Genomic DNA, 127,464 nt, shown 5'->3' on the forward strand with positions numbered 1-127,464 from the left:
CCACGTGTGCAGATATCTCTGGTGTGCCTCCTGCCAGGTGTGTCTGCTCTGCCTTAACGTAGGTTCCTTCTTGGACCAACCAAAACGTCATGGCTGACTGACAGTCATTTTCGTTGCCGTGAGTGACTCCTCTTTGTGTTATATACTTTATGCTATCTTCATCGGACCAGTACCATTTTATTCGCCCTGCTCTCCCCAATGTGAAGGAAGAAGAGCGAGGAAAACAATCCGAGCAACTTGCTCATTCACAAGGCACTGGAGGCTTCACTTTCATTTCGCCCCAGAAGGGCAGCGTGGGCGTCTGTCCCACACCCCCAGCCTAAGTCTGCTGGTGGCCCAGAGCAGAGGCCAGGCGACGAATGACTGTTACCCTCCTTACAGATGGGAGGGCTGAGGCCACAGCATTCGAGGCCTTCTCCGGGGCTACGTTTCTCGGAGGATGCAACCCGGGGCCGCCCGAGAGCTCTCGCGGGACGGGTCCTGCGGGAGGTCGGCCTCTCCCTCCGACTGCCCCGAGGCAGCGGCTCGGCCAACTCACCGCCAGCAGCAGCAGGGGCTGCCCTGGCTTCCGGCGTCAGGGGAGGTTGCCAAGGGAACAGCAGCCGCCGGCGCAGGCGCATAGCCCTCAGGGGGGCGGGGCGCACGTCGGGCTCGCGCCCGAGAGGAAGGGCACTGCGCAGGCGTAGCGCCTCCGTTGCTAGGTTCCGCCTCGCGGCCACAGTCAAGTTCCAGAGCCGCGGGGTCGCGCCGAGATCCATCCCCTCTCTCTCTCTGTGCTTGCGCATCCCTGGCTGTCACCTTTCCTTGGCCGAAGTGCGAGGATCTCCCAGACCCCTGCCACTCCCTCCGGAAGGACCACGTCCGGAGCGCCTGTGGTTGGGTCGCGAGCCCTGCAGCCCGGGAGGTCTTTTGGAGGGCGACAGAAGAGCTTCCTGGCGGGTGAGGGAAAGAGGGAAAGTAGCCAGCCATGTCGAACATGTAAGTGATGGGCTGCTGGGCCACAGCTGTAGGGTGGGCTTCTCCAAACCGAAGGATGGCTTGCTCCACTTCTTTTCTCTGCTTTTTTCTTCTCCCACCTCCTCCCCTCCCTTCTTTTTACATTATAGCAAATAAAGGCACTCCTCAGGCTGAGTATCAGCTTCTTGTGGACAAGGAATGTTATCCACTTAGACCTTCCTCCTCCCGTGGCACTGCCTCCACCAGGCCCCCCGCTGTGCCCCCTAAGCCCTGCTCACGTATTTTGGAGGAGGCAGAACCTTCAGAACTTCCCAGTATGTTGCCTGCTTTTTTTGTTAGTATTTCACAGTAATATATGATAGCTTTGTGAAAGCACCCAGGTTCCAGTATTAAGTCTAGAAGGGTCTTGAAGAAGCTTTGCTGTCCTTCTCTGCTTTGCACCAAGAGGCCTCAGGCAGGTGGCGGTGAAAAGGGCGTTGACCCCGCACGCACCCAGCACTTGCACCGCGGCTATTTCACTGTTCTCAGGGCTTGAAATAGAACAACTTTCAACCCTCACAGCACCCCTTCAATGCAGGAGCTGCGATATTAGGTCCGTTTTACAGATGCAGACACTTAGGCACCGGGAGGCCAAGCCGTTCCTCAGGGGGGCCGACCCAGGCGCCAGAGCCCAGCCTGCCCTGTTACTAACCCTGACTGGTAGGCACGGAAGTGAGAGCGGAGGGGTTCGGCGCCTGCCGAGGATCGTGGGTTGGGGAGGCGAGGCCTTCTGCGTCAGACGTGCTGGGTTGGAAGTGCCAGGTGGCCATCAGATGGAGACCAGGGAGGCGGCCGAATGTCCCGGCCTTGGGTGCGGGAGCGAGGCCTGCGTATGACGTAGAAATGGACAGCAGTTGGTGTGTGGGCGGTCTTTCTGAGGCACGGAACGAGTGCAGGCAGAAGAGAGAGGGGTCCGAGGCCTCAGCCTTGGTTCCTCTGAGAGTAAGAGGTTGGGGACACAAGGAGAGGCTGACAAAGGGGTCCCGGCATGAGCGGTGAGGAAGAGGCCACATCGTGGCGTCCTGGAGGCCTGGTGGGGAAAACACTGTTCCTGGGAGGGGGGGTCACAGACTCGGCGAACCACGGCTGAGGGGGGTCTCGGAGGACTGGGGACTGGCCGTCGACTCAGCAGAGCGGAGTCCAGCGGTGACCTTGACCTCCCGTGGAGCGATGGAACAGAACGCTTGAGTCGGGTGGGTGCAGAAGAGAGTAGGAGAGAAACTGTGGGCAGTGAGCACAGCTAACTTTTTGAAGGAGGTTTGCTGTAGCGGGTGGCAGGGAAACAGGACCTGGAGACAGACTCTTTTTTTAAAAGATCTTTTTTAAGGCAGGAAACAATGGCCTATTTGTCATTTCGAGGCAACGGCCCATGGTCAAGGAAACGGGATGCTACGGCCGGAGGCGGGAGAAGCGGGTGACGTCCTTGTCAGAGAGGGCGCGGGACCTGGCTCCGGGCCTGGGCTGCAGATAGAGGGGCGTTCATCGCAGGCCGCGGGGAGAGGCCAGCGCCGAGTCCCTGCCTCGCCGGGCGGTTCAGTGGGCCGTGTCCGGGGGCGGGGGGGGGGGCAGGGCGGGGGGGGGGGGAAAAGTGGGGTAGAGCGCAGACGATGGCGACATTGCGGGACATGGCAGCGCCTCCCCATGGAATGAAGTTGAAAGCCGGGCAGTGCTGGGGGCAGGAGGGAGAAGGGCCTGGAAGGGGCAGGGAGGAGCAGGCGGGCGAAAGGGAGCCTCGGGGGCGGCTGCTGCGTCCCCAGAGCAGGGGACAGCCTGGCTGAAGAGACAGGCCGCGGGGGCGTCCCAGCAAGAGAATGAGCAGCGAGATAACACTGGAAGAATTGAAGGTTTATCAGGAATCATAAAGCTTGGTGCGAATTCCCGTTGTGCAGTATTTAGGTTTTCTCCCGCAGCACATGGTGTGCCTGAATAGTCACGTCCCCCCTACCCGCCCCCACTCCAGGTCAGGAAAGCTGCCAGGCTGTGGATAGAAGACTCTGGTCTTTTTCAACTGTCATATTCAGTCTTCTCCACCCACAATCCGCCTGACTTCAATCTCTGTAACATTTCTAGGTCATATGCTCAAGTCTGAAACCAATCATGTACTTAAAAAATGCTAAGTAGCCTCATGGATAAAATAGTACCTTCTCTTTACAAGGAGCATTTAAAATTTCCAGAACCCTTCCACAGCTGTTACCCCCTCCCGCAGTAATCCTGCGGGGTGTCCGGGGCCCGCGCCAGCACCCAGCCTGAGGACGGCGAGGCTCAGGGGTTGAACGCGCTGCGTGAGACCAGCTACCTCAGGAGGCGGGTTCTGATGCGAAACTGGCAGCGCTTTTCCCTTTAAAGGAATCAAAACCCGTGTCTGCACGGAAACCTGTACCGAGATGCTCCCGGCAGCACCGTTCACCGCAGCCGAGAGGCAGCACACGGTGCGCGCCCAGCCCCTGACGCGCGGGCCCCGGGATGCGGTGCCCCCCTGCAGCAGAACATCCGTCAGCAACACAGAGGGGCGAGGTGCTCTGCGTGCTGCCCCCCAGTGCACCCCAAAAATGGGAGGCTAAGGGCGAGGCGCGGGCACAGGGACCGCTGTCCGACGCTTCCACTTGCGTGTGATGTCCAGCGTAGGCAAACAGAGCCACGGGTCGGCTGGCGGTTGCCGGGGGCTGGGGGTGGGGGCCGTGGCCCACGGGACGGGGCTTCCTTCTGGAGCGGAGAAAGCGTTCTGGAGCCAGACACCCGTGAGAGCCGCACAGCTCTGCGAATGGGCTACACGCCGCCGAGGCGCCCGCTTTAAAAAGGCAAATCAATGATTTGTGGACAGTCTCTCCATAACACTCTTATTAAAGGTCATCTTGCACACCCCTTGTCTGACCCGGCCTTCGCGGGCGCCGCCTGGAGGGTGCTGGGACCTCAGGGCAGCGGGGCGGGCGGGGCTCCCGCGGGACAGGGCCTTCGAGGGGGGACGGGGCGCCACAGGCTGGCCGGGCCCTGGCCCAGCGTCCAGGCGCCTGGCCGGCTGGGGGCGGAGGGGTGCGACCAGTGGCTGCTCGGGGAAGGCACCGAAGACCACGTCAGCCTCCAGGGTAAGGGGTGTGAGGCTGGGGTTCGTGGGCTCAAATAGCCCCTTAAGGTCAATATTCTCCCATGAACCAATGCGCTTTCCCCGGGCTCTCTGAGAAGGGTCCACAGGAAGACCGCGGGCGAGGAAGCAAAGGCCACAGCCCGAACGGCAGGACTTGGAGGGCTCAAGCCGCTGGAAGGGCCTTTGGCCAGAAGCTCCGGAGCAGGGTCGGCTCCTCCGGGGCCTGAAGGGGCTCCTGCCCAGCCGACCCCGGGGGGAGCCGCTCAGCGCCCCGAGCTGGGCCACGGGCCCAGCCTGGGTCCGCGCCAAGCAGAGTCTGGGAGGCCTTGAGTTCCAGGTGTGTCCTCGCTGTCTCCCTGGCTGGCGTGCCCCGGGGCGGGGGGCCCTCCTCCGCCCCAGACCCCTTGCTGTTGATGGGTTTGGGGCTTGTGGGGTCCAGGTCACCCCGCCGGCCCCCTGTGGAGGCAACATCCTCAGCTATTGCAAACCTTGGTGCTGGCGGGTGTGCGAAATGCTTTGACGTCTGATAAGATGCCCTTGATCTTTTATTTTCAACTCCACCCCCAAGTGGAGAAATTGTCACTGAAATTATTTATGGAGTCCACAGTGCATTATTACCAAATTCTGGATAATATTAAATCTGCGCGTCAGTCTCTGGGGTCTGCTTTCTTTATATCTCGTCTCTCCAGGCAGGAATGGATATTGCTTTCTGCCTACTCTCAACGTCTGCCGCTAGCATTCTAGAATTTTCTTCAGCTTTGCTCTGGGTTTTCTCTACCTCTTGCTACTTTGCTGTACTAATTGACTCCTTACATTTCATTACCCGTTTCCTTGGATTTTGCAATGGAGTCACTTACAAGCCGTTTTTAAAATCTTTTATATTAATCTCTTTCATATCTGCCTTATCCCTTTTTACTTCTGTTTCTCTGGGTGTGTTTCTAGTGTTTCTCTACTGAAGTTGTCTTTGGCCTCTGGATTTCCGCATTCTGAAGCATCGACATCGCCTGGTCTTCGGAGAGTGTGGATAGTACTCTTAATCAGGCATGTGTCGTAAATTAAAATTTATTGAGCATCTTCTTGGTATCTGCGGAAACCATCTCCGGCTTTTACTGTTCTGTTGCTGTGTTCAGCTCAGCGTTATGTTGAGCTCTCCTGAATTCCTGAGACGACCCCCTCCTTGGTCACAGGGAATGGTTCTTTTGATCTGGCGCCGTGTTTTGTTTGCTAAGTGGAATTTCAGATCCAAGTTTAAACAAAATTAGCCTGTAATTTTCTTCTGTAATGTTGTCCTGACAGGTTTAGTCCCTAAACCCTACTTAGTCCACCGAACGGGCGGCGGTTCTTCTGCTTTATGTGAACATTTGTTGAGCCTGTTGGAATGAGCAGCCCGCGGCCCCGTCGGGTCAGCGGGCGCCCGGGGCTGCTGCCCCTTCCCCGGTGCTGGAGGCCTGGCCTTCTCGGGGCCCTGCACAACTCTGTGTTCTCCAGGCCGACGTCGCTGAGCCCCCGCATCTTGGGACCCGCAGTGCATCCGGCCCCGCTCCTCTGCTTCCCCCTCCCGGCCCCTCCCCTCCCCTTCTCTCCTCCCCTCTCCTCTCCTTCGCTTGTCTTTTTGAGGCATGACAAGTTTGACCAAGAGGAGACATTGCTGTTGCCATTGTTGTTCTTTTCAGCACTGGTTTCTGGCCGTTTGTTAGGCACGGAGTGGTGTGTCCCGGGCTCAATGACATTCCAACTTCCTGGCAATCGCCTTCTCTTTTCTAAGGAGCCGGGGTAGCAGAGGGCTCCTGGCCTGCCCTCTTGTTAAAATACAGCCCGGTTTTGGAGGACTGCGGTCCTTGAGCCCAGCGGGCGGGAGTCATGTCCAAACTCCCTGGGCCGTGGGGGGCTGGCAGGGGGGAAAGGTGGGTTACAGGGGGCTATAAAGCTTTGTGTCTTTTTGGTGTCCGACCCATCCAGGCCACACAGTGTGTTTTGTCACCGGTCACCTTGGCAAAAGTTGCCATTGTGCATTTTGTGGCAGCGCGGGTTCTTTTCTTTTTGGTAGGGGCAGAGGTGGCTCCGCGTTGAGTAGCGGCCTGAGCTTAAATCTCACAGACCCGGCTTCAAACGCTGCCTCCCCCACCCCCCGACTCAGGAGCAAGCGTCTCCTTCCCCCTACCTCATGGGGGCGCCAGGGGCCCCCGTTCATGGGATGTCCCCGGGATACCTGTAGGACAAAGGTGACCTGTGGTCAGCAGCTCAGTGACGCGCACAGCTTCCTGCTCCCGGGAGAGTGAAAGTGCGGAGCGTGGGCTAGGAAGGGCCCACGGCCGGGGCAGTGCACGGAGAGGGGACAGGGACGCCTGGGACTGGCCTCTGGGAGGGGGCAAGGGGAGGGGGCGCCCGGTGGAAACAGGTGGATCAAATACGCACGTTTACTGCCACCGCCTCCCGAATCACCTCTAAAATGACAATAAAGGGTTTAAAAGGCTATAAACGCACAAGGGCTAAGAGGACACTGGAGCATTTGACAAGAGATGTCACGGAAACGCCGGAGGAGGGAAAGGAGACCCAGGAGGAGGGGGGGCAGGGAAGAGGCCAGGACCTGGGGGCCGGGGCGGGGCTAACAAGCCAGGTCCCTGCAACCCTGGACAGAGGGCGGCAGGTCTGGTCCTTCTGAGCGGGTCGGTGGCGGCCACTGCCTATGGGTCTCTATCGGGCCGCCCACCCCAGGAGCAGGCGCCAAGCCGTCCAGGCAAGGACAGCAGGCACGGGGGAAGGGGGGGTGACGAGGAGAGGCCCGACTGCCCGCGACGAGGAAGCGAGAGCCCGCAGCCCCCTTGACACACTCGCTTGGCCGGCAGGAGGTGGAGCCACCGCACAGCCCCCTGGGGACCCCGCAGATAGAGGCCAAGCTTCTCGGGCCGCCTCGTCCCCCGCAGTGGCCAGGGTCCTGCCCACCCGCTCATGCCCCGGGAAGCCCACTGAGGGATAAGCCCCTTCCCAGACACAGCGGCCTTCCAGGTAGCTTCTCAGTCCCGGTGCTCACACATTGTAAAAGAGCCAAAAATCACCCAATGTTTTTATACAAAGTCTCAGCCATTCACGGCAGAGTCCCGACAGGAAAGGAGGGGCACCCTTGGCGGCAGGGACTGACAAAGGGACTGGGGACAGAGGTGTGAGCTGGGTCCAGGGAAACCAGCCTCGGGCGGTGGGGTGGCCTGGGTCTGCCGAGGGAGGCGGCCCACGGCGAGCCGGCGCCCCAGGGGCGGGCGGGGCAGACCTCCCCCCAGCCCCTTTCCCGCTTCTTGCCGGCTCCGCCCACCTCGGCCACTGCGGGGCCGTCCTCGGGGGGCCAGCCTCCCAGCCGCCGCCCTCCACGCCGCCCTCCGCTAGGTCTGCGAGGTCCATGCCTGGCCCTCAGGGCTGCGGTCACGCGCGAGTCACCGCCGTGTGTTGGAGAACACACTGCAGTCTACTCATTCGTTCCCCTGTGGCTGCGCCCCGGGGCGGCCCCCGGGTTTCTGCCGCGGCACAGAAGTGTTTCTGTGGTCACTGGTGATGCAGGTTGATGAGAGCGTCTCTGGGGCGTGGCTGTTCCTTAACAGGGTGGCACGTGTTCAACTTTGCAAGGTCATCCTGAAATACTTCCCAAAGCGGTCGGTGCAGTCTGTGCTCCCGCAGCTCTGTCTGGGGACAGATCAGTTAACTCGTCTGGCTATCAGCTTCAGTGCTGGCTCGACGGGTACAGCCAGGAACCCCTGTGTGCCATAGAGGCGAAAGGCTTTCTAAACTATTCATTTGGTGGCGGTAGCAGTGGTCACATCCAGAAATGACACTCATGTCCGAACAGGACATGAGCTGCCTGAAGAGCGCTGTGACAGGCAGCATGCGGCATTCTTAGCTCACGTGTGGCCGAGTCACGCCTGGTCACCCCAGGCACCAGTCCGCGTGCCTTACCGAGTCATTGTTGCTAATTGTGTGTCCGAACTCTGTCTTTTCTCAGAATGTATAACAAAATGTGGCATCAGACCCACGAAGCCCTCAATTCTTTGCTTGATAAAGAGTCTCAGAAGACGGTAGAACCACCCAGAAATGAAGTGTTCATCTTCCAGATGTTAGCCACCTTCTACATAAAATACGTGCAGATCTTTAGGGACCTGGAGAGTGTCTACGACCAGATTGTTCACCCGCAGAAGCGAATCTTGATCCGGAAGATCCTGGATGGGGTGATGGGCCGCATCCTGGAGCTGAAGAACGAGATGGTGGAACTGGAATTAGCTGAGTTTCATTATTTTGACGATATCTTACAGGACCTAAAGCTGACTCCCGTAAGTGCTCAGTTTTCTTTCCTTATGAGTTCCTTTTTGTTTTAAATAAGATACGTAGGCCTGTAAACAGCACTCCATAGGCCGTGTAGACGTGTTTGCTAGTTGTCTGTTGCGTTAGGAGCTGCGGCGCAGCCCTTCGGCAGACCGTACTGCGGGGGCCGCGGCTGGGGTGCCCTGATGCGGGGCAGCAGTGAGTCTTTACAGTCTGTGGGTCGGCCGGACCCCGCGGTAGCTGTGGCTTGGCTGCTCGCCGTGGCGTCTGTCCGGGTCCACGGGAGGGGAGCAGGCCGACCCCTTCCCAGAGGTCCGGTGCACACGCCCTCCCAGTTTCCAGTAGCAGCGCCTCTGCTTCCGTCCTGAAGGACACCTCCCCCCGCCCGTTTCTCCCCGCCCCCTTGAATGGGCAGCCTCCGGTGGCCGGCTCCCTGCTCCCGGGCGGACGCGTCTCCTCCATTGTTCCGGGTCAGCAGTGACTCGGAGGGTGTGTGACAGTGGGCACCATGGCGGCTCCCTGTCCCTCTCCGAGGCCGGGGGCTCTCCCACCGCCACCTGTGGCCATCGCGCCAGCCCGTGAGTCCTGCCCCTGCGGCGCCCTCTGACCTCCGCTGCCACTCGCCCGGGGTCTCTTCTGACAGCCTGTCTGGGGGTCGTCAGGGGCCGGTGGACGCCGCACTTGGGGTCACGGTCCCGGGAGCTCTGGCTTCTCTTTGGAAGGAACATTTTCTTAAAGTTAAAAGGAGAAAATGTTTTATTTTCTATGTGGGGATTAATGTTAGTTCCTTTTGAAAATATTTGGGCTTCCTTAAAGGTTTTGTTTCTTTCTGGGATAGACTTTTCCAGCATTAGTCGTGCATTTTATCAGAATAAAGAGAATAACAGTAATGAATGAAAATGTTGAAGATCATTCGAAAACTTTCATGTTTATTGTGTTGAAGTTTTTTAGTTTGTGTACTTGACTCACCTGTGTTAAAACATCAAGAACTTAGGATAAATATGATATAAATAGTCATTCAATCATATTCCTAAATTTAATTAATTACTTAATATTAAATTCATTTAGACCCGGGGTTGGATGGTCATCCTGTTCACTAACATGTTGTGGGTTCGATTCCTGGTCCGGGCACACGCCTAGGTTGTGGGTTCGTTCTGCAGTCAGGGTGCACACGGAGACAGCCCGTCAACGTCTCTCACATCTCTCTCCGTGCCTCCCTCCCTCCCTCCCTCCCTCTTTCCCTCCTCCCATCCCTTCCTCTCTCTCTAAAGTCAATAAATATATCCTATGGTATGGATTAAATTTATTAATTTAATTTGAAGAATATGAAATAGAATTTCTAAATTTAAGGAATGAGTTTAGGAAATCTCTATGGCGGGTTGTTCCGTTCATCCCCTGCCTTTCTTACTGCCTCAGCCAGTGCTCTGCCTCAGCTGGTTTATCTTTTCAGAGACCAGGGCGCCGAGGAGGGCGGTGGAGCCACTGAGCACCATAAACAGCATCCCCTCCAGGGAGACACACTAACCTTTGGAAGCTCCTGAGCGGCTAGGCCTGCGTTTCAGGGTGGAAGCCTGGACCAACCAGCTCCCTCTGTGCCTGGGCTTCGCTTGCTCCATCACCTGCATGGCCTGCGATGGCACCCCACTGTCGGTACAGCGTGACCAGCACCGCGGGCCGCAGCGGACTGGGGCAGGGACGGGCGCCTGGGCAGCTGCGTCATCCAGCCCTTCCCTGAGAGGCCTGACCTGGGACGGAGAGAGAGAGACCAGTTTCTCTCTCGAGGTCTGAATTCTAGTCTCCTGAACCCCTTGTCAGTAGTTGGAAGACTTTATTCGGCAGGTTCTCAGAACAGTGGAGGAAGCGGCTCTTCAGAGAGAAGGAGAGAGCGGGGACAAAGCAGGCCCCGGAGAGGAGCGGAAACAGTGGCCGAGGTCTGAAGACCCCACATTTCTAGACGTGCCCCTGCTGCTGACAGACACCCGGCTGCGTTCCTGCCTTTGCTCCGCGAGGTTCCACGTCCTTCCATCAGGCTTCCCTCTTGGCTAAACTAACCAGAGGACTGTTTCTGGAACCTGCCACATCAGGGGCCTTCCCTCACAGGCCCCCAGCGCAGAAAAACACATAGAGGGGAGAGAGAGCTTCCCGGCCACCAGACGTCTCCTCGGTTCCATGCACAGAGGCCAGGAACCCCCGGTGTCCGTGTGGACAGGAAACGTACTGTGGACGGAGGGCCAGCGGCAAGCCCAGAGCATCCGATACCTGCCTTCCTCTCTCTTCGGTGCTCAGTTGCTCCTTTCCCCCAGAATCCTAACTACAGCTCTGTGGTCCTAAATGGACCAGTTGGAGCATGTCAGAAGTTCTGTCTCAGAATTTAGTACAGCGCTTGAACCTGCGTGTTCATAAATGCAACTGCAGCGTAACCTACGAGTGGGACGGCCCCGCTCTGACTGCTTCTTGTCCCCAGGCCACGCCCGCCCTGGAAGCTGATGCTTAGCGCGCCCCTGGCCCTCCGTCAGCCTCAGAAAGCTTTGGTTTTCAAAAATTATTGCCACCTCCCAGAAGTCCTGGGGCCACCATCCCACCAAGTCCTCACAAAGACACCCCTTTATGCTACAGTGTTTATGGAGGGGAATAATTTTGGTTCGAACTTCCTGGTTGGGGAGGAGGGTGGGGGGTGGGGGGAGTCACATCAGAACAGGGAAAAGGACAGTGGACCCCAGAGACTGGCCAGCTGGTTGACCAGGAGGCTGCCGGGAGGGCCTCCAAGTGCGCAGGACGGCGAGTCTCCGTGGGTCGGCCAGGAGCGCCGCCCCCCGCCCCCCGACCTTTAATAGCCCCGTGCGCTCCGAACTATTGACCTCGGACTGGCAAATACTCACTTGACATCAACTAATTTGAACCGTTTAGTAATATTTATAGTGAAGAAAAGAAGTCTGTGTTTATTGTATAAAAAACAAGTTTCCTAATAAAGCAAATTCATTTTGTAAATAATTTTTGTAATGGGGTAATTCAGGTAAAAATAAACCAATTATTAGGGGAAAAAAATGTGACCATTATGAACAAAACTTGATGGTGCTAATGACAGATTACTGTGTTTAATTCAATGATTTCTACAGCTCAACACTTTGCTCTTCTAATTTGCATTATTATTCTAGGTAGACTGAGACGGTATTATATTCCTTTACAGAAATCCATTGTTGCCCCAGTTAATTGAAGCCTCACCGGCGTGAACTATTAAAGTCTCGCCGTGGTAATGAAAACGAAGGCCAGGGCTGCAGCGTTGCCTCTTGACTTTGTTTGTGGGACGGAGCCCCTCCCCTGCGGCGCTCGGCGCCTCTTCCCCGGGGATGCGGAGGGCAGCCAGCCACGCTGCCACTGTGTGTCTTAGTTGGATGTGAGTCCTGAAATTGTGACAAAAATGCTCTTTTGCTTATTTTTTCTCTTTCTCTAGCAACAATTGGATATTCCCATACCCAAGTATTTTTTGAAGGAGAAGTTGGACGTCATAAGAGAAAGAGAGAAAATCCTTGCGCAGATACTGGCCAACACCGGATCCAGCATCCCCGAAGTGGTAGGTATAACATTAGCAAATATGGTTCCCTGACCTGTAAAACCTACTTTTTCTGCCCCTAAACGAGAAGCTGTTGGATTATATTTAGTGTGAGAGAGCAGTAGCTTTTGCCCCTTGTTATTCAGTGCAGGAGGTTTTGGCAATTCACATCTATTATTTGTCAAGAAGTTAGAAATCGAGACCGAAACCTAACACTCTGCGGGGCCAGCCGGCACCTCCAAGAGCGCTTCGGCCGTGAAGTCCAAGTCATGTTCCATCTCAGCTCCGCCTCGCCCGAGTCAGAAGCCAAGCGCAGCTCACCTGAAACAGCTGACAGCCCAGGCGGCTTCCTCGGAGCTCCAGGAGGACGACTCTTTCCTGGGAGGCCCACTGACCTTTTATGGCGTCAGTCTGAGTGACGCCTGATCGTCGCAAGCAGACTCTCTTGAGTGGGGAAGGAAAGTCCTCAAAGATCCCCGGGGAAACCAAAGAGCCCCCACCCTGCTCAGTCACCTGGACGTCGCAGGGGCTCCTGGTCAGCGACGCTGTGGCTTCTGGGCGGCGGCCCTGGGCATCAGGGCGACTGTCCCATGTTCTTTGGGGTCTCACTGGACCCCACTCTCATCTTGGGCTGCTTATTTCTTCAAAATATACACAATATACATCCCAACGTCTCCCCTACATTTGTGCTGCCTGACGTTTCCCCTGGGGGCCTCCGTCGGCGCCCAGAAATCTCCACACCCTTTAGGAGTCGTCAGCACTGCAGCCATGTTCAAAACGACAGCACGGAATCGACAGGAAATACATACAGGAACGACTGACGCTCGCTGGCCACCTGCTCGCTCTCTGCGTCCGTGCCTTTACGCGCATCATCTGGCTTAATACCCGAATGACATGCATCCTGCTCTAACGTGCGACAAGCATGATGGAAAATATGAGCGCGCTGCACATTTGAAGGACGAAACCTCACTGAAAACAAAACGCTAATTTTAACGTTATCATATTCGCCACTTCATCCTGGAACGGGTGTTAAAAGTCGGCATTTTACGTCACGTGCATTTTACCTTTTAAATTCTCACATTAGGGATGTGCTTTTAATTTATGTTTATACCACTTTATTACATTGGTGAAACATTGATAGCCATTTCAAGTTTCATTGAATCCATTCCCTTGGCATTCCCGGTATAATTTGCTGCCAGCCCAAAATGTGGAGCTAATTAGTGTTTTGTTTGGAATGGTAGCGGGAAGCTGCAGGGATCCTCAGACGGGGGACGGCAGCCCGAGTGGGCGTCCTATCAAAACACACACACAGCTCAGGGGAAAGCGATCGGTGCTGGGCGGCCAGCGCACTCTTTATCGACTTCTGGAAACTCGGTGTGTTTGCCTGGCAGTAAGCATGTGATGTTTCTGGAGTCAGGTGATGCAGGTAACCTGTTTAAACACTGGTTGATCTCCAATGTTTTAGCAGAAATCCCCGGTCAGGAGTATGGCCCTGGAAGAGGCCGTGAAAGTAATCCAGACCGCGGAGAGGGCGCGGCAAGGCCGCCTGAGGGCGCTGTTCATGAAGCAGATCTTCCTTCAAGAATTCAGAGCCAGGCAAGCCCGGCTCCTTGGCGAGAAAGTAGCGGATGTGGGCGCAGCTGCCGTGCGTATCCAGAAGGTGAGACGGCGGGGGGGCTCCTGGTTTGGGGGCCCGGCGTCCGACACAGCCAGGGATGCGTGTACCGGGGTGTGGTCTGCTCGAAGCTCAGAATCCCACAATCCTGCCGCCAGCCGAACGGGGTGGATTTTCTTTCTGTGGGGAAGCCATTAATTAACTCAGCTTGGTCATGTCTTTTATGCTTTATTATAAATAGATACGAAGCACAAGGCATTTTTTTCACAATCGTTTTGCAATCATTGGTAATTATTGGAAAGAATGTTGCTAACAATTCCATGAGGCTATAAATGCTTAATGAGCTTGTTTCAATCCCTTCACTGTAACCACAGGAGGGCCAGCGCCAGCGAGGGCGCCAGCTCGCGCGCACTTGTGCAGCGTCCCAGCGGCCGCCACCCACGGGCAGGGCCCAGAGGCTGCTTTCACAGGGGCCTCGAGGCTTCCGCCCCGTTGGACAAGCACCACTGACGCACTCCCCATCTTCTTTCAAATACAGACTGCGTCGCTCACAGGAGAATGCAGAATGTGGCATGTGGCAAATTAGAATGAGGCTGGAGAGGAAGTGCGAGGATGTGAAATGGGGCAGGGCGGTCAGGATCCTTGTCTTGCATCTGAATGGCAGTGCGGGGCTGGGGGAGGGACAGATCTGAGACCTTGCTGTCAGGTGTCTGTGCAGAGATTGAGTTTTAAACAAGCACTGGAGTTCACAGCTGAGTTGCTCAGTTCCACATTGCTGTGTTATATTTCCCCACATGCCTGCAGAGATTTTTCTTTTAAACCATGAAGTGGTCCCCTTACACCGACCCCCACACTCCTGCAGTCTAGAAGTTTCTCTTGAAGAAACCCAGGTAGGGGAATCTCACTAACAAGAATTAGAGGCTGTTTCTTTTTCTTTCCCCATCCAACTTTACTGAGATTTATTTGATACATAGTATTGTGTAAGTTTTCAGATATGTGTCATAATACGATGTGTGAATATATTGTAAAACAATTATCACAGTAAGTTAATCATCACTTTACATAATTACCTTTTTTTTTCCCTTGTCATGAGAACATTTAAGATCAACTCTCTCGGCAGTTTTTAGAGGTCAAATACGACGTCGTTAACTGTAGTCACCTTGCTGTGCATGAGACTCCCAGGACTTCCTCATCTTACGCCCGGACGTTGGTGCCTTTGCGGATCTTGGCCCATTTCCTCAGCCCCAGCCCCTGGCAACTACACATCGACTCGGTTTCTGTAGTTTGGCCTCTTTAGAATCTACACGCAAGTGAGATCACAGCGTGTTTGTCTTTCTCTGACCTACTACGCTGAGCGCAGTGCCCCCAGGGCCCGCCATTGTCTTGCGTGGCGGGATTTCCTTCTTTTTCCGGCTGAATGATGTTTCATGGCTTGTTTAGACCACTTTATCCACTCATCCGCCAGCAGACACTTGGGTCGTTCCCATGTCTTGGCTGTTGTGAGTAATGCTGCAGCGAACGTGAGGATGCAGCCATCTCTTTGAGAGACTGATTTTATTTCCTTTAGATAAATATCTAAAGTTAGGATTGCTGGACCATATGACGGTTCTATTTAAAAAAAAAAAAAATTTTTTTTTGGTAACCTCTGTGCTGTTTTCCGTCGCGGCTGCCCCAGTTTCCGTTTCCACCGGCAGTGACGAGGGTTCCCTTTTCCCCACGTCCTCCCAGCCTCTGGTCTCTTTGGCGACAGCCATCCTGATGGGTAGGGCTGTCGCTGCGTCAGCAGCGGGGCGTGAGGTCCGCGGGTATACTCCAGGACCCGGGCGGGTGTGGACCCTGTCTGTCCCCTGGGGTTGGGGGGCTGCCTCCCCGTTCAGTGGGGTGGCGCTGGGATGAGGGTCGGCTTCAGGGTCCCCAGGTGTGTCCCCGGACAGCGGTATAGGCCATTCCTGTTGTTCATTCTTTCTTTAGAAGCGTTGCCTCTGATCCCCGAAGGAAAACGGTTGCATCGGCCGAGCCCACACAGAATGCCAGCTGGTACATGCCGTTTGTTTGGTAGAAGCTTGCATTATGGCGATGTTTGCGATCACCTTCTTACATATGAAACACATAACCATTTCTTTGTTCATAGGTTTGGCGAGGTTTCCATCAAAGTAGGAAAGTCGAAAAGGAGAGAGAAGAGGAGATGGTGTTCCTGGGGATGGTGAGTTGTCTTCTACATACCGTGTGTGGCTGGTTTTCTTAAAGACAGTAGACCCTGTAAAGCTTGAGGCCTCCTTAGATGTTCTTGAGGGAAAAAGGAGAGAAAAATACGTGACCAGTGACTCAGAGAGAAGTTAGCTGTGCGGAATGGAAGCCTGGCGGGGTCCAGAGAGAGCCAGGCTGCGTCTGCACACACGGCTCTGTGAGCATTGCATGCTCCCCCGGGGGTGGGAACAGGCCCCGAGCTGCTTGCCCCACGCCGCTCCCATCAGACGTCAGCGGTGGTCCCGAGAGCAGGTTTGCCCGACAGCTGCCTTGTGAGGGGTGAAGACTGAAACTGAGTTGAAAAGGTGTACTAGTTACCTCCCACTGTGACAAATTACTGCGAGCTTGGCAGCTTACACCCACGCGCCAGAGTCTCAGCCGCTGGGGGTCAGGAGGCTGTGCTTGGCCAGGCCCTCTGCCCGGTGTCAGACCGACAAGGGGTGGGCCAGCCCGGGGTCTCCTCCGAGGCCCAGCAGGGGAAGGACCCGCTTCCAGGCTTGTGCGGTTCTTGGCAGGGTTCAGCTCCTCCGGGCTCTTGGGTGGAAAGCTTCAGTTTTTGGCCCGTTGTTAGCATCGGGCCTCTCCATGTGCGAACTTGTTCACCAAAGCCCGCGAGGGAGAGCTGCCGCCATGTCCCGCCAAGGGCCGCAGGAGCGGGGCGCCTCACCTGTGCCCTCTTCGCGGACTGGAAGCAGGTCCCAGGGCCGCCCACACCAGGAGGAGCAGGACGGGAGGGAGTGGGCACCGGGAGGGAGGCGGTGGTAGTTGGGGCCATCTTAGAGATTATGTGTTAGGGAGTGTCTCCCGCCCCGCCCGGCCCCTCCCGAGCTGAGGCCCCTGCCTCCCGGGGCGGCAGCCCTGTCTCGCTGAGGACGCTTCTCCCTGTCACGCATCTGCAGTTGCCTCCCTGCGGCTCCCACAGACTGGCCGGCTCCTGCCCCCTGTGGGGGCCGCAGCGTATCAGGTGCCCCTTTCTCCTGGCAGCCCTCCAGGCATCAGAAGGTAGCTCTCGAGTCTGGCCCACCAGCTCCTCCCAATGCTCGTACTGTCAGAGACGGCAGCCATCGCGGGGGCTTGCCCGGTGACCTGCTCCGCTCTCAAGGACATGGGGTCAGAGGAGCATTATATGGCTCACATTAGAAAAGGACATGGCACTTCAGAAAGAAAAGGAACAGAAGCCCATGGAACCTTGGCCACCGCGAGTCCGGGTGCGTGGGTGTGAGCCAGGCCCGCTTTATGTCCCAGCCTGGGCGCGCTGGGACCATCCAATGGGCGGGCAGTCCCTGCCCGCTGCCACGTGGGGGGTGATGGTGTAAAAGCTAACGGGGTGGAACCGCGTCCAGTCGTGCCGTAGAGCGCCGTCCCGACCCAGGCTGCGCCATGGGTGAGCTCGGCGGCCTCCTGCCCCGTGGGACAAGCCAGGCACTAAGAGACAAAGGCCGTGTGAGTCTGAGGGAGTCAAACTCACAGAGTCAGAAAGTAGCATGGTGGTCACCAGGGGCTGGAGGGGGGTGGGCGGTTGTGTTCCGTGCGTACAGAGTTTTGTTTCTGCAAAACAGGAAGTTTCTATGGGCCTGTTGCATAGCATTGTGAATGCACTTAACGCCGTTGCGCCACGCACTTAGAAACAGCTGATAAATTATATGATCTTCACTACAATCACCATTTTTTAATTCACTGGGACACTGAACTGTGCCCTGAGATGGTTCCTATATAAGTCACAACTTTTCATTAATGGTTCCAAAATATAACAATTAAATGAGATACAGTATTTCACGGAATCTGAGATGTTATCCGTTATAAGGTCATCCTGATTTTTATTTCCCATTAAAGAAGGAAAATACATGGTCAAAGAAACCAAAACCCACCCTTGATTGTAGTACGCGTCCATCCCTAATTTCAGACACTTTAAATTGAAAAGGATGCATCTTAGAATCGATGAAATAGGGCGCGTCGTGTCTGTTTTCCAGTTACAATCATCGGCAGGCGTGTGACGCACACACGCTCGCTCTCACGCGCGATGCCTTATCCTGCACGGCAGTCCGCCGGCTGCAGCAAGGCCACTTCCATGTTTCTGTCCTCGCCCCAATTCTATTTCTAGCTTACGGAAACCATCAGAAACAGAGATTGATGCACAGAGAGGTTTCCTTGTGTTCTTTTTTATAATGAAAATTGGAAAGAAGCAGCTTCAGAGTTCAGAGCACAATGCAGCTAAAGGCTTCACGGTGGGCCTCCGTTACTGCAGTAACACGCCACCATTAGGGACATGTGTTTACGGCTGGTCTTTGATGACGTGACAATGCTCGAAGAGACAATACAATTGAGAATTACACGTGTAATGTGATTTCAACTAAATATATGCCCACGTCCATTCACACACAAGCAAAGAAAGGAAATACATCCAGTTCAAACAGTGCTCATTTTAAACGTGGGGACTTGGGAAGGTTTTCTGTGCGTGTGTCCATAATTGTCTGTATGTTCCAGAGTGTTTGAATTTTGCTTCATTAGCTGGGAAAACAGCACACATTTAAAAATAAAAGTAAGTGGCCACAGAATACGGTCAGCGTTCTCTCCCAGGATCCCCCCGTGGTGTGGGGTGCGTGGGGAGGCCGCTAGGGAGCAGGCGGCCTGGCTTCTCCACCCCACCCTTACGAGGCCGCAGGTAAGAGCCGAGGTGATAAAAGCAACGGGTATCTCCAGCGTTGCACTTAAAAGAGTAAACTTGGTGTCCAAAGACTCCCTCTAAGATGATCTAAGCTGAACAGGAGGTCCGATGTTAGCGCCTGTTTGAGTTCAACAGTTTCCGTTTACGTGACCCAGCCCGCGCTTCCTGGCTGTCTGCTGCGCTCACACGCCAGAAACCCGGGGGAGGCCAAACGGTGTCTTTTTCATCTTGAAGTCTTAATATCTTGCAATGATACCACATAAAGACAGAATTACATGTTTTTTATTTTGATTTTTTTGTTTTACTTTGTCATTTTATCTGCTCAGCTCAAATTAAAAAAAAGTATTAATTTTTCAACAATGTAGAGTTTGGATAGTATAGAGTAACTCGTCTGTTTCCTATTAAATGTGACTTTCTCTCGGTATTCAGGCTCTATTGAAATTTTACACCATTGTGAGATATATGGATTCAATTTATAAAGAATGGTATCTTCTGTTCACTGGCTGATAACCATAAAAACCTATTACCCCAAATCCAAGAAATGTTTTCAACTGAATACATTTTCTACTCTTTCACTAATTAAGATATTGTCTAGTCATTTTAAAGTTTCGTTTTCCATCACTCCATTTTGGTACATCACGGCATCGCAGAGACCGTTGACTTATCTGATCAGAACGTATTCTTATCTGGATGGGGGCTTGGCGTGTTTCCAGGGTGGCTCTTTAGTGACTGAGCCCAGAATGAGAGCAGAAAACATCACTGTGCCTTCAGTTCCCAGCCAACTGTTTTCCTTACCGATGTCGTATAGTGTTTTTTATTGCCATTTTAAATATTTATATTCTAAAACCTACCAAGGAAAGTAAGTCGCACTCTAAAAATCCCCGTGCCGTCATTTTAATTGGCAGAGCCAATGGGGTGGATCCGGTAAAAGGGAACCTAATGAACGTAATACATTTCGTTCTGTGGATCCCTTTGAAATAATTTGTCCTGCAGTCCTGACCATGGTACGTTCTGTGTTAGCCTGAAGCCGTCAATGTTTGCATTATAATGAACACCAGGGACACTTATTAAAGAGAAAGAACTGTCGCTTTGAAAGGCGCTGATGGAACCCTCCGAGCACCATCAGGCCCCGCCCACTTCCAGACCCTGACAGGAAACGAGCTCTGCGCTCGATTATTTTTCAGTCAATCCGTTAGACTTCTCCCTTATTAACCAGTAACCGCAGGGGGAGCGTGGGCGCGCAGGAGCACTGCCCCGGGGCGGCCGCCCGCACCCTCGGCCCACGGGCTTCTCTTTGGGAAGGGCCATCAGAGCCAAAATGAGTGAGGAACCGAAACAGAGCGCCCTCGCGTGGCTGCGCCCTTAATATCGCCCGAGAGCCCCGACGTCCAGCCCCGCCTGAGTGTTAATTATTACATTCGGCTCCAAGTACCGTTCGGTTGTTTCTAGAAATAACTTTATTCTCAATAAATGGGTTGCCCCAATTGGGGAGTTTTGTTTTGCTTTGTTTTAGATTTTAAATGCAAAAAAGCCCTTCCCCAAGTGTCCCTGGGCAGGCAGCATCCTAGAAATGAGGTGCGTCTGCCCCACAAGCGCTGAGGGGCTTGCTCACCATGTCCACGAAGAACCAGGCGGGGGGGGGGGGGAGGGGCGGCCAGCCGGGGTGCGCCCCCGCTCTGCGCGTGGGCCGGCTCTGCGCGTGGGCCGCGGCGGGGGCTCCGAGCAACACGCGACCCCCGCCCCAGCCTCAGCGTCTTCTGTGAGAGCGGCTGCTGCTCCCTGTTTGAAGGGCTGTCAAAGGGCTCCAGGAGGGATGGGGTGCCTTCAGGGAATGCTGGCTGAGTTCCTCATCTTGGAAGAGTACAGCGTGTTGTCATGGCAACTGAGTGATTTCCTACAATGGAAATCTGTCAAGAAGTGTGGTAACTTTTCTGTGTGACAAAACACGGAGGACTTCAAAGGCCACCGGTTTCAAGGTAGAAAATACCTTGGCCTTTGTTGTTCGGATTCATCAGCAGTGGGGTTGGAGCGGCCACAGCGGAGTCGGATGGGCAGCGGTTGGGGGGGTCCGGCGGGTCCCCCGGGCAGCAGGTGCTGCCGCACACCATGCACGCCGCGCGCCGCAGCAGGGACGCGTGCGGGCCCGCTGGGCGGTGAGCCTGGCCGGTGCGCGGGCCTCAGGCGGGCCGGGTGCCAGGTCCGGATCCCGGGAGCACCGAGTCCTCTGCGAATTCAGGAGCCCACCTCAGGAGGGCTTGGGGAAACAAGGAAAAGTCACAGGTTTTTGTTTCTGTTTTCTTTCTCTGTTAAATGGGATTTTACAATTTAGTGATGTGGGGACTTTTAGTTTGACGGTAAGCTCTTTTTATTATTATTATTTTGCTTCCTTCTTGTGCCAGGTCCTCAGAAATTAAATGATTAAAATATCCCCTCCGTCCCGTCCCCTGTTCCTGGTGTTCCGCCACCTACGCCCTCCCGTGGGACATCCGCCCTGACTCAGATGAGGGCCCAGTCCGGAGCCCTGGAAAGCGGCCTGCAGGGCGGTGGAGGCCGCGCACTCTGGCCCCGCCGTGCCCAGCGGGGTGACTGGAAGCCGCCCGAGCCCCTCGCTCCCAGGCTCCTGTTCCGCATGGAGGGAACCAGCCCCTGCAGGGCTCTCGCAGCTGCCTCGCGCACTGTGCGCAGCTAGCGCCGGACAATGTGAGCTGGCCCGCTCCTTCCAGCAGTTTGTCGTCACGGGCTTAGATGTTCACATCGCTCGGGACCCAGAGAGGCTCATTCAAAAATTGCCACTTTCTCCCTGTCGAAGTTAGCCGAGGTCAGAAGGGTTACTGTCGCAACCATGGCAAGGTCTGGAAAACGGGCTCCACCGTGACTGTTGGGCAGTGAGGGACCCACCAGCCTCTGTGCGGGGCAGCTCAGTGACGTCTGCCGACGTTACAGACGCACATTTTTAGAAAGCGTGATCCGTGGTGCCCGTGGAATCCTGTTCCGGACAGAGCGACGTAAGGCACAAGAAACCTGTCAGGGAGAGCCCCGGCAAAGACGGGGGGTCGGAGCGGAGGTCCTGGAAACGGAGGCCCCGCCCAGGCCCCAGTCTGCCATCTCCCCGCGGTGTGACCCCGGGTAAGTTCCTCGACCTCTCTGTGCCCCAGTGTCCTCATATTTAATATGAAAATAATGTGCCTACACGTAAGACAATTATGAAAAATAAACTAGTTAATATTGGTAAACCACTTCAAATAGTGCTCTGCAAACTGTAAGTACCATCAAAGCGTGTATTTAAAAACATTTTTAAAGAAAGTAGGACAAAAGTAGCAGATTAATTCACCACTAATTAAGTATAAGCTCAACCAGACTCTGTTCTAGCCAAGCTCTTAATTACGTAAATTTTAAAACTACTAAAGAGTTTTTAGAAACTAGGCTTAACGGACTAGAAAATTTTTCATCTTAAGTCGCTGGGCACCCACTGGCATTGCAGCCTCTGCAGCAAAGATGCAGCGCGGCTGCGCGTGAGCAGAGGGCCAAGGCGCCGTGGCCCTGGGCCTGCTGCCTGCAGCCCCGTCTGCGCGGCTGCGGGCTCCATCTGCGGGAGGAGGCGTGCGGGTGCACACGCAGGCATATGCCTACGAAGGCATTACTCTGAAGGGAGATGACAGAACAAAATGGCCTGTTTCCAAGTGAGGGACACTCGCGTGGTGCTGAAGTGGACCGACCGGAGAGCGGTCTGCCCCGCCGAGCGAGGCACGCCTTCCACGGGCAAGGCCAGACCAAGGCGTGTCCGCAGGGCCGCGGCGCCCACTGCTCTGGCGGCGCCCCGCTCGCTCACCTCTGCGCCGAGCGCAGCGAGAGGTCCCACAGGATGGTTACCTGCTTCCGGAGGCGCCTCCCGCACGTCCCCGCCGCCCTCGCCTTCAGGGACAGCAGAGCGTCATGAAGATGCATGACCACACCCCCCCCAAAAGGCAATGAGCCTCGAGAAAGTCGCCCTCATCAAATCATTTATTTGCCAGTGTGTTTGCAGCTGATGAATTGAAGAGATTTTCATTTGGACAAATGTCCATTTTATCTTGCTAATTTGTACGTGGATTTTTAAAGACAAAGCCCATGAAACATTAGCTAAGCATTTGAAGTTAATGGGCCATGGAGTCCTATTTCCCCGCAAACCCAGGATGCGTCCTCCTATGTCCTGTTTTTACAGCAACATCAATTATTAAAATGTGTATTTTTGCTGACAGAGGACCTTGCCACCGACATGGGTTGCGTTGTCCGGCTCCGGGTCATTAGCTGCGGAAAGCTTGTAAATGTAACGGTTTATTCCCACGGGAAGCCTTCATTAAGACGCGTAATTCTGCCGCTAATGTATTGCAATACCTCGTGTGTTATCATGTTCTCTGTTTTCCTTTAATATTTGTAATTTACTTTTAAATGAGTTGCTGTTTCTGTGACAACGAGCTCCCGAATTTGAGCTCCATAGGACCAGAGTTGCCAGAGAGAAAAAGACGTTTTCGCCCCAAGGAAAACCTGCCCATCGATATAGGGCCTGAAATGATGACAATCTTGGCATCCGAAAGCAGCTGGAGAAAGTCTACACCGAGCAACACGCGCGGACACACACGCAGTGACCACTCAGCGTGGGGCGGCGGGAGGAACTCGGGACCGAAGGAGTCAGGAACCTTCTCGCCGTATTCATTCACGCAGAATGACTGGGGCGTCGCTTAGGTACGACCCTCTGTGGCCTCATCTGTCCAGTGGGATGCTCATGGCCTCGTTTCGCCCTCCAAGGGGGGTGTGGACTGGAGTAAGTCACCCCAGGGAAAGAACGTGGGTACAGAGGGCCACGCCCCAGAGCCGTGAGGGAAGTCCGAGGCAGCAGCCAGAAGCGAGCCGCGCTTCTTGGAGAGCAAGCAGCAGGACACAAGCCGGGCACCGGCGGGCGACTTCGGTGTTTGGAATAAACGGGGGAAAGGCCCAGCTAAAATACACTCCGTGTCGGTACATTTATGGAAGACATTTGCTGTAAATTACCGTAAGAAATGATGTAATTGCTGGGTGGAAGCAATTTGTGTGATTCATCAATAGAGAATCATAACATTAATGCAAGACTTCAAAACAAGTTTACACGTTCATCAGAGACAAAGGAATTTGGGTCATTTGTAGCAGAGATCCATTGTAACATATGCACCAAAAAAACCAATGAATTTTAAAACAGTCCTTGGGGGAATTAGGTAAAAATCTGTACAAGAATTATAAATGTCTCTATCACACATTTAAGATGTACACACTAGGAATGAGAAACATTCCCTTGGAGACAGAAGGATTGGATACTTCTTTAAATGATTAAATAAAATTCCTGTCTCTTTATTTTGACACAAAATGCACAGTACGAGGTGAGGCCTGTGAGCACGTCTACGGGGAGGCAATTTGCTTTTTAAGGTTGTTCTTGAAATGATTCTGTAATCCTCGTTCTGGGTTCACTTTTAAAGTTGTTTTAGGGTTTTTTCCTGTCATAAACGTCACATGCTCTCATTGTACTACACTTGAACAGTTGGCTTCTCTCCTCTGGCTTCCCCATGCATGTTTTGATAAACTATCTTACACGCGATTTTCTTTTCATCTTTTTAACTTGATTTCGTGTCATTAAGCGGCTGCTGAATTCCAGCAGCATCTGGGCTGTGGCTTCATGTTGAGAAATTACCCCCGGGGGCTCCCGGTTGTTTCTGGGAGACTGTGTGTGCGCGCACGCTGGTTACGTGTGACTTTCATCCATTTGGAATTGATTTTAGAACATGACATGAATTGAGTCTTTAAGATTATCTTGTTTTTCCCCCAAGTAATTGACTTAAATTTATAGTTCTGTCTGTGTAAACGAGGCCTTGGGTTTGGTTGTACACGAGCTTCGCAGCTTGTGAAATGGATGTTGCTGTTCTCTTCTTATCCTGGAATTTTCTTCGCCAGGCAGCGTCCTAGCTTTCCTCGCTCCATCCACGCCGATGTCGGTGCCGCTGGGGCCGTGACGGCAGTCGCACTGAGCCCCGGCCAGGCTCCGGGCAGGCGGCAGGGCTTTCCAGAGAAGCACCCCGCCCCCCGCCGTTTCCACGGCCTGACGCCGCCCACCACCCCCCTACCAAGGAGGAAGCCAGGCCTTCGGAGAGCGGGTGCCTGGTCTGAAGTCACAGGGGGCGTGGGGCACAGCCGAGACTCACACCCGGGCATTCTGCCCCGAGGGCCCAGAGCGCGGCTGCAGGTCAGATGAGCTCGGGGTCGTTTCCTGCCTCTGCCACTGTCCGCTGTGTGCACTTGGGAAAGTGGCTTAGCCTTCCTGGCTCCAGGCCCTTACACGGTGGGGATGGGCAGGATGGTGGGAAGAGCTAGGGGATTATTTCGGGGCGGGGGGGCAGGGGGCAAGCACGGGGGTGGGGCCAGGCGGGGATCCCTGCGTTGCCGGCTGCTTTGATTCCTTTTTCTAACTTCTCCTCCTCCCTCTCCCCTGGCTGTTCCCCCTCCTCCCCTCTTCCTCCTTTTCCCTCATCATCACTTTAGGCTTCTCAGGCCATGTCGTCTCCATCACAGCTGTTCAACTGGGACAATCTCAACAACAAAATAATAAAGTGGCATTGGGTTATAACCTGAAGTATAAAGGAAATTCCAGCAGTCCATACTGATATAAATAAGTTATTGAATCAATTAATAAATGTGGGAGAAGAGACCAATCTTTTACGCAGAATTCCAAATACTTTCAGGCTCTCCACCCTCAGGGAAGCGGAGGGTGCGCGGTGACTTCCTTCCAAAGGGGAGAGGACAGGGCGCAGCGGGAGGCGGGGGCGGCCTTGGTAGACCCAGAAACCTGGCCGCGGCTGCGCGAGCCGGCGGCGGAGGCGGGCAGTGTGGCCTCCTGCCAGGACGGATGGAAGCGGCGCTTCGCCCTCACCTCCGTGCTCTTCCTCTCTGTAACGCAGGCCCCATCAGTTGCGACCAGACAGCTGTGTGTCGTGCCGTTGGTTTCCTGACCGAGGTCTCTGAGGCTGAAAAAGCAAGACCACAGATGGGAATGAAGGATGAGCAGTCACTAACCCTTCCTCCCCACCCAGCTGGCCTCCCGGGTGCCCGGACCCTGCGCTCCCTCGCCGCTCCCGTGCACTGGCTTGTTTGTTCCCCGTTCCCAGACAGGAAGCTTCCTACGATGCTTCTGACCCAACAGGCATCCTCTGAGGGCAGCTTTGCCTGGGTCCTGCGGGCTCTCGGGCCCTTCTGCACCACGTGGCCCCTGGGAGGAAGGCTCACAGAAGGCGGGCAGCGGCTAGGATGCAGGTGGCCAGTGAGCGACTGGGAATATTGAAGAACAGCGAGGTCCTTGTCTTCACTGTGCCCAGCGCTGGGCTGGTGATGCTCAACCGTGGCTCTCCGGGAAGTGTGTGTGCATGTAGCATTTCACTGACATGAGGATGTGTACATGCAATTTCCCGCTAATATAAAGTGCACGCTCCTCGTTGCTGCAAATGTCACACAGCCACCAGTTCTCACAGAGCACCCGCCACTGTGGTTGCTGAACTCTCGTACCGCTGTCTGCCGGATGAATGGGTGCGTCTGCTAAACCAGCGTAGCTCCAATATGGACAGGGATTGTTATTTTCATTTGTGTTAATGAGTGAGATAAGAGTGAGGCAGGGGAAACATGCCGGGACTTCACTCAGTCGTCATTTTTGGGGTTGGGTGCTCCTTCGCCGAAGCAGATCGCAGTTTTTAGAACTTCTGGAAGGGCATTTCCTCGCCTGTGCCGTTCGCGATGTGACCGATACAGACAGTGCACATTTCTGTTTTGCTGCATTGTCATTTTCCTATCACTTAAGTCTAGACAATCCAATCAGATGCTCTACAAAGCCCTGACTCACAGCATGTGCCGAGTCCATGGTGTAATGGACGCAGCGGGGAAGATACGCAGTCACACGCTGCGTCGCACCGAGAACGGGTCGTGGGTATCGTCTGGAGCCGAGGAAACTGTGCAACCCAGTGAGAATGACTAGGGAGTGATGAGCATTTAGTATTGATGACTTTTGTTTTTAAAATAATTTTAGTTTTAGCATTCCAAAATGGCTGTTTAACATTTGGCTTGCAAAATCCCTGAAAATGTGTCCGTTGGATCGCAGGCGCCGCTGTGGGCTGGCTCCGTCTCGCCGCTGAACTGGGCGCTCGTTTGCTGAATGGCCTGGGCTGGATCTCTGGGCTCCTTGCGGCTCTGTGCACGTTTTTCTGCCCCATGTCCCTTCCTGCCCTTTCCAGCCATGCCCGCTACGTAGCAATGTTGTAGAGCGTCTGTCCGCCATTGTTCCAGACCGAGTCATGCATTACTTTCCTTCCTGCCAACTGCGTTCCCTAGAGGCTTGCAACCGTAGAGTTCTGTCTGAGCAGTCCTTTGCATCTGCTCTTACTGCAGCCGCCCCGGGGTGCTGAGTGCCCGGATGGCACGCGCTAGCCAGGCACTTGTTGACTTGCTGATCTGCAGATTTTGAGGGAGAGCAAACAGAGATGTACTATCACAGTGAATGTCTGGAGCCAGCAGAGAATTTTCGTCTTTGGAGGTCTTCAACAATAGAATAGATCCTTCCAGAGCCGATTATGGTTTCGTTTTTCTTGAAATTGGAGCCTCTCGTCCTCAGTTGTTGGCTTGTTTCAGCTGCGGTCTTACTCTATAGTCCTCGTCTTCCCACTGACCAAGACTTGGAAAAGGTTTATTGACTATGCATGGTATGCATCTTTCGAGCTAGCTGGCACCCCCACCCAGCTTCCGGTGCGGAGTCCGCCTGCCTCTCCTTGCCATGGCAGTGAGTCCCATTTCCGAATGTTCCCGCCAGATCTGACTCCTGAGTTCTGTGTGTGCCTCTTGGGGCCTTTGGTAAGACACAGTTGAAGACAGGGACCTAATTAATTTGTGGCTAATATTTCTCACTTGCTTTGTAAGCTTTATGATCTCAAGCCTTTTCGCTGTGTTTTCAGAACCCGCCTCCCCTGTTTAATGAGGTCAGTGCTGCAGTAACCCAGGCTGACAGGGTGGCCTGCCTGCGGGACAAGGTGCAGAGCAAGCATGAGGAGGACTACAGAGAAGCCCTGGTCACCATCAAGGACGACCTGAAATTGACACAAGGTCCGGACATCAAGGAGAACCTGCAAGACCAGATCCGGCGCTGGTTCATCGAATGCAGGTGAGCGCGAGTGAGCAGACGGGACAGGCCCTGGCAGACCCGCCCCCGGCCCATGAGGGCCTGGGGTTCTCTTCTGTCTCAAGCACAGGAAGGCGCTTGCTGATTTTTATTCCTGAGGTTTCAGGCTTCCTTTTAGAAGAGTGAAATGGCAAGGCTAAGAGTTCAGGCGCTAATCTTTTGTGATGGAATGGCGAGTATCTTTTTCTTTTCATGTGGGCCACGTGACGCCTCTGGGCCCCTGGGGACTGGAACCTCGTGCCCCCCATGCCTCCTCCAGGCAGCGTGAGCGGTACCGGAGGACGTAGACTGGAGCTCACCTTGGGAGAAACAGCTGCATAGCTGCATGGTGGTTCCACGTTTCTGTGGTCAGTTTCCTCATCCAGGACACGAGAACAAGACGCTTACCTCATCGTGAGGTGGTTAGGAAGTGCAGAGCGCTTCGACCTCTGTGTGTGGGCCATTATTGTTCTACTGTATCCGCAGAACCTTCCTCTGGCCTCTCCCCACCATGAGTGACAAGTCCTGGCGGGCGGGCCGGGCCTGGCCTGAGCACACAGTGGTACGTGCGCCCCACATGTGTGCCGGGGAGCGTGCAGGCTATGGTGCTGCAGTCTTTATTCTCAGCCAGGCTACTCATTGTGGCCAGAGGCAACGTGTTGGGGCTGGGTTTGCGCGTTTGTTGACACTTAGGCAGAAAGGCATTATTTCGAATGAACCGAGTCTTCTCATCGAGTCTTGTTGGGCTGTAACCAGAACCTTCATTTTCATAGTGAGAGGGGCAGGCCCCGTGTCCTGGGACTTCCGTGATAGGGACCCTCCTCCCTTCTCTCGGGGCTGCAGAGGGTGGGCAGCCTCAAAAATGTGCTCTACCAGTGACGCGGTTCTTTACTTTACAGAGACACGTTTAAGTCCACTTTAATTTTAGGTGGCAAAACCAAGTTGAAAGCACTATGTCCAATTATAACCCCAAACAAGCTAAAATACATAAAATATACATATACACGCACACATATATGTACATACCTGGTCCAACACAAATAACGCCCCTTTTTTATTACAAAATCGTAAGCGTGTCATTCTGTAATGTAACAATGTCACACTCAAGCACACCATAGGACGCTGTAGGGGAAATGTTCACATTAAAACTATAGATTGTTACTCCCATGTTATTACCCTACCAGCCACACAGGCGGGCCTTGCTTCTGCCGGACCCTGTAAGTTCATACGCACATTGACCTTATTGGTTACATGTTTGTGTGACATGGACACCAGAGACCATCAGCACGGCCGCCTCTGGACGTAAGAACAGTGAAGTGACCCTTTATTTTATGTTCTTCTGTGCCTTAGGAGTCTTTTTCAGTAAGTACTATTTCTATAATAAAAAGCCTAGTTTAAAACATATTAGAAGGAAGACAAGCAATGAATTGGGGATAATCCCAAATAAGCATTTAAAATGTTGAAACCTCCTGATGTTTTAAAAGTACATTAATGCAGAGCCGCAGGACACGGTGGGAAAGCATCCTTGGTCCAAGGCCGGGGGCGGGGAGCAGGGGAGTGGCGCCCTCCCTGCCTGAGGCTCGGCGGGGGGGTGGAGGGGGCGGCTGCGGCGGCCCTCCCCGCGCTGCGGGTCCTGGGCGCCCTTGGAAGATGCAGCCCTCGCCGGCCAGCCCCCTGAGAACATCCATCCCGGCGGCGGGAGCGGTGGGGAGCTGACAGCGGAGGCGGGTTAGAGCGGCGCCCGTGGGTGTGCGGGTGACGCCCCCAGAGATGCAGCGCCCCCCCTCTCGCAGTGCTGTGAGGTGCAGGCCGATTTGTCTTCCTGATTGGATTACATCTATCTGATCGACGTGGATAAAATCCTCCTCCTTGCATTTTTAAACCAAAGAGAAATAAAAAGCAAATATTGTCTTTCGAAACAGGAAACACGATCCATCCTCCAGCTAAATTCCAACAGGGCACACAAGGACAACTTAAGAAATGACTGGAAGTTACGATTCATGTACACACCTACAGTGGAACACTTAGCCTCAGCTCATTTAATTAATACTGATAGTTGCCAAAAAGGGTTATACTAAGATTTGTTTTATTCAAGTCAATTTTTAAATTATTCTCAAGGAAGTCTTTTTTTCTCAGTGTTACAAGTAACACGTGCTCATTGTCGAAAACTCAGAAAAGAGAGGACTTTAAAAAAGAAGAAAATCATCCCTGAGTTTTGTATGCAAAGGCAGCCACATGAAAACACTCTTGGTGAATTTATATATATATTTTAATGACCATTTTATGAAGTTACTTTCTGATTTTTTTAAATTTAACATTGAGTTTTCCCATGTCCTTAAAATATTTTCCAAAAGAAATTTTTAATGATTGCTTAACATCCTATTGCACGGATCGTAAGGAATTATCTTATCTTTTTAGTCTGTGGTCAGTTGATAAGAGACCATGCTCCCTCAGTACTCTTTTAATTTGCATTGATTTTATGAATGGTAGAGGGTTGAAGGGTCTCTTGGGTGCTTTTGTCAATAGCGGTTCTTCCTCTGTGAATGTTCCTATCATTCACCTGCTTGCTTTTGCGACGCCTTTTTTTAAGTGATCTTTAAAATGGACTCATATCAGCATATGTTGCTGATACCAAGGCTTTACTGACTTATTGCAATAATGGCTTCCCAGCTATCATTTGCCCTTTATTTTTAAACTGGCCAATAGGGAAACTAGAAAGAGAGAGAAACAGAAGAAGAAGGAAAAAACGCAGTCACCGGAGCCACTGCCCGGTTTCTAGGCGCCCCCGCGGCCGGGCCGGCCTGTGCCCGGGGGTCCCCGCTCGCTGTTTCGGGCACCAAGGGAGGCGGCGCACACGAAGACATGGGCCCCCCGCCTTCCTGCAGAGGCTGTGCGTTGGTTGTATGGGCGTCTTTCCTATACAGTGAGATGTCCTATTTTAAATGAGATTTTCTCCAAGTATTATTTTCTGTTATTATTAATTCTATATTTTTCTATAATTTGCACCGTTACCTAGCCCAGCTCTCAAGTTAGTTCTAATGGTTTTCCAGTTGATTCTCTGGGACTTTCTTGGATTTACAGCCATGGAGACGTGTGTCCAACGCTTTCTCCGGGGCCAGCAGTCCCACTCCGACCTGTCCTTCCCACCGGGGGCAGAGGGACAGCGGTTTCCAGCGGGGTCGCCCTCAGACCCACCCTCTGCCACGGTTCCTGGCGCTTCGCCCTCGTGCCCCAGGACGGCGCGCCACCGGGGTTTAGTGTCCTGCCACGGCTTATCTACTCGAAGCGACTCTGTCTGTCAGCAGTTGCCATCTTGCAGACAAGGTTTCTGCTGGAGACGCCTCCGTCCGTCAAGCAAACGCCAGCTTCCTCTCCTTAACCGCCGGTGCCGCCGCCTCTGCCCAGGGTCCCAACGCTCATGTGGGGCCCGTCGCCTGCCGCCGACCCCTGGCCTCCCTGGTAAATAAAGCCACCGTGGCGAGTGGATGTATTAGGTGTGTTGTAATTTAAAGACTTAATACTAGCTAACATTTACTGAGCGCTTCCCGTGTACCAGGAGTTCTAAGCGCCTTGCACACTCGGTTCACCCCGGCGGGAACGTGCTATCGCCGCTGTAATGAACTGCCACAGACGTCGCAGCTGAAGCCAGGAGGGGCTGGTTTCCTTCCCCGTCCTGGAGTTGGAGTGTGAAGTAGGGGCGGTGGCAGGGCTGTGCCCGCCCCGCCCCCAGGGGTTCGGGAGCAGAGCCTGTCCCCGCCTGTCCAGGTGCAGGAGGCCACCCGCCCCCTTGCTCGGAGCCACGTCTGTCGCTCCAGCCTCCGCCTCAGGGGTCGCACAGCCTTCTCCTCCCCGGTGTCCCTGTCTCCCTCTGCCCCTCTGTTATTTGAGGACATGTACGATCACATTTAGGGCCCACCCAGAGAGTCCAGGATAAGGTCCCCGTCTCCGGACCCTTGAAGTAATCGTACTTGCAAAGACTGCTTTTCCATGTCAGAAAACGTTGGCAGCCTCCCGGGGTGGGGACCCAGTGTTAGAGGGCTGTGACTCCGCCCACTCCCCCCGCCGGCCCCCACAGCCCCGTGATGGAAGCGCTGTCCTCCCTTCCTCCGTCGATGGAGTCACAGCACAAAGCCGCGCTGCTGGCCTCGTGCCGCTCTGGAGCAGCGCCGCCTGCCGGGGCCCTGGGGGGTGGGCACGGCCCCGCGGCCCGCGTCCCGGCAGGGGCGGGCGCGGAGAGGCAGGTAGGGGCGCTGGAGGTCTGAGTTTTCAGTTTTACTTTATTTGAATTGATGCGTGGGAGCCATGTGTCGGCTGTGGCGGCCACGCTGGGCAGCACAGTCGTAGGGACGCTTGGTTTGAAGGGACGTCTTGTCTCGGCTGCAGCTGCTCCTCCTCCCGGCTTGAGCGGGTTATAAACTGACCTTAAGCGCGAAGATCCATCGACAAGCTTCATTTTGACACATCGTCACAGGCGGCAGAAGCGGGGCGGGGCCAGGGGAAGGGGTCAGGGGAGGACAAAGGGGCCAAACACGTGGCGAGGCAGCGTGCGGACGCGGTGAGGGTTAATGTTGTCACCCAACGCTACCCCGATAAATTAAGGAAAGTTTAAAAACAGAGAGATAGGTAAATAAAGTGAAGAAAGAAAGAAAACACCAACAAGGAGTGACTTCCCCCAACCCCTTGGGGCGACGAAGGAGGCCCTGAAGCCAGGAGCCCTGCCACAGCCAGTCCGTGCAGGCGCGGGCCTGCCTTCTGATGCCAAGTCCCTCCCTGCGGCCGCCGTGGGGGACACTGTGCCGGAGCTGGCCACGGATGCCCTTCTGGGATGCCAGGACCTAGACAGGTCGAGTAAGGTTTTCTTGCGTTCATGGCTCCCGAGACGCAGGGCTGGAGAGCATGCTGGGGTCTCGGTGCCCAAAGCCCCGACGCTCCCAAAGCACGGCTCGTCCTGAGCGTGGCGGCCGCAGGAACCTTGTCCGTGGGTCCCCGGCCCCAGGGTACGGTGAGCGTGCCAGCCGTTTTGTGGGCAGTTGCCAAGGCCACGAGGCTCCTTAGCTGCGACCCGGGAGCCCGGGCCCTCCTTGCTCCCGACTCCTTCTCCTCTCCTGCTTCCAAGCCCGGCACCCAGAGCCGGGGGTGCTCCGCGCAGATAAAAGGAAGGGAGAGAGGGGGATTATGGGAGCCACGCGTGCGGGCTTGCCCAATTATTTCATAGGCGACAAAGTGACAGAGAAGTCAGGTAACTTGGCTAAAAACTTGGGTAGTTACCGGCAGAAATAAAGTCTTCGCGGGTGACTGAAGACTTTCTGAAACGTGAGCATTGTGTAAAGCCAGAATTGGGTCTCAGGGGAAGGTTCAGAGTGGTTCTCTCTGAGGACTTCTAAGGACATCAAAAGGAGCCACCAGAAGGTTCACAATAGCTATATTTGGGTAGTGGGATCGTGGCTGTTTGTTCTTTGCTTTCATATTCCAAGTTTTCCACATGGGGTGTGTGTTACTTTCAGAATGAAAAAAGTTGCGGAGGCCAGTGGGAGGGGTGGGCGCACACTGGGAGGCGAGTGAGGGGCTCATTATTTCGAATTCCTCGTGTAATTATGTTTCCAGTACATTCTCGGAAGCAGCTGTGGTCTGCGGCAGCGGCACGGACGCGTGCAGGTCACTCCACTGAGAAGGCGAATCACTTTTTTCCGCCCGTTGCTTTGGTGGGAAGTGAATGGGGGATGGGAGGAGAGGCGGGGTGAGAACCCGAGGTCCCAGCCCTTCCACCACAGCCTCGGGGACAGGTGTGCAACCCGTGAAATCGCATGGTTTGATGTCGGTGGTCACGGTCCATCGAATTAAGAACACCCAGCAGCTACAGGCTCTGGGGCTTTATCCAGGCGCCAAGTCTGGTTGACAGACAGGCCCTTGGGCTCATTTGCAAATGCAGGGGACACGTTCCCCTCCTGTGGCCGACAGCACGTTCCAGGGAACGCTGGCCTCTGTTCTCCCCTCGCAATGGCGAGCCTTCGGGGGTGGGGCGGACGGGCCTCCCTCTGGCTTCTCTGAACCCTGCCCAGGGCCGGGGGCTCCGAGGCGGGACGGACAGAGAGCAGCCAGCGGGCTGGGTGGCAGTGGCGCGGGGGACACCGTGCCAGGCCGCGGCGCCGCCCCAGCTGGAGCGCAGAGGGAAGCAGCTGGGAAGCTGGTGAGACGCTGAGCTCCGGCCCCGGGCCCGCGGGTTCGTCTTCAGTGGGTCTGGGGGCACCCAGAGGCTGCCTTTGTTCAGTGACCTCCTGCTCCCTTTATTAATTATTATTTTGCACGTGTCATAGCCCTCAGCATAGGATCTGCGCTGGGTCCCTGGTGCCGCTGGCACGGCCACGCGGCGCACCCCGTCAGCCACAGCCCTGCGCTCGGCCGCTGTGAGTCTGGGCATCGTAGATCCTTCGTGCGAGCTCACCCTTCCCTGCCTGGCTTATGTCACTAATGTAACGTCTCTGGGCTCATCCGTGTTGTCGCAAATGGCAGGCTTTCCTTCTTTTTACGGCTGAGTAACATTCCGTTGTGTGTGGGCACCGCATGCTCCCTGTCCGTATATCCATCAAGGGGTGTTGAGGAGCTTTCCATTGCGGCTTTCCATTGCTCGCCGTTGTGAGTGATGCTTCAGTGAATGGGGGGAGGGGAGGCGGTGTGTGTTAAAGGGAACATTCTTGTTTGCTCCTCCGTGACCCGCACACTTCGCTCTCGCCGTCATACATCAGGCAATTCCTATGACCCCAGCTGGGTGCCTGGAAGACACCAGAGTCCTGACGCTACTTGGAGGTGGCTTCAGGGCCCACCACTTGAGGGCTCAGTCCCACAAGACTGCCCCCCGGCTTCAGGTGCCCGTAACAAATTCTAGGCTGTCACCTGTACTTCTGGTTGATTGGCTATAAATCAGGGTTTCTTCAACCCCCTTAAGTTGGATAATTTTCTAAAATGGCTCACAGAACTCTGAGAAACACGGTCACTGGTTTATTATAAAAGGATGTGAGAAGGGATGCAGGTGAACAGGCAGAGGGAAGAGATGCAGCCGGGCGGGGGTCTGGCTCGCCCGCGGGGCGCAGCCCCGCCCAGCACCTCCGTGCGCCCGCAACCCGGAGCCCCCTAAGCCCGTGCTTGCGGGGCATTCTGTGCAGGCTCTCTCATGGAGGCCTGACGGATCATGGGCTCAGTGTCCACCCGGCCCGCCTTTCTGAAGCGCAGAGGGTGAGGCTGAAATTTCCCAGCTTCTAATCACGGCTCGGCCCTGCCGGGACCCGCCCCCACGCAGGAGCCCAGCGAGCGGGGCCTCCTCGGACAAACGACACTCCTGTCGCCAGGAAATTCCAGGGCATTTAGGGGCCGTGTGTCAGGAACCGGGGTCAAAGGCCAAATATTAGCCCCTTGTGTTGCTGCCACTTAGGAAATTACCGGGGTTTTAGGCGCCCTGGGCCAGGAAAGGCACAGAGGCCGACAGATATTTTTTTCTGTGATTCCACAGTGAGCGTTTAACTCTTCCCGATCCTGGTTTGATTTCCTGTAGGCAGACACCCTACACATAGCGCTGGGGCTGCTGGGCCACGTAGCAGTTCTGTGCTTACGCTCACAGGGAGCCTCTCTGCTCTTCTCCATGGCAACCGCACCCGCGGCCCCACCAGCTCTGCCCGGCCCCCGCCCCTGCCCTGCGCCCTGACCAGCGCTTGCCTTTGTCCCCGACGATGGCCATGCCGGCAGGTGTGAGGCGGCGTCTCACTGTGGCTGGGTGTGCATTTCGCTGACGGCGAGTGACAGGAGCACCTGTTCGTGCACCTGCGGGCCCTGTGCCTGTCTTCTTTGGAGACGCGTCTACTCGGTTACTTTGCCCGTTCTTAAAGTCAGGTGATTATTGTTTTGTTTTGTGGTTGCCGTCCAGTTGTAGGAGTTCCTTCTATGCTGTGGATGTCCGCCCTTTACCACGAGTCTCGTTTGCAGATACTGTCCCCCATTCTGTGGGCCGCCTCTTGACTCTGTCGTTCCCTTTGCAGCTGAGACGCTCTGTGGTTGGGTGGAGTCCCGCCAGCCTGTGCTTGCTTTTGTCACCGGTGTGTTGGGAGCAGCGCGTGAATTCTGAGGGGCCCCCGGCAGATGCGGGCGCCCCGGTCCTGGCGTTGTGCTTTGACCAGCTTTGGGCTGGAGGTCACTGCCCCGCGCACGCCTCCAAGGGCGCGGGCGAGGGTAGAGAGCAGGGAACGCCACGGGCAAACGAACGCCCCCGCCGTCCTGCGGGCTCTGTGGGGGTCGCTGAAGCGGGGGAGTCGAGGGCTTCGGAGGTGTCGCCTTTGCGGTGCTGGCTGGGCTGTGACAGGGGACAGGCTCTTTGTATGTAAAGCCTTTGGTTTATTTTAGGATGCTCTTAATTTCTGTGTCTCATGGCAACATGTGTCTACATGTATGTGTCGCGTCAGGCAGAATTTATGGTGTCTTGGTGCTTCATAAATACGTATTCGCCACTCGATCGAATGAGGTCTTTGGGTCTCCAAAAGTCAGCTTTATGCCCTATAACTGCCTTTTTCTATAATTCACTCTGTTGCTGTTTATAAAAGATCATTTATTTTTTAAAGTAGCACCTGAGACATGCGTTTAAAATGCACATCTCTGAATGTGTTGCCTGCTCACACGTTTCCTCCTATTCCCTGAACCTCCCGGATTCTTGAGTCAGGCAGTGGGGCGGCCCCGCACCCCCCCATCGGGAAGGTTGGCAGATGAGTGCCCCAGGGCTTTGAACTTGAGCCGTGCGGAGAAACGGATGGCAGAAGGTTTGCGTGGGAACGCCCTCCCGTTCCTCCCCAAAGCGATGCTGTTGCCTGGGTGTTCTCTTTCTACTCAAATATGTACTTAAGACAAGACAGTGAAAACAAAGCAGATGTGTCATTTTTCTCAACAGAAGGGTAACCAAAACCAAAACAGTCAACTGTGTCCTCGGTCACCTCTTGTCCCTTTCAGGAAAATAGAAGTGGGTGGGAGGCTCCTGCAGGAACGGGCACGTGCAGAGACAGCACTTCCAGATCGAGGAGGAAGCTTCCGCCGCGCGTGATAACTGCTCGTAATGCCCCGCTCATAAAAAGAAACACCCATGAACCCACCAGACCTTGCGATGGGCCGCTGGGAAGCAGCCGCGCTCTGCCTGCCCCCGCTCCCTGTCCGCGCCGAGGAGCGCAGGGCTGCGGTAACGCGGGCCATGTGCAGCCAATTGCCTTCATTGGGTGTCGGTGAATTTATAGGCAGCAAGTGACACTTCTGGCGGCTTCTGTGCGTGGCACGGGCTGCCTGCTTGAGAGCGCAGGGGAAATTTATGAGCCCACTGACGTGAGCAGAGGCGGCAGGATGACTTGGGGGGTACCGGCCGGAAACCCCTCCGTCCATGTATTTTTCATACTTGATGAAACGCAGATAAATCTCCGTCCTGCGCGTCTGCAGCGGGGGACCTGCCGAAGCTCAGTGTCAGGCCTCAGGGGGAAAATGGATCACATCCGTGGTTCTGCCTCCTCAGTCACCGTGGAGCGTAGCTGCTCGGAGCGGAGCTGCTCATTCTCACGCTGGTGCAAGATTTTGCGACAATAGGCGTAACTTTTTAATAGGCTCTGGCTTGACCGAATGCTCTCTGCCCCCTGTTCGCTCCCTGAAAGTCGCAGAACACCGGCGTTTTCCTCCTCAAGTCCTCAGCAAAAGGACCGAAATGCGGAAGCTGTGTTGCGTGCATTTGTGTAAGAAAGCGCAGTAACGCGAATTGCTGAAGGGCTTCTGAGACGTGAGCATTGGCCCTCCCCCTCCGCCTTTGTCACATGTGAATCATGGAGTTTCCGGAGCTGAAAGGCACTTTGGAAATTGGCTAATAGGCACACAACGCTTATTTTTTAAATAACTGGGTGAGTGACCCTCGTTCCACTGCACCATGCGGCAGAGAGGGAACCGGCCAGGCTCCCAGCGCGGGGAGCGACTTGCGCAGGTTGCGCGTCTGGTTGGCGGCGGGAGCCCAGGCTTCCCGGTTTCCGGTGAAACACTTTCTCCCTCACCCGTCCAGCCTCCCTAGTGCTTGCAGGCTGCGCCTGCGGCCTCACCGGGAGGTTTTACTGCGCACCCCCAGCGGGCAGGGAGCTCAGCCGTGCGGGCAGGGCCCGGGCGGGTGCCAGGTGGTCGGGCCAGCCTGGAGGTCCACCAGCTGCTCAGAGCTCGGCTCTGCTTGGACGCGTCCTGGCCTGGCCTCGCTGGCCCCTGTCCCCTCTCTGTCTCCATGACAATCCCACTGGGGTGCACACTGCCAGTTCCATCGCACCGTGGGCTCCCTGCGGTGCGCGTCCAGCCCAGACCGCACCCCGCACCTCCAGGCGGGGAGCCCCAGCTCTCCACTCAGCGCCTCTCTTGGGTGTCTGGGGACGCCTCAGGCTCCCCATGTCCAGGGCTGAGCTGGCATCTCCCCCTCCCACTGCCCCGCACGCCACCTTTCCCCCCAGCCCCCCTGCAGTTGGTGAGCCCGCCCCCAGTCCATCAGGAAATGCCATTGGCTCCACCTTCAAACTAAGCCCCAAGGCCCCGCCTTCATGGGGCTCTGAGCCTCCTCAGCCCTGGCCTGGGCCCTGTGGCCTCCTAACTCCTCTCCCTGCCCCGGCCCTGCTCCCCAAAGCCTGGTTTGTGTGTGACGGCAGTGTGCGCGCGCTCTGTTGCCGAGTAACAGCTTCGCCACCACCCACTGGTGACTGTGCAGCTTCCATGGGCAGGAGGGGGCACCACTGCTCAGCGGGTCCTCGGCTCAGGGTCCCCGGCTGCACGGACGTCACCAGGGCTGTGTCTCCTGTGCTGCCGCACCCCTGCGGCTGGTGGCAGCCAGACTGGGGCCTCTGCTCCTGGCGGGCCGTTGGCCGGAAGTCCCCCTGCCGCCCCTCGCCTGGTGGGCCTCTCACCGTGGCAGCTGGCTCATCCACGCCAGCCAGGGAGTCTGGGAGCAGGTGCAAGGTACAGCCGAGCAGAACGGAGTCAGAGAGGTGGCAGCCCTTTGTCCTGCTGCATTCTCTGGGGGACCGGCAAGTCACAGGTCCCGCCCCGAGTCCAGGGAGAGGAGATCCAGGCTGCTGTGAACAGCAGGAGGCCCCCGGGGAGCCGGCTGCTGCGGAGCCTGAGCCGGGAGAGCAACGGGCGGGTGGGCGGGCGGGCGGGCGCCTCCCTGTCAGCGCCACAGGCGGCCCTGGCCCTCCTGCCCCTTCTCTCCGGCTTCTCTGCGGCGAGTCCGAGCTCGCTGGCCTGTGGCCCCGGACGGGCCCTGGGCTCCCCGATGCTCCAGCCCACTGAGGGCCACCCCCCTGCCAGGGCTGGCGCCCCCTGGGCCGGAAGCCCAGCGTTTGGGAGACCTGCCTCCACGGCTCCACTCCCAGAACTGTCCTGCGTGTGGTTTGTGTCCTTTTGGGGGACCGGGGAGGAGGGAGGCGAGAGGCTGGGGCTCCCTCTCCGGCTCCACTGTGATGTCAGGAAATGCTCGAGACTCCCAAGTGGTGCCACATTAGACCCCAGGTATTTGTTCCCAGAAACATACATGGTCACATGGTGGGAAAATTCAATACTTTATACCTCAGTAAAGGCAGCATGACCATTTTGATTCATGTAGAAAAACCATTTGATGAAATCAGATACCCGCTCCTTATTTTTAAAACTTCAAAACAGAAAGACAAGGGTGAATTCTTAGCATAATGAGCTGTAGGCTGAATAAGGACAGGTTTTTACCGCTTCCGTGTGCCGCCTTCCCCGGCCCTCAGCAGTGCCCACCGCGTGGCGGACCCTCAGCAACTGCGTTTTAAATGAGTAAATGGAGGAGTGAATGAAGCATTGAGTGTTTTTTTAAAACAAAAGAGATCTCTACGCTCAATGAGGAAACACCGAAGTCCTTCCCATGAAAGAAAAGAACAATATGAGTGGCCTTTGCTCCTATAACAATTTGTGCCGTAATATAAGTTACTGTTAACGACATAAAGCACATAAGAGGAATAAATATTTTTTTAAAAGGGGTAAAACCTAGTTTTTAAATCAATGATAGAATTGCTATGGAAGAGAAACATATGAAAAGGCGCAGCCTCTAAATGTTAAAAGGGAGAAATGAGGAAGTGCCCGAGGAAGCGGCAGCACGTGCCGCCTGCGGTGCACGCGGGACAGCGCATGTGCGCGGGGTGATTTACAGAGAGAACACGCTTTCAGTTAAAGCCCCAACAGGAGTAGTTACTGAACTTGAGACCTCATTAGGAAAGCCACTGCGATGGCTGTAAGAGCGATGAGGGGGGGCAAACGGCGCTGTGTTTTCAAGTGCATCACGGAATAAAATACGGCAAGTGCACGAGGCTAACACGCAGACACACACATAGGTCAGCGAGACCAAGCAGGAGCCCAGGAACTGACGCGCAGAGGTGGATGCACACCGTCTTGATGAACTGAGGGAAAAAGTAACAAGAATGGGAAAATGCCGTCACGGTCGCTAGGCTGCTCAATTGCTAAAGCGGCGCGTGCGCGAGGCAGAGCGGGGGCCGACACCCCAAGAGGAAGGTCCGGGCTTTTCGGCTGCAGAAGCAAGAGGTTTTCAAGGAAGACTGAACCCATTCCGCTGTAACGATTACAAGGTTAACAGGGCACTCAGACCCTAAAATAAGAGGATGTAGAAGAGACAGGGTGCCCAGGAGAAGCCCGAGGGATGTCACATTCCAGGACCACCAGCTCGGGCCACCAGGCCACGCCAGCTCCGGCGAGGGCAGCCCTCTGGCCAGAGGGGGCCTGGGCCCCTTGGCCTCGTCCTTTGCGGTATTCCAGAAGTCATCTGGGCTTCGCAGACTCACGCCTCACAGCGCGAGGGCCTCGGTGACCCCCCCGGCAGTCCCCAGATGGGTTGTCACCCGCCTTGGTGCTGGCACCCTGGCAGTTTGTGCCAGAAACTCTGGGGAAGCCCCAGTGGTGTCCCTGTCCACGCGTCTCTCCCAGCAGGTCCCCGCCCACACCCCCCCACACCCCCGCCCGGGCGCTGGCCCACAGCACCGAAGCACTCTCCCCCGGAGCTGCCCGACGATGCGCGGCGACAGGCAGCTGTGCCTCGGTCCTGAGCTCGCCAACTGCAGAGGGCAGGCGGTGTCCCCTCCTCTGTGGCAGCACGCACTGAAAATGCAGGTGACATCCAGCAGCCAAGGACATACCAAACAGAACTTGAAACTGTGTTCTCTTAGCACGCGCCAAGTGACCCAGTCTCGGGGACAGAGTCCTGGCCGGCGCAGAGCCAGGCCCCCTCGGAATGCGGCCGGGCAGGGAGCAGCTGCCCTGGGGACAGGCCCCCGGCTTGGGAGGGACAGAGCCCAGAGTGGCACGGCAGGAGCACGAGAGTGTGTGTGTGTGTGTGTGTGTGTGTGTGTGTGTCCACGCTCAAGACGAAGAGCTGTCAGTTGACACGGTCGTTTTCTGGACACGGATTTTAAAATTTATCTTTTAAATGTGTACCCCACTACAGTTTCTACATTCTTTAAGGATGAGACTAATTCAGTGTCAGGTTAGTAATCGTTTGAACTATTGTGACTATGAAGAACTCAGTATCTTCACTTTTCTATTAATGGTATTAAATAAATGTATTTAATACTATTTTTGCAAAAAGTACTATGAGACGTTTGTTACTACATCTTACTGTGACAAGTGATGTGGGACATAATTAAGAACCCCACTGTATACACGGAACATGTAAATCCTTTCCGTTTCTGGTTTCTGTGACTCGCTAGCTTTGCTGTGAGTCTTCACAGCCATCCAGGCTTTCAAAGGAGGAAACAAACGGGCGCAGCGAGTCGCCTGGAGGGCGCCAGCGAAGGGCCAGGGCGCCGGGGTCCCCAGAGGAGAGGGCCTGGGGCACTGTGAGCCTTCAGCCAGGACGCCGCCGGGCGCTCCACGCAGGGCAAGACAAGACGCGGTCAGGCCGTTCACACGGTGGGAGGTGCGACCTGTGGGCGAGCAGCGTCCAGGGCCAGCGTCCGCGGCAGCCAAGCCTTGTGCAGTGAGACCGTGGAATGCGAGCTCCACGAGGGCGCGGTCGGCATCCTTTAGTGCGCAGGCTGCCGCCCCCCCGCCGGCCCTGCATCCAGAGCCGAGGTGGCACTGAGCAGGGCTTGTCGATCGACGGTGAACAAATGGAAGGGGAGACGGGTTAATGGAAACGATGAGCAGGCGGCGGGTGGATCGATGAGTGGGGGCGGGGGGAGAGTGTGTAGATCCGCCTAGTAGCTGCGATGGCAGTAGCGGCACAGACAGGATGTCACGCCCGGTGAGCGCTCACCGCCACCTCCGCTGCTGGCGCACTTGTCCACCCGCCCACTGCCCCACCCCCCGCCTGCACACACGCGCACGCGTGCTGCCTCGGGCTGAGCCCCTCCCACGCGGCGCCGAGGGCCTGGGCCGTGTGTGCACAGGTGAGCCCCCAGGCGAGATGCCAGAGGCCTGAGCCACCCAGTCCCCACTGTGAGGGAACTGCCCGGAATGTCTGAAAGCTGTCACGTGGAAGGGAAAGAAAGCAAGTTCGGCCTGTCCCTGAGGCGAAACAAGAACCAGGAGTCAGGTTGCAGCTGGGCCGGCGCCACAGAGGGCCCCAAGCCCCGGCGGAGGGCCTGCAAGCAGAGGGGCCACCCAGGAGGGCCAGTGCCCGCCGTGGAGACACCTGAGCAGTGGTTCTCAAAGTGTGTCCATGACCTCGGGGGTCTCCGAGGCCCTTCTGGATCCAAGAGTCAAGCTCTTTCCCTGTGATGACTGAGCCACGGAGCCTGACATTTGCACCTGAACACCGCGGGGGGCGGGGCGGGGAGGGGCATCGGAGGGCGCGGCAGAGGCCCCCCGTTCGGTTTCGCAGTGGTCCCTGCTGTCACGCACCTGCAGAGAAAGGCTCCGTTGACAAGGTCCTTGAGGACGCAGTAAGAGGTCATTAACGCGCTGAGTGTGGCCTCCGGGTGCACAGCTTTCTGATGTTCCGTGAGACGGGATCGGCAGGGCCCGGGCACGCCTACCTTCCGCGGCACACCGCGCGCCGCCGTCGGAGAAGGGAGCCCGCAGGCTGTCCGGCGTGGACGTCAGCTCGCCACCTTGTACGGGATGTCACCTTCATTTGCGGCGAGGGGGCAGGGAACAAGCAGCAAACTGGCTATTCAGAGTTGGGTTTGGGGGAGACATTTTCTCAGAAATGACCCCAGTGAGCCAGAAGGAAAACAACCAAGAGCATTTGCTGCCAACAGGAAAACTTGAGCTTTTCTAGCAGAAATTAACACTCTGGGAGCGTGAGAGCTTCCGTTACTGGGCCTTTCGGTGAGAGCGGGGCAGGTGGCGTTGATCAAGAGTGTGATTTTGATGCGAGGTAACGTGTCAGCATTGCGAACACGCGCGGAGCTCGGAGAACCGAATGGCCAACACCTGGTGTGACAAAATCGTGTGTGGCATAGACCTGTCCCACATGCAAGACAGACCGAGGGGTTTCCATGTGACGTGGAAGGAAAAGTTCTCTGACAGGGTTTCGGATTCCGCAGCTCGCCCAGCCTTTAGGAAGCTACCACCGGTGCAGTTAGCTGTGGGCTAGAATCAAAGCAGAATCCTCTCAGTTGACCAAAGGCTATTAAAATGGTCCTCCCTGTCCCACTGACGCACCTGTGGGGGGCCAGATGTCCTTCCTAAAGCTTCGAGCAAAGCAACACATAGCAACAGGTCCTACAACGAAGCCGGTACAGCAGCCGGCTGACTTCCGTTGAGCCCAGCCTCCAAGGGACTTCGAAGATGCAGAACCAGAAACTCTCGCTAATTGTTTTTGATCGGGGAAATATATTAGTCATTAAAAGCGACACTTGCATGAACATAATGGGTTTATTAATGTAATTTTTAATGAATTAAAATGCACATTTTAGGAATTCCTCGGTTTTACTATCTAATGCGGTAAATACCAACGGCAATAACACACATCTTACAAGCTCCTTGGGGTCCTGGAAGACGGTGTCAGGGTGTAAAGGGCTCCCAAGGCCGGAAGCTTGAGAACCACTGCTCACTGCAGTGGGGTCACTTCAGACACCATGGCCCTTGGCCCCCGGGTTCTACGCTGCTGGGTGTCCGCGGAACTAACGCGGTCACCTCCTGTTTCTGCGGGTGGAATAAACACGACACTTGCATCAAAGTCCGTCTCTTCTGGGAATAGTGCCACCTATTTCTTCTGAAGTCCCTCAGCCTCCAATCAGAAGCCTGCCTTTTAAACCACAGAAATCGGATGGCTACGGCGAAAGTCAGTCACCGCTGGAGCCCACCGAGCGCAGGCCTGAGAGCCGCGGAGGCGCGAGCCGGCGCGCGCGATTCAGGCCCGGCTCCCGCGCGTGTGACTGGAGCACCGCCGTCCTTCTGTTCGGTGTCAAACGCCTGTGTTTATCCTCCGCGTTAAACAGGAAGAAGTGATTTGTGCTTCTGTCTTCATTCTCAACTCAAGTGCAGAGCACCTCAATAATTCAAAGGAAAAAAGAGGAGGAGACGTATAATCTGTTTTAAAGAGAGAGGAATGACTCCTCCCCGGGGCAGCCTGACCCTTGGGCTCCCGAGAGACCCCGTGCCGCCCGGGCGGGCACGGAGCCCCGCCCGGTAGCTGCCACTCCGCGAGACAAACAGAAGCAGAGCCAGCTAAGGGGCTCTAGCAGAGAGGACCGCGATCGTTCCTATTTAATGTGCCTTTTTTCCTTTGCAGGAACTTAACCGGCACCTTTCCCGACTACCCTACGGCAGAAGAAGGCGGTTCCACTGTCCTTTTTTCAAACAAGACCCCACAACAGGTACAAATATGGCTTGAGAAATAAAATGTAAATATATCATGATTACATTCCCTTAAAGTTTGAAGTTGATAGTTCATGGCTGTTTTTCTACAAGTTGTTTACATGAAAATGCTTCTGATGTTCGTCAATGCATGTACTTTCGAATTTGTTTCAGAAAGAATATACCCCCTCCAGGCGAGAGCGTGTGGTGCGCATCTTCCCCGTAGATGCTGAGTAGCTTGGTTTCTGGGCCCTAATGTTCCTGCCCCTGCCCACCTCCTGTCCCATGGTCACCGCAGTGACTCCCTTCGCCTCTCGCCCTCCCCCGCTTCGAGCTGCTGCCACCCTCCTGCCCTCACACGCCGCGCTCCCGGGGGCCAGCCCACCCATCGTCCTCGGCTCCGGTCCCCCTCCCACCGAGGCTCCGCTCGCTGCCATTTGACTGTCTCGGTCGATGCTCCCTGGCATTGGATGAAATTGATCTCGAAAGCTAGTTTTCGGAATGTCTTAATAAACTGGAAAGAGGAAAACTTTTCTTAATCTCAGAGTATTTATGAGAGAAACCCAGAGAAGGCTGGCATTGTTCTCCGCCGTGAATCGGGAGAGGCGTTATTGCCCTCAAAAGTGGAACGCAAGAAAAAGCCATTGCTAGCAGAACTACTGGCTAATATTTTCCTGTGAGTTCCAACTACCTGTCAAATGCGATAAGGAAAAGAAAAGGAGTTATCAATATTTTAAAGTGATAATTTTGTCATTGTCTTTAGATTATGTGATTATCTTCCTAGAAAACACAATAAATAACAAAAACTCTAATGACATATTATAAAGAATTGTACGGAATTATATTGACAAAATTATACTGAAGAATTTGAAAGAAGACTTGAACAAATAGACTGATGGATTATTTCCCTGAAAAGATTCAATAAAGTACAAATAAACATTATGTTTCCATTATTTTGTACAGTCAGTGCAATTCCAATCAAATCAAAGCAACTTTATTGACAAAATTATTCTCCAGTTTATATGGAAGAATAAGTACATGAAAATAGGCAAAAAGTTTTTGAAAAAGGGCTATAATCTTGGGGAACTTGCCCCACTGAACATAAACCAAATTAAGAGCTGAAGTGATTAAAACATCGTGGTGTTGGGGAAAGAACAGACTGATCACACAGGGCACAATAGGCGTCTCTCGTAGGCAGAGTTCTTAGAAAGGGGTAAGAAAAATAGGAACACCTCAGTAGAAAAATGACAAAGAATACACACAGAAATTTAATAGAAGGAATTTTATAAGTCACTAAGAAATTTAAATATAAAATATTGTTACTATATCTCTTTTCACACATAGGATTCGTAAAAATTTGAAATCATGATAACAATTGGAATTTCTAAGCTTGTGGGGAGGAAAACCACTCTCCGGCGTTGCTGCTGGGCACATCAATTACCATAACATTTTTTGAGGGACATGGTCTAAGTAAATGTCAAAAATTTTAATCTGTATCCCTTTGATCAATAAATGCTATTTAAGGAATTTACACTAAAGAAACAGTAAGACAAGTTGCCATAGACTGGGATCAACGAACTGTTTCCATAAAGGGGCCCAACAGTAGATGTGTGAGCCCGGGGAGCATGCGTCCCTGCCACAGCCGCTCGGCTTTGCCACAGGGCGTGAAAGCAGACACAGGCGCGGCACACACGAGCGGGCGGGCGTGGGTCTGGCCCTGCATTGCCACTCACTGAGCCTGGCTGTGGACCTTGAAAACGCAGCTCACGCCTGCCCCATTTATAGTGTCAACCGAGCAGAACACGGGACACCGTCCTCCAGGAGGGAACCAGCGGAGAGCCCCGAGGCCCGGGGGCGGCCGGAGCTGCGCTGCACGGGCTCCGTTGTCCCGGCTGTCCCCCGCGCGCCCCGCACACGCAGGCCCGCTCTCATCAGCGGCGCCATTCTTCACCCCCACCCCGCCGTGGCCGGGGCCCGCCCGCCCCCAGGGCCTCCGTTCCACCCAGGAGACTCCAGTCTTCCTCCTGGGAACTCGGCGGACACTTACTGTCCTCCCTCTCACTTGGCAGGTCACCAAGCCCTGCCTGGGTGACCGTCATGTGGATTTCGTGTTGCTTCACTTCAGCTGAAGGGTCAAGACCTAAACATCAAAAATGTCAGGCACAAGCCCTGTCTTGAAAGTCTGTGGCCAGCAGCCAAGCATGCCTCACGTCAGTGTAGAAAGGTAACAATTACAGGATTAAGAATGTCGGCGGAATGTCTAAATCGTGCATGAGAAACATCCAAAAGCAGAGTTAACATCTAGTCTGACTAAAAACAAAAGAGAACCAAGGATGTCTGGCTAATAATTAACGTAATGCGAGGGGCCCCCGGGCAGACAATGGGCGAGGCGGGCCGTGGAGCGAGGCCGCAGCTCCCCGCTTGCGGGCCCGCAGGCTGAGGCCAGCTGGTCCCCTGCCTCCCTGTCTCTCCTCCACACCTGGAGCCCCAAGCGCACCCGCCACCCGGCCGATGTACTGATTAGAGGTGATTTGTGCACTGAAAACAGCTGTGAAAGCTTCAGCAGCTGTTACAGATGTCAGTCGTAGGAGGATGAAGAGGTTGGCCAAGCCTGATCATTAGAACGATGTACCTAAGTAGTCATGTTTATGTTGGTAAAGGGTAAAAATAGTACAGATGCTTTCGTAGGAAATGAACATAATCGCATTGATACTAAGCCCCAAAAAGATGGAGCACAAATCGAGCCCCAGATCAGTCTTCGCTACGAGTATTCATGCCAAAATTTAAGCAAAACATTTGCACACTGAAAACCAACATCACGTTACATAAGCAAAACACCGCCATCAGGCACCGTCATTCCAGAACGCAAGGACGCTTCAAACTCGGGTGCGCACGTACACTGCGTCACCTGAAGAGGCTCAAACGCAAGAACCACGCGCTTGTCACCGTGGGTGCCGAAGGGGCCTTTGACAAACTCTCCATCCATTCTTGATATCAAAAAATCAAACAAAGCAATTGGAATAAATGGATACTTCTTTTACATGACAAAATATTTCCATCTTAGTTCAAAAGCCAATGTGACGCTTAATGGAATCCACTAGAAACATTTTCACTCATGTCAGGAAAAATACCAGGGTGGCTGGACGTTGTCACCCTTGTCCCATCGGACCTACTGAGCACTATTAGAAGGAAGACCATAGAGATGCAGGGATTGGATGGAAGGGACAACATGATCGCTTTTTGAACACGTCCTATAGTTACAAAAGCAAAGACAATAAACTGAAAAGCTACTTTAAAATACAGGAGAAGCCAGATGGGGGAATAAGAAAATTAATATACAGAAAGCAATAGCTTTAGTGGGTACAAACAGCAGCTAGCTGGAAAATACAGTAAAAGGATCCATTTACAACAATACAAAGATAAAATGCCTGGGACTAAACTTAATAATAAGTGTGTGTTTACGTGAATGAAAGTTTAAAACATTCTGAGAGATGCAAACAAAAAGATGAAAAGGCGCGTTGTATCCTCAGGTAGGATTATCCAGCATCAGGGATGCCTCAGCCGCCCCAGCCTCTTTGATGAAAGCCCTAGGACCCCAGAAAAGCGCCGGTGGGGGGCGCAGTGAGTATGTCGGAGAATGGCGGGGGCAGGGGCACAGGAAGGGGGCGCGGCAAGGGGGGGACCAACCCGGTTCTAAACTTGAAGTAGAAACTCAATAACCCAGAAAAACCAGTTAAATTCTGAAAGCAAAGTGTAATGAGGAGCAATTAGCTCTGCCAGGTGTTAAAACCTGTTATTAGGGGCCCATTGGTACAAACAAATGACTAGAAAGACCCATTGGTGGAAAAGAATGGAAAATCAAGAATCTACGCAAATACATATGGAAATGTAGTACATAATACTGTATTTTGCTGTGTATAATGTGCACTTTTTGCCCAAATTTTTGAAGAAAAAATAAGGATGTGCGTTGTATGTGGGTATAATGATTGCATCCCATGGCTATAATAATGGGTATAATAAGCCCGTGTACAATGTGCACAAAAATGTGGGTGTGCACTATACATGGCAAAATATGGGAAACGTGGCCTCTCTCTTTTCTTGTGTAAGAAGAAAAGAAGACCATTTAATATGCGGTACTGGAATAACCAGGTTGTCATCTGAAAAGGAAGAAAATTAAATCTCTCTTTATACCAGAACGGCTTCAAATGGATCAAAGATTTCAGTGTCAAACAAAACGCAAAGACAAAAGGACTTGAAGAGGCCGAGGGAGAACGGTGTCATCGCCTCAGGGCGGGCGAGGCCTTTCTTCCTCTGTTGCACAACCCAGGCATCGGAGAAAAAATGATAAATCAAGCTGCACACAAAAAAATAGTTTTAACCTGCATGGCAAAACCAGCCCCAAGTAAAGTCAAATGTCAGGTGGCACACTGGGAGAATTATTTGTAATAAGTATCACAGATAGGAGATCACTTTTCTAATCATATAAAGAGCTCCTACCGCTCTATAAGAAAAAGATCAATAACCCAATATAAAAAAAAAACAGCCAAGGGGTATGAACAGCCAGTTCACAGAAAAGAAAATCTGAAGGCATTTGAAACATAATAAAAGATGTTCAACATGTAAAAAGATGATCAGCCTCACACATGGAGGAGAAATGCAAATTAAAGCTACAATGCAGGCAAAACTGACGGTGGAAGCTCATCAAAATTCAAACTTTTGCACTTCAAAGGCATTAAGAAAATGCAGAGGCAAGAACAAGAACAGACCGGGAGAAGATATTTCAAAACACACACCTGACAAAGGCCTCGCACCCAAAGAGACAAAGCACCCTGACGTCGCGGCGATGAGAAGGCGAACAAGCCGACTGGGAATTGGGCAAAAGGCTGGAATAGACAGTTCACACACACAAAAGATACGTGAATAGCTAATAAGAACGTGAAAATATGCTCCGCGTCATTAGTCATTAGAAAAATGGAAATTCAAACCACAAAGAGGAACCATTTTATACCGCCGGGGGCGGCTGTTGCCCGAAAGATTCTCGCCTTCTGGAATAACTGCGGCCACGTGCACGTGCCGGGGGGGCAGGGCAGCGGGCCCTCACGCGTTGCCGGGGGTGGGGACACGAGCTGCTGCCGGAGGCCTGTCACTTTTTTACCAGTTCAGCATAAATTCACCAGATGACCCAGCAGCTCCACACCCAGGACTCTATCCAAAAGACATGAAAACATGTCCACACACACAAAAATGGCACGTGAATATTCACAGCAGCATTACTCATAATAGTGAGGACTTTGAAACAACCTAAAGGCCCGTCACCCGGTGGACGGAGAGGTGAAATGTGGTACGTCCATGCAATGGGGTGCATTCAGCTGTAAAGAAGGCACAAGCAGCTGACACACTACAGTGCAGAGGAGCCTCAAAAACATGGTGCTCGTGAGGCTGGCCAGACCCGGCTGGCCGGCTGAAGACGCCGGATTGCGTGATTCCACTTGTATGCAAGTCCGGAGAAAGGCAGTCTGTAGAGGCAGAGAGGAGACTCGCGCTTGCTTCGGGAGGGGGAGGGAACGGGATCGGATCGTGGTCAGTGCGCGGGAGGGAGCCCTCATGCAGCAAGGAAACGTTCAAAACTCAGCTGGCGCTGGTTGCAGCTTGGTAAGTGTACTAACAAATGAATCGTGTGCTGGAATGGGTAAATGCATGGTGTGCAAAATGTGCCTCAATGAAGTTAAATATATGTATCTTTTAAACAAGCAGGGGACAGGCCAGATTTGGCCAATAAGCCCCCTAATTTACCAAAAATATAAAAATAATAATGGCTGATTGAATAGGCCATGAAGTGCCTTTCTCACTTTGGGAGGTTTTGCTATAGTTGAAGAGAATAAGCAAAATAAATTCAGTACCGGCATCCAAAACCAAACCCGTCCAGGACAACCGCAGCGACGTGCTATTTTTCAGCCCCCTCCGTTGGCAAACACAGCACCGTGTCGGTGAGCGTGTGGACAAACAAGCAGTCGCTGCCCGGCTGCCCGGTGGCTGTCCATTTGACAATAAGTAGGCATGCACTTGACCCAGAATGTCTCCTTTTAGGAGCTTGCCCTGCAGACGGGCTCACACAGCCACATGGTGACGTTTGCATGCGCTGATTCACGGCAGCGCTGTTGGCGACAGCGGAAAATCAGAAACAACCTACCTGTGCACTGGTAGCAACAGTGTCAAACAAGTTATGGCACCTCTACCTTAAAATGGGTGAGGGGGCCTTTCCTGTACCGCTAGGGAGACGTGGCTAAGCTATGGGGTTAGGAGAAAAATGCAGAGCAAGGACAGTGTGCACAATAGGCTAACTTTTCTACAAAACACCAAAGGTATTCGTGTGTACGATCTGCACATCGTGTGCACTTTGGAAGATTTTGCTATAGTCGGAGAGCATAAGCAAGATAAATTCAGGAGGTTGGCTTAAAAATGGGCAGCCACAGTCACGTATCGCTGTTCCCAGACATGACTGGCAAATGACGCTCGTGCGCTTTATGTATAGGCTGTGCGCGCTCACACTTGCGCACTGGCACGTGTCTGTATTCAGTGGCTCCGGAAGCGCATCTCAGGTATCGGAGTTGGCTTTAGAAAGCGGATCTCATTGGCTGGCCCACAGCCCGGGGAGGATGCCTTTCACTACGAGCTCTTCCGTCGTTTCTGAATTGTGAACCATGTAAACGTATCATCTGTCCAAAAAGTAAATTAATATAGAGGGAATACATGGCACAGCTGATAAGGCTTTAAAGGATAAACTAAATTGTATGCTCTGCAAAGAAAGATTTCATCTGTTATTCAACTGCTCACATTTATATATATATATATATATATATATATATATATATATGTTTTTAAAAAGTCTTGACATTTCTGAAAGTTTCCAAGCCTTCAAGAACCAAAAAGACATCTGTGCCCCCTGAGGGCTTCGGGACAGAACGCTCCTGCGCAGCCGCGATTTGATTTGAGTTGAGGCGAACCTGATCCCTGAGGAAACATCACTCTTTTGACAAGGGACTGTTAATCCTGCCCAAAGACTCCCCTTTTTGACCAAAAAACGTGCACAGCACCTACGTCACCTTCACCTCCCTGTGCCCTTCTCAGAGCCCCCGCCCCCCAAACGTCACAGAGCTGGGGCGGGCGGGCCCCGGGGTGTGGAGCTGCGCACGTGGCCACAGTTTTGTTTGGGGCTTTTTTTTTTAAGGCCAGGTGGTCCCCGAATCGCCTGCTTTGTTCATGATGAAGCTGCTTTTCGTACTTTCAAAGGTGTGAACGAAGCTCATAAGAACAATGTAGGTATAAACATCAAAAATATAATCCTGGCAACTAAACGTGAGCACTTTAGTAAAGGCGAACGCGGCAGGACCAGGGAGCCTCGCCGCCTCCCCGGGGTGGTCTCGTGCAGCCCGTGAGAGGCGCGGCACCGCTGGCCCTGTGGCACGGCCTGCCTGCCTCGCTCGGCAGAGGGGACCGCCCTCCTGAAGTGGGTGTCTGTCATTCCTTTACGAGGCTCGTTTAACTCCGCGTGTTTCACGCCACAGGACGAGTGCTCACATGCCGTTTCTCCTCTTACCCCTTTGCTCCTACGCAATGAAATGCCCCTGATTGAATCGCAGCTCTGCCGCTTCCTGGCCTTGTGTCCTCGGCCAGGCCACTGAGCTCTCTGCCTCAGTCCCCTCTTCAGTAACATGGGGCGATGACAGCTCCGCCCGTGGGCTGTGTGTGAGAGCACAGGGGTGCGTCCCTGTGAGGCTCTCAGAGCCCCCCCTGCAGGTCGCCAGGGCTGTGTGTGGACGGACAGACAGACATGGGCGCTTCGTCTCAGAGCCGAGGACACGGAGTCTCAGATCAGTTGTGTGGCTTGTCTCAATCCCATGGCTGATGATGAGCAGAGAGCCTGAGGGCCAGACGGGGCGTGTGTCCCGTCACCGGCACCCTCCCAGCTCCCAGAATTCTTAGCTCTGTCACAGCGAGCGAGAGCTCGTCGGACGCCTGTTGTACTGAACTGAACTGTATGGCTTTCTGCGGACCTTACTGATTCTTCTGTGTTGCTAATCCCACGTGAACCAGGTACTACTTAACAAATATTTTAAATTGTAGAGGAGTAAATGGGTTTTGGCCACTGAAAGACTACGAATTAAATCACAGGGGAGGGAAACAACTCTGAGAAGACGCGTGGTCGTTCACGGGCAGGTGGTGTGACCCCCAGAGCACCTGTCACCGTCGGAGTCCAGCAGGAAACGAGGGCGTCCCCCGCCGGGATTTGGGGAAGACGCACGGACAGGGCCGGCGCGGAGGCCACGGCTGTGCTGTGGGGGGCGCCTCGGGCTCCCCTCGCGTCCCGGGGCCCCTGGGGGTCAGAGCAGCGCTGCCTCAGGGAGCAGCCGGGCTCTGCGACGCGCCTCCCTCCCCCTCTGCCCTCGGAGACCCGCCTGCCGCCCCCACGGGGGAATCCGCCTGCGGGCAGGGCCGGCGGGGCCCCACGGTGCCCCCAGGAGGCGCCAGCGTCTGGGGCCCAGAGCGGGGCAGGGGCGGGAGACGGACCAGCGCCACCCCGTCCCTCAGACAGGAAGAGCGGCCCTCACCCTGAGAGGGCTCTGGTCAAACGCTGTCGCTGCTTTGCTCTTTCCCCAGGTTATTGATGATATTATTGCGAGTCAAGAAGAAGAGGAAAAAAACAAAAAGAAGAAAAATAAGAAACAGGAGAAGAAAGCCAAAACACCTAAGGAAAAGAAAGAAACCAAAGAAAAAGATAAGGTAAGGAATTTGGGATTTTAGAAATTTAAGGCTTCTTGCCCCTTTGCCCTGAGGCAGTGGGATGTCGTGGACTCTGCTGAGACGGCAGCCGCGCGTTCGCGGGGAACCCACGCTGCCTGCCGGCGGTGTTCCGGGGTGTTCTCATGTTGACCGACCGTCGGGTGCCTCCTTTTCTGTGATTTGTAAATACCTGTCCGGGTAACAACTGGTTTCAACAGCTCGGACACGTCCGAGGTTAAGCCCCGTGTGTGTCCGCTCTGGGTTTTCACTCCTCCAGGTAAACGGCCCCACGCGCCCCGCCTGGGGCCGGACACGGGGAAAGCCGCCCGGCACACGCGCGACCGCTGCCGAGTCACACGGCTCATCCGCTCAGCCGGAGCGCGGTCCTTCAGGTCTGCCGCTTAATACTCACGTGTTGGATGTACTTTTCACAGAAGTGTTTGTTTCTCACTCTCCAAAGCAAGTCAGAGTCCAAACTGTGGTTCGGGCCAGGTCTTGCCTTGTGCGGTGGGGCCGGGGGTGGCCGTGGCGCTGGGGGTGAGAGAAGACCCCTTACCGCTCCTTTTGGGCACCACCCGCGCAGTGGATGCCGAGGTGGGGACCCAGGCGCCCAGTCCCCGACTGCCAGAAGGTCGCTCTGACCTCCGGCCTAAGAGAGCTGGCCCACGAGGGGTTACCCGCCACCCGCCGGGCAGCTGCACCCAAGGGTAAGTCACACGCGGGGACAAAGACCCAGCCCTCCCCTCACCAGGACAACTCTGAGGGCCCCCAGCTCCTCGGCCCCCTCGTGACGGCGTGAGAGCTGCTGCCCCCTCCGCCCAGCACTGCCCCCTCCCCCTCTCCCCTGGAGGTGCTGCTCCCAGCGAACCGTCGGGGCGTCTCCGGCAAACCCAGCTCGGGAGACCGCCTGTGGCCTTGCTGACCTGCCGGAAGGCGGTGGACTTACCAGACCCGTGACAGTAAAAGACCCCAGAAAAGAGACTGAGGCTGAGGTGGTGGCCTGGAACCTCCTTGCGGAATCTCCCCCTCCCAGGATTTGTCAATAAGAACAAAATATTCGATGGTTAAAACAGCAACTGAAGGAAGGATACGTCCGACAACCTTCAGGGACTATGGACCCGGGAAGAAATGGCTTTGGAAAGAAAGCAAACGCTTCCAGCACCGCGGTCCTGCCCACAGTTAAGGGGCGTCTCCCGTGACCGCCACCCACGTCAGCCCCGCGGAGGCTGCGCCCGACGCGCCACAGGAGTGTCAGCACGCGGCGGTGTTCCAGGCTGCCAGGACCAGGCGGTTCCTGAACACACTGCCCTGTTCCCTCGAGAACTTACGTCTATTATAGAAATAAAGTTGTGCAAACAGACCAAGCAGCCCCACTCTCACTGCCGTGCCTGGAGCACCTGCTTAGGGAGTGGCCGTGGGGCCGGGTCCGTGTGGGGCGCGGAAGGTCAGCGCAACAGGACCCTGCCCCTGGGCCTCCGCCCAGGAGGGCAGTGAGGACGCGTGTGCACAGCCAGGGGCCTGTTCAGAGACGCAGGTGCCAGGAAGCCTGGGCGCATCCTCCTGAGCCATGGGAAGGCCGTTTACCTGGGGCAACCCAGGTCGGCTTCACAGAGGAGGGGGCGTTTTCCTCAGGCCCACGAGGAACTTTCTGCAGAGGAAGACGGGAAAATGGGGTCTGGTCAGAGAGAAGGCGGGCCCCCAACCTTCCCCTCCGGCCTTTCCCACTCTCTGGCCGAGAGCCGCCCCGCCAGCAGGCCCATCCGCGCCCGGCTCCTGCGCGAACCCCGGGGTAGCTGCTTCGCTCTCAAACCAAGTTCGAGCTCTGAAGAAGGCGGCCCAGAGGCCTTTGGAGGCCCGTGTCCCCTCCCCCCAACCCCAGCCTCAGGCCTGTTTGCTCAGCCTGCCAGGCACATGCCTGCCATGCTCAGCGTCCAGCTACGCAAACGAACGCGGGCTTCCCAGCCCAGACGTCACACACGCGTTCCGCCGGCTGAAAGCATTTTCCCCGCTGCTGACCTGGGGCACCCCCGCCCCCGCACAGATGCGCAGACTCACACCCACACCCACGGGGCCTCCAGAGGCCGCACACAGGACAATCTGAGTATCAGGAACCGGAACGGTCGTCATGGTTGGCAACACGGTGACTGAAGTGGGTCAGAGACCACGAGTCCTCAGGGACACCTGAGGAGAGAGGGGTGAACGACATCTCAGAGAATACTGATGAGAGTTATTTAAAGCCTGCAGGTACGAGCTCTTCCCTGCAAGGACTCGCTTTCTCCAGTGCCGGTCTTCTTGCTGCTCTCGCGGGTTTTTCTCAAGCGCCTGGGTCGGGGCCGGCAGCAGCCAGCCCCGGGCACTGAGGGGCGCCGTCTCCACAGGGAGCTCGGTGGGCCCTGGAAGGGGCTCCGCGCCCCTGGCGTCTCTGCGCTCGGGTTCCCTCCCAGGCCCTGCAAGGCAGGCGGCCTCCCCCGCGGCCGCAGGGCCCCGCCTGAGACGAGAGCGTGGTTCCAGGCAGGCCCTGCGTGGCCGGTCCGCCAGCCCCCAGCCCCCCTCGAGGCTCTCACACGCCGCGCTCTGGTCCCGGCCACCCCGTCCCCTCCGGCCGTGGGGGCAGGGAAGCAGGAGGGTAGGAGGGAGCCAGCACCCGGGCGCCACAGGACCACCACGGCGTGTGGGCGCGGTGTCCCAGGGAGGAGGGCCGCGCCCGTGCCTGTCAGTGCTGCCCCAGAGGCAGCCCAGGGGAGGCACCCGCCGCCTGGGGGCCGCGCCTCCTCTCAGCGGAGGGGAGAGCGCCCCGGGCTTCGGGAAGCTGCCCGTGGACGCAAGGCTGACCGCAGCAATCCTGTGCCGCCGCCAGTGGGGGACAGCCACCGCGGTGGCATCGCCGGGCCCCTGACGCTTCACACAGGAGAACCGTCGCTGCCCAGAAACGCCAAATGAGGGTGTGCGAGGGCTGGTTGTCACTGCTGGGAGCCGCTGGGCACGGCGGCATGGGGGCCAAGGGGACGTTGCTGGGGGCGGCTGCACAGAGGCCGCAGCAGGGACCGCGGAGAGCGGCATTCGCAGGGGCGCGGGGCCTGGGCTCCGGGAAGGGCGCTGGGCCTCGGGGTGGCGCTGTGGCCCGGGACGGGCAGGCAGGCGAGGGCAGGGAGTAGCCAGGCGCAGGGTGGCACGTGGCAGGGCAAATGGGCAGCTTCAAAGCCGGCTCATGGGACAGGGTGAAGGGAAGGGACAGGCGCAAACTCAGGGCCGGGGGGCCACCGGCGGGGTGGCTGACACAGAGAGCCAGTCTCAGGGGCGCCTCCCGAGCCGGGCACGCCCTGGCCACGCTGTCAGACCGGCCTGCGGGCACGCTGCCCAGGAGGGTGGGCAGGGGCCGGCCCTCGCTCCACAAACCGTGGAAGAGCCTGCGTGCTCGACCGCGGGGACAGCAGCCACAGTGGATGTGCCTGTTGCCGTCCAGCCTCGGCAGGTACGCTGTGCCTGTGACTCACAACAACCCTGTTCTGCTTTAGCAGGAAGAAGATGAAGCGTGGAAAATGTCACCGAGTGTTTTTCTTCCTACGATGGAGGAAGGAAATAACGTGTACAAAGGTGAGTTTAGGAGAACAAGCGTGACAACAGAGGTGTCCCTCTGCCTGCCCCGCAGGCCCCTGGCCCCAGGCCCCAGGCCCCAGCCTGTTGGGAAACCCAGTGCCCAGTCAGGAGAGGCTGCGGACATGCGACTCGGAGCCCAGGCCTCTGCCCACCTCTACTTTAAAAGCCCCCTGGGTGCCTTCCAGGCACAGCAGGCGGGAAAGAGCAAGATACAAGTGGGCGGAGAGCATACTCTAAACCTCTGGTCTGGGTTTGAACCCTGGCACTTCGCATCCTCCTGCCGGCAATGGAAGGGGACAGAGCTGTGCCCTGGAAGGCCGATGCCGTACGGGCAGAGAGACGTTTCAGTCCCGTTAGACCGACCTGTGCCCGGACGCTGACACAGCCCTTGTCCCCCGCCAGAGCCGCCAGCGGGTGACCCAGCCTTTCCGATATTCCCGTGACGATTCATGAGAACAATAACCAATTCCTTTGGGTCCGCTCCCCCCTCAGGATTAACCCCGGCACAGAGGGACCGGCCACAGTGGCTCTGGTCCTTCCTGCTGGTTGGGAATTCCTGGAAATGCAAAAGGCCATGAGGCCAAGCGTTCCCCACGCCAGTCACGCGTGCGCCCGCTCCCTGACCCTGGTCCCGTCTGACAGCACGCAGGCGCCTGTTTATATAACGGACGCGTTTTTCAGTTGACTCACGGTTTTACCCCAGTAAGTTGAGCCTCCTCTCAGCCATGACCTCAGTGTCCTCACGGGTCTGATGCGCCCGTTCTACAACGTGAGGGTGTCCGCTCGTGGCGAGGGTCCCACGCGTGGGGCGCCGACCTGCAGGAGCAGCTGGAGGAGAGGAGGCCGCTCTCGCCGGGGAGGAAGGGGGTGGAAGGGGTAAACATCCTTATCAGGTGCCCACGACTTGCAAAGCTTTGTGTTTCCCGTGCCAGTTTCAGTTCGTCGCAACCACCGGGACGGGGAAGTGTCACTCCACCCTCAGGGGGAGGGTGGTGCTGGTAGGTGCTGGTAGAAGACCTGCCGTCGTTCAAGCTGGAGAGTCCGCCAGCTCTTTAGCCAGCACCAACGCCGAGCGGTCGCTGTGGAAGGCATCCGCGCCCGCACGCGTCCGTTCGGCAGCCGCCGACTGTCCCCGGTGTGCCGCGGCCACAGAGAGGGTATGTGCTGTCAGCACGCCTCCAGGGTGCGGTGGCGGTGGAGGGGGCGCAGCGGCACGCGTTAGGGGGCTCGGGAAGCTGGGCTGGCAGCTGCGACATCCCACGGGCCCAGCTGGGAATCGCACGCCACGGGGACACGGGCCTGGCGGGGCCCCCAGCCCCCAGGTGTGCGCCCGCGGCGGTGTGTGTTAAGACGCTGCTTTGCGCAGCGATCGCTCCAGGTCTTCACCACAGTCCTCCTTTGTTTCACATCCTGTCTGAGCTCCGAGCGCCCTTCCCACGCCCTCGGACGCTTCAGGAGGTTTACCAGCTTGTCTTCCTTGGGGGCCTCGCTCTCGGTGCCCAGGCGCTGCCGTCCCGGGCCTCCCCTTGCCCCCCCCACCTGTCACCCCTCGTTCTCTGGTTCCCCCGCATTGCGGTGGAGCCTGTCCTCCAGGGCGTCCTGAGCAGAGGAGCTCGGGCACTGTGTCCATCCGGACACTGTCCCGCACCCCCACTCGGCAGCTGTCTCCCCAGGACCGGGCAGGCCTGGCCCTGCTCTGCTCTGAGGGAGGCGGAAAGAAAGTGGGCGGGACCCAGTCCTTGTCGTGGGAAGTCGGGGGCTAGGGCTGAGGTCGGTGCATCAGCAGGGAGCCGTGCGAGCCCATACTTAGGCCCAGGAGAAGGCCAGCGAAACGGCTGAAGCTCACGCGAGAATGCACCGCCCCACCCCGCTCCGGCGGGCGCTGCTCTCCCTCCCACAGGACAATCTCACCGCCACCTCCGGGCGCCCGCACCTCCCGCTCCCCTGCCTGGATGCTTGTCCCGCTGCCCCCGTCCCGCCCACCCTGAGCCCCGCCCTGAGCCATCTCCACCCCCCTCTGCCTGGCCAGGATGTGCGAGCCCCCTGTCTCCCTGCCAGGGACACCAGGTCCCGGGGGCAGGACCTGCTACCCACGGCCCTTCTCAGAGCAGTGCCTGGCTGGTGAGTGGGCTCGGTGACGTCGCGAACTAACGGTTTACGCGTAAATTACTTATAAATTAGATAAGATCTGAGTAAGTCAGATTCATGACTGCGTCGCCGTGTGTTCCGTGCAGCTTCTGTGAATACACGGTCGTGGGCATGGGAGCCGTCGGGCAGGAGGGCTGGGCCGTTCTTCGCCGGAGCCTTCCAATACTCTCTGACGCCGTTTAACACAGCGCGTCTGCGTTATTTTGATAAAAGCAAACATTAATTTGGGGGAAATCTTGTGCTTCCATGGGGAGCCTCGTCTTTTAACCCACTGACTCACCCAGGAAAGCCCTTGAGACTGTCCACGCCTTTTGTGTAATATCTGTTTCCATTAAGGCCAAAAGAGAAAAAAAAGGAAAACGCAAACCCAGGCAGCGATCCTTCCGGGGCCGACACCGTGTCACTGCCCCGGTGGGACGTGGTGGCATTGCACGGATTATCTGCCAGGTCTTTGGCCATGTAAAGAAATGCAGTGTCTTGTCTTAGACCTCTTTTCTTAAAAATCAAAGGTTTCCCTTTTCAAATAAAACATTAGCATTTTAATCGCTGAGATGAAGCCCCCTCCCTCGTCAGCCCCTGATGTGTGAAAGCGCCACGCTTTTCAGGGTCCGGATAAAGGCTCATTCTCCCGTCGGAGGGAGCAGCCGGGCTGGCCCTCCGGGCCCGTGAATAGCTCCCCGCGTTTACAAACGCCCATGACATTCCTGAAGGGATTGGAAGTGCCCTGGGCAGAAGTGTCATGAGAAAGGCGCAGCCTCGGTGGAAGCGAAGTCCGTGAGAACGGGCCGGAGCGGGCGGCAGGGCGTCGCTGTGTCCTGCCGCTGCCGCGCCGGGAGAGCCGCCGGCCGAGGGGCGAGGGCCGCTGCCTCGGCGGTCACGTCGCGGCACCCTCTCCCTGCGAGGCCGTGTCCCTTGCTTCTTTTCGTTTATTTTTTTACTTTTTTCCCACCTGGCACGTGTGTAGTTATTGCAGTGTTATTGCCTGCATTCCCTATGTTGTATTTATACCCCGCGGCTATTCTGTAGCTACCCCTTAGTGCTTCTTAATCCCTTCTCCTTTTGCCCGGCCCCCCTACCCCCACCCCTCTGGCGAGCGCCAGTCTCTTCTCTGTGTCTATGAGTCTGATTCTGTTTCGTTTGTTTATATTGTTCTTTAGATTCCACGCATAAGTGAAATCCTATAGTATTTGTCTTTCTCTCACTGACTGACTTAGTTTAGCATAACACCCTCTAGGTACATCCATGTTGTTGCAAATGGTAAAATTCCACCCTTTTTTATGGCTGAGTAATATTCCCTTGTGTCAACGTACCATGGCTTTTTTTTACCTACGCGCCTATTGATGGGCACTTGCGTTGCTTTCATAGCTTAGCTATTGTAAATAACGCTGCAGTGAACATGGCGGTGCATATATCCTTCCGTGTTTTGGTTTTCTTTGGATACATACCCAGAGGTGGGATCGGGGGACGCTAGGTCACAAGGAAGTTCCATTTTTAATTTTGTGAGGACCTTCCGTACCGCCCCCCACAGCGGGAACAGTCTGCGTTCCCACCAACAGCACACAAGGGTTCCCTTTTCTCCACATCCTCACCGGCTCTTGCTGTTTGTTCATCTTTTCATTATTAAATGCATTGCTTCCCAAATTTGGTGGCTCTACCTAGGGAAAAAGCAAAGTCAATAAATAACACAGCAATTTTGCTTTAAAAAATCTTAATGAAACAGGTGAGTTTTGCTGATGGAGAGGATACAGTCCCCATACAAAATAGAAAAGAGTTGCTATAAGTAGATAGTACATTTTCACTCGTTGTTATTAGTTAATAGTATATTTGCTCTTAATAAATAGGACACATTTAAACCTTTTGTAGTATTTTCCAGGAGAAAAGCTTACAACTTGATACACAGAAAGGATCGCGGTGCCAGTCCCCCAGCGCGCGCGCCCCACAGCGTAGCCAGGGATGTGCGGTTCAGCCAACCGGGGGGCCTGGGGGGCGCACCCCTGACACGCCAACCACAAAGTCACCTGCGGGGGCTCAGGGCGAAGATCAAACTCAGCTGCTTACGACGCAAAGCGCTTTCCGCGCCCCTGGGTGACACAGTTTACGCAGTGTGTCTCCACACCCTGGGCCTGGGAAACAGGAGAGGCCCCAGCGGCTCACTCCTGGGGACGATTGTTTAAAACAGTAAAAACGCAGCCCCACCGGCCAGCCACGCCCTGGGTGCCCACTCCTGCCGCGTCTGGCCCGTGTCCGCCTTGTGGGGTCTTCTCCCCTCAGTTCCAGACTGGCCACCCGCCCCGCCGGGACGGTGCCTCCCCTGGAACTTTTCCGTTAGGTCTGCCTGGCGGAGACTGGGCAGCTGGCAACTGGCCTGGCCCTGCCCAGGCCACACCCCCTCGGTCCGCTGGGGGAAGGCGGGGGAGCCTGGGAGCCCCTGCTGTACCGGGGGCCAACAGTCCCCCGGGAAGTGAGGTGGGCCCGCCTGGCCTGTGAGTAGCAAGCAGCCGGCGATGACCGTTTCTGCTCCTGGAACTCTCCAGGCCAGCCACTGGCAGCCGTGCGAGGGCCTGTGGCCCGTGGCTTGTAGACCCAATGCCATCGTGTTTGGGGAGCCGCAGCTGCAGTCCCACACCTCGCCTTCTGACGGGGCCCCGCCCTGCGGGGTGCCGGCCCTGACCCCTGAGAGGCCGCCCGCACGGGCTCCCAGGCGCCCCCTTCCCACGTGGCCGACCTGCGCCTGCCCTTTGGGCACAGCCGTTTCCAGCGCGGCAGCTGTCCTGAGAGGCTCTCTTCGCTCAGGAGGCAGACCCTGGGCACGGGTGGGGCTCTGCCCGACCCCAGGCGGCGCCCCGGCAGGAGTCAGGTCGCCGAGGCCCCCGCGATGGCTGTCGTGCGCGTTTGCCGTTGTGCACCCGAACCCCCCGTCACTTTGCCCGTCTCTCCGGGCTCTGCAGCCCGGCCTGGACCCGTCCCTTCTTGTCCCCGGGCCTTGCTCTTCTCGCCCCTCGGCTTGTGTAGAGCTCCTACCCTCCCGCCCGTGTGTGTGCCTGTGACTCTCCAGGCACCTCTTCTGCTCGCAGGCTTCACGGTGGACGCCGCTTGCTCTCTGGAGCGGCCAGATGTAGTTTCGGTCTGTGACTGTGACTGTCCTCTCGGGGTCACATTTAAGCTCCGCCCCTTCCTTCTCGGTCAGCAGCATCGGGGCCCCAGGCCTGGCCAGCCGCAGCTCGCCGGGCCGTCATCGTGGGGGACAGCTGCTTGGGAAACCTCATCGCGGTCACTCATGGCACCGCCTGCGTCCAGGCTGCAGGACCCCGGGCCTCCCACGCCGCAGCCATCGGCAGAGGTGGTGAGGCCTCTGCTGGACCCCCAGGGCCCTCAGGTGCCCTGCCCTCCAACTTAGTGGGAATCACTGCCTGACAATGAGTTCCCAGGGGAGCCGCCACGCTGGGTGGCGGTTGCAGGTCCGGGTCCCTCCAGTTTCCCTCAGATCCCGGCCGCAGATGGCAGAAGGAGGTCTCATCTCCCAAACTGGCCCTCTCGTCCCCCGTGGGAGACCCCCAGCCCCGTGGGAGACCCCCAGTGCCCGGCACCCAGGCACACCTCCTGAGGAATGAATGTTGTTTCCGTTGACTCGGTGACACGGCGTTCTCCCTGTGCCCTGCAGGGCCCCGTTTCTCTAACTGCCCTCCTAAGTGCCGGGGCAGGGCGAGGAGGCTGCGTAAGAGACGCGCGGCTTCGCGCAGCTGTTGCATTGGGGCGGGTCACGGGTGCTCGTGCGCTCAGTGGCGTGTCCTCGCAGGGGGCCCGGGGCCAGCTTGGATGAGCTGAACTAGCAGCGACCTCTCTCATATTGTAGTGATTCATTTGAATAATGAAAGTAATATAAAACAGTTTGCAAAAATAGTCACCTCAGAACTGTGTCATCCCATAATCAATACGTGTTTACATGGTTATGACTGTATAGAAAAGTACTATTTGCAGCATGCTTTTTTATTCGCTATTTCCACATTAGCAGTTTTCATTATTTTTTAGATGTTTTACAAGCACATCTCTTCTATTTAGGAAGCAGAAGAAGGGGACGTAGGAATCCCATTACCTCCTGATTATTCTTCTCCGTTAGACTTCGATCCCATCCGGGCAGTGAGATAGAAAATTAAACGTGTGTTATGTTGCAGCAGCTGCTCTCGTTGGTCTTCCTGTTGAAGGAAATGTTCACTTTGCTTTTCCTTGTCTTTCTGACACATAGACATGTGGAAGAACAGAGACGAGTCCTGGAATTTCTCCCAGGACTACGACCCGGGAATGATCAAAGAGGAGAAGTGGAAGGAGCTGGAGTCGGAGACCCGGGTACAGGTAGAGCCATACCGTGGCTCGCTGACCCCCGCGGCCCGCGGCCCTCAGCCCTCGGCAGGGGTGCGCGCGGACTCCCGCCCTCCCCGCCGCCGCCGCCCCTCGTGCGCTTCCCTCCCCTGACCGACCCAGAACTGAAGCCACGCTTCACCTTCATGTAAACACAAGGCATGCAGAGTCCTTAAAAGAGGTATGTTTTGTACTCACCCAGGTTGATGAGCTGATGAGACAGGAACTAAAAAACTTAAAACTCGCTGTGAGCAGAGAAAAGGAACTTCCGGCCAAAACAAAAAAGAACAAAGGAGGTAAAAATGTGAGTAGTGAACGGGCTGGGGGATGGGTGAGGCCGAGGGCGGACTGTGGCCCCCGTCGGGCGCCAGCGGCGTGGCCAGGAGTGGGGCCGGCTGCCCCGGCGTCCGGGCCGCGTCCCGCGGACACGCCTTCCTTTCCTCAGTGCTCCTGCGGCACCCTCAGGCCCCGCGGCGGTGGGCTCACGGCTGGGAAGAAGTCAGCCCCTCACCCTTGCGGATTTTCTTATTCCTCAGGCCCCAGCGAGGGCGTGAGAACCGCCTGAGGGGCCAGGGCCCGTGCCCCAAATGCCCACGCGCCTGCCCCTGTAGGTAGGTCCGAGGGGGTGGAGGGGCCAATGGCAAAGAGCAAGGTCCTTGGAGGACGACGCGGATGTTAAATGGCCACCGATCCAGGTCACAGTGGTGTGGAGCAACCAGTGGGATCCCGGAATTCAGTCCCCGCACTCGGCCTCTGTGAGGTCATGGAGAACACGCGCAACCGCCTCTGCGCCTGTTCCTGGCATCGTGCTTCGGACGCCCGCGCACATTTCCGAGTGACAAGAGCACTTGGAACCCCAGGTGTCCTGATGAGGCGACTCCGGGCAGCTCCCGGCAGCTCCCAGGAGGGAGGGGTCCCAGGAAGACCCCGTGGAGATAAGAAGTCCGGGGCTTTAGTCCCGCCTCCCGTGCCCAAGCCCAGGAAGACGGGCTGGAGGCGGGGGACCGCTGAGCACGCCTGCCGAGCGGGGAAGCCTCCATAGAAAACCCCCAGGGGCTCCGGGGAGTGTTCGGGATGGCGAATGCGTCCTCGTGCCAGGAGGGCGGCGCGCCCCAACCTTGCAGGGACAGAAGCTCCTGTGCTCGGGGCTGTCCCATCCCGCTTCCTCTGGCTGCCGATCTGTGTTCTTTGCAAAGTCTTTTAAGAAGCCAGTGAACATGTCCCCTGAAGACCGTGAGCCATTCCAGCACAGGATCGGTGCCCCAAGCGGGCACTGTGGACCCTCCGCTCTGCGGCCGGGGGTCTGGAGCACCGATCGTGGTGCCAGGGACGGCATCAGTAGCGGCCCGGGGCATCCAGCCGGTCCCTTGCGGACGCGGGCTCCCCACGCGACCGGGCGATGAGTTCCGTGGTTCCACGCGGCCTTTCCTACCAGGGGGACGTCTGCAGGGTCCGCGTCTCTCAACAGTCATCTCCCTCTTTATAAATTAACCGCTTTGCTCGTGCCAGCTGGTGCCCCTATGACGGCACCGCCGGCCCTGCCTCTCGGAGGCCACCTCTCCCGAGCCACTCGCTTGTCGTGACAGATCATAGGGCCTCCAGGCCACCAGCGTGCGCAGGACCTCAACGCTCCTTCGGAGCCTGGCCCTGGGCTGTGCTGTGCACTCCCGGGAGCGCCAGTGTATATAGGTGGGAAAAATGCCATATTTATACAGAAATGTAGAATCTAAAGAAGCAAATGAACATTGGAGTGAAAAACACAGTATCAGAGATACACATAGCAGAAGACAGGCGGAATTCAAAGGCAGGTCAGTGAGAAATCCAAACCAAAGCGAAGAAAGAACAAAGAATATAAAGGACAATACAGAGAAAGTAACGACTCAGCCCTGCGGACTGGCACCGAGCCCTCCGGTGCCCCGTGCCGGGGGAGCCACGTCGGAACCTGCGTGGGCTTCAACCACAAGCACAGAAAAAGAGGAGAAGTCTCAGATCAGACATCTCAGCTCCCACCTGGAGGACCTAGAAAAAGAAGAGCAAAAAACCAAACCAAAACAAAATTAAAATGAGCAGAAAAAACAAAACAATACAAAATAAGCAGAAATTAGTGAAACAAAAAGCAATAGAGAAAATCAATGAAATGGAGCCGGCTCTTCAAAAATAATCCATAACATTGACAAACCTCACGTAAGACTGACAGAGAAAAAAGAAAACACAAGTGACCAACATGAGGCACGAAACAAGGGGTGTCACTGCGGACGACAGACCTCGGGCGCGGGAGGGACCCGCACCAACAACTCCGCTCGTGTAATTTGACAGCGTGCACGGGGCGGGGGGCCCACCCTGCCAGCCCGCAAGCCCCTGCAGCTCGCCCGTGACAGCGAGCAAGACAGGCCGCGGGGGCAGCCTTGGGGCGAGCGAGGAGGTTGCCGTTGTCGTGAGAACACCTCCCCGCGTAGAGCTTCCGGCGGGGAGGGCCTCACTGGAGAATTCTACTGAGAGTGTGAAGGGGAATGAACACCAACTCTGCCCGGTTGCTTCCAGAAAATAGAAGAGAAAGAAACACTTCCCGGCTCCTTCCATGGAGCGAGTATTACCCCGATTCAAAAACCAAAGACAGCACGAAAAAAAGGAAACCAAGGGCCTTTGTCCTTCATGGGTACAGATGCAAACGTCCTTTACAAAATTTTAGCAAACAGAGTTTAACAATATGCAGAATGAATTACGAACTGTGACCAAGTGGGCTCATTCCAGGAATGCAAGTTTAGTGCAATATTTGAAAATGAACAATTGCCGTCACCTGTGTTAACAGGCTGAAGAAAATACTACACGATGATGTTAATGCAGAAGAGCGCATTTGCTGTCGTTTAGCACGCGTGCACAGCACGTCCCGCAGGAGCTGGGACAGCGACCTTGCTGAGCGTGGAGAAGGGCGCCCACAGAGCGCCCGCCGGCGGGAAGAGGCCCGCCTTGCCCGTTGTCCCGAGCGAGGCGGCGGCGCCCTGGAAGCCCCAGCCAAGGCGGCGGACAGGACGGGGCGTTTGCAGGGTCCGGGACGGCCGCGCGCGGCGGGGAGGCGAGCGTGACCGTGGGAGGGCCCCGTGGGGACCAGGTCAGGGCTGCCGTCCGTGTCCGGGCGGAGGCCGTGGGGGGCAGGGCCGCAAGGCGCCAGCGCTGGGACGGCCCCCAGGGCACCCAGGGTCGCTCCGCGCTGCTCCTGGCAGCTGCAGGCGCACCCGCCGTGATCTCTGGATTTAAAAATCCATCTTTAAAAGACAGGGCAACCCAAGTGGCTGTGTGCGACCACACACGTGGACCTTGCGGTCGTAATACCAGCTGGAAGGAGCCAGACGTGAGGGGGCTCCCGGGGTGTGATTCCCGGGGTGTGATTCCCTGCGCCAGAGCGGGCAGGCCGGGTCCCCGGGGGCGGAGGAGCGCGTGAGCCGCGGGAGGGCGGCCGGGGAGAGGGTTCGGGCGGTGAGGACAGGTTGTACATGCGACCTGGGCGTGCGGTTGTATGTGAAAGTCAGTGTCGTCCTGTGTGGGCATTAATCCGCATGTGGATACGCGCTACTGTACGTCAATGGCACTGCAATAGAGATGAGTGATCGAGTGAATGAGAAAGTAGAAGGCATGGGGGGAGAGAGAGCGGAACGCTAGGAAAGGGCCCGCCGGTCCCTCCGTGCGCCCGGGGCCGGGGCCACCGGCGGGGGCCTGGCCTAGAAGATGAGCCGGGAAAGGAAGAGACGGGGGGGGGGGGGGCGGGCACGGGGGAGCTTTGGGCTGGGGCGGAGGAACCTGCACCGGCCCCTGGGGGCCGCGGGCAGTGTTGTCAGAACGGAGAGGCAGCTGGCACAGCGTGCAAAGGTTGCCTTCTCAGCCCTCCCCAGCTGCCGCAAGTCCCAGAAGGCAGAGCCCTTCGGGGACCAGAGGGCCCTGGCCCTGCGGGCTCCCGTTTCAGCCCGGACGCCGCAGGGAGAGGGGACTGGGCACCAGGGACGGCGAGGCTGGCTGCCCCCGCACGCGGCCCTCGCCCTCTGTCCTGCCCGGGGGGCCAGGGCCGGAGGAGGGGAACCGCAGCGTTCGAGCCCGCCGGGGATGCGGCCCGTGAGGCCACCGCAGCGGGGGCCTCCCTCTGTCCACCCAGGGACACGGCCCTCCGTTCACGCACACGTGGCTTCCGCCCACCCCACGTTCGCGCACCGCAGCCGGCCTCTCCCCTCGCCCTCCCCGCTGCCGCCGCCCAATGCCCAACGCCCAACGCCAGCTCCCTCGGCTGCTCTCTGCAGTTAATTTGCTTCCTTGTGTTTCCCAAATTGTTGAATATTCCATTTCCTTCCAGAAAAGGAAGAAAGGCAGGAAAGGGAAGAAGGAAAAAGACCTGACAGCTGACAGGTGAGGAGTGCACGTGTGTTGCTGTAAAGCGTGTGGCGGGGGGCACCCCGGGAGGAGACGGGACGCGACCCAGGTCCCTGGCCTTGGCCTGGCAGAGGGGCCTGCCGGGCGGGCGTCGTGGGGACAGCGCCGGGCCTCGCGGCGCGGGCCTGCTCGCAGCACCGCCCCCGGGGAAGAGGCGCCCGGAGGAGGAGCCCGGGGCTTCTGAGCTCATGGGACTCTCCTTAGGTTTTAAAACCCATGAGGTTCTTAAGAAATGGCCTAAAACATAGCATCCTGATCCCACTTTCAAGGAAGTACTGAGAGGCTGTGAGACAACTTCTGTTCATCAAATTAACGGAAATCTTAAACCAGTATTTTAATAATAGTTTAAGGTAGTTTTAAAGGTGAAAGTGTACCCTGTAATGAAAGTTCATTTCACTGGAAAGAGCCCAATATAGGTTTGTTTTGGGGGCTTCTTAATATATTGTTTTGATTATTTTAGAGGATATTCAATTTTATGGTAATGTTTTGTGCATGCTATATGTTTATATTAAAGAAATCATTCCAGTTAAATTACTATAGTTGATACTTCCTTGATATTATTCAGACACTGTTATCCCAAATTCCATCACAACTAGAACCTACTTAATTCTCAGAAGAGAGCACACGATTCTAAATATATTTGGTAGAATAAAATCCCAGTCACTCAAAGACTGGGATTGTGGAATTAACATTTATCCCACTGGTATTTGGCTTGTTTCTGATAGGCTAGAGTCTCTTTTAATCATGCTAACGTAGATCCTGAAACAGCCAAGAGCTGTTTGAACATGGTCATATTTACAATTCTTCAATCTGAAGAAAGACTCAGGCAGGACCAAAGAATGAGTCCCCTGGGGGTAAAAGTGGAAAAGACAAAACATCTCGTAGGATCATGCCAAACAGTATTTGAACTTGACCTCCCTGAATTCCCGCAAGCCAAGCCCCGGCCGGCTTCCCTGGGGGTCCCGTCCTCCAGCAGAGAACGTCTCCGTCCTTCACCTCAGCTGGTATAAATTACCCGCGTGCTGGCCGTGTGCCCATGCGCCTCTTAGGGACGCGGCTCTGACATCTGCAAACACTATGGAGAAGTCCCGTATCCTCCTACAAGATCATCGCACTTGCCACTTCAGGTGCTGTCTCTTTCATAGCAGAGTTATTTCCCCTAAAAGCCTTTGTTCTGTATAGATAGCTCTTTCAAACTCTTACGCTAGTGGCTTAAAAGGAAACATCCATTTCAGGAAGGATTAATGGCCTGGCGTGGCTCGCAGATGCTGACTGAATATATAATTGTGGGCTCCTTGTGTGACTATCAACGGGTAATCACTAATTTGTGTCCGTGCCCTTGTGCCGGTGGACGGAAGCGCAGGCTGCAGGAGCAGCCGCCGCTCTCAACCGCCCAAAGACGTCACCTACTCATGGGGACGTCAGATGGGCACATGGGTGCGTGAAAGTGCTCTCTCTCGAAGGCCTAATTTATCCCCAAATCGTAGAAACGCCTCAGAACCCCATTCTGTGGCCTGTGTACAAATGCACTTTGAAATAGATCCGGTGGCATTCTCGGAAGATGTGGTGACAGACAGAAACGCCACTGACGGTCCGCCCCCTTTCCAGAACCATCGAATCCCTGTACAAGGAGCTGGTGGAGGAGGGGCTGCTGGTCCAGGCCCCGAAGGTCAAGCTTTCGGATTACATCGGTAAAGTACACGCGGAGCCGTGTGTGCATGGGGCCGGTGGCCGCCCTGGGCTGTGAGCTCCCTGAAGCTGGAACTGTGTCCCATTGCAGTTTGTCCACCCCCAGGCCCTGCCCGGAGCAGCTGGCCCTGTGTGTTGGTGTTGAATGGACGTGAATTCGGTCTGTGCTGTGAGTGCGTGGGTCCAGCTCTCCGCCCTCACGCGGCGGAAGCAGGTTCTGGAACCTCCTGGCCAGGTCCCCGGGGGCATCCTTTCTGTGCGTGTTTGTGCATCCACGCACGCCAAGGGGGCAGCAGCCGGCTGTCCATTGCTCTGTGAATAGCAGCTGGTTCCCCCAAGCAGACTCAGAGCAGTTGTGCGCCCCAGCTCGTGCGTCATCTTGGCCGAGCTTTCGGGACAAAGTGAGCCTATAGGCGGGCCCCTGCTGACCTCATTCTGGAAGCCGGGCAGCCTGTGTTCAACACGAGTTTTATAACCCTGGCCGGGGTGGCTCCATGGGCTGGAGCACCCCCTGCAACTGAAAGACAGCGGGTCCGGTTCCTGGTCGGGGCACACGCCTGGGTCTCGGGTCCCACCCCCGGTCGGGGCACCGACAGGAGTTTTCTCGCCTCGACGCGCGTCTCTCTCTCCCTTCCTCTCCCTCTACAAGCAATTTTTAAAAAATGTCCTCAGGGGAAGGAAAATAAAAAGTCAGAGGTCAAATCATAGCTCCTCATTGATCAATTGGCAGCCAGTCTCAAGGGCAAACAAACTATTTTTAAATGTCAGAGAAAATTTTATAAACATATCCCTGGATTTTCGCCGTCTCTCATGAGCCGCAGTCCTGGTCACGAGAAGACGCTGCCTCGTGTGGTCCGTGTCGTGGGGGGCGGGGGGGGCGGGGCCGGGGGGCCGCAGACCCGCTGGCGCTGCCTCTCTTCTGGCGCCCCCTGCATCCTCTCTGCCCCTTTCTTTGAGCAGCTTGCTCAAGGTAGTTCTGTTTTTTTTAATCCCTTGCTGCAGTCTGCGTCCTCCTGCTAATGCTGTGTGTGGGGCAGACTGGAATGTTGGAGGCGGATTCCACCTTTATTACTTTGTAACTGAGCTTTTATGTCCCTGTTCTCCTCAGTTACGGGACTCATTCTTCACTCCTTGGCTGGGGCTGCTGTTAGTGCCGCACACGGAGGGGCTGCCTCCCCGTCTGGAGGCCGGAGTCTGAGGCCCAGGGCTCGGCAGGCCGTTCCCCCGGCAGGCGCCGGCGAGAGTGGGCTCCCTTGCTGCACCCCTGCCCCGCCCCCTGCTGCCCGGACCCCCGGTGCTGCCAGCCTGCCTGCCCAGCTGCCCGCGGGCTCCACGGGCTCAACTGGCCCGACACGTCGCCCCGCCTCCTGTCCCTGGCGGTCGGCTGGCCGCCCTGGCGCTCCTTGGCTTCTGCCGCATTGCCTGGTCTCTGTGTCCCTCCTCACGGGGCCTTCCCCGCGTGCGGGTCAGTGTGCAGGATCCCCGCAAAGGACACCAGGCAGGTTGGATTAGGCCCCACCTCTCTGACCTCATCTTAGCTAATTGCAACAGCAACACCGCTGTTTCCAAATCGGGTGACGTTCTGAGAGGCTGGGGGTGACAGCTTCAGCACAGGAAGGGCAAGGGGACACAGCCCAGCCCTTAACACACTCGCTGATTTCCTGCCATGACGCGAGGTCCCTTGCCCTTCTCCCGCCCCCGTCTCAGCACCCTTTGGCCTCCGAGTCCCGTCCCTCCCCGTGGGACAGCTGGTCTCCGTGCAGGGAGGAGCCCTGGGTGCTGGCTGGGGAGATGCCACAGCCGTGCGGCTTCCACGCTGGACAACAGCAAACGCAGTCCCAGGCTTTCAGGAGGTCGCGTCACTTGGCGACGCCCCGGCTTGTGTGTCCTCCGCTCCGTCCGATCCACGCGCACTGTTCAGCTTCTTATAACCTGTCCAGATAAAGCGTGTCCGGCGCCAGAGGCAGGGTGCATGGGACACGAACGTGGATTCACTTAGGCTGGGCGAAGGGGCCTTTTCATCCCGCCCCCAATGACGCGTCTACGGCAGTGAGTCCGGGTTTAACGCCGGCGCGGGGCCTCTGCCAGCTTAGCGACGCGACGTTAGCCCCCGGCCTGCTTACTGCCTGCTTGTCAGAGGGTGCGTGACGCGAAGCCGTGACGGACACTGTCCCATCCCTCGCGCCCCCACCAGCGCGGCCCTGGCCCATGGCCTCAGTGGCCGTGTGGCGGCTGTGGCAGGCTGCCCCCACGCCGAAAGAGCAGGCGTCACCCGGCTTGTTACCCTGGTTTCCTTAGCATCCGAACGTGCTTTAAAGCGTTCAATGTTTTCAGTATTTCCTACGCACACAAGTGTATTTTTATACACACACGTAAGTCTATTTGTCGTACGTATGTGAACAGCAAAAGTTCAGCCAGAACTGTATTCACTGTAGAGTCAGGAAACGCGATCATGTAGTGTTTTCCCTTCAGATTCTGGTGCAAATCAAGAGAGAGCGTTGTGAGGGGGCAGGGTCTGTCCCTGACAGATGAAGACAGCCGGGCTCATTCTGGCGGTGACCTTATCTAGAGTAGTTAGAAAATAGCACTTCAGATTTACGACCAGCTACAATTAAGCCCTTTGATGCCTTCTAATTAAATCGGAAAAGATTTATTTCTGTATTATTCCTTCGGTGAGCCTTTAAAAATGTAAATGAATTTTACCCTCAAAAAGAGATGTTTCTATTTATCCTAAATTAGGCTCATGCCCTTCCTTGCAAATGACGGCATTTTACATTCAGCTTTGGCCTGCTCGGATAGAGGTTTCACAGGGCGGTCTTCAATAATTTAGTTTTAAAGTTTGTGCCAATGTTCGGCAGAATCTCTTAGAATATCCATTAAACACAACCGGCCATGTTTTAGCCTTCTTTGTATGCCCCTCATTTTAGGACTTTGATCCTCTTCACAAGCCCCGTATTCAAAGGTTATTTTTTAAAAACATGGAGAGGTCAGCATTGGCCTGGTGCCGACACCAGTGCGCTTTCGCGACTGGACGTTTCTCTCGAAGCCTTTCTCTGGGAGGAGCTGCGTCCTGCACACAGACCCTCCGTCCGACGACTGTCTCTGCTTAGGGCTGCAGGGTTTGCGCGCGTGCTCACTCGGCAGGCGCCAAAAGCCGGGGCGGCCAGGACCGCAGCTGCTGCTCACTTGTCCCGCTTGCTCTCCGCAGGGGAGTACAGCTACCTGGGGACCACTCTCCGCCAGGTGTCCGTGGAGCCCATGCCTTCCCTCCTGGATGTGCGGCAGCTCGTCGCCCTGTATGGCATCCTGCCCCTAGGTAAGGACCCCGCGCGCCCTGCCATGCCCTTTCCGGACGCCGGGCACACCACGTGCTTCTCTGACTGACTGTCTTCCTGGAGGTCGGCACCGTGCGTGGCAGCTTTGCCCTCCCTCTTGAGCTGTGCGTGGGGGCAGTTCCACCATGATGGTGCCTTCAGGGCACCCTGAGAGGCGCCCCGAGGAGCACGCGTGAGTGCCTGGCGCACCCCATGGATGGACGGTCCCGCGGGCCGTCACCTGGGGAGAGAGCAGCCACAGCAAGCACCCGCGGAGAGGACGCATCTCACTGGAGCAAGGGCGGAGGTTACAGCCCGCCCCCACACCCAGGCCTCTGTCCCTCGGTCTGCCCCGGAGTCACTGACAGGGCGCTTCCTGACCCTCCGGGAGCGAGGCTCTGCTGGGGTCCCCGGGGTCCGCGGTCACCGCTGGGGGCGGCGCGGTCGCGACTGTTCAGACCACGTGGACCCAAGCTCCGTGAAAGGCCACGGGGCGGGTGCCCTAGGACCCAGCTCTGCCGCTGTTGCTCTGTTCGCTTTATGACCTGAGGCCGTGCGTGGCCGGAGTCGGCCGGGCAGGGGCAGGAGCCCGGCCGCCCGCTGCTCCGGCGGCTATTCTGAACCAGAAACCGCGTTTTGTTTGCTTAATTTGCTTTAAAATGAGGTGGGAGTAGCTTGGGTACTTGGACTTAAGAACTTCAACCTACTGGCAAGAAATAGTTCATTATTCCTCTTCTAACTTGATGTGAGAAGTAGTAAGTGGGATTTGGGGTAGACATTGGTAAAACAAATATGACACACACCAACAGGGGACACTGGAGGGCCCACGTGATTTGGGATCAACACAATAAATGCGCGGTATCTCCAGGTCCATGTAAATGAGTAAAGAGCTTAGCCCTCCCGTGTCATCCCAGTGGAAGGAAGGCGTTGGAGCCCAGAGACCAAGAGGAGCTGCAGGTCTTTAAGGAAACTCCTCACACGTGGGGCAGGGTGCGTTGGTGTCCGCTCCTCCGCACAGGGGACGGGCGTCGTTTCCAAGACGCCTGGAGAGCATCCGGTGAAGGATGCTCAGGAAGCGCCCTGCCTGGACCCCCCTGTTGTCAGCAAGGAACCTGAAGCCGCGTCCGGCCACGGCCTCCCCAGGCCCCGGGCGGGTGGGCGTTTGCGCTGGTGACCGGTGCGCATGCGCCGTGCACAGCCGCAGGGCAGGCAGAGAACTGTGTTGGCGCCCGCCTTTCAAGAGCTGGATTTAAATTTCAGCCGTCAAACCGAGGGTCCTGTCACAAAAAGGGACGCGTTTGTTGGCCCCGATGGTTCAGGTCATCGCTGCCGGGACTGAGCAATTCGGCCACTTGGCAGAGGACACTGAAGCCACGGGCCGAAGCCACTGCCCACGCTCCCCCCACCCGCCTCCCCCGACACACAGGCTCTGCCCGGGCTCCTGGGACCAGGTCTGAGCTCTCTGAGCCCCCCGGGCGCACAGAGGACACCTCTGCCGGGGACGCCTCTGCTCAGCGTCCCCCCCACCCCGGAAATGCTGCTGTCCCCACACAGGGCGGGCAGGGGAGGGGGTGCCCGCGGAGCAGAACGGCCTGCCGCTCGGAGTTTCAGGGGCTGTGTCGCTGCCCAGCAGAGCCCGTCCGGGTGGACGGTGACCCCGCTTTTCCAGACGAGCGAGCCGTGCAGAGCCCGGCGCTGGGGAGCCGCAGACCTGGCTCCAGACGCGGCGCGCCGGCTGCTCCGAAAGCCGGAGAGCCTGGAAACTTGCTCCGTCTCTACGTCATTCTCCGTATTTTGTCCAAAAATGCCACCGAACGTTGAGGTGGGCAGGAAGAGCCGTGGATGCTGTGGTAGGCGTGTCCCCATCACCTACCCTTGCCGGTCCCCACCAATCAGCTGTTCAGAGGCCCAGAAGGCCTGGGTGCAGAGGCCTTCCCAGCCCTCACCCTTTCCCTGCCTGAGTGACCTTGGCGACCGCCCCCTTCCTTCTGCAAAGTCACCTCCCTGCAGCAAATACGCACCTTTTCCTAGGTCTCCCCCATCCACGCCCTTGCAGCCAACTGTCCCCTCCCCAGAGTCTGTCCCTAGCACTCCCCCCCGCACACCCTGCCCAGGCATCTCCCCCACCCCGGCCTCAGCCAGCAGCCTTGGCTAGTCTGCAGCCCAGACTGCCATCCAGGGACCCTGCGGCCGGCGGTATGTCTCCCTCCACCTCATGCGGCGCCTACCGCGTCCCCGGTCAGGCATCCGCCGGTCCCCGGCACCTGCTGGACTCCCCAGGCCAGGCCTGCGTTCCCCCCCGCTTGGAACCCTCCCACAGGTCCCCTTCCCTGCAATCTCCCGTTCTGCCTGTGCTTCAGAGGCCCGCTCAGACGCCACCTCCTCCAGGAAGCCTGCCTGGGCCACACCCACCCAGCCACCGCCCACGTTAAATGCAGTTTCTTCTCTGAACTCTCCGTGGCTCTCATGGATCTTAGCATTGTTTGCCTTCCATTCTAGTCATGCTCACTCAGGTTTAATGAATTTACAACGTTAATTCTCTTCACGTTGGAACCCGAAGGCCACCGCCGGACCAGGAGCTGAGCAGCCCTCCCTCGAGGCCCAGGTGCTAAGAAGGCCCCCTGAATGGGCGTCCCTCTCCTGCATGGAAAACAGCATCTCCTTGATCTGCCAGTCACCGCCGATAAAGCATGACTAGTTAACACCATTTTACAGAGCAGTTGCTCCAAATCATTTCCAAGTTCGCGCAGCGTAGGTTAGGTAACCACAAAAATTGTTTCTAACTGTTTGGTCAATTCACGACACCTTTTCAGTTACATGAGAGAAGAAAAAAAGGCAAAGCACCATAATAATTATAATAGCGATGTATTTATAACGGCTCAGAAAGCGCCCGGCGGCTGAGCCAAGGCACACGGGAGGGACAGCTGCCTGCGCGAGGGCCCTCCCTAGGGTGCGTTCTGCTCGCTGCAGAACGGCGCGGCGCACTGTGGGCGCCGCTGGCTGTGGGGACCGTGGGAGACACTCCGGGCCGCGTCCCCGCCTGGGTCGAAGGAGCCGGACCGCGGGGCTGGGGGCATGAGGCCCGGAACTCAGGGCGCTCTCCTGTCAAGGGTCAAGTGGATGCGCCGCGGCCGACAGGCTTGGAACCAGGCAGGGTCTTGGGTTCCCCCTTGTCCCCTAAGAATCGCTGGTGGACCCGTGTCGGTCCCCTTCCTGGCCATGCTCATCCTCTTCCCGAGCTCTCAGAGGACGAGCTGCTGCCGACAAGCAGAGAAACCTCCCCCACCCCGCCTCCCCAAAATGCCAGAGGTAAATTATTACAGGAACGTTCTTTAAAATTATGAGTTTGGGGGAAAGTCTAGGGTGAGGGGTGGAGCAGAAACAATGTGCTGAATACTAGAGAGACCCCAGGGCCCCGCCCGCGTCAGAGTGACGCAGAGCCAGCCGAGCCGCAGAGCCGCCTCTGGCCAGCGGCGCTTGCGGCGCGTTCATCGCGGTGGCAGAAGCGGGGCCGCGCCGGGGAGTCAGGGCCTCGAGCCCCAGGACCACGGGCTCACTGGCCCTGCCTCTTCCAGGTTCCGCCGAGGTGCACGAGAAGGCACCCCTGGTGAAGTCCCTGCTGCTGGCCGGGCCATCAGGGGTCGGGAAGAAAATGCTGGTCCACGCCATCTGCAGTGAGACAGGAGCCAACCTCTTCAACTTGTCCGCAGATAACATCGCCGGCAAGTACCCCGGCAAGAGCGGCCTGCAGATGATGGTGCACATGGTCCTCAAGGTACCGACTGCGCCCCTCGCGTCTTGGCCCCGTTCTGGTCCCTCTTCCAGTTTAATTTCAAACCCTGCGGGTTGGCGCCTTTCGCCGACGCCCGTGGGCCCTGCTCCCCTCCGGCTGGCGTGAGCGGCCTTCCTCCAGGGCCCCCACCCCACGTCCTCCTGCAGATTTCCCAGCGCAGTCGCTGCGTCGGGCGGGGCGCCCAGCCGGGTGAGAAACGGCTTCTTCCTCGGAGGGACGCCCCGCCCCGCCCCCAGAGCGGCCCCCTCGGGCCGCAGGCGTCCTCTCGGGGTTGCTCGCGCCGCCCGTTGGGAATCGGTTTCTTCTCCGGCCCGCCTCCCTCCGTACTTTCATCCCTTCCTGTTGATCCACCTTCCCACTTGGTGTCATTTCCCTTCCTGCTGCAGAGCTTCCTTTCATATTTATCTTAGTGTAGGTCTGCTGGCAACAAATTTCCTTAACCTTCATTTTCTTTATTTCAAAATGTCTTCACATCGCCGCCATTTCCGAAGGATAGTTTCGCTGGGTAGAGAACTCTGGGCTGACACGCGTTTCTTCCAGCCCTTTAAAGACGGGACCGTTGCCTGAGGCACAGCGCCCTGAAGCCATTTTCCTGCGCTGCAGTGTTGCCACGCGAGCGCACAGGCCTCCAGGTCTACGCGCGCTCTCCCGCGCCTCGCGGGAGTGGGGCTGACTTAGGGCCGTCGGCTCCCATACACCAAACGGCTCGGTGCTCCCGGTGGGATTCTAGGACAGAGCCTAGGGGCCATCACGAGGTCCTCACACTCAGGAAATCGTTTCAGCTGCTGAGAGATGAGCTATGCTGGCATTTTTTAGAGGCATTGCAACCTGACATCACATGGCCCACAAAATGCTGCGTGTCCAATGACCGAAGTGTGGAACAGCACCCTTACCCACCGAGGCGGCTCCGAGTCAGAGCGCCTGGCTGACCCCTCACGAAGCTTCTCCTCCACTGTGTGTGTGACCGGTTAGTAGGAGGCCCAGAGGCCCAGGCGTGGGAGTCGTTCAACTAAAAGCCTCGTGCGGCGAGGGCCCCGCATCCTGGCGTGAGTGACAGACCAGCTACCTGCATTGCAGAGAGGTATTTGCTTTTGATTAAGCAAAAGAAAGCCGGGGAGCACGGGCAGGGAGGTGCCGTGTGTGCATGTCTGCGCCGCATGGGCCGCCGCCGGGGCGGGACCTGGGGGCGGCAGCGATGGGCCCGCGGCAGTTGCTGAGCAGAGGGCCTGGCTCCTCGCCACAAAGTCTTACAAAGGACACGCGTCACCAGGTTAATCTCTGCAGGGTAAAGGTCGCCGCAGTCGGGAGCCCGTCCACAAGGTCACCTCCGGCCGGTGGCCTTGCCCCCCAGCATCCTGTGCGCGAAAGCACACTTGGCGGCAAGTCTCAGATCTGTTTCACAACCGCAGATTCAAGGCCGTTTTGTCCCCAGTATTTCAGGACGTTCGTTTATTCTGACTTTAGTGGAATAACAACATGGATTCCTTTAAGAAATGTGTTTACTGTTACTTAGAGTTCTCTCCTCAGCTGAACGACTTATTTAAAATTCTCTCTTCTACTAAAGCTGTATGTAGAAAAGAACAGACACCTCTTTAGTGAGAAAATATTAGAAATACAGCCATCTAACCAATTAAGAACTGTGGCAGGTGATGAATATTTAACACATATTTCATGCACAAAAGAAGTGGCCCAGGCGAGGCCACCTGCCACCGGGCCCCGGCCCCCGGGTTTTCACGGCCATAAACGGGGCCAGCGCGGGAAGCGCGGTGTGGCCTCAGCCGGGGGTCCACAGTTTCCCTCTCCACTGGCCCGAACCCCTCACGAGGCAGGAACGAATGTCCCCGTTTCCAACCAAGTAAACCGTGGCCCAGAGCACTTCGTTCAGCCAAACAGTACAAAGAGGCCACAGGGCCTGGCCGCGGATTTGAGGTCTCTCTCCACGGCCACTCAGCCCGGCTGGCCTCCAGGGGGCGCAAGCTTCCCTCACCCCCGCCCCGGGGACCGTGTGCTCAAGGTGACCCAGGAGCAAGGCCACCTCGGTCAGTGTCAGCGGGGGCGTTTCCGTGTGAGAGGGGGAGGAACCGGAAGCCCTTGCGCCCTGCGGGCGCGCTGCAGCAGGGTCCCACGTCCCTTGCGTCCCTTCTTCCCTGGCCCCCCGGGCCGCCCACAAGCAGGCAGGCCAGGGCAGACCAGCGGAGCCCAGGGAGAGAGACCGCAGCGGAGTCCTGCTTGGCGGGTCTCAGGCCGTTCTCTCCGCCCCTGTGGCCCCCGCGTCCCCACCCCTGCGCATGCATCGGGTGAGGGCTGGGGGAACGGGCCAAGAAGGCCGCCCAGCCGGTCTCAGGGCTGGGCCGCGGGGCCTGCGAGTCTGGACAAAAGCAGGCCACGGCGCTGCGTCCGCCTCGGTGCCGCTGCTGGGCTCCGCGCTGGGCTGGCGGCCGGCGGCCGTGGCTGCGCGCCCAGGGTCCTGCCCAGATGTGCCGGCGTCCACAGCTGGGCCGGGAGTTGGGCGCGGAGGCTTCTGCTCCAGGCTAATAACCCAAACAAAGGCAGTGTTGCTGTTCGTGGGTGATTTAAAAAACACACACAGATGTGTAATAAATGTAATAAATATGTTAGCCCCACCTTCACAAGGTGGAATTCAATACGGATAGAGCGGGGACCCCCACCTGACCTGAAAACAGAGCCGCTCCAGTGAGAGCGAGCAGGAGGGGGAGCGGGGGCAGTGCGGGGGCAGCCTCAGGTGCGAAAACACAAGGGCCGCGTCAGAAAGGAGAGCCGCTGTGCCGGGCCGGCCGGGCCTCGGATGCGGCCGGGAGCCCACGTCGGCGTTCCGGCTTCGGCTTGTTTTCTTTAAGCACAGATGTCGTGTTTTAGAGGGGTTTTAGGTTCACAGGAAAGCTGAGCGGCCGTGCAGGGCTGGCTCCCCGGGGAGCAGGGTGCCAGGCGGGGAGTGCCCGGGGTGTGATCGCCCGGGAGGGCCCAGGAGGGTGCCCTGGAGGCTGGGGGCCGCCATCAGTACAGGGTGCGCCAGCTTGTTCCGGGCTGGCATCACGGGGAGGGGCTGGGACCGGAGTCGAGGCCACGGGCACTGAAGAGCCTCGCATCCAGCTGGAGACCGTTGGGGGCGGGGCGCCTTCAGGGAGTCGAAAGCCGCCGGGACGGGGAGGAGGTGAGTGTGGCCTCTCAGTCGGCACCAGGGGCAGGACTGTGGGCTACGAAGGAGCGGGGGCTCCAGCGGAAAACCCAGGTGCTCCGTGAGCCTGGTGCCTGCCGCCGCCATCCCTGGTCCTTGAACACAGCCTGGTTCGCAGCAATAGCACCGGTGTGTCCCTGTTACCACCAGTCTGGTCCCCCCCCACACACACCATGTCACCTGTCACAGACTGTCAGTGGCACCTGCATCCCCAGCCTTCTCCTCTCTTCTGCCTCAGTTTACCTTCCTTTCCATACAGGGTCAGCCCAGCTGAGTGTCTGACCCTTCGTCATTTGCAGGTTATCCCAACTGACACCCAGACAGGACTTGAGGTCTCAACTTCCAGTCTCATAGAAGCGAATGCAAGGAAAGAGAAATATAAAATACTTTAAAACAGTGGAAATAGAAAACGTCCCCCATGTTAGGATTTAAACAGAATCTCAGTGACTATAGTTCAGGAAAGTTGGCCCCGCCCTCCAATCCCGCATACCCCTCTGGCTCGGCCCCAGCCCCCCAGCACCTCCCTGGGGGTGTCCTGCGCCCAGCAACCCCCGTTCACAGACAGGAGGCTCTACCCTCTGCAGGCAGCGACCACGTCCCTCTGTTCCCAGACGTCCCCTGCCTCCCGGCACAGAGCCCGGCCCTCACTGATGCTCAGCGGATGGGTGTGGGGTGGATGGGTGGGTGGGTGGATGATCCTTCTCAGTTTGGTGAACTGATACGCAACCACTGAAGTAAGTAGCCAGTTTTCTCCTGGGTTCTCTATGGCGAGCACAATAGGGCCCTTTCAGGAAGGGCTTCCAAAGCTCCTAAGCGTCATCTGGGCAGAGCTTGTCGGCCTCACAAGCAGGTCTTCACGGTCGAGCCATTACGCCCTAACCCCGGGAATCTAATTCTGATGGCGAGTATTTGTGTCTTCGGACAATACAAAAGCTCAAACCGTAAAACTGACGTGGATGGAGAAGTCTTTCATTCTTTGACAGAACTTCCCAGAATTTGAGAAGGCACGTGTGGGTGGAAATTAGCGTTTATTCCAGAACGGACACAAAACGGAAACCCGCAGCGACATTTGATAGGGCTGAAGGGCCCTCTAGTGGCTGTTGGAGTAAATGATCCCACATAACCAGTGAAGTCCAATTAGGCATTAATTACATTTAATTGCCCATGACCTCAAACTATCTGTGGGTGATTTCAACGAAGCCTTGTTGCTGCCACGTGAAAATTAAAAGAGCAAAGGATGCCACTTCTCATTAACAAACTGGCAAAGAGTTTTTTATCGGGAACACTCCCGGAGGAGTGTGGAGCAACAGGCCCTCTTCCTGAGGGCTGGGGACGCACACAGAGCCCGCGGGCCGGCCGGCGGGTCGGCGGCACGCGTCCAGACGCGAGGAGCCCCAGGCCCTGTGTCCCCGCGGCAACATGTCCGCCACATTCCGGGGAAAGGGCCACTCGTGCCTGGGGGCCCTTGCCCTCGCACTGTTTGGTTTAACCAGAAGGCGGAAACCATCCGGGTGTTCACAGACACAGGGCGAGGTCGCTAAGTACCGGGTGTCCCGTTAAAGTGATGCTGGATGAATGCATTTCATACTCAGTGTGGGAGGGACCATCTCATTTCTGCAAATCCGGGCGTCAGAGAGGGTCTGAAGGCCGGCGACGTGGGGCGGCCCGGTCTCCATGGAGCCGGTGGCTCAGGGCTGTCTGAACGTGCGGTCTGCACACGTTACCAGCGGATGCTGCCTTGCGATCACGGGAAGAACGGACCGGACTCCCGGCAGACGCGGTCCAGAGCTCAGCCGGTCAGCCGGTGCACCTGCAGGCGTCCCCCGTCGCTCGCCGGAGCCAGCAGCCCTCGGCCCCCCCCACCCGCGCCGTCCCTGGGGCCAGAGGCCGAGCCCGGACCCCTCCGCAGCCACCCTGTCCTGCTTCCCCGCTCATCCCGCCCCTCCCCGGACTCCGCGCTGCGTATCTCGCTGGAAGACCTCTCCCTGACTCTTCTCCGTCCCGTTCACCCCTCCGCTCCCTGTCACCTGGCTCTGTCCTCTCCACGCCCTGCCGGGGCCCCCGGGGACCTCCTGGCTGCCAGGCCCTTGGGCCACCCTGGCCACGGCCGCTGCTCCCCTCCTGCACCTCCGCCTCCCTGGGGCTCGGGGTCGGGGGGGCTCTCGCCTGCGCCCCTCCGCTCTCTCTGGGCTGCTCCTCCATCTCGGCCTGGACCCCCTCCTCCGTCGAGGTCTTCCCCGCGGGGTCCCGCTCCGGGGCCCCGTGCGCCCTCACCCACTCTCCCCTTTACCTGGGGGGACCCCCCCATTCGTTCCCAAGGCTTGGCCTTCGTCGTTCTCTCAGCCCCTCCCAGCCCCCACCTGGCTCCTGCTCCCAGACCCATCAGGCCACTGTGTGAAAGTCCAGCTGCCCTGGGGCTCCCTTGGCCCAAACCGACCTCATCCTTCCCCCCCTCGGCCTCCAGCCTTCCCCCACGCCCCCTGCGCACGTTCACCGAGAGTTTCCTGGCGCCTGCGGGGCAGCGGCCCGTGACCTCATGCTTCATGCATAGTGGCGTCAAAGTGCAGGATTATTAAAGTCCCTGGCAGACTCCGCGCCGCTTCCCGGACAAGAGCAAACTTGGTGTCATGGCCAGGGCCTCTGTGACCTTCCAGAGTGACCCAAGCCGCCCCCAAGAATAGGCCTGGCCCTCTCACGCTCTGCGACCTTTGCCGGCCAGGAGGGTCCCAGACCCACGCTCGGGAGGACCGGACAGCGGTGGTTTTACGGCTCTCCCTGGAGTGGAAGGTGACCGAGGAGGACTCGGCTCCGGGGTGACGAGGGGTGTGGACCCGGCCCCGTCTGCCACGGTGACGCGCAGGCTGCGGCCTGGCTCTTCGGGGCGCCGGCCGGGGGTGCCAGGCAGATACAGGTCCGACTCCGGCGGCAGTGCTGGCGGGCACATTGCTGACCCCTCTCTGTGCCTCGGCAACCTCCTCTGTAAAAGGGGACAAAGTATGGGCGCACTTGGCACAGCATGTGGCACGTGGTGAGTGAGGGGCGTCCTGAACCTCGAGGCACTTGGCAAAGGATGTCCCCTGTATTGTTATGTGCTGTTAACGCCAAAGAACTCCCCTGTTTCATTTGGCAATAAGTGCGCCTTCCCAAACCGCAGTCCTCGCACGGCACTGGGTGCACGGCGCAGGTGACGCCCGTCCTGGGAAAGGACGCCCATCACTGGTGGAATTTGCCCACCCGCTCGGGAAGAGCAGGCCGTTCAGGGAGCAGTCAGTCACCTCGGGTCCCACGGCGCGGCGGGGCTGGGATTTCACGACTGCGGCTCAGGGGCAAGAAATGTGACCGGGGGTTTCAAGGTCGCCCCAAGCCGGCGAGGTGCCCGTGCGCCCAGCTGGGCTGTGTAGCTCGCTCTGTGAGAAGCAGGAAGAGGAGCCCCACGACAGTCAGAGCGCCCGCCCTCCCGCCGTCCCCCGCAGGAGGGGCCGGGCCAAGCGGACAGAAGCCCACAGGCAAGAGGGCGGGGGGCCCATCGCTGGCAAATGCGCGTGGGAGAGGAGGGGCCGGCCGCCAGCCGCATGGCTTGCACAACTGGGGGCGCTGGTCACGGGGACATTGTTTGTCCATGGGTTTCGGTGCTGAAACCAAGAGTTTTAAGAGGGACTGAGAAGACCAACATTTTGCCTCTTTCTGCTTAAGAACTTTCCCCCACAGAAACTCATTCTCTTATTTTCTTTTGGGGCACAAAGTAGGGGGAAGCTTTTGATTTAAACTCAAAGTAGCTTTTCGGGAACAATGGCTTCTTGAAGATGTGCCCTCGGGCACCGAGCAGGTCCCTCCGCTGGCAGGGGACAGGCCACGCTGGGAAGAGGCCACGGCTTCGCGGAGGGCGCGGAGAGGAAGGACGGACGGATGGAGGCGGACCGGGCGGACTGCGGCCCCTCGGCTGTGGGGAGGCGAGGCGGGGCAGACGCCCGGGCCTGTGGCCCGCGTCAGTGAGGGGCCCCGCGGGTGTGGCCGTGACCCGCACGGACCCCGCAGCCCCCAGCCGGGCCTTGCCGCTGGCCTCCGTCACCTTCCAGCTGTGAGACCTTGGACAGGTCGCTAACATCTGAGCCTCAGTTTCCCTGTCTGAGAACAGGGCTGGTAACTGTGGCACTTGTTTCATCAGGTGGCAGAGAGGCCGCGGGGCCACAGCAGGAGGACGTGCTGGGTCCACGCGGGCCCCAGCCATGCATGTGACACCATGCGTGACACCATGTGTGACGCACGTGGCCGGGCCTGGTGTGAACGCAGCGTGCCACCGCCTCTGTCCTGGGGTGCAAACGTGCAACTCTGAGTTCTTCAACTCTCTGGCTCTGGTTCTAGAAAACAACACCCAGCCAGCAGTGGCTGGCGGCACCGTTCCCTCCCCGGACGTCCTGTGCGTGGGGCTGCGAGCGCGGCCAGCCCGTGCCGCATCGGTGAAACCCACGCCACCTTTGGACGCGCGGGATGCCCTTCCCTGGGCCGCAGCACCGGGGAAGCACGTCCGCAGGGCGCCGGCTGCGTTTTCCACCCGGGAGTGGACGTCTCTCCCGGTTTAACTTCACACCTGCTGTTAAGAAATACGGAAATAGGAGCGCAGAACGCCATTCACTGTGGCTGGGGACGGCCTTTGTCTGTCACCGTCCCGCACAAAGCACAAATCGTTGCAGGAATGCTCGAACCACACCGTCGTAGGGGTGCTTTGGAGAGACTGTTAGGTGGGGGCAGTTCCTCGCGGCCCACGGTATGGCCTAGCGTCGCGGTGGCAGAGCCCTGCCCGCCCTGGAAGGGCTCAGAGCCACCTCCCAGGCACAGCCACAGCCCGAAGGCCCAGCCAAGTGAGCCGAGCAAGTGGCATCGCGGGCGCCTTGTGCTAAAACCGCTTTCCTCGCAGCGAGCAGGCCTGGGCGCGCCGGGCTGGCTGCCTTTCAGGCTCGAGGCCCAGGCCCCGTTCATCGGCAGCAGGAAATTACTTATTGGCTTTACTTCGGGCCAAACGGAGCCCAGGCCTGGGGGCCCAGAGCTGACCGTGCAGGCGTCCTGGGCGCCCTGCCCGTGCGGTGGGAGTGGTGGGCGGCCGTGCCCGGGCGCACAGCGGGGCCCGCTGGGCCCTGCCGCGCCGAGAGCACACGCAGGGCACCCTCGGGTCCTGCTGCCCCTCGGGGACCCACCGCGCACCCAGGACGGAGACGCGTCACCAACCGAGGCTCTTCCTTCCCCGCGCAGGTGGCCCGACAGCTCCAGCCGTCCGTGGTGTGGATCGGAGACACGGAGAAAACCTTCTACAGAAAAGTCCCCAACGCCGAGAGGATGGTGAGGGCCCCTCCGCCGTGTCTCGGCCCGGGGTTTTCTTTCCTCCAAGGGGGCCCCTTGCCAGGCTGCCTCTACTACCCGAGAAGGTCAGGCTTGGCGTCTTTAGGGGAGGGAGGGACCGAGGGGCAGCCTCTCCTTCTGTCCTCAGTCCTTGTCTGTGTGCGAAAGGACCGGGGTGGGGCTGCTTTTATGGGCATCATTTAGAAGAAACTGAGGACTCTATGGGAGTGGGGGAGGGGAGCTTGACGCCCAGACACCCGATTCGGAGGCCAGAAGCATTTAGAGAACTCTGCTCTTTTTTTTTAAAGACACACACAGGAGTTATTATTAGGACTTCCTATTGTTCATAATAATAAATAGCAGAAGGCCCAAAGTTCACGCACAAAGGCCATCCGCCGAGCCAGGAGCCTGCGCCAGGGCCTTGGGGAACCCCCTGCAATTGCTTGCTTCCTCCTTTTCTCTCCTCTCAGCAGCCCCTCCCCCGCACTGCCCCCAGCAGATCACCAGCAAATTTCCCACAAGTTAAAAAAAAAATTGCAGACATAATCAATTTTTGACATTGTTCCACATCAATTTGCACCAAAGCAAGTAGTGGTCAACGGTGAATTTCTGATTAAATCCATAAGGATTTTAGTCACTTTGGGCCCTTATGCATTACACACCCCTGTTAGCAGGCAGAGATGACCTGGATAAGGAATGAAAGCGCCATCTGTTCTTCCCCCGCGGGCCTTGATGGGCCTGCCACTCCGGAAACTTCCGAGCCTGGACTCGTTCATTATTCACCCTGCGGCCCGAGCGGCTGGCTCCCTCTGCTGGCGAAGGTGCAGACCTGCGGGCTGAGGAACGCAGAGCCAGTCTCATCCACACCTGACGCCACACGAGCTTCGTCCCCTTTCTGGGCAAGGGCTCCTCGGCGGCCCCAGGACGGCAGCTGGGCAGTAGGAAGGCCGTGGGGACGTGGGACGCCGGGGTCCCTGGCCTGCTCTGCCATTCAGCACCGCTGGCTATGTGTCCCCGAGCAAGAAACGTAACCTCCCTGAGCCTAAAGCGTTCCAGAGAGCGCAGCCCCCGCGTGCTGTCGGCGGTAACAGCCCTAGCAGACGTCCCTTCTTTCCGCCTCCGCGTTAGAGGGGCCTGTTGTCCGGCGGGGGGACTCCTGGCACTGAAGACCGCGGACCGTGCCCTGGGTAAACCCCAGGCGCCCGATGAGCACAGGGTCCCCGTCGTCCACGAGGCCGGCCGGGGACCTGCGTGACCCCAGCACAGCCAGGGCTGCAGGATGCGTGCACGCACCTCCCTGCAGGGCGGGCCCAGCCCCACACCCCCACAGGCGAGCTCCGTGGGGCGGGAACCCCTGCGCGCGGGTCCTCCAGCGACACACGGGAACACGGCCCCCCTCCGCCCAGGTCCTGGGCCCGCCCCTCGGGACGCGCCCCCGCCTGGACTTCGGCCCTCGGCCGGGCCCGCGGGGCCGGGCAGCCGTGACGATGAGCATTGACCGTCCACACACGCCCTGAAGGTGACACCCAGCGCCAGGCTGCACCCACGGACAGGAGGAGCCAGGAGGCGTCACAAGGGGTCCGCGCTGCATCGCTCGGCCACCCTGGGGGCCCACCGTCCCAGCCTCTGTCCCGAAGGTCCCCTGACCCCAAAAGCACTGAGCCACAGAGAAGAACCCCACCGGCAAGGAACCAGGAGGCAGCCGTGCCCCGCTGGCCAGAGCACAAGCAGCACCCGGGCGGCTGCCCGCTGCGTTGGAGGGATTCCAGGACCACACTTGGAAAAATTCTCGCCGCGGGGACCGGCTCCGGCCCGGAAGCCCCGGCCTCGGCGAGTGGTTAAGTGGGCGTGGGGCTCGCCCAGACCCAAGCAGGGGGCGGGGAAGAGAGCAGGCAGTGCACTGGCGCTGAGCCTGGGCGGGGACCCACCGGGACATCGGGGCTGCTGGCGAGGCCGAGGGCCCGGAGCCCAGGCACATGTTGGGGAGGCGGCCTCCCCAGGGGCAGAGAAGGACAAAGCCTCGGGAGGGCGCACCGCTGCCAGCGCAGCCCGGGACCGGCACAGGTCTGTCTGGAGGCAGAGGCCCCAGCTCCCTCCCCGCCTGGGGCAACCCCCGAGCCCCAGCACCTGGCTTTCTGTCTGTCCCTCTGTCCACCAGCCGCCCCTCCTCAGCCCGGGCCACTGTAGGCCGCATCCTGCAAACCGCCCATGGGCCCTCTCGTCTTGCAGCCGAAGGTGCCGGCTGCAGACCCCTGCACTCCCGCCTGTGCCGCTGTCCCCCGCCCTCTGTCCGCCACACCCGGGGAAAGCCCACGCTCCCCGTGCCCCACCCCTGACCCCGCCCCCCGCCGAGCACCCTCCCACCCTCTCCCTCCAGCGCTGCTGTGGTCAGGGGCGTGTGTGCGCGTGCGTGCCAGAGAGGAATGGGGCACAGCTGCCCGGGCTGCCGCTTCTGCGCCGTCGCCCCCTCCTCTCACCGCGCCGAGCCTTCCCTGCGTCGCAGTGGGGCCGCCGCGGGGGGCCCGCTGGCCTGGGTGGGGCGGCTGCGCGCAGCTGTGTGGAGCCGGCGGCAGGAGAGCCAAGCAGCGGTGCCGCGTGGGCGCGGGGCGCTCGTTTGACACGGCTGCAATACTCCGCCGTGCGGGCCACAGGCCCGGCGGCGGGGCGGGGCCGCGGAGGCCGCCAGGTGCGGGTCGGGACACCAGCCGGCAGCGTCCCAGACCAGCACCTGGGCCTGGCGTGCGACGGGTGCGGCTCTGCACCCGAATGAGGCGGCCTGAGTGCGGGGCGCAGGCTGGGTGGACCACCTTTCCCTGCCGCCCCTCCCAGCGGGCCACGCCGCCTCGCGTCCGCGAGTGTCACTGGGACACGGCGCCTCGGGGTCCACATCCGTTGGCACCAGGGTAATTAAGTTCAGGTGTGTCTGTCAGGGCAGGACGGGCAGGACGGCAGGGGCGTCGCCATGGTGACGAGGCTGCCAGGAGGGGACTGGGACCGTGCAGTCTTCCCCTCAGGACCCTGCGGTCAGCTCTCCCACCAGCCTCTGGCAGCTCCCACAGACACCCCTGTGTCCCTGCCCCCTCCACCTGCTTTGCTCTCCGTCGGATTCTTCACGAGACAGTCTGCTCTCACCATCCCTCCCTGCTCAGCCTACGACCCCTGGCCGCCCCCTAGCCCCACAAAGGCCTTCGGTCCCCTCGCCCGCCCTCTCTGCTGCGCCCCAGGCCCTCCGGCACTGCCGTCTCCTGGCCTCCTGCTGACCCCTGCCCTTCCCGCTGCGTCTCCTGCACCCACCTCCTCCCACCCTGGAGGATGTCGGGGATCCCTGTCCTCTCTCCTTGCCTTCGCCCTCTCGTGGCTTCAGAGTCACCCCCGAACCTGTGCCTGCCCTCGTCGGTCCCCAGCCCGGAGCTGTGCCCTGAGCAGCCTCCCGGAATCGCCCAGCTCGCCCAGGCCGCCTCCCCCGCCGCGCCGCAAACCAGCGGGGCCCGCCCGGGGTGTCCTCCACCACCACCACCCGCCACCCCAAGCTGCTGCTCCTTCTGCCTTTTCAAAGGGCTATTTTGCTTTTTAACATGGCCGCCTTCCGTAAGGGGGAGGCAGGCTCCGAGGGCGGCCAAGCCCTCCAAGGCCCGACCGGGTGTGGCGCTGGGTCGGGCGCAGGCGCAGGCTCCTGGGAGGGGCCGCCTTTAGCACCTCGGCAGGAGGCGGCTCCTCGGGTCCCGGCTCCTCGGGTCCCAGCGGTCGAAGGCTTATCTAGTGCTGGGGAAACTGGCGGGAGCTTTTTCACAGTCATTCTGGGCTCTGTCGGCACCGGTGCCGGTCTCCTCCGGATCCCAAAGCCCCCACGTCTGCCTCTCCCCTGCACAAACGCCCCTCCTCCGCGGAGCAGGCCTGGCACTGACTTCCCACTGGCACCCGCGTCCCGGAATGAGGCTCCTCATCGAGAGTCTGTCACACGCACTGCGCCGTGCGGTCCTCACCGCGTCCCTCTGCCTTAGGCGCTGTGACTGTCCCGTTTCTCAGGGGCGGGACTGAAGGTGAGGGACGTCGTCGAGTAACCTGCCCAGAGTCACGCCGCTGCTGAGAGCAGGGTCAAGCCTGGAGCAGATGGGCCGAAACGAAGCCTGGGCCTCCCTGTTCGCTCGGCCCTCGGCCTGTCCCCGAGTTTCTCCCTTGGGCGTTTCCCCTTTCACCCACGGCCCGCCCCGGGGGAAGTGCGGAATCAGAGGGATGGCCCAGCACACGCTCCTCCCTGTCCCAGGCCAGCCCGAGGCGCGGCGTGGGCCTGGGGCAGCACAGGGCTCTGCAGACTGAGGGGCCGGGGCGGGGGGCGCCTCCGGCTGTGAGCGGGCCGCCTGCTCCCAGGATTTCAGGAGGTCTCCTGCTGGGTGGTCCCTCTCCCGCACTCAGCCCCCTTTCAGGCCCCTCTGTTCCCCTCAGCCAGGACCTGGCGCTGCCGGGGTGGAGGGCGGGGGGCCGTTGTCTCCTCCCAATGAGGAGCCGCAGCCGGATGGGTCCCTGTGGTGCAGGAGAGGACAGAGCAGGAAGATGCCTCGGGCCCTGCCCTCGGGCCCGGCTCCTGGGGTTGGCTTTGTTGTGAAAATCCCATCTCTTTCTCTGCTGTGCCTGATGTGACAAAAGCGTCCCCCAAGATGAGCGCGACAACAGAGGAAGAGGATTGGACACCAGGACCGAGTGCAGGTGCTCCCAGGTGTCACGTCCGAAACTCGGCTAAGGCATCGTGCCGTGTCAGCGGCGTAAAGGACGGAAGCCGCATCACCACCCCTGCAGAGGTGAAGAGCCGTTCGACGAAACCTAACGCCCGTCTCTGATTTATAAACCGCAAAACTCGACGAAGCAGGAAGAGAAGGGAGCTTCAGCCGGATGAGGAGGAACCACAGAAAGCCCGCGGCCACGTCTACCAGCCTACAGGGCTGGGAGCTCTTCCCTAACGACCGCCCCTTCCACCAACGCTGCGTGGGAGTTTCTCCGCAGGACGCGAAGTAAACGTCACCCGCCTTGGAGAGGAAGAAGTGAAACTCTCTCTGCTGCAGAAGACATGAGCTTGTATATCAAAAATCTTAAGGAACCCATCAGAAGATACAAGAATTAATAATGAAGTTCAGCAACTACAGGATAGAAGATGAATATACAAAAAGAACAATTCATGTACCTGCCGTGAACCGGCCGAGAGCAAAAACGGCCGAGGCTGTGCCTGGAGTGCCCGTGGTGGCTCTTCAGGGCGCTGCGCCCCCCGCCCCCAGGTTCATTTAAAGTCAGTGTTTCCATGGCAATGTGGCCACACCTGACCCCGCGGCGTGAGGTCCTACTCCCCGGGCCCCTGTCTTGTGCTTCTGCCTGTCCTTACTGCTCAGATTATAACAGTTTCACGCGGTCTCCACACCGGCTCAGAGAAAGCAGCTTCGCCCTCAGGTAACCGGGCGTTTTCCAGGCTTGGGACCCAGGGCCGCGGCCCCTGCTGGCCACCGCGGTTAGCAAGGCAATCCCGGGCTCACCCCAGAACAGCTCAGAGGGACGCATAGCCCCACGTGCTGGCTCCGGCCCAGCCAGCTCCCCTGCGCTTGGACACCTGCCACCCTTCCTGTTCTCAGGGTCGAGGTGCTAGAATGTTCTGCAGGTGCTTCCTTCCTTCCCCTTCCAAATCTGAATTCCAGAGACCGAGGACAGGAAACGCCTGCCGCCGCCATCACCCAAACCGGGAGCGGGGCTCGCGCCCGCGGGCCCTGAAGAGCTGCTGCTTGTAGAGCCGGCGACCCCTCCCACAATGCCGTGGGGCCTCCGACTCGTAACTCTTTTTCTCTCCTTGGGGCTCATTTTTTCCCCCTCACCCCTTCCCACAGATGGAACCAAAACGCCTGAAAAACCAGCTTCCCAAAATCCTGAAACTCCTGAAACCGAACGACAGGGTTCTGATCGTGGGGACCACCCGCCGCCCTTTTGATGCCGAACTTCAGTCGTTCTGCAGAGTTTACCAAAAAATCATCTTGGTTCCCAGACCAGACTACGCGTCCAGATACGGCAAGTACCGCCAGGCCCTGAAGCTGGGCCGTCGGGCGTTGGGGAGGGCGGCCCTCGTCACCCACTCGGCACCAGATGATGTCACCGCGACGGCGTGCGCACCTGGGCGTCCGCTGAGCCCGGCGCCACGAACGCAAAGCCGTGGGCCACAGGGCAGCGCATGCATTGCTGCTCCGTGGTTAACGTGCTTCCCTCACCCAAGCCCAGAGGACACTGGACAGGGACAATTACTCCGGGCCCTGGGGGTGACAAAAGCCCTCATGGGTGCGCCTTTGCCTTCTGACGGGCAGACTGGGGCCGCCCGCCTCGACCCGCGTGGCAGGGTCTTCCTCGCACAAAACCACTTCCTTTCACCACGTTGGTGTTTTCACTTTTTCAGTCTCCGCGTATGAGCCCAGGAACATGTTGACTTAACCTAAACATGAAACACAACGGAAGCTTACTTTTTTCCACTTTTTTATTCCTGAATAGACAGATTCAAACAGCAGTTCCTCTGAAACACTTTTGGACGGGACGAGCCAGGAGACCCAGGCCCTGGCAGACCCGGCCAGGGAGCCGCCGGGTGGCTTGACCGCTCGGATGCCCCCGAGACGGCCTTCTCTCCTCCGCGGAGCGGGAGAAGCCTTCGCCGCGGGCTGCCGGGAGCCCACCGGAGGCGGTAGGCAGGCGCCCACGCCGCTTGCCCTGCAGTGCACGGGGTGTGGAGGGAGGCCGGCCGGCAGGCAGAACGGTGGGGTCCAGGAGGCGGGCTCCCGCCGCTGCAGCCAAGCCCCCACTGGTTGGAACAACACGTCGCCCCTCTTGTGGTTCTGAGGGCTCTGGGGTGCAGCTGGGGGGTCCTCCCCGCACTCTGGCAGGATGCTGTGGTCAGATGTCAGGGAGGCTCTCGTCACCGGGAGACTGGACAGGGCCAGGCGCCCAGGGCGGCGTGCTCCCGTGACAGGCAGCGCCGTCTGCACACGGCTCTGCCCGCCCCTGGTCCCCAAGGGAGCGTCGTCAGAGCAGCCTCCCCCAGAGGCTCAGGCAGAGGCCGGAAGCAGTCCTGTGGCCCAGCACCAGAGTCACGCAGGCTCCCTGTCAGCGCGCGTGGCCCGCCCCGGGGCCAGCCCCGGTTCACGGGGGGTGGGCCCGACGAGGGCGTGAACACCATGAGCGGGGCTCGTGGCGGCGCCGTCTTTGCCCCCCAAGGTGGTCGGGGTGGCAGCACGGCTCTAGCGGAGGTGAGGGCGTCATGGGGGCGGGAGAGGCAGAGGAGGCGGCCGCAGCGGTGACGCGGTAGCAGGGTTTAGCCTGAATGACAATTAGGAAAGTGACGCAGCTTCTGCCCACCCGTAGCCGGCCACAACAGCCACACCGGGGAGAGGGGCCGCCGGGCCTTTCTGGTGGCCTTGGACTCCTGGTCAGCTGAGAGCAACGCCCCCACCCCCCGCCCTGCCACATCCTGTGCGCTCCCAGCTTAGCCACCCCATCTGCCATGTGCGCTCATTTCTGTCTTGATATTTAATGGTCCCAGCTTCATAAATCCTTGTTGCACCAAGAGCTCCGATGGTTTTGGTCCCAGTTCTTTCTCCATCCACCTAGCGGCTTCCCCATCTTCTAAGGCCTCTGAGCTTCTATGGGACCCTGCACCCAGCCAGCATCCAAGGGAGGGTGGGAAAAGTGGTGGGGAGGGCCTGCCAGGAGACTTTAGGGACCAGACCCAGAGGGGCCAGCGGGTCTCCATCCCCATTACATTGGCCAGAGTGACTCACAGGGCGCCGCCAAGGTTCGGGGGGTGGGGATGCGTAGTCCAGCCAAGAGAGGAGTCGGCACAGGAACGGGGAAGCGCAGGGGTCCTGGCGCTGAGTCGGTGAGAAGGGGCCTTCTCTCCCCCTCCCCCGCCCCTCCCCCCTTTCCCATCTCCTCCTCCGTACATACTGTTATCTTACTGGAAGAAGGTAGGGTATTAGTAATTTTAAGGGGCTGGAGCATTGTTCTTGACTTCACATTAAACCGTTGCTGTTGTTTGACAAAACCATGGCTACTGATGCATAGCGAAGGCAATTGTGTTTTTTGGTAACTTGCCAGTCACCTCTAAGGACCAGATCACATTACAACTTCCAACCTGCATCCCCTTGGCTGGCCTCGTGGGAGAGGAAGGAGGGAGTGTTCCGCACCTGCGGGCAGATGACAAACCTGGACGCAGCAGTTGTCTTGGGCCCAGGTCTCTGGCCACTGAAGCACAGGCTCCTCACACATTCCTCTCTTGGCGGGTGATCTGTTCAGGCCGCCATGTTTGCTGCCAAAGTAAATGTTGTCTGGCATTTCGTCCAGTGACCCTGAAGCTCTCGTGGCCCCGGCGGCTGGGGCAGCTGTCCTAAAGCAAGCCTGTCCCTGTCTTTGCGGTGACCAGAGGCGGTCTCTTCCAGCTGGTGAAGCATGGGCTGCAAGGCACGGTATGGGCCTTTGCCTGGCCACCCACCCACGGGCAGCCCAGCTGCAGGGGCAGGGAGCGGCCGCGGCCCCGCTCACCAGGGTCCCCGGGGAGGGGCCTCGGGCGGGAGCCGGGCTGAGGGGAGAAGGGTGGATCCGCCTGAGGAAGCGCAGCCCTTGAGGTTTGCCAGCTATAATTCAACAGCTGTCTTGCCTCTTTTCCCCAAATCCAGCAATTGCCTTCAAAATGTCTCTGCAAAGAAAATCCACCCCGGGGGGTGATTGATGCCTGTCTAGTCCCCAGAAACCCCTTCGCGCTTCCTTCTCTCCACGTCCCCGTTGCTTCCTCCCCTTGCCTCTCTGCCCTGGGGTCTGTTTCGCTGGAACCCAATTCATCACCAGCCCCCACCCAGGACCCAGAGTCTACTCAGAAGAGACAGGCCCATGTCTTCTGATTTTTCTGGAATTCTAGGCTTCAGAGGCCAGGCTCATCCATATCACATTCACTTCTTGTGCTTCTGCAAAATCCCAAATAGAAATGAACCACAAGATACCACGTCATCGCGAGCACGCGCCTGGATAGAACGCACCGGGGCACCCAAGCAGAGAAGGAGACCCGAGTGCGGACCCCTCCGGTCTCAGGAGGGAGAGAACCGCGGCGCCTTCTGACTCCACGGGGGGAAGGTCAAATACGTCACTTGGCCGAGAGGGCCCCCCCCCCCCGCGCCCCCCCCCCGCCCCCCGCTGGCTGCAGCCCTCGCTTCCCCGGTCCCAGGCCTCAGGCCGCCATCTGCCGGCTCGCGCCTGCCCTGCTCCTGGGCTCTCCGTGCGCAGGGCCGTGCCAAGGGGCCGGCAGCCTGCGGAGGGTCCAGCACCCCCAGGAGCCCGCCAGGCTACGGCCCCCTCTGCCCCCGCCGCCTGCTTGGCCCCGCGGAGGCTGCTGAAGGTCAGGAGGGAGCGGTGGCTTAGCCGAGGCATCCGAGGCTGTTCTGTGAAGGCTAATGTGGGCGGGGCCCCGACAGAAAGTGGACGTCACGCCTGTCGCCTTTCCCGCTGCCAGAGCTGGAGGCGGCTCTGGGCAGGCGGGCAGGTCCCGCGGGGACCGCGGTGCGTCTGCAGAGCCCCGTGCTCAGCCCCATTAAGCCCTGGTGAGCCTTGGAAGTAACCAGCCACTGGCTTCGGTGTCTTCAGGAGGCGTGACCAACGCGCCACGTGAATTCCAGAAATCCTGCGCTTAGGTGCCAGTGGTGTGTTTACCTGTGTGCACAGGCCAGGCTGTAGTTTTTGACTCCGCCGTTCAGGAGTCTTGTGGGGATTCCTCGTGGGGGAAGGTGGGACGGCAGGGACCGCCGGAGCTTAGCGGGGAGGCCGGGGGAGAGCCGGGTGCTCGCGGCTGGGCGTCCTGGCCCTCAGGCTGCCCGCTGATTGGTCTGCTCTGTGCTGGGCGGGGAATTTCGCCCATGGGGGCCCACAGCTAAAGTTGTTCCGGGTTCCCAGCCTGGGGTGTCTGCCGGGTCCTCAGCTTTAGGGACTGTCCCCTGAGACGCCCCCGTAGGACGTGTCCCCGTCTCGGCGTCCAGAGGCACCACTCTGGCCTGTTGTGCTTTTTTGGGTGTCACAGGTGCGGGCAGGGGACACACTCCTTCCCGGGGGACAGTGTCACCCGGGGGTAGTGGTGGCGGCTTATTCTTACCAGGGGCCGTAGCTTCTGACCTCTGACCCTACCGGCGCCGTGCAGGCTGCAGGGCACACCTCTCCCCTGCGGCAGCCTGTCTTCACATGAACGGCTTTAACGTGCTCTGTAGTGGATTCTGCGTGACCCTCTGTAGCGGATGCGTTAATGAGCAGGAGGGAACTTTGGCACAAAACGGAAGGACTGACAATGGTGACTATTACTGAAACAGCAGGCCCGCGGCGGCAGGAATGAAGCGCGCGGTGTGCCGGAGCGGCGCCCGCCGCGGCCTGCAAGCTCAGCCCTCCTCCCGCGGCCACAGGCAGCCTCAGCGGCACTCGAGCTCCGCTAAACCCACCGGGAAGTAGATCCAGGGGCTGCGGAGTGGCTTCGGGGGTCCAGGTGAGGCCCTCGGAGCCCTGGCTGGCCTGCGCCCTCTAACTCTCGGCCCCCGCCCCTGCCTTCCACGGGTGGAGACCCCACGGGCCCCACGGTAGCTGTCCCCTTTCCCAGCGCCTCAGCTCACCACAGGGCCCGGACCCTCCCCCAAAGAGGCCCGCGGAGGTAAACTGTTAGCATAGCTCATGGCCCGAAAGCCGGGCTCCGACGTGGTCATAGCTACTTGCAAGCCATTTTACTCCTTGACAGTAATTAGGCCTTTGCATTTCATGGAGCAATTTTGAATCTATGTATTTGGATGATGTAGTCACTCCACAAACCCAACAGTGCTCAGTTCGGGTAGTAATGGGCACGGTTTAAGGAAGTGTTTTAAGTGTTCCTCGCAGGACAGAAGGCTTTAGAGACGTTCGACCAGGCCCTGCCCGGCTCGGAGACCGGCGGCCTCGCCGATGCCCTCGCCGTCTGGGCACAGCTACCTCCCTCTCTCTGCGGCGCGGGCGCGGCTCCCCAAGTGGGGAGCTGTCTCGGGTGCTGTGTGGGGGCCCGTTCTGTCTCTACCGTTCAGGAAAGCTCCAGGATCGTTTCATCATTCATGTTCACCCCGCCCCCGTGTCCTGAGATCTCGCGGTCTCCCCGCGTCCCACTCGCCCAGAGAGCAACCGGGCACCCAGCCGGCAGATCAGTCAAGCGGTGGGCTCCGCGGTTGTTGGGGGGAGAAGAAGGGTCAGGCCGCTTTATTTAAAACGAGGCGCCGTCCAGTGTCTCAACACCCAAAGGGAACCGAGCCCAGGAGTGGCTGACGGAGGTTAGAATCTGCATATAAAAATAAGTAAGAAATGAACTTTTTAAAAAGTCATGCTCCTCTGTCGCAGGGAGCGTCGCATGGGGCTCCTGGATCTGAGGGTCACTGTCCGGAGCCGGCTGAGGAGGGAGCGGGGCTCTGGATCCCGTAGAGCCCGTCCCAGGGTTGTCACAGGTGGGGGAGTAAACACGAGTCATCGCAAACACTTCTCCATTTGCCGGGGGAGGGGACGTGGCTCTTCCCTCTCGGGGAGAGAAGGCCCCAACCCCCGTGTCCAAAGGCTTTTATTGAGAACCAAATGTACGGATGCAAAACTCATCAATCAATGTCTAAAGTGATGATTGATTGATCATCAGTCAAAGGCTAAGTTTACAGAAAACGGGTAGAGATCATAGAGAACAATGGAAGGAACACTTGCGATCTGCCTCAGTCGAGGGTCTGTGAATAAGGGACATCTCCTTCCCAGCAGGAGCCCGTTATCATCGGTTTTGAGGGGAGAACTGAGCAGGCTTCGAGGAACTTACTTCTAGGCCTGATTGTCCCCAGGAATCACCCCATCCAGTTTAGGGCTGTACCTGCCTTTAGTATTGTTTCAAGCCTGAGCCAGGTGGGCAGGGCAGAGCCAGCAAGAGAGAAGGAGGCTTCTTTCAGACGGAATGGGGACTCCGGCCGTGTCCCCGCCCAGCCGAGGGGTGGGGGCCTTTTTGCCTTTTCTCCGTGTCCCCCAAGTCCTCGTCTGCTGCCCATACCAGTCGTGTCTGTCTTAGGTCGTCCCTCCTCGTGAGGGAACTTACCCGTCATCGACAAGCGACGATCACAGGGCCAAGCAGAGGGATGCGAGGGGGTCAGGGGCTGTGCCCCTGCCAGGGGGACAGGTTTGGTCTCCTCAGTGGCCTGTTTTCCCAAGGCCTCCTTGACTAGCTCCCACCTTGGGGCCCTCTCGCCTGTCGGCGGGGCTCAGTCCCTGAAACGAGGCGGGGCGTTTCCCCACGCTCCCCGACCCACCCCCGGGCACACGTGCTGTCCTGATGAGAGAGATGCATGTGCACCTGTGTGGGTGTCCGGTTCTGAAAGATTTCTGAACATGTGTACAGGCACCACACTGAAACCGCATGGACCGTGGTTTAACATTTTGTTGTTAATTCGCAAGGGACTCACGCATCCATAGACCTTGACACGCGTGTCGTAGGGTTGAAATCAGTCCAAGAAAGGCTTTCCATGCGTGGCGTCCTGCTCATCACAGTTACAGAGCAGACGTCCCGGGGGCTCCTTCCTCGACAAGAGGCCCCTGGTGCCGGGACCGGGGTTAGGCTGCCGCCTCCAGGTGACCCTGTCCTCTCTGTCTTTCCCACCACCTCGGACGCAACAGTTTTGTGGAGACAGATCATTCAGTGCTGCGGAGGCGTCATCACGAACACCCTGAACGTAAGCTGCCTGGCCAAGGTCAGCGACGGCTTCACGCAGGGGCACATCATCCAGGCGGCGAGAGGCGTGCTCACAGACCGGCGAACCCGGCAGCAGGCACGCAGGCCGCTCATCGCCCTGGAGTTTGTGGCGGCCCTGAGCAGCCTCAATCCCGTCTACCAGGAGGAGGAGGACAGCTTCAAGGTAAGGGGGCCGCAGGCCTCAGTGGCCGGCACGCCCGCCACCGCTCCCCCGGCCCCCGTGTTCCAGGAAGGCGAACTCTGTCACACGCAAGGAAATGTGGAAACGCGAAATTTTCGGATTACAAAATCTTTCCAGCCTTAGCCGTAAAACGCGCCTTCCAAATTTAAGAAAATCGTGGCCTGTGATCTTACCAATTAACAGCCAGGTTACAGAATTGAGTAGCAGCTTCAAAACCATTGGATTCACACACAGGCACACACGTGTGCATGCACACATAGCCCCCTTGACTCGGGTCTCGCTAGTTCTCACTTCGTAGCCCGCGCGCTGGAGCCGGCCTTGCACAGGGAAGGCCGCGCCCCGAGCGGCGCGCTCCGCGCCGGCGCTGGTTTTGGCCCCTCGTTGCCAAAGCCCCTTCCATTGTCAGTGCTTGTCGCAGGCAGCCCCGCCGCGAGGAGAACACACCAGGGTTTGTTTCCTAATTTTTGAATGCGTCCTGAGATGGTCACAGAATTATCTCCAAATGGAGGAAACTTTGAGAATCAACCCTTCCAAATCCATCTTTCGTAGGAGGAAAAGAAATTGCCGCAACTCACGTCCCTCCTTACCCAAGCACCACGTTGGCGCCCTGACCCCAAGGCCCAGGCCAGCGGGCACCCCTCCGAATCTTCCCGACCAGAGGGAATGCGGCGTGTTCGCTTTCTGGCCCTGCGTAATTTTTTCGCTGGACGGGGGAAGCGAGGGAGGAAAGTTACGGCCACGCAGTTGCGCCCAGCCCTGTACGGGCCGTGCAGTCCTCAGAAAGAGGAGCCGAACCCTCCCCCCGCCTCGGTCTCGGGAGGCCGCCCGAGGGGAGGGAGGCGGCCTCCCCAGCGTCACCTGTCCCGCCTGCGCCAGGGCTGCGTCTGCCTCCGGCTCTGCCGCCTGCACTGCAGGGGAAAATAATCAGAACTCTGATGTCCGCCGTGGTGGCCTGGCGCAGACTCCCTGTTACAACCGCCCGACTCTGTCACCGCGCGAAAGCACCCAGCACGTGGATGACAGGCGCGGCTAGGTCCAGGCAAGCGTCCCGGGCAGAAGCCAGCCCACCAAGGCCCAGGCCCGCAGCTCGCTGGCTCGTGCTCCGGCGAAGCCGGGGAGACCATTTCCGGCTTTGTGCCAAGCAGTAGCGTTAATATTCTTATCACTGTTCGCATCTTGGTAGTATTAATTGGAAATATTTATCCTCTTCAAGTGATACATCTTATTTTTTCCTCAAATTCCCACTTTTCTTCTCCTTCTTTCTAAAATGATCATTTTCTTCCTTGTTTTGAGGAGCTACGTTTGGAGTGATAAAAGCTACGCTTTCTCTTGGCCACGCTTTCACTTTACAAAATGGTCTCTAGACGTTCTTCAGTGTGTTTTAGGAGCCTGAGGTCCATTAACTGATCACACAATTCAGGATTCAGAAGGAGGAGGCACTACCGTTTAGGACCCGGGGTGACAACGCCCAGATTCCCACACTCAATCTCGGCATACTGGATCACGCCGTTTCTGACGGAGACTGTCGTTTTACCAGCGGCCCATCCGCCAGCCCATTTCTGCTGCCAGCTCGTAGCTGCGGGGCTGGGCACAGCGCCTGTCCCACCTGCGTGCTTGGGGAACTTGTTTAGTGGCAAGTTTATTGCACAGATACATGGAGGGAATGGCCCTGTCACCCTCCTGAGTAATGTGACGCTGTGGCTGTACTCGCTTGTAACCAGGCCGATCACTTTTGTCCTGAGAAATTTGACCCAACTGTGCTTCTGACAACATGTCAGGCTAAAGCCTCACAGAGTCTGCAAGCACATTGTCCACTGCTTCGTGGACCCAACGGAGAACATTGTCCCCAGCGCTGTGGACATGACAGAGGACGTTGTCCCCTGCTCCGTGAACGTGACAGAGAACATTGTCCCCCTGCTCCGTGGACGCAACGGAGAACATTGTCCCCAGCGCTGTGGACATGACAGAGGACGTTGTCCCCTGCTCCGTGGATGTGACAGGGAACACTGTCCCCCTGCTCCGTGGATGTGACAGGGAACACTGTCCCCTGCTCCGTGGACGTGACAGGGAACATATTTAAGGATGACCGTGGTAATAGCCCTAATACTGTTGGCCCACACGCGCCAACCACTTAGGCCCCGGGCACCCTATTACCTCGGCCCCCGCTTCTACAAAGGAGGAAACCGAGCTCTGGGAGGTGGGAGGCACAACGATGGCCCCCCAAGACGGCTACATCCTGGTCCCTGGGACGTGTGGCTACATTAGTTTCCGGGGAAAGGGGCTTTCAGAATGCGGTGGAACTGAGGTCGCTCATCGGTTACCCTGGACTACCCCTGTGAGCCCAGGGGGTCAGAAGATGGGGGGACGGGGGCCAGAGGAAGACCAGAGAGAGCGCAGCTGAGAAGGGCGTGGGCGCCCCACGCGGCCAGCTGAGGGCGGCGGGGGCTGCAGGCCAGGGACGTGGGGGCCCCGGCCACTGCCGAGGGCGACGGGGCAGACCCTCCCCGGGACCCTTCAGAAGGCAGCGCAGCCCGCAGGCGCCAGATGGGAGCCCCGCGAGACCCCCTCTGGACTTCTGACCTGCAGAAACATAAGATAATGTTTTGGTTAAACCGCCAGGTTTGTGGTACTTTGCCATGGCAGGAAAAAACCAACCAACCAAACAAACAAACAAAAAAACCCCAAGAGGCAAAGTGACTTTTGTTCCAGGGCACACAGCTAAAAAGGAGAGAGCTGAAATTCAAACTTTACTCCTGAGCTAAGAACCAGTTCTATCAACCGTATCCTGTGCTGTGTCTCAATGAACCGGGAGGGCATCGGCTCCGGACTTGGCCGCCGCACCTCACCCGGAAACAGCGCCGAAGCTCCAAGGAGGATGAGAAAACCCCCGAGTGCCAGAAACAAAGATGGCTGTCAAGCCCGGCGACAGCCGTGTGCCTGGCGTGCAGCAGAGAGGAAAATGAGGGACAGACACAAAAGGAGATGGAGTCGCACAAGACAAAACGGCAAGCCCGTGGCCCCTGTGGCTGGGTCTCCAAGAGCCGGTGTCACCGGGGGCCTCACCGCTACATACCGTTAGGGCGGCGTGAGTCCCAGGTTTGGGGGTAGAGGCACCCGCAGTGCTGCGGGGGCGGTGCGGACCGCGAGGGGGCCGGAGACGGAGACAGAGCCCCTGCTTGACGTGGGTCTAAGCGTCAGAGTCCCAAACAGGCGAGGAGGTCTGGTGTTAAGTACAGTCTGACCAAAATGTTGAAATGAATATCATACAGCAAAGGAAGGATAACTTTCCAGTAGGGGTGCACACAGTTTTGAAACAAAGACGGGCAATAGAATAGAATAAGAGGAGATAGTTATTTTAAAAATTATAAAAAAGAAAGCTTAGAAATTAAAAATACAGTTATTAACATAAAATAGGGGAAAAATAAAAGAGACATGAAGCACAGACTAGAGATGATCAAAGAGCGACTTAGGGAACAGCAGGCGGTTCTGGGGAGGCCCCAGGAAGGCAGCCCCGAAACCGAAAGGTAACATCTACAAACTGCAGTTAAGAACCTTTAAAGATATTACATCCAACCAAGAGATGTTCTTGAAGAAGAATAGAAGACGTATCAGAGGAACAATAATTCAAAGAAGTACTTGTCGAGGGTTCTCCTGAATTAAAGGCATGAGTCCTCAGGGTAAAAACACTCCCAGGGACCTGCAGAACAAACACAAATAAATCCACTCCTACATCCGTCGCTGGGAACCGGAGAACAAGATCACGGGCCAGTGTTAGAAGACACCAGATTGCCTCCAGAGAAACAACGTCCAGGAAGTGAGACAGCTCTCGCGCGGCAGCGGACGCCAGAGCGCAGTGTGGTCGGAGCCGCGAGGTGCGGAGGAAGAAGAGCTGATACCCGCAGTCACGCGCGCCCAGCCAGCACCTGAGAGACTGGTGGGGTGCGGGCGTCTCGGGACGCGCAGATGCGAGACGGCTTCCCGCGCACAGCCAGGCACAGGGGGCAGTTTGAAAGGGCGAGTAAAGGGAAAGCCGCGCACCGCCCCCAGGCCCGGGGTGCGTGCATGTGCCCTAGAGAAGTTTTCTCGTGTGTATGAGGAGAGATGACAAAACTGTGAATTTCAACGTTGTTCCTAATAATAAAAAATTGGAAATGACCTCTATGTCATCAATAAGAGAATAATGAGCATGTAGTAGAGCCAGGCAGTGAAATATTACTACCATGACATTTCTAAACCAAAACGTTTCACAGGCTTCAAATCAAATGCGAACGCTGAGCAAACAGCGCCCAGGCCCAGCCACGGTGACTCAGCGCTTTGTGGCTGTTGCAGCTTCTCTGTGACGGCCGGGCCTTCGGGCAGCCTCCCTTAGCATGTGCGCACGGCCCCCATGACGCGCACACAGCCACCAGTCCCGCTAGGAGGCACCGTGGGGCCGTTCACATTACCAAGGAAACCCATGGCCTCGGGGCAGAGTAGGACCCCCGGGGACACAGGTGGCTTCCCTGGGAAGCGTGGTGGGGTAGACTGGGCCTGTGGTTCTCTGGAACTGTTTGCTGTAGAAGGTCCAGGCTGCGCAGAAGCACAGGTGGGAGAGCATTTCTGAAACGCACATTAAACAAACACCTGAAGTTTAGTGGCTGTCGGCCCCGCCCACCCTCAGCAAGGCCTTCTTTATTTTCCAGGTATTCCAGCGAGTGCGTGACCTTCTGATATGTCCCTAAACATCTGTTTTCTTTCAGAACTGGTATGCCAAAACCCCTCTGGGTAAAAAGCGCGCCTTGGCCCTGCTGGGAAGAAACACAGCGAAGGCCAAGGACAAAGGAAAGAGGGGAAAGAAAGAGCAAAAGGCGAAGAAGAAGAGGTAGCGCCCCTCTGAGGAGCTGTTCTGGGTCCCGCTCGGCGGTGGCCGCAGCCCCCGCTCGTCTGCAGGCGACCCGCGCCGCCCACTCCGCACCCCCGAATCCACGCAGCGAGACCTCTGCTGGGCCGCCCACGAGTCAGCCACCCACAGCGTGTGGTCCTAGAGCTTGTAGCCGTCCCCCAGCCTCCGGAAGGTGTGTACATGGCCACAGTCCACCCCTCTGTCTTCCCAGGTCCAACACTTGGCTCCTCCGTGCTAGTCGCCAGATGGAAAACGCGGCAGTTAGGGAATGCGCTCGTCTGACAGCTAGTTACTCACGGGGTCCGTTACCCGCACACCCGCTGTTCATTAGTCCATACATAGTGTATATTCTCTTGCACATATTTTAATAAATTAATTTTTTGCTCTATTTGTAGACTATATATAATGGAATAAAATTCTGTTGTCCTTGAACTGGTTCAGTCATTTGGTTGCTTGAGCTAAAAAAAAAAAGTTTAAAATTAACTATGTCAATCTTTTGACTCTGACGATGGGGCAGCTAAGGCACAGGATCGCACAGAAATAGAATAAAGGTGATAATTATGGGAAAAATCACAAAAATAAAACCTATAAATTAAAAGTATAGTAATTTATATGAAATGGGAAAAATAAAAGAGGTATGAACTCTAGACTAGATGGGGTCAAAGAGCAAGTTTGTGAACCGGAAGGTGGTCCCTGGGAAACTCCCCAGATGGCCGCCCAGGAAACCGAAAAGATCGAATTTGTGACCTGCAATGAAGAACCGTTGAAGACAGACGTCCTAGAAGAAAAGAAGAGCTGTCAGAGGAACGGTGACTTGGGGGTGCGCTTGCTGAGGACCTTCCTGAGTTAGAGACGTGTGTCCTCAGACTTGGCAACATGGGGCCCCAAGTAGCTGCCCTTCAACTCCCCGGCTGCCCGTCCCGCGAAGCCGCCGCAACGCGGCAGGCCAGCGGCTGCACGGAAAGGAAACACAAAAATAGGGGGAATGTGGGGAGGAGAAAGCCTGAATGAAGAGGAAAAGAAGGTGCGGACTAAGAAACCAACTAAAGAAGAGAAAACTAAGGGTTCGGAAAGGAATTTAAATGGTATGTGATGTGAAACACGTTCTCAGAGAGCTCAGAGGAGGAGCCGCAAGCGGAGGCGCGGTGGGCTTCACCTGAGAGTCACGAGTGCCCTCTCCGACAGAGCGCGGCGCAGCCTCTACGCCCACGGCCACAGGGAGGTCAGGGTTCTCCCAGGTCCCCAGCAGGCTGGACCTTCCACGCCCAAACCCCCACGAGGAGTTCCTGCACACGTTCTTGCAGGGGTGTGTCCAGGGGACAGAGTCTGTGGGATACTTTCCTGGAAGAGATGGTGCCGGGGTCAAGGTGCCTGTGGACACTTCGTTCCGGCCGCTCTGGCCAGATCGCCCTCCACGGAGGGGCTCATCCCAGCCGCCACACGCGAGGACAGCAGGCCCTGACGTCGTCACTGCAGGGCAGGGCCTCCTGGACGGGGGACGTGACAACAGACTGCACCTCCCATTGTCACCGATATGGAGGCATGAGAAACGCCAGCCCGGGGACAATGGAAGGAAAGTGAGGGGCCGGCATGGGCGGGGGGCGGGGGCTGGTGGGAAGAAGGGGAGGCGCCCTCTCCTGGGGGTTCTGCCCGGTCTGGGGTGTTCCTGAGCCATTACACGACAATTAGCTCCTCCTGAGCACATTGTTACGTGAAGAGGACAGTAATTAATGTCATTAACCCTCATTAAGAAAGCGGCTGGCATGAAATCGGATTGGAGTGGAATTGGAGCTCAGGGCTCTGCCCCCAGCCCGCCCGGAGGGCGAGCGCGGTCCAGCCCCAGAGCCGTTGCTGACCACGCGATGCTGCTGAAGAGACGAGGCCCTCGGGGCTCAACCCCCTCGGGCCCGAAGGAGCAGCGTTAGGACGCCCGGAGCGAAAGTCCCTTCTGAGACCCTTCCTAAGCCCCCATCCACGGTTAACGCAAAGCAGCGACTGTGCAGGGTGTCACAGGGCTCTTCCCCAGGAAGGACGCTAGGGGACCCGAACCACCGAGGGACGTGACATCTGGCGTCCCGACAGAGGGGCTCACCATGGCCGCCACGCAGGGGGACCCACAGGGCCGGGCATCAACTCTGCGGCGAAAGTCAAGATTTCTGTTTCCAGCGGCCGAGAGCCGGGTGACCTCACAGAAGCGGGGGAGGCAGCCACAGACAGCGGGTTTGAAACCCAGCTGGCAGCACCTGAACGGGGAGACGGAGGCCTGGGAAACCGACGGGCCCCGGGCACCAAACCGGTGTCTTCACGCACCTGCCTCGCCCCAGGCGCGCCCTTCACCTGAGCGCGCGGCCCCTTCTCGATGGGGCTCACAGTCGCGGCCCAGGGCAGCAGGCGTCTCCCCGCTTAGCCCCCCACTGCCCCCCGTCCCATGGCCCGCAAGCTTTCTCTTGGCCTCAGGATTAAGCTGCTCAGAAATGATGTCATGTTAAGCAAAGGCCCGGCCCGACCAGCACGCGTGGCTGCGCCGCCGTCCTGCCCTGGCCGGCTCTGCACGCGCCGTGCGTGTCCATGACACCCGGGCCTCTAGTCTCTGCCGCCCCGGCTGCTGCGAGGAGGAAACCAGCTGCCCTTGACCGGTGCCCGTGGCAGCGTGCCTGGCCCCGCGTTCTCAGGGACCCCGCCCCAGGCAGCCGGTGTGTAAGGGAGGTCGCCGTCGTCATGAAGGGGGGTCCGGGAGGGGGGAGCGCCTGCTCCTGAAGGGCCCCCCTGAAGGGTCCTGTGACAAGCGGGTGAGGCCCTGCACAAGCTGGGGCTTCTCTGTGGGGTCCCCCCCTCGATCTCCAACGCTTTCACTTGGCCCTTTCCCTTGGGGGGGGCCCCAGCTCCGTCACTGGAGACCCCGGCTGGCCCTGCTGCGCCCCCTCCTCGGCTGGCCGGGGACGGGAGGCCAGCCAGCGAGCAGGAAGCGCAGCCCCGGAGGCTGGGCTGACGCGGGCCTGAATCCGCAGCCCAGCTGGGTGACCTCGTCCAGTGCAGCCACACTCATGCACAGAGGTGCACACTGCATGCCAAAACACATGCACAGAAACAGGTACACACATCCCGCACATATAAACACACACTCCACACAAACACACACGTGTAATGAACAGATGCACATTCACATGCTACACTCACCCCTCCCACAGCCCCACTTCCTCAGCGGAGCTGAGGCACCTGCCCACGGCCCTGCATCCCTGAGCTGCAGGCTCACCTGCGGGACGAGAGCAGCCAACGGAGCAGGTGCCAGGCAGGTGCTCCGGGTCCCAGGGATGGTGGGGGGGTGTTTACCGTCCACAGCGAGTGAGGGCGCTGTGAAAACATCCGCTTCCTGCTCCTCGGGGAGTCGGGGAGGAAAGGCTGACGCAGCCCCGCGGCCCCAGCTGCCCCAGCTGCCTGGGGCGGGGGCGGGGCGGGAAGGGCTGGTGCCACGTCCCCTGCGCCGAAGGGCCTCTCCACCAGACACCGACGCCGATGTCCCTGCCCACAAGCAGGGCTCAGGGAGGTCAGTGGTCGCTCCAAAGTCACAGAGCCGCCTCCGATGCCACGAGGCTACACATCTGTGTTGGAGGAGCAAGGAGTCTGGACGCCTGGTGACCTGGGGCCAGTCCCACGGTCACCCGGGCGCCATGGGTGTTTCCTCATCCGGAGAAGCCCTGCGGGGAACCCCACAACAACCCTCCTGGCTCCACCGCCCACTGGCCCGAGGGCCGAGGCTTCCCAGAGACCAGGGGCCCGAAGTCCTTCCGCCCCCAGCCACAACCGCCATCAGGGTCGGGGGATGAGAGGGCCGTGCCACGTTCGCCACGGCCCCCAAACAGCCGGCTCTGGTCCATCCTTGAGAAGGCTCCCAAGCGCCACCAGACAAAGTCCTTTATGCGCCACAAGTGTTCACTCCGCTCCTGGCGAGTGCCACCAGAGTGGCGGGCGTTCTCTCCTGCAAGACGCAAGACCCTGTGCTGCTGGGGGCGGTAGAAGCAGGCGCTCAGAGCTGGCGGGCTCTCGCTTTATTTTCTGTCCTGGAGTGGCAGCTCCAGCGCCGGAGTCCTGCCAGGTCAGAGGTCGCCTCCCCGTGGCGGGCAGGGCTGTGTGTGTCCACGAGGCCCCTGACCGGGCAGAGCCCCTGGGGACGCTGGGGAGAGGCAGCCTTGCATCTCGCCGGAGCCACCTCGATGGCTAGAATAAAGCACTTGTTTTAAACTATGACAAACAAGTGGAAGCTGAAACAAATCACCTTCTAGAAGTGGAGGCTTGAGCCACGATAATGCCATGCGTGAATGGCTGCACGCGAGGAAACGGCTGTGAACGTGCCACCGACTTAAAAGACTGAGCAAAGCAGATTCTACGGGCATCTCCAGCCTGTTGCCAATTTTACCTTTAATTTGTCCTAAAACCTTAATCTCTACGCATCCTTAGAGAGCTCATCTGATATCCTACGGTGAGTTTTTAGAAAGTGCAGAACGTGGTAAACCATGAAAAATGAGACTTTTAGGGAATCGATGGATGATGAAAAATATCGCAGGAGACAGCTAAACAAAGGGCCGGAAGAGGACGTCCTCGCCTGGAAGGGTCGAAGGGTCCGTAGAGCAGACGCTTGGAGGGAAGCAGGAGGGGCCGCACTGTTGAATCGCTGGAAGCCCAGCCGCTCCCCATCAACGGCCCCTGTCCCCGCCCGGCTGGCTGTCCCCTCCCCTCACAGCCTGCGATGGGGTGTCCACGTGTGTGCTCACCTCCCAGGGGAGACCAGCGAGCCAGAGGGGGTCCCCAGGAGCCCCCCACCTTCCTGCCACCCGCGGCCAGCCCCTGCGTCCGCTGGGCCCACCGCCACGGCCTCTGCGCTGGGTGACTCCGAGCCCAGGACCCTCGCACCTGCTCCCCCGCGCCCCGCCCCCCCTGCCGCAGCAGCCCCCACGCCTCGGCGGGGCAGGGGCACTGCACGCAGAGCTGGGCCCGTGGGAGAAGCGTGACCAGAGGAAGTGATGGTGGCGGGCCCGCCGGGGGCGGGGGTGCCAGGCAAGGCACTGCTCTGAGGCCTCTGACTGGGACAGGGACACACGGGCGGACCCAGACCCCGGGCGGCCCCTGCCCACACAGCAACCTGGCAGAGCTGCCCCTGCAGCGCTTGTCCAGGGCTGCGGACGGCACGGCCACTTCCAGGGCCGCCTGCCTAGCGCCGGGCGGCGCCTCAGCCGTGTTGACGGGGCTCAGCGCGTGGGAACCCCTCGTGGTGCGGGGCTCTGGCGGGGCAAGGCCTGAGCAGGGGCTGCCAGCCACCAGGCCCCGGGGCCCGGGGACCCTGCTCCCCGAGCCCACACGGTGGCTCCAGGGAGCCGACTCCAGCAGCCAGCGCAGGATGGCACCCTCCCTCTTCAAAGGCAGACTGTGCTCCGGGTGGAAACTAATGATTCTGCCTCGGCAACTTTCCCAATTTGCGAGAATCCTGCCGCTGACGGGCCAGCTGGTGCGGAGCGCCGCCTTTGTGGCAGGCGGCTGGCCGCGCACTTCACAGGCTTCTCGGAGGCCCGTTTAATCACAGGCGCCCAACCAGACGTCCCCCACCCCTCGCTCCGCTTTTGTGCGTGTGTTTGTAAGAAGCACAATGCCCACCATGTCCTGCGACATCCGCGTCTCCCCTCGCACTGTCGAGAACGTGAGTGCCGCGGACGCGGCTGGAGCAACTTCCAACGTGGGCCCGCTGGGGTCTTTTGTTGCGTGGCCCTTCAAAGGGGGTGCTCGCCCGGCCCTCCGACAGCCACGGGACCACGGGGGCTCGTCTGAGAGCCCTCCACCCCAGGCTGGCCTTGCACATTATTCCCGCCCTGTGCAGAGCGCCTCTCTCCTCTCCCCGGGACACGCGTGACTTTGAATCTTGCATCCTGCGGCCCTGCACATACGCAGGGAGCAGATTACGGTGCCGCCGGCAAGAATCGCTGCTGATGGTAATGAGCTGATAGACCCGGGACGACTGTGGTTGTGTCCCCGGAGGCCGGCGGCCCCCTGTCCCTCTGAGGACAGCCGGGGCGCGGCATGTGCTCTGCAGAGACGGGCGTGCCGCCCTCCCAGCGCGGCCCGCACCGGCTGCCCGCGGCCTTGGTGATGCCCGCTCCTGCCTCTCCTCAGGGGCCGCGGAAGGGGAGACACGGTAAGTAGTTCGGGAGTCCACTCACCCTCTGATGACAAGCAGACCTCCCAAGGCGTCTGCTGCCCCCTGAGGGCCTGGCTGCCTAGGCCGGGCGTGAGCTTGCCGCTGCCGGGCTGTCCACAGGCCCACGCCAAGGGGAACGGCCAGCGCAGGCCCTGGGCTCTCCCACCAGCAGCCGATCAACGGGAGCCCAGCGCCCGCACGGCGGCCCCACAGAGCGCGCCCCGCCTGCAGAGGCCAGTGCCCGACTCTTCGCCTCGAGGCCAGGGCTGCCGCACGCCCTGTCTGCGCAGAGCAGCGAAGCCAAGACGGTGCTTGGCTCCAGGCCTCCACCCCTGCCGAGCACGGGCATCGCTCGATCCTCAAGGCGCACACGGACAGTGTGAGGAAGAGGTAGCCACGGGCACCCGCCCGGGGGTCCGGCTGGAAATGCCGCCGGCGCACCGGGGGCGGCGGGGCGGGGGGGGCGGGGGGGGCGGGGGGAGTCACAGCGCCCTCCAGTGGACGTCCGTGACCCTGCTCCTCGGCGATCTCCGTCCGATGCGGCGCGTGGAGGACGCTCCGCGGGGTCCGAGGCGGCGGAACCTCCCGCTCAAAATGGCGGCACGTCCCTTATGAGTACGTGTGTTTGTTATTGGGAAACAGGCTATCGGCTGCCCTAAGGAGTAACGGGTGTCCAGATGCTCACGCAGCGTCTGCGTTTAGCCGGCCTGGGGCATCCTCCGCTCGGCCTGTCCCTGGCTCCTCGCCCATTCGCTCCGCACGTGCTCGCAGGGTGCCCCTCGCCGGCGGCGTGGGAGACGGACAAGCACAGGCAGACGAGGGGGCAGGGCGACCAGAGCGATAAGAGACTCTCATTAAACCAGCAGCTCCTTTGGGCCACTTTGCGCACGACCCAGGTGTCCCTCCACCGTGCGATGACGTGTGAGTGGAGAAGGGACGGACTTCGGCCCAGGGCTCGGCCACGGGAGAGACTGCGCAGCTGCCGGCGCCCGAGCCCAGCCCTCGCCCGTCTGAGAGGGAACACACGTCCGCCCGCAGCCTTCACATGGCCACCCACCGCTGTCATCGTCTGCTGGGTGACCATCGCTGGCAGCGGCTGCCCAGCGAGAGCGCGGCCTCGGCCTAAAAGACGCATCGTGAAGGCGCCCACAGCTGGGGGCTTCTGCCAGCCGGTCCCCCCGCAGCAGGAGGGCAGGCTCTTCCCCGGTGGACGGTCCATGGGAGCCCCCAGCGGCCGCGACTGCTTCATCCCACCGCGCTGTGGGCGCCAGCGTGCCCGCCGGCCAGCTGGGCCCCCGGCGGGGACGCACGTTCACGCGGAGCCGTGTTCATTGCTCCGTCGGTCTCTGCTCCGTAGGTCCCCAAAGGGGCCCGGCGGGGTCAAAGTTTCGTGCGCACAGGGAGCAGCATGGGGGTGAAAGTCAGACACAGGAGGGCCGGGCCCCGGGGGTGGGGTCGCCTGGGCCCTGAGCACCTCCAGCAGAGGGGGCCTGTCAGTCATGTCTGCCATCATAGCCGCAGGACAGCGAGACCCTGCGGGGACCTGCTCGGAGCCACTGAAGTCTGCAGGGGCCTTCAGAGGGCTGCGGTGCTGCCGACAGGCCTGCCGCCTCCGCCCGCCCACCGGCGGCGGTGGGTGTTCAGAAGGCCCAGCGCCTCCAGCCAGGGGAGGGAAGGAGGGGGTGAGGAAGCCACTGTCAGGCCAAGGTCGACATAAACTCCAAACCCCCCGCAAGCAGGGCCAACGCGTCCGTGAATTTTCATTCCCCAGTGGAACGGGCGTCTCCGAAGGGCAGCTCCCCGGCAGCCTGCGGGGGCAGCGGGCAGGCGGGCTCCCCCGGCCCTGGCCATGAGGCTCGCGGAGGGCGCCCAGCCGCCTGTCGCCGGCGGCGCGGGACGTCGAGCTGGACCGCTGGCAAACGCCTGAACGGACCTCGAAATGCGGCGAGGGGTGGGGCGGGGGCGGAAAGTGCCAGCACCGGGCATGGAGCTTCAGTGCTGCGGGCGAGTGGCCCCGGACACCCCCCTGGTGCCTGCGGCCGATGCGGTGCCACGGCCGCTGACCAATGGGAGTGGGGGAGATCTCAGGGTACATGGGCGTGCACCGGTGAAATAACTTTTTTCAATGACATGAGGGGGAGAGAACGTTTCAACTTCAAGAGCTGGGAAGTCGCCAGGTTGACAGGTCACTGTGAGGCTTAATAAACACACGCTCTAAAGAGAACGTTGGAAAGGGGGTCCCTCAGGCACCTGGAGAGGCTCCGCAGGCGGCCAGCTCCAGGGGCAGAGGCACACGGGGTCAAGCCCCGCCTGCGCGCCCCCCCCACCCTGCCAGTGGAGTTTCTCACGCTCTAACCTCTCGCGCTCCTGTGACTGGTGCACCCAGGACAGAGAGGCTTGGTGGGGGCTCCATGGGGCTTGTCTCGCGCTCGAAGCTGAAGAGGCAAATCCCCAGCACCAAGAATCCAGGGGCAGGTGACTCCATTTAGATGGCTCCTCCCGAGTCCTGGACGCCGGCAGGGGCCCGACGGCAGGGACATCGTGGGGGGGCGACAGGGCCCAACGGGGAGGACAGGCACTTCCACGGCCAAGGGCAGGCTGACGCAAGCTGGCCCCCGACCCTCCTAAGACGCCCCCGCTGCATTACGGGGGGCAGGGGGAGAGGGCACGCAGCGAGGAGAAGCGTTCAGCCTGTTTTACCCTCTGTGACTGCTTGCGCTCAGTAACATTAGCGAGTTAGGGCTGCAAAGACCAGGTGCTGTAAGAGGTGTCATGCTAACCAGACAGGCTTAATATTCAAGCGATTAGGAGGAAATGAGAAAGAGTAGAAAACGTGACACCGGCCCCTTCTCCTTCTCCCCTTTTCAGAAGTACAGACCTGCCGTACCTTCCCCAGAGCGAAATAAATCCGTGACGGCCATGATTTTCTCTGTCTTGGCCCATTCCGTCGCCACATGACAGCCGCACCCCCCTTACCCCACCACCTTCCCCGCGCGCGCGCGCCCCTCCCCCCAGCTGACAGGTGTGATTTGGAAACGTGACGTTCTGATGACTTCCGTAGGCTGAGGGAGGGGGAGCGGCCCCTAAACAGGGTGCGTCTTTTCAAAGCCTTCCCCTGGTTGCCTTGGTGAGCCCTGGGGAACGGAGATTGTCCTGGCGACAAGGGCTGCCACGCCAGAGAATGGAGGGAACGGCCCTGCGCGGGGGCTGATAAATCTTCTTGAGCTTTGGTTTCTCAGAGACGCGCCAGGGAGAGCTTTCACCCCGGTGTCCCGCTGGCATTATTAGGTCAATAAACTCCACTCTGATTCTATGGGCCGAATGGTCTCTCCGCACATTACCCCGGAGCCCGGGCCCAACTTCCGTGAGGGGGCGGGGTGCTGGCCCCGGAAGCGGGTGCCGTGCCCCGTGGCCACCCCCAGAATGCCATAGCGCAGCTGGAGGTCAATAAAACGTCCTCAGTCACTACCCCGGCAGACCTCACCTCTGCCTGGGGTCCCTGGAATTCTGGAGAGGACAGGGATGGTGAGTCGGTGGGGGGGCGGGGGAGGCCCACCACAAAAAACAAATGCCTTTATGAGAAGAGTTCAGAGTGGCCCACAGCAGGGGGCAGGGGGCAGGGGGGCGTATTTATGCAGCCAGGAAACAGACCACCGGGAGGGAAGGGGAGGGGAGGAAGAAGCAGAGCTGGATCCTCAAGGTTGCCTAAAGGAAAAAGAATGGGTGACCCAGGTTGGTCTTAAAGACCCGGCACGGTGCACGCACGCTCAAGGGCGCCTGCAGCTCTGGGCGTCCACAGGGGCCACACGGTGCCTCCCTGAACGCAGCCTTTTTGTTGGCCGTGCACTTGAACCTCCCGAGGGCCTTGCTAACACGTCTTCTCCAAGGAGGAGGGGTCAGAGTGGGGCCCCAGATTCTGTGTTCCCCACAAACTCTCAGCTGACACTGAGGCTGCACAGGCGCCTGAAAACATTGTTAGAAACACAGCCCAGAAGGACTGGATCAGAACCTGCAGCCACGGCACTGCCGGGGACTGCCTGGCAGACAGAAAATTTCAGAAGTTCCGCTCCAGGCAGCACGGACGCCGTGGCGAGCGGAGAGGGCGAAGCTGTGGCATCGGTGGACAGTCGTCCGTCCCTTGCACCGCTCAGCGGGTTCCCACGGTGTGGGTACGCCGGTTTGTTCGCCCCGTTCCTGTTCCGGACACTCGGGTGCCTTTCAGCTTGGGGTTGCGCTGGATCGCCAGGCACAGGTTTCTGTGCGCGCCCACATTTTTGCTGCCCTGGGATAAACGCCCAGAGTAAAACTTCTGGGTCTACAGACATGGCCCATGGGCTGCTGTAAGAAACGCGCAGACTGCTTTCCGGAATGGTCGCTCTGCGCTGCGTGCGCGCTCCGCACAGAGGACAGGGGCCGTCTCCCGCACCCGCTCGGCCTCTGGGGCTGCCCGTGCTGCTTCTCTAGGCCATGCGGGGCCGCTGCGATTTCAGTGGCTCCTGAGGTTGGACACTTCTGTCTCTCCCTCAGTGAAAACGCTGTCCGTATCTTTCACCCACTAGCCCTTTTTTTTTTTTAAACTAAGTTTAATTAACTAAAAATTTCAGCGCTGCCTTTCGAGAAACGGGCGGCCTGAGTCCCTACCGGGGAGACGGGACCCCTCCAACACTCGTGAAGTGATCTTCAGGAACACCGTAAAAATCAGCTGAGCGATCGCTGTCAAAAACGGCATCCAAACACGGAAGCCGAAGCCTCCGCTGTTCACCCAGGTTTCTGAAGGCTCCGGAAGGATATTTGCACGAAAGCTTTCCCGCAGGCTGCCGTCCATGCGTGTTCGGAGGGGCGGGTGTGTTCACCCGGAGGCCGCTGTGCCCTCGAGGGCCTAGCAGGATGCGGCTCTAACAACCCTAAAGCCCCGGGAGGACTCTGGTGCGTGGGCTGCGAGGTGCACACTTTGTTTTGGCAGAAACGGGCATGAGGGGCTCCTGGCCCCAGGCTCCCTGACCGCCGCCACGTCCACTCTGCCCTGGGAGACACCTGGGTGTCCAGGGGCTGGGGCTTCTCCAGAGGCCTCCACGCTGGGCACCGGTGCCAGGGCGGCCCCTCTGCACTGGGGAGAGGGCCCCACGGGGCAGCAAGCACGGGTGAGCTCCCTGCCCGTGCCCACGCATGCACGCCCGTGCCCACGCATGCACGCCCGTGCCCACAGCGGCATTGTCCCCAGGGGCCCGGGGTGGAGGCAGCCCGAGCGCCCCAGAGGGATCCGCCACGTGTGCTGCCTCCCCACAATGGGAGAGATTCCGCCTTGAAAGGGAAGGAAACCCTGACACACGCTCACTCCCACGTGGGTGAACCAGGAAGACATGACGCGGAGCGCGCAGGTCCGTCGCGAAAGGACAAACACTGTGTGACCCACAGACGTGCGGCCCCTGAAGTGACCACAGTCCAAGACAGGACGCAGCGCGGTGGGGGACGGGGAGCGCGGGGCCCCGGGGGACGGAGTGCCAGCCCGGGGAGGTGACGGTGGCGGCTGCACGGCCATGCGACGTCTTTGAAGCCCCTGAGCTGTGCCCTGGAGATGGCTAACATGGCAGATTCCGCGTGGCGCGTGTTTTCCCTCATTTGTCACAGGCCCTTCACGGGCAGATGCGCTTTGAGCCGTTTTCCCAGGCGCCTCCCCCGAAGCAGCGCCGTCTTCCTCCCCCCGGCCCCCAGGAAAGGGGCAAACCTGCCGACGGGTCCTCGTCGCTGAGAGCAAAGGCCGCGCCCCTGTGCGCCGGCAGCGGGTCGGGCGTGACGCAGCCCCCCGCCCCTCGCCCTCCCCCGCCGCCACACTGCTCTGGCCTTGGCAGCAGCGGGGAGGGCTGGCCGTGGAGCGGCACGCGGCGCAATTCGGTCGTGCTGGCCAAGGGGACACTTGCTGGTATTTCATCGCCACCATTCTTGGTGGGCACTGCCAGGGGTCTCCACGCGGGGACCTGGCCTGGGTGTCCCGGGCTTCTGAGCTGGCCCAGACCCTCCCTAGGGACTGTGGAATCCCGGCGCCCGGGGGGAAGCAGACCACACAGCATGGCAGGAGGGGCAGGCGCAGGTCCCCGCCCACCAGGCTATGCGCAGCCTGGGGCTTTAGCGCTTCGTGGATCTCAGAACCCCACCCCCGGATGCAAACGCCTCCCCCTCTCACCTGCAGCCCCCTGGGAATGAGCACTGCAGGCCACGGTGGCCACGAGCGGGCAGCTGGACAGGCCCATCGTCCTCTGCAGGGAAGGGGGGCAGAGCAACGGTCAGCGGGTCCTCACAGACCGGCTGCACGCACAGGGCACCGTGCCGATGCCTCACCGAACAGCATTCACATAATCACGCAAGGAACACCACGGAGTCCCTGCCACGGGCCAGCACTGTCCACGTGCCAGTGCCCTGGAAGGCGCCACGCCCCTCCCAGTGTGTGGGTGAGACACCTGAGTCACAGGAAAACCGGTTCTCTCCCCAAGGCACGCGGCTGGGGAGACGCTACTCCAGACCAGCTGCAAAGACGCAATGGCGAGCGGTGTCGCCCGGCCCCAGGTTAACCGAATTTAAATCCCGATCCTGGGATCCAGCTCTTCCTGCCGACCATCCTGCATGAGAGGCCACGCAGATCCTCCTGATGGGTGCGCCCCGCCACCGTCCCAGGGGCCTCTCCTCCCAGGCCCCAGCTCCAAGTGTCCCCAAGTGGGTGTGAGGCGGGGCAAGTAGCCCCTCTGGGATCGCAGGGCTCACATCCGGCCGCTGCTGCCCCCTGCTGGGCGGCCTGGGCTCAGCAGCGTTGTCTGGGGGGCCTGCCCAGGAGAGAGTCCTGTGAGCAGCTCCGCGAGTGGCAAGAGGCAGGAGGTCGTCTCCGCCAGCCCTGTCCCCTGTGCTGGTCCTGTCCTAACGGGGACTGCGGGGGGAAGCTGGGCATGACTTCTCAGCATCCCGAGAAAGCCTCACCCACTGCCCTCCCCAGCGTGGCCTGCAGGGCCACGGAGACCTGGACCGACCGAGGCCCGGCCTTTAGCCCACGGGGTTCCATCCCCGGGAGCACGTGGGCGGGGAGGCCCGGCCGGTGCAGAGGGGAGCCCAGAACCTGCGGCCCCCACTCCCCTGCCTTCCTTTGACGGCATTGCTCTGAAATGCGCCGAGTCCAAAGGGGACCCACGGGGCCTTTCACAAAAGGTACCGCCCTCCCTCTGTGTGCAGTAAGGACCTTTCCTGAACCAGGCTCGGGAAGCAAGGAAGCCGTGTGAGCTTAGACAGCAGCGTATGTGCCATTTGCTTCTGCCTTGATCAGATTCGGGGTCTTTGTGAGCGGCTAAGCTCAGCCCTCCGTTCATGGCTGGGTTCAGGCTCGGTACCCCTAACAGCCCCCGCCACCCAAGTCACCCACGAATCACGGAGAGCCGGTCCGCAGCAGGCGGCCACTCAGTGAGGACATCTCCGTCATTTCGGCCTGGCGTTCGGGGGCCATGAAAACATGGCGTCCCGCAGCGGTGTGGTCCCGCGGCTGAGAGCACGAGTCAAAGCCACGTAAAACGAAGGAATTTCAGTGTGCGTAAGTTACATCCCAATGAAGTTGAGTTGTACAGTTTTTTATTTTAATATCCACGTGAGGGCAATTTCTTCTTTAGCGGGAGGCTGACCGACTTACTTCCTCTGGTCACGGGCGAGTCCGCGTGAGGAAGCCTGCGCCCTGCTGACCTGCGTGGGGAGCACGCTGCTGAGCTTCCAGGTAGGAAAGTGCTGCAAAGACGCTGAGGCCGCTAGACCCAGAGACCCACCCCTGCCCCCCGCAGCCCAGGCCCAGGCCCGTCCGTCTCCCCACTGCTCCCCAGGGCAGCTTCCCAGCAGCCAGCCCCAGCCTCCGTTTCCCCGGCACACTGTGCCCTTCTTGTCCCCGGCCCCCAATCCTCAACAACCTCTCCGTCAACATTTACTCCCCGGACCATATCATCCCACCTGAAGGCCTCCCACATTCTCCCAGTGCTGCTGACCCCCCAGTTCCTGCACCCGGACCTCGTGCTCCGACGAAGGACGGTCCAGGGCACAACGAGGGAGACACGGGAACTTACTGCGACATTCAGGTGAGAGTAGCTCAGACCAGATGCCAACTCAGCGTCTTCCGTGGATGTAGAATGAGCCACTCACACTTAGCAAGTCCCAAACCAAACTCGGGGCTCCCCCTAGACCTGCTTCTCGCCCAGCCTCCCCGGCTCGGTATGTGGAAACGCCCCTCCAACGGCTCCGTCCCAGCCCCTGGAATCACCGCCCGTGGTTCTTCCCACCCGCACATTTGTCCCGTCAGGAAACCTTGGCCCCTCTGTCTTCGCAGCGTGTCGGGATTTCAGACCCCTCCTCTCGGCCACCGCGGCTGCCCGGTCCCGGCCATCGATTCTCACCTGAACTGTTGCCATCACCCCGTGTCCCCCAGGTTCTAGCCCCACCCGCTGCAGCCCGCCCGGAGCTCAGCGACGAGGCAGGCGGGTCACCTCTCCCTCACAGGAGGGCCCAGGCCCTCGCGACTGCCCCCGTGTGCTCCCTGGCCCGGCGGCATCCGGGCTGTTCCCGGCACACCTAGTGTGATTCTGGCTCAGGGGCCCTGGCACCTGCCATTCTGTTAGCCTCGGAGGCTCCTCCCCCAGACATCGCATGTCGCCCCCTTCCCTTCTCTTGGCGTTTGCACAGCCCTGTCTCTGACATGCGGCTTTAAACGCATTCTCTAGTTGTCTGGTTGCCTTGTCAACCACATCACAAAGCCTAGGGTGGAGGGATTATGCGACCTGATTGTCTTCCTCCTGCTCCTTCTTACAGTGTTGGCGACAGCGAAGGCATTAGCAGACGTTAAGTGTGATCACTCTCCATTTTGCGCTGACCTCCTCGCCTGGGTGGTCCCAAACTCGGGGTGATATACTCCCACTCGGGGAGAGTTCTCTTCCGCCACGGGTGGCCCAGGTCCCTGCAGCTGCAGGCCACCTGGCAAGGTACCCAGAGAGAGAGTTGCCTCTTCCTCCCGGGCACACGCCTGCCCCACCCACAGTGGCGTAGCGTGGCGTGGTGTGGCGTAACGTGGCGTGGCGTAGCGTGGCGTGGCATGCTGTGGCTGGTAGAACAGGGAGGCGATGGCCCATGACCCTCCCAGCCCATCCGTCTGTGGAAGCAGCGGCCACAAGACCGCAAGTTTCAATCCCGCGCTGCTCGCACACGTTGGCCTGAAACCAGCGCCCTTCCTTTCTGTGTCCCCCTCTGGCTCCTCCCAGCTCCCCCGGGGGCAGTCTGAACCCCCACAGAGGGGCCTGCCCACCTCGTTTCTCAGGTGACGTGGTTTAGCGAGTCAGAGCCTCAGGTCTGCGCTCACCGCGCAGGCCGCGGCAGCCTTGCACGTGGCGCGCCCGCGGGACCCCGCCGCTCCCGGGGGGCCGAAGGCCAGCCCTGTCCAAAATGGCAGCCTCCCCCAGGAGACGGCCGCCCGTCCGCAGGGCCAGGGACGAGCACAGTTCGGACGTGAGGCGACCTGGGGAAGAGCTGTGTGACTCGGGTAGAAATGCAGATAACGCTGAATGTTGATTTGAGGTGACTCCCCCCCCACCACCAGCGGAGAGGGGGCTCCAAGCCAGAATACATTTGAATGGCAAAATAATGTATGCTTAATTAGGGTGCTGGATTTAAAATTAGGCGTTTAACTGCATAATCATGGAGATGTCTGATCCCATTGTTTTACCATCGTCACACGCGTCTGCCACTCCAGGGCCTCTCCCTCCCCTGGGCACCCTCTTCCTCGCCTTCTCTATAAATGATGCCAAGTCAAGCTGTCTACGCACCACCCCGGTCACACCGCAAGCTTCCTCTAAAACGTTGGATAGCCGCTCATCAGCATCCGGCCCCTGGCGTGTAGGACCGGGTGCGCCGACCCGCGCCCCCTCCTCGGGCACCACGCCCGCACCCACGCCTTCCGGTCCTACCGGCCTGGCCTCCGTGCCCTGTCGTCCCTCCGGACACTTTTGCTCACTCTGTCCCTGCCATCGGAGAGGAGACCTTCCTACCTACCCAAATGCTGCCCACTCCTTAAGACTCAATTCAAATGCCACCTGCCCACGGACTCTCTGGGGAGATGGCACGAAGGCACGTCCCCACTACCTCCACCACTTACTGTCCTGGCTGATCAAGTTATCATCATGCGTCTTTATCTAGTGGGCCCTGGAACCGGAAACCTCACTCTGCTAGCCTTTGTCACCTACACTTGGGCTCCTGAAGACAATCCTGTGGATCTGGGTCACTGAACGGTAGGCCATGTCCCTCCCCAACCCCTGGTGGCAGATCAGAGAAGAACCGATGAGCCCAAAGCAGGAAGCTTGCGCTGTGCAGGTGCCTAACGCTCACAGCTTCCTCTTTGCTCCTGACCAGCTACCTCGCCCGTCAACCACAGTAGGTGTTTCTAATTTTCACTTCCGGGTTCAAGTTCTCCACCCGATCATCTCTCCCCGTCTCTCAGCAAATGACTGCGACTGTTATTCCACCCAAAGATAAGACTCCATCAGACCTCCTCTGTCACTGCCCTGGGCCCTGGGGCAGACTTCCCTCCGCCCTGCGGGCACCTGTCCCTTCTCCTCCCCCGCCCCCAGCACCAGCTGCGACCCTCATCCCCAGCCCTCAGCTCCGTCGTTCGTTTCCCCTTCCCGGAGTTCGGTCAAGATCTCTCTCTCCACCAGCGTTTACCTCTAAGCATAGAAACCTGCTCCGATCTCCGCGGTACCTCACACAGTCACAGCTCCACCTCAGCTGGGCCACGGGGGCCGGATGCCCGGGGAACCTTGATTCCTGGGGGTGCCCAGCAGGGCATTTCCAGACGAGATTAGCCTTTGAATCAAAAGTCGGAGTGAAGCTGAAGACCCGCCCTGATGGGCCAACAGCGTTTTTGTTTGTTTGTTTGTTTGTCTCTGACTGCAACTCACACTGTTTGTTGCTCCTCTTGGTCCTCAGGCCTCTGGGCCCCGACGGCTATAGTGCCAGCCACCCGTCCTGGGTCTCCAGCTTGTCGGCGGCCAATCGTGGGACATCTCAGCCTACGTAACCACACGAGCAAATTGCGCTAACAAGCCTAGAGAGCCGGAGAGATGACTCCAACGTCTGATGGCACCTGCGAGGTGGCCTCAAAGTTCCGTCTCACCCAATGGATGGTTCTGCCTCTGGGTCTCTGCTAGTCCGAAGCCAGAAGTCTCCCCCACCCCCGGGCAGGATGAGGGGGCCCTGCTGGCCTGTCACCTCTCTTGTCGTTTGCTGACCAACCACCCTTCTCGCTGACCCTTTCTGGAAGATAGTGATTCATTTGGTCATTGTACAGCTGAGCCTTGCTGAGCTGAAAACCATTCTCTTTTTCCTTACATTTTTATATACACTGTACATAAACTACATCTATTATGTGTTCTCTTATAAAAGAAACATGCTCATTATAGAAAAAATATCACACAAATGGACAGAATAAAATACAATACTCCCTTCATATATGTTTTTTACAAACACAGGACCACAATATGCAGTTTTGAAGCCCGATTTTCACTCAGCAATAATCCGCAGACACACATCCATGCCATCAAACGTCCTGTCGCCTCCGACGCATGTGGCTGCAGAGAACTCCCTGGAATCAATGTGCCGGCGTTTGTTGGGCCAACTCCCTGTTGTCGGATAGCGGGGTTATTTCCGATTTGCAGTGGTCCATCAGGCGGCCCCTGCCACCGAAAAGCCCTCAGCAGAAATGGCGTGCAAGCCTCCACATGACAGATTTTCAGCCTTCAACCACGTTAGGGTCCAAGTGCGCCGGCTTGCAGTTCTCTATCACCTTCCCTGTGAATCCCCGCTCATGCTTCTGGCCACTGTCGCTTTGTACCTTCTACGGAAGTTCCTGTCTTTGACACATCCCTCAAAGTTCTCTATTCTCATGGACATTCTTCCTCTTAAAAGTAGATTTTTAACTGTGTTTAAATTAACTACTGGAAAGACAGGAGTAGCTGTTGCATGCTCCTCCCGGGCCGCGGTTGGAAGAGCGTGAAGGAGGCGTGGCCTTCCCGCTGGCCCCGCGGCCCCGCCCACAAGCCCGGCGCCGTCAGCATCCCTGGGACCCCTACGCCTGCGTGCCTGCCACCTTCCTCTGCCTTACGATTCTGTCCCCACTTATTTCAGGTCATGTGTAATGCGGGAGCCACCCTACAGTTGTTGGATGGGTAGGTTCAGATTTGCACTATGATAAGTTATAACGTGAGGAACAAAAAAAAAAAACCTTTTTCAGCATGATTACAAAAGAAATCATTTAAATGGCTGCAGAAAACAGGGGAAAGGCCAATTTTAAAAAACACTCATGTAGAGATAACTGCTATTAGTATTTGGAATCCAGTCTTCCAATTTTTCTCTAATGATAATTACATACGTCCTTTATCAAAAATCGAATCAGCCGTGCACCTTGCCTTCCGGAAGTTGTGCGCCCCCCAGTGGTCCTTCCCTATAGTCGCCTCCACGCACAAACAGCCACATTTTCGAAGTGCGGTCAATCCACTGTCCGGTTTTAATTTGCGCTTCTCTCACTACCAAAGTGGTTTAACATTGTTTCGGAGAGCTCGGTGGGCATTTTGACTCCTTTTCCTGTGAAATGGCTTTGAATGTCTTCGGCCCGCGGCCGCGGGCGGCTTGGAGGTGGGCTCTTCGGACGTGGGCTCTTCGGACGGCAGGGCGCCTTTGCCCAGGACGGCCTGAGCCTCTGCCTTGTCACTCACAGGCGCCCGTGCTGCTCGCTTTTAGGGCTTTTTCATTTTGAGACGATTGAAGTTGCTTGTCTGGGCAAATCTGTCTTCTTCTAGAGTCTTTCTTTAATACTTCAGGAGCCCTTCTTCACCCCGAAGTAATAAAATAGGTATCTGTGTTCTCCTTTGGTGGTTATATGATTGCATTTTCATTATTTAATTTCTTCGGTCGTCTGGGACTTCCTTTGGAGTATAATATGACTTACCTCCTTATGTTCCCCCGTTATCCCAACTGCACTTAGTGAACATCCTTCCATTCCTGGCCAGCTCAGTGCTGCTGTTTTCCAAGCTTAACCTATGGTACCGTTTCTCTCTCTGAACTCTCCATTCTCTTCCGTCGAATGTTTCCCTCCCTCGTCTCTTTGCCGCCATCGCATGTCGAGAATTACGGTCGCTCCGTTATGTATTGTGCCATCAGCCAGGGCGGGTTCCCTCTCGGCGTTCTGCCTTCACTGAACTTCCCGAACACTGGTGTGACTCCATGTTCCAGGACTCTCTCCTGTATACCTCACCCAGTTTCCTAGCTTTGCTGGCATGTAGACAACCTATTGATTTTGCTAATTTGGGAGGGCAGTAGGCTAAGTTACCGAACACTGTTATAAGTTCTAACTAGTATCTTCCCATAGATTCACTTGGATTTCATAGCTGTGTCATCTGCGGGGAATGGTCGATCATTTTGATTGTTTAAAGCTGTTTGTTGTTCTTTCTTTTCCTGACTTCGTACTGGCTAAAACTTCTCAAAAAGCGTAGAGTGCTGCTCTGACTGGTATGGCTCAGTTGGTTGGGCTTCCTTTCGCAAAGTGAAAGTCTGCCAGTTCGATTCCCAGTCGGGGCCCACGCCTGGGATTCAGGCCAGGTCCCCAGTCAGGGCGATTATGAGAGGTCGCCAATCAATGTTTCTCTCCTTCTCTCTCTCCTCCACCCCCCCAAGAATAAATAATAAATAAAAAAAATTTTTTTTTAAAGCATAGAATGCTGTTGGTGGTCCCCTCAGCCTCATGCTTCCATAGGCAAAGACTCGTACTTGGGTGTCGCCCCGGTTGCCCCCAAATCTCGTGTCTTTCTCTTTGGGAGCACTTGCTGGTGTTTAGGGGACAGAGAATTGGCCTGCCTGGCGTAGCCCCTCCTGGGTTCTTTGGGGTCTGCGCTCTGAGGAGAGGGTAGTCTTCGGCTGCTCCACCTCCTGGGAAGGCCCGGTCCTGGGGGTGTGGGTGGGGGTGGACGCCGGGCTGCCCACAGTGTGCGTGCTGTCTGATTCGGGGACTGCTCATCAGCTCCTCTGGCTCCAGATCTGATCACACTGTGGCCGGTGGCTCCCTCAGTGACGGAGCTGGCATTGGAGCCCCACCTGTCTGACGCCACCTCTCAATCGATTCCAAACAGAAGCAGAGAGAAGGGGTGGGTCATCGTTAGCTTGCCTGCTTTGTTCCTGACTGTCGCAAACATATTTGTTCCAGCATTAAATCTGAAATTGGTTGTTACTAGTAGACGGATAAGCTCTATCATGTAAGAAAGTGCCCTTTTATTCAAACATGGAAATTTTAATAAGAAATAAATGTTGCATGCTATAAAATATTATTTTAGCACCTGTTAAGATGGTGATACTGTTTTCTTCTTTGACATATTAAGAGATAAAATACATTTGTAGATTTCTTTAAGCCAAACAAAATTTGCAATCTTACAATAAATTCTACTTGGTCGTATGTATTATTCTTTCAACACGTTGCTGGATTTGATTTGTTGATATTGTACGTAGGACTTTTGCAATTATGTTTGTAATTGATGTTGGTCTAGCTTTGTTCGTTGTTATTGCTCCAACGGCTATTGTGTTTTATTTGGCTTTTGTGAATATTTCTTTGACAGGTTTCTTTTTTGTTTGTTTCATCAACAAAATTAACGTACTGTGTTTTCCAACACTTTCCTTACTAGTTTTTGGGAGATTTTCCTGACAAAATTAACCATTTCATTAAGACTTTTAGATGAATTAAACTATATTTCTCAATTATTTAAAATTCTGTTTTCTATCTAGTTGGAGCCTCTTTTTCCCTAAGGCTAAGTATTTGTGCTTATTCTCTTGGTTCTTTATTATCTTGCATTAGATATTTTTCTTCTCCCCCCCCCAAAATAATGCTGGGTTTGAAATCATCTTGGCTATTTTTCTATTTATTCTGTTTATTTCCTAAATGTATTAGTTCTGCCTTGGTGCCTCCTGGCTTTATGTCTACGTCCCGCCTCTGCTGTTGCGGTGAGGGCTCCGTTCCTTGACTTCCCTCATTTCCCATTTTGTAGCAGAAGCACCAGGGGCTCCCAGGACGACCTCGGCCGCCTCCCGTGACCCCGCGACCCACCTCGCGGGCGCCTGAGTAAAACGTTCCCCCTCGCAGACTCCGACAGCCTCCAAGTTACTGGTAGAAAGAACTGTGCTTGTCTTAAAGTCCAAGGGCTCTGGTGACTTTTGCCTCCGAAGGATGGTGTTGTCGTTCCACGTCACGCGCTTGCAAGCGGAGGCTACAAACACACATCTGGGGCAATGTGTCCATGTGTCCCTTGTGGCCTCAGGCATGAACAAAGGTCCACACAGGCGCACACGCTGCGTGGGCGTTCGGGAAGACCGCGTGCTGTTCACGTGCTTACAACAGAGCGGGGCTCAGTTCTACTACAGCCGCTTCATTGATACAAAATAGTGGGCAGCTTTGTCTGCAAAGACTTTGCCCGGCACTTTGGGCCACGTTGGACGTGAAGATGCCGTTGGGGGGATCCAGTTTGTCTGCTGTGACCTTGGAGTTGCTCCTTTAGCCTTATAATACCAAAATGTCATCGGAGTGTATTCAGGGGTGTTTCTACCTTTTTGAAAAGTATCTTGAAACATACTTCAAATTGAAAGGCAACTCTTAATTTTTGAAGGTGCGAGGAGGGAGTTTTAATTTGGAGAGAAGACATTCTTTAGCTCAGCGAACTTGCCTGAGTCTGCCGGGGCTGCCATCACAACGTAGCATCGGCGGGGCGTAAGGCGATTTTATTCCTCGCTGTTCTGGAGGCTGGAAGGCAAGGTCAAGGTGCGGGCCGGGCAGGATTCATCCCGGGGCCTCTTCCCCTGGCTTGTAGGCAACCTGCACCTCACTGTGTCCTCACGTGGCCTTTCCTCTGTCCTTGGGAGACAGAGCCCAGGTGTCCCCTCCTCTTTATAAAGGCCTTGGTTTTACCAGTTCAGGATCACCTCCCCCCCCACCTGATGACCTCATTCAACCTTCCTCACAACTTAGAGGCCCCATTCAGTCACATGGGGGTTAGGGCGTGAACATGTGAATTTGGATGGAGACACACTTTAGTTCACGGCACAATTTATTTTACATTATTTTTAAATTATTTATCCTATTCTCTCTGCTCCTATTTCTCCTAAATTATAATAAGCTTCCTAAGTCTGTCTTCAGCGGCCCTTCCCTTTATTTGGATCCTTCTGTCCCCTTTTCCAGCGTGATAAAGTGTCTCTGCCTGCTCTTCGAAATCGCCGATTTGGTTCCCACAATCCCCGATCACGGCGTCCGTTTCACTTTGAAATCTGACAGCGGTTTCCATTCGGAGCAACCTTCCTGGGCCTCCCATCCTTCCTTCGTCGCGGACACGACCGTCGCCTGAGCGCTCCTCGGCAATGTGAGCGCGAGATTTTCTCAGATCTTCCTTGTTACTTGCAGCGACTCCATCGCAGAGGAGGGCCCATCACGTGTGTCTGGGCCCGGCGCCTTCAGACCGAGATAGACGAGGCGACGGAGCTAACCCTTGGAGACAGACGTTCCGCTTTTCCCTCATGGAAGTGCAGACGTTGGGAAGAATTAGCTACGGAGATGCCAGGCAGCTTTGCTGCTGGGGCAGAAGGTCTCTCCCAAGGTTCTTGTTTATTTGGTTAGTTTGTTAGTTGGTTAGTTTGCTTTTAACCATGTGACCATTCAAAAGGGTGGCACGGTGCCACGCCCTGAAACAGGCACATGACCCCCAGTGAGGCGGCTCCGGCAGCTCGGCGTGGGGCCCACGCCCCGGGTGCACTGGGGGGCTCGGGCCGCACCCCACACCTGCCGATGCGGCAGGACCGGCCCCTCCGCCGCCGCACGCCTGCCGGGAGCCGGCCAGCCCCGCCCGCCGCCTCCCCATTGCCCCCCGACTCCCCTCAAGATTTCCGTCACAGTGATGTGCTCGGCCCCAGCTTCAACCACGGACACAAATTGTCCCTGTTCTTGTCCTTGTCCTCTGTTTCCAGGCCACCTGAGACCGGAGGAAGGAACAAGCGAAAGCAGATCGCTGTCCAGATTTTCTCTGCCTCCTCGCGGTCACGTGACCCCGTCTGCTCCGACCCATCAGATTGACTTTAACCTTGATTCTCAGGAGGCAAGTTTATCATTTTATGTCACTGGGCTTGACAGGCCCTCCCCCGTCACCCCAGCTGACGTCGGCCACACCTGTGATGAGCTGAAGAACTTAAAACGCTGTGACCCTGCGGTCCCGTCCCGACACGGCGTCTTGATCAGGGGACACTGTCCGGCAACTGAAGGTGACGTCAAAGTGGTTGCCTCTCCATCTTCGTCCAGCTCCTATGTACCCGAGCGCTGCTCCCAAAGTCCCCAAATGCCCCCGGCCCCTACCTTAGACCGTGCGCCTCTTTCCCTTCCCTCCAGCCCTTGCCCCGTAGTTTACCACAAATACTGCAGATCAACAGAAACCGAAAGGACAGAAAGGAAGGCAGAGGGAGACGCTGATCGCAGAGGGCGGACTCGGCCATGGGGCTTCGACGGCTGAGAAGCGGGACTGCACGGTTCCAGAGCGCACGGGCTGCCCGCGTGCGCCCCGAGCCCTGCCCCGAGCCCTGCCCCGAGCCCTGCCCCGAGCCCTGCCCCCGAGCCCTGCCCCGAGCCCTGCCCCGAGCCCTGCCCCCGAGCCCTGCCCCGAGCCCTGCCCCGAGCCCTGCCCCTGAGCAGCAGCGTGACCGGAGCAAACTGTCCCCCGCCTCATTGTGATGGCGATAGCCTCTGCCTTGAGGGAAACCGACCTCACAGACACAACACCTGCAGACTATGTAATCCGTTCAGCTGCATCCGGCCTGAGGCCCCTGGGCCACGTGCGGGCCAGGCTGGCTGTCACGTGGCCCAACACAAAATCATATATTCACTTAAAATATTATCACATTATTTTTTTTTATTAGGTGTTGCAATGCATTTAATGTGTGGCCCAAGGCAGCTCTTCTTCCAGTGCGGCCCGGAGATGCCAGAAGGCTGGACCGCCCCCACCAGTGAGTTTGGAGCATGCAGTGCCCTGTAGCCCCGGCACCTGGAGAAGGGCCTGCCCCGGGCTGTTTGTGCTTTTGTCTTCGATGGTCACACTAAAGGAAAACGTCCGCACCTCCCGTCATACATTCCATCCCTGGCCTTCCTAAATCACGTCCCTATAGGAAAAAACAACACAAGCGTGTAAACGGCTTCCATCGCGTCTGGTCCCTGCCTGCATCCCATCCCATTGTCTCAGGCCTTCGAAAACGCAAGGGAAATGAAGGGGCCCCGTGTCCTCGGT

General features: G+C 58.0%; 1 protein-coding gene across 1 annotated transcript; it reads left to right on the forward strand.

The window, feature by feature from the left end:
• Positions 1 to 8,067: 8,067 nt before the first annotated feature.
• On the forward strand, positions 8,068 to 102,907 carry IQCA1 (IQ motif containing with AAA domain 1). The gene is made up of 18 exons (XM_054570439.1): positions 8,068 to 8,391; positions 11,835 to 11,951; positions 13,399 to 13,593; positions 15,680 to 15,751; positions 27,454 to 27,659; positions 44,401 to 44,485; positions 53,124 to 53,246; positions 56,765 to 56,840; positions 63,235 to 63,341; positions 63,550 to 63,651; positions 67,687 to 67,739; positions 69,372 to 69,454; positions 72,661 to 72,768; positions 76,342 to 76,541; positions 85,003 to 85,089; positions 90,954 to 91,131; positions 97,786 to 98,024; positions 102,782 to 102,907. Exons 1-18 carry the CDS (start codon positions 8,068 to 8,070, stop codon positions 102,905 to 102,907), a joined length of 2,481 nt encoding a protein of 826 aa, XP_054426414.1.
• The last annotated feature ends 24,557 nt before the right edge of the window (positions 102,908 to 127,464 follow it).

Source organism: Pteronotus mesoamericanus, unplaced genomic scaffold (genome assembly GCF_021234165.1).
Source record: "Pteronotus mesoamericanus isolate MK-2021 breed Mesoamerican mustached bat unplaced genomic scaffold, CSHL_Meso_final contig_1018, whole genome shotgun sequence".
Lineage (NCBI taxonomy): Eukaryota > Metazoa > Chordata > Mammalia > Chiroptera > Mormoopidae > Pteronotus > Pteronotus mesoamericanus.

Excerpts from the sequence above, each read along its gene's own strand:
- IQCA1 (XM_054570439.1), top strand. The coding sequence starts at position 8,068 with ATGTATAACAAAATGTGGCATCAGACCCACGAAGCCCTCAATTCTTTG. Across the intron at positions 44,486-53,123 it reads CAAACAAGACCCCACAACAG|GTTATTGATGATATTATTGC; the intron begins GTACAAATATGG and ends CTCTTTCCCCAG. Across the intron at positions 98,025-102,781 it reads AGGAGGAGGACAGCTTCAAG|AACTGGTATGCCAAAACCCC; the intron begins GTAAGGGGGCCG and ends GTTTTCTTTCAG.